Raw genomic sequence first — 144179 nt, forward strand, 5'->3', positions numbered from 1 at the left:
GCAAGCATTTGTGGCTACAACAGGTTCTTCATAGCAATGGATACTTGACTTAGGTGCCTCATATCACATGGGTTCTACAAAGGAGCAGTTTTCTTCATTGGAGCCATCTAAGGTACCTCACATTTACATAGGTGATGACACACAAGTAGAGGTTGAAGGGAAAGGTTCAGTTGACATGGATGATGGAACATTTGAGAATGTTCTCTATGTTCCTAACTTGTCTACCAACCTTCTCTCCATCTACCAAATCACTCACTATGGAAATGGAAAAAAAGTTGAGTTTACACCAGATTCAGTTGTGGTAAAGGAACTTGATGATGATGCCTTGGTAGCCGTGGGACAAGTCAATGACAACTCTAGACTTTATTTATTCTCCCACTTTGTGCCAAGTTCACCTTCTAGGGCCTTGCTTACTCATTCAAATTCAGAAAGTAAGCTACGGCATGAGCGGTTTGGTCACCTCAACTATCGCTATCTTGAGTAGCTAAGCACTAAAGACATGGTCACAGGTCTTCCTTGAATCAGTTTTTCAGAGGGTGTATGTTCAGGTTGTTCCATGGGCAAGCATCCCGAAGAGAAGTTTGATAAAGAGAAAACTTAGAGAGCTTTGGAAGTTCTTCAACTTGTTCATAGTGATGTAGTAGGTCCATTTCCAGCACCTTCATTCAGTAAGGCCCGCTATGTTCTTACCTTCATTGATGACTACTCCCGCTTCACTTGGGTCTACTTTCTCATTCATAAGAGTGAAGTATTTGACAGATTTCAGGACTTCAAGACTCGTGTGGAGAAGCAATCAGGGAAAGTAGTCAAGATTCTTCACATAGATAATGGAAGGGAATATGTGAACAAAAGACTTGAGGATTTTTGTACATTTGAGGGGATTGATCTTCAGCATTCTGTTGCATACACTCCACAATAGAATGGGGTTGCAGAATGCAAGAATAGAACTCTCAAAGAAATGGCTTGCTGTATGATACATGCACGTTCTCTTGATCCCGCTTTTTGGGTAGAGGTTATCAGTTGTGCCACACACATCCAGAATCGGGTTCCTCACAAAGCTTTACAAGGTATTACTCCTTTTGAAGCTTGGGCTGTAGGAAACCGATTGTGAGACATTTCAGAGTCTTTGGGTGTCCAGCATGGGCTCGCATACCTCCACAGAAACGCAAGGCATTGGAACCTCAGAGTCGACCTTGCATATTTGTTGGATATCTTGAGGGTGTTAAGGTATACAGATTGATGGATCCAGAGACACATGAGGTATTCATTGAGAGGAGTGTTCACTTTGAGGAAAGCTCTCCTAGCTTAGCCTCTCTACCTCCTCCACCTTCCTCCTTTGTGGATAGTGATGTCAGTGATTCAGATGATGAGACTCCCTCAACTCCGACTCACAGGGTTCCACCTCCGCAGGGTCCCCTAGCAGTTGAGGAGCCTCATTCTCCACCTCCACCCAGACCTCGTTGGGCTCGACAGACACTTGAGTCTGCGGGTTCTCTTGTTGGGGATCCTTCGGATACATGGAGAACTCGATCACAACATCAGGATCTTCCACATGCATTCATTGCTACCGCTTCCAATCCACAGACATTTAGGGAAGCATTAGGGGTTCCTGAGTGGGACAAAGCTATGGAGGAAGAGTATAGTTCCTTTATGAGGAACAACACATGGGATCTAGTCCATCTCCCTAAGGGGAGAAAGATGGTTCGATGTAAGTGGATATATCAGACCAAGTTTGCAGCGGATGGTAGTGTGGATAAGTATAAGGCTCAGCTTGTTGCAAAAGGTTTCTCACAGGTTGCAGGTGTTGACTATACTAAGACCTTTGCACCTGTAGCCAAGATGAACTCCATTCGTTTGACACTTGCTATTGCTGCAGCTCATGGTTGGGTTGTACATCAAATGGATGTGAAGAGTGCCTTTCTTCATGGTGACCTTGATGAGGAGATTTATATGGAGCAGCCACAGGGTTTCATCCAGGATACTTCCTTGGTTTGCAGACTAAGGAAATCTCTCTATGGCCTTAAGCAGGCCCCCAGGGCTTGGTATGCCAAGATGGATTCCTTTCTTCTCTCCGTAGGTTTCACCAGGTGTCATTCTGATCTGAATGTCTACATTTTGCGACAGGATGACTCTCACTTGATACTTGTGCTCTATGTTGATGACTTGATCATTACAGGGAGTACTTCATCCATCATTAGCAGGGTCAAATCTACTTTGCATGAAAGATTTGCTATGATTGACTTGGGTCTTTTGCACTACTTTCTCAGGATAGAGATTTCACAGTCACCTTCCGGGATTACACTATCGCAGCCCAAGTATGCTCTTGATCTTCTTGCACGCTTTCATATGGCTGATTGTAAGCCTGCCCCGACTCCCTTTCTTTCAGGAGTCAAGCTTGAGGCTCAGTGTTCTTCTCCACCAGTTGATGCCACTTTGTATCGTCAGCTTGTGGGTAGTCTCATCTACTTGACTCATACACGCTCTGATATTTCATTTGCAGTTGGCATGGTTTCCCGCTTCATGCAGGAACCACATGAGCTTCATTGGAAAGCCGCCAAATGCATTCTACATTACATCCAGGGTACACCTCACTATGGGATTCACTATGCAGCAGGCACAGGACTTTGCTTGGTTGGTTACACAGACTCCGATTGGGCTGGCGATCTAGTTGATCGTAAGTCTACTTCTGGTTACAGTTTTCACCTTGGTTCGAGAGTTTATGTTGTTTGTGCAACACAGGTCTTAATAGAAAAGTGATAGATTACACCCACTTACAAGGATCTAAACATGATTGAAAAAACCTCTAAATTAGGAGGATAATTATGTCCATTACCAATAGGCTTGTGTTATGTTTGCAATAGGGAGAGAGGGAGAGTAAGGGAGAGATAGGGATTAAAAGAGGGAGAAATAGAGTTGGGGGGGGGGGGGCTATAGAGACAAAGATAGAGATAAGAGGAAAATAATGAGAGAGAGAGAGAGAGATATAAAGATAGAGAAAATAAATTATTTATAGAGTTAGAGAGAGGGAGAGACATAGGGGTAGAGAGAGAGGGGGGAGAAAAAGAAGAAGAAATAAGGAGAGATATACATAGGGGGTAAAGAGAGATATGTATAGATATATGTGAAGAGAGAGAGGGAGAGCAAGAAGGAGAGGGAGAGGGAGAGAGATGGATCGAAAGAGAGGGGAGACATGTCTAGAGATACAGAGAGGAGACGAGAGAGGAAGATAGAGGGAGACATATATATATATATATATAGAGAGAGAGAGAGAGAGAGAGAGAGAGGGCTACATAGAGATAGAGAAAAATATAAATGGTGAGATAGAGTGATAGAGAGATAGAGATATAAAGAGATATAAAGAGGGGGCAGAGGAAGAGAGAAATAGATTGGGATACAAACATAGATAAATAGAGATATAAAAACAAATATGAAGAGAGGGAGAGATAAATCAAGGGATATAAAGAGAGAAGGAGAATGAGAGAGAGATTTAAAAGAGATAGCAATAGAGATACAAAGATAAATATGGAGATAAAAAGGGGCAAGGGAGGGATAAATGGGAATAGATAGGAGGAGGGAGAGAAAGGGATAGAGATAGGTAGAGGAGGGAGAGAGGGAGGGAGGGAGAGAGAGAGAGAGAGAGAGAGAGAGAGAGGGAGAGAGGGAGAAAGGGAGATGTAGCTCAATATATAAAGTGAGAGTGGGAGAGATAGATAGTGGGTGATATAGAGAGATAGACAAGGATAGGGAAAGAGATAGAGAGATGGGGAGATAGAGGTAGAGAAAAATATGGAGAAAGATTAAAGAGAGATAGATATGTAGAGTAGGAGAAATGGATTCAATAAGGGAGGTAGAGATAATTAGATAAAGATAGAGAGGGAGAGAGAGATACAGAGAGAGAGAGATGGAAGGGATGATAGTGAGGAAAAAAGGTGATAAGACAAACTTAATAGAGAGAAAAGGAGAGAGATAAAGAAGGGGGGATATAGATAGAGATAGAGATATTACTTTTATATTATTTTAAAATTGAAATTATATTTAATAAAATATGATATATAATAATAATCTATGTCATATAAATTATTATGTATATAAGTATTTTGATTGTAAAATACCATATTCAATAATAAATATATATAATATTATTTTAAAATAAATTTATATTTATAAAATATAACATATAATAATATAATTAATTTTTTATAAACCATGGCAATTGACTTACCTTGATACTCTACACAAATTGTGTTTCACTATTAACTTTTTAATAATAAGCATAATTTATATATTATTTTATTTTCTATTAAATATCATGAAACTAGATACAATATATGTTGTCATTCTACACTCTAGGGAGAAATGATGGTGTTGTCATTGATGGCAACCTACCGGCAACCTTGTGGATACCTTCAGGCACCGACATTGGGAGGCATCGACACCAGCAGACACTTCACCGACAGCGGCAAGAATGTATACCGACACCCCAGCCGACAGGAATAAAGTTTTGTTTATTGTATTTAATTGTAAATATCTTTTTGTAAAGCCGACATGGCATATTGTAATAGACTCATATATGTATGAGATCTTGTAAATCATTTTGTAATGATGGACATATGACGGATATGGTAGAAGTGATGAACGAATATTAAGGCAGATTTTGTATAAGGTTTATGGTTATAGTATGAGCTTAAACCAGTATTGAATCTGACATAGCAGATGCTGAATTGTAGCAGTACATTATATTGGATTCTCATAATCCATTTGTAAGTCAGTGAGACTTCCATTTTGTAGATTGAGCAGTGAGCTCTAGGTAGTTGGCCTTCCTACATGTGCAAGCCCATCATTGTAATTAATATTTATTCATTGGTCAGTGAGTGAATATTGTGGGTCACAAATACCACCAAGGTTTTTCCCACATCGGGTTTCCTCGTTAAACATCTTGTGTTATGGCATGTTTTCTATGTTGTCTTTACTATTCCTATTTACTGCATTAATTCTTGTTTACTAGTACACTATTTTGGAATGCAAAATACTTAATAAGGTTAAATATTGTCTAAACCGATTAGATATTGATTCACCCCTCCCCCCTCTCAGTATCTTTGGGACTATCGTTAATCCTAACAATTGGTATCAGAGCCTGGTCCTCTATTTTCAAAATCTTAATAGCTTGAGGAAGATTCTAATGCCGGTATAGATGGAGAACTTAAGAAAGCAATTGGAAGGAACTCTTGTAGACTATGATGCAGAGAAGTTGAAGAATATCAAAATTGAAGATGATCTGAGAAATGCATAGGAATTCATTCAAGGACTTCAAGAGAATCTTACTATTGCTAGGAATAAGAGAAAGGAACTTCATGAGAAGATGCAGAGTGATGATGATGAAAAGGAAACTCTTAATGAGTTTGTAAAAAAGACGAGGCAAGAAAATAGTACTATGAGGAATGAAATGCAATATATGACTATGAGATTTTATAAAGACATTGAAGACAAAAAGAAGAATGAAGATGACTTGACTAGGAGACTCAATGATGCTGGAAATGAAAATCTAAGGTAGTCATGAAAGTGATATGTTGAAGATAGATTTGATTCACATGCAACATGATAAAACTGAACTTATGAGACAAATGGGAATTTTGGAAAATGAGTTGGCTACTGCAAATCAACATAAAGAGAAATTCAACAAAAGTTCAGAAGAACTTGATGATATGTTGAAAAGTCATAAACCTAATGGAGATACTAATGGATTTGGATTTGAAGTTGAAGAAAGTTATGGTACTGCAAACAATCATGATCACGGTAAACCGGTAAGACAACCTAATGCTTACAAATTTAATGGAAAATGCTTTAGCTGTAACAAGTGTGGTCATAGAAAAAATCAGTGTAGATCTAGAACCAATCAAAACATTAATGCACCCACTGGTCAATGTTCCAAATGCAACAAAATTGGTCACAATTCAAAAAACTGCAGAATGAATGTAAGATGTTATGTTTGTGGAAGATTTGGGCACTATTCTAATCAATGTAGAACACAAACCGGCATAGCATATGGAAAGGCTATTTAGAAGAATAATGTGACTTTTTATATTTGTAACAAGATTAGACACATTGGAAAATTTTAAAGCAAGACTTCACCGGCAAACAATAAAGGACCCACTTTGAAAGGCAAAGAGAAGGTTGATGAGGTAAAGCAAGAATTTTCAAGACAATGGATTAGAAAGAGAGATTCGAATGTTGATGAGACTATTCCTTCACCAGTAGAACAGAGTATTACTCCATCGACAGGAGATTCTTCATCCAACTAAAAACCAACCCTTTGTGGATATTGCAGCAAGTTGAATATCATGCAAATTACCCTCGGTAGATGGTGAGAAGATGGATTTCTTCTCTACCGATTGATGTGTTAATTTTCACTTAACTGGCAAGCATTTAATGCGGTTGTTGGAAGAAAAGACATTATAAATCATCTGTTTTCCCTCTTTTTCAATTCACTGAGCATTCAAACTTTTAGAGAGCGTGAAATCTGAGCGAAGGCATCCAAGGTGAAGAAGTGAAGCGATTTCTCTCAAGCACTCAACCATTATCAGGCAGCTCAAGGTATTTTTCAATGGCTTCCTCCTCTACTTCGGAATTTATTGCAAACCCTACTGTTGTGGAAGTTGTAAAATGCCATAGGCCCATTTTTAAGATTATCCCCAAAATAGCTAAGCAAGATTATTTTGTAGGCACTTTTTCAAAAATCCCTAAAGGTGTTGCTTATGCTGAAGACCCTAGAATTTATATTCACTGAAATGTTGAGGAATTAGGTTCTTAGGAAGTGTTGAAGATATTTAAAACTGATATCTGTGATGAAAATGGAAATGTCAAACCCGAACACAAGGTAATTGAAACTTTAGGTTTTATGGAAATCTTGGACATCCCTGAATTTCCTAAGGAGGTAGTGAGAATTGTCCTTAGCAGAGTTCATGAGGAATTTCTTTGGCTAGATTCAGTTTGCAAAATCACTAAGGAAGTAATTAGGGGAGTGACAGGTTTACCCTCCATTGGTAGCAGGCCAGATAAGACTAAGAAGGTACCTAATAACCTAGTCATGACCTTAACAGGAGCAACATATGATAGCAGATCCCTGAGAGTAAATGACATCAAGGATGTAAATGTTAGATTCATAAGCATGATCTTAGGCTACAAGACCACACATGCAAACCGACTCAACTCAATTTCTAGTCTTTGCATTAAAAGTGCTTATGATATGGTGAATAATGATGCAAAAATAGATGTATGTGAGTGGCTAAAGGATGAATTAATAGACAACCTGAAAAAGATAAAAGGAGATAAGAAAGGAACATTTCATTTTGGAAATCTTTTGGTATGTCTTATGTTATATTTCACAAAAGAAGTTTCCGGTATTGGAAAGAAAGATTTTGGATATGATATACCGGTAGGCAAACAATTGCTAGAAATATTCACCAGCATGGGCACTAATAAAGAAAGAAAGATAACTAAGTATTTTAAAACCTTCCAAGCACAAATGAAAACCAGGGTGAGACTACCACAGAGTGTAGTAGACAAGTACAACAAAGAAATATGTTTTGCAATTAAAAAGGATGAAATATGGATGGAAGCAGTTCTTCCTAGAACTGTATGGGTTACTGAAATGGGGTATGAGGCAGATGTAAACATTATTGAAACTTATGCTAAAGCCCTGTTAGAAGCATCTAGAGAACCAGCAGAAAAGGTGTTTGGTAGTGCAAAATCAACTGAGAGTGATGTAAAAACATTGAAACAAAGGAAGAAAAGAGAAAAGTACATAAGGAGTGCATCTAAACAAGTAAAGGAAATAAAAGAAAATGTCATGAACCTTACTGGAATAAAGGAAAGTGATCTGGAAGGATTACAACTGGAGGCACACATCTCACTAGTTGGTACATCATCTGACAGTAAGATACTTGTTGAGTTTAAGAGAGTTGATAGGAAGAGAAAACATTCATCGATACCCTCTCCTCCACCCAAGAAAACAAGAACAACAAGGAAGAAGCAACAAGCAGTAAGACCACCGGTAAGGAAGTTGACACCTAAGAAGAAACAACAATAGGTTATACCACCTCTGGATAACTTATTGAGTGAAATCACTGATGAAGGCAACTTGGCAAATGTGAGCAAACTGTATAATACATTCACTAATCCAGAAAAGGAAAGTATTGAGAACAAGATTATTCTACATCTTGACATTTACAAGAAAGTATTAATAGAAGTTGTAGATGATTTGCCTAATGAATTGTACAAAAGGTTAGATGCCAAGAGGATTGCAGTTATGGAGCTAGATAAAAAACTCAAGATTGAAAAACTACTAGCTATACATCTGGTTAACTCTATAGAGGAGATTGATGAACTAATTAGTGAAGCTAATAGATTAGTTTTTGCAAGTGGACACCAGCATGTGAGCCTAATGGCTGGTAGAGTCAATGAAATTGCAGAAGAAACAACCGACAAGTGGGACATCTTTTTTGTAGAGAAGGAAAAATAGGAAGAGTTGAATAGACCTAAGAAAACTTTCAAGGTTTATCAAAAGGATAGAGACAAAGGAAAAGGTAAAGTTGGTGGATTACCAAATATAAAAGTAACTGACAATCTACCACCACCTTTGGTTACTTCACCGGTACACACTGAGGACATACCAGTTACTGAAAATGTTGACACAACACATGAGGACACTAACCCTAAGTCATAAATTTTATTTACCATGAACATTGATACTCAGGAAGTGAACATAGTAGTGGACAAGGATAACACTAAGGTGAAAAATAATATTGCTAACACTGAAAAAATTGTAGAGCAATCGACAGAAAATATTGAGGTTGGAATATAAGCAGAGAAAACAGTACATTCAGAGAAACCTTTGGACAGTGAAACAAATACTGGTAGTGTAGATTCTAGCACGGTGAAACCAACACAAATAGAGATACAGGCAGTGGATAACACAAAGATATCGACAACTGATAACACTAAGAAACCAATAGAGAAACCGGTAGATACACAGGTACACATTGAGACAATACAAACTATAATCACTGAGAAACCTAAACCATTGCTAGTTGAAATTCAAATTCAGACTGATCCATTGGAGGTTGATTCAAGCAAATTGGTTACTAGTACTACAAGCACTAAGATAGTAAAGGTAGTTGGTCAGACATTTGGTACTTCACTAAGCAAATTCAGACCTACAAATGTAACAAACGTACTTTTGGACTCAATAAAGAAGATAACAGATTGTAATGCATTGGCCTATAAGGCAATTGATGACACTATTCCTATTCTTAAGATGATTGCACCAAAATGCAATTTAGATCAAGTATAGGATTCTTTAAGTCGGTTAGACACATTATCTAAATTCATTTCTGGAAATATTTTAACAGTTGATCAAATAAATGAGGAAACATTCGAAGAGAAAATGGAAAAGGAAAAAGAAAATTTCTTTGAGGAAACAATAAAGAAGTGAACGAAACACATTAACACACTTTTACCGGCACTAAATAAAACAAATTTTGGAGTACAAGGAACTATACAGGGACACATGCAAGCAACATCTGTTAACATGGGATATTGAAAAGAAAATAAGAATAGTACAAAAAGAGATACATGATATAGTTGATAATATCATTGGTTCATCTGAACCTATATCAGTTATTGAGCAAGAGATATAAGGATTTAAAGAAAAGATGAAGAAATTAGAGAAAGAGAAAGAAAGGATCAAGGAAAATACCAGAGAGCTTAAGCTTAAACTCAGTCCTAAATTAGACAACCTTATCTCTCTGAGGAAAGAGATCTCTGAGGCATTAATTCAAGGGAAAAAGTCACCAGAGGAGCATATGCATCATCTCACCAATACAATCCAAAGAACTGAGGCAACCATGAAGGAAAACAACAGATTCATACAGAGTTTAAACTTGGTTTTGGCCGACATATTTTAGATTGTAACCGGTTACAAACTTCAAGGTGAAATTCTGCACTCATTTGACAATTTTTGACAACCTTTGTCATTGATGTTGTGTCGACTTGAATTTTATCCTCAGAATGGTACCTGCAACAAGTTAGTTTCACAAAATTCAAATGGAAATGCTACAGGAAATCCAAACTCAACCAATGAAACTACATGAAATACATATAAAATAAAAACACTACTATTACCTTCATGATTTATGTGTCATTGTGTCCTAACTCCATTGTTCCTGGTTGCAAATGGTGTGCTCTCAAACAATGCACTGATAGCTTCCAAGATGGCATATGAAGAATGGACTGATAACTGATAGTTAACTGATACTATGATATGCAATACTACATGATTATGCTAAAATGCTAATTGATATTTGCTTCAAGATTAAAACTCACAGATGCATAAGTTTTACAAATGATTTTCTTCAAAATGCACTTGAAGTCTCTTGAATTCTAACTCTTTCTCAACTGAAGCTCTTAATTTTATAGACCTTGATAAGATAAGATGATGTGGCTTAGATCAACGGTCAACGGTCATGATCAGATCTACAGATTTGGATGGCTATGAGAAAAGGTGGAGGTTGAGAGAAAGGGGGAAGGAGAAGACAAGTGTCGCTCATCTCATCTTGACTGGGTTGTTGACTGAGGGAATCTAGGGATGGTTGGAGAAGATTTAGGCATGATAGGACAAGTGGACTCAAGTCCTTCCTAAGATGTAGGGAGTGTTGGAGAGAATATAGGAAATGGTTATGAAATATGTGTACGTACACAATATTCATTAAATTTGGAGGTTGAAGATAAATGATGAATTAATATTTAAGAAATATTAATTTCCTTAGCCACATGTTTGATGAGTTGGCAAAGGGAAGATGAAGTGGAGATGGAAGGTGAGTTGGATAAGAAAGATTAAATAATTTAAGAAATTATTTAATATTTGAGACTATAGGATAGGAGAATAACTATTAAAAATTAGATATTTAATTGATTAGAGGAGATAATTAAACATTAGATATTTAATTAACTAGAAGAATAGAATAGATGAATTAATTAATAAAATATTAATTAAATTAATTAATAGAAAGACATGAAATGAATTGAATAAATTAATCTTTTCAAATTAACTATTTAATAGAAGAATAATTATTAAATAAATATAAAATATTTATTTAATTTCTCATAGCCATTTTTATGTGTATATATTTTGCCCCTCTTTGAAATGATGTTGAGACAACATTGTTTCAAAGATTAAATCAAGTCTCGACAGTGCGCCTGACGAAGATTAAAAATCCCGATTGTGTGCCCCCTCAGGAGATTGATCGTGAATTTGTTGAAAACTTCGGTTTGAATGATTGATCTCATGATAATTGATAAAAATTCAGTCAGTTAAATTCATTTGTAAAAAATAAATTGAATTGCCCCATTAAATAGCATTAATTACTCTTCAAATGGTAAATATAAAATTAACCAAGATTAATTTTAATTTCATTGTTATCCTTGTCAGCTTGTGAAGAATTTTTTTTTGGTGAGGTGGCAAAATGGTGATTCATGTGGAGAACTATTGATTTGAGCATGTTCGACAATATCAGCGACCTCCCGAGTATGGGTATCTGGTATGTATCTTATCCCGAGCTTTGTTTTCAACTTGTCATGCAATTTTTCATGTTTTAGGTGCGTTTTTGAATTTTGAAATTTTTTGCAATTTTCGGTATTAGGTTAGTGCTTTTGCATGTAGATTTAGCGCATATGCCATTAGGTTTAACACATTTGCATGTGATAGCGCGTATGCTCATTAGGATAGCGCATATGCATAAATTAGCACTTTTGAATTATTTGTTAGTGCATATGCAATTAGGTTTAGTGCATCTGCACGTTTCACACATTCGTACATAGGGTTAGCGTGTTTGTTGAAAAATTTAGCGCATATTCTTGGTTTTAGTGCTTTTTCTCAATAAGATAGCGCATATGCTTTAAAATTGATGTTTTTGATAGATGCAAAAGCTAGAATCACTTTGATGATTAGATTTAACGTGTTTAATGCACATGTATGATGAATAGGGACTTGATTGATTGATTGATGTTGTTGGATAGATCAATTTGATTTGTTTTGATAGAGTAGCTCTAAGAAACTGATTTAGTTTCTGATGCAAGAGCTTAGCAAAGTTTTGATTGAACTCAGTGATTGATAGAAAACTCTGATTGATAGGTTTTAAAAATGATTTGATAGCTTAAGTTGCTTCAGTTTGATTTGATAGATTTGATAGATAGATAGCGTAAATTGCTTCAATATGATTTGATAGATAGATAAGTGATGATTGATCTAATTCTCTTGGTAAAATAGGAGAAACTTGATGTTCTCCAGTGTCAGGAGAAATTATCGATAGTACGTCATTTAGTGCTAGAGTTGACACAGGTAGAGGTTAGACATATAGATTCATGTGGTTTATGTCATCTGTTGTATATGCCTGAGATTACAAATAATAGAGGATTTTTGATGGTGTTAGCTGAGAGATGGCATAGTGAGCATAACACTTTCCACTTGCCCACGGGTGAGATTAGTGTGACGCTTGAGGATGTCTATAGGATTCCGCACATCCCAGTGACTAACGAGTTAGTGATATATGATTTTTCAAGATCGTGTTGGGACAGAGGCTTGCAGAGCAGTTTTTGCTGAGGATAACATCACTAGAGGAGAGATCCGATGGGAGGATATGGTGATGTATTATGAGACTCTCCCTGTGATTCTTGCTAGTTTGATTGGAGGTTTTATTTGTCTTGATAGGAAATCACAAGGTTTTGTTGTTGGATGGGGTGAGATTCTCTTGAGTATGATGCCGCATTGTACTTGATATGCTTGGGGTGTTTGTATGCTGGCACATTTATATCATGATCTTCATCAGGTGGTGTATGATGAGAGTGCTAGTTTGTTGACAGGATGCACTTTATTGCAATCTGGTGTTGGGAGCACATTGCTATTACTCAGCCTATCCATCATAGAGTTCATGGAGAGAGGCAGTCATATGTGTATTTTTATGCAGGTATCCTTACTTAGCATAAGCTAGGTAAGATGGAGTATTGGCATTGGGTGCTTGATTCATTGGATAGTATTACTTGGAAACCATATCTTGATTGTGACCTATGGATGGATGATGCACAGACATTACCATTTATTATGCAAAGTAGATATCTCATTGGTTAGACTCCTTACATTTTTGAGCCACAGTTGATTAGTCACATTATTAGATAGTTTGGTATCATCCATCCTATGCCTACTGGTGTGACGATATATGCTCAGTGGTACAGAGATAGACGAGATTGGGGACCTTCTTTGTCATTTGAGATTTCTCGTGCAGAGTTTCTTTCTATTTCGAGAGTGGCTTATGATATGAGATTGCACATTCTTGATCCTGGGGTTATGGCAGATTATGCTTAGTATATACTAGCTCATCCATTTCCTCATATTACTGATCTAGCAGATCCTCCTCCCAGCTCAGGAGATGAGGATGATGATTCAGATGATATAGGTGTGAGGAGACATAGACGGAGATAAGAGATCAGAGCTTCTCAGGAGGCCAGGGGAGGTGGAGATGAGAGTGGGGATGGAGGTGGTGGTGGTAGGAGACCTGGACGAAAGGGAGGTCAATTAAGAGTTCATGGAGGACCGTTTGGACTAGTGGCAGGATTGGGAGACCACGTCCTATGGGTGGGAGGGATGTTAGACGGATTGGGAGGGAGCATAGCATGGCAGGGATGAGATCATTGAGAGGGTTGCCATTGACAGGAGGAGATAGGATGACAGGATTGGATGGGGGTTATGGGAGAGGCATTGATTTTGGTCAGATTTAGCCAGACCCTAGGGTTATTGCAACTCATGGTAGATATGATGAGGCAGAGGATCATGTTCCACTTATTAGGTGACGGGTTATGAGAGCTACTCAGATGGAGATGCTAGCAGGTGGACAAGGAGGTGGTGAGGAGGGGATTGGTGGTCATGCACCACAATAGGATTTTCCAACGCAGGATGCACCAGAGCATAATATGCCAGAGTAGGATGCACCAGAGAATGATATGTTGGAGTGGGAGACCATTGATAGTCTTAGAGCACAGATTGATCAGCTTTGAGCACAGGTGTAGACACTCATGGATGAGAGGGATAGAGCTGTTAGGAGACAGTAGGATACTCAGGGCCTTGTTGATCATATTCTATCACAAACCCTATTTTTCCATAATTATTTAATTAGGAAAATAATGTTTATTTTTCAAAATGAAATTGAAATGAAATGAAAATAGAATTGTTAATGAAATAAGATAGGAGGTCGAATGCATTGAAATGATTTATATACAACTGAATGATCAGTAATATTTTTTATTCTAAATTGGGATTGTCATTGATAATGAGCGATTGAGTGCAAGTGAATGCAGGAACAGGTGAACAATAATGAAGGCGAGAACATGGTTAAGGTAGAGTTGTCTTAGCTCTTGTGTTTCGTTAGAATAGATGGAATCTCTCACACTCCACATTAGGATTTATAATTTTCATCTTGAAAATATGGATGATTTAGATAACCTTATTTGAGTGTTTGTTCAAATTGAAATGATGAATTTAAAATGTGTAAATGATTCAAAAATGAATATTGACCCTAGGTTTTTATGTTCTTTTTAGATATGTATAAATGTATGAAAAATTATACTTACAAGTTTACTTTTGTAAATTGGACAATAGTATAAAATATATATGTATATGAGAAATGATTCAATCATATACATGTATATCTATATAATTATAAATATCCAATTATCGTGAAATATGATTACTTCATGAATTTTGCTTATTACTACGTAATCATTTGAGATTAAAATAAATATATATACATATTATATATATATGAATAATTCGATCATGTTATGGTAAATACATGTAATTATAAAATATGTAAATAGATTTGTAGAATTAAACTATTTTATGAAAATCTATAATATATATATATATATATATATATATATTAACAAGTTTAATGTTTACATATATAATTTGAAAGTGACTAAAATTGATAAGTCATTATTTATATATATAAATATATTTAAAATTAAAAATAATAATAGAAAATAAGATATAAGGTGGCGGGTTAGTTTAAAGAAAAGTTATTAAAACAATGACAAGGGTGGTCGATAGTAATATCAACCACCCCCCTTATTTAAAGGGAGGGGTCGGTATTACCACCGACTACCCCTCCTTCCTTTTTGTTTACAAGTATTCCACATGGCGATAAACACTGACCACTCCACCTCTTAATTAAATAAACTGATGTAGAAAACACTGACTATGTCGCAAGTTAAGGGTGGCTGAGTAGGCACGTAAGCTAGCAACTAATGCAGACTTAAGTGGCAGCAACGTGGAGACCATGGCTTAGACTTGGCAACGTGAGCGATATTCAAGATCATGAAAAACACTTAAGTGTTTGTAAACATGTTTTAACTTGCCAACCCCTCCATCAAGCGAGTAATCTGCTAATAGTTTCCATGGTGAATAAAGAGAAGAAGTCCACAATATGTGGCATATAAACTGCAGATAACTCTCTCATTCCACATAGATTGGAATTGACTGATAATGTCCACAGTGATAACATAGAAGTAGACCTCAATATTAGGCATATAACTATAGGAAGAAATGAATTATCAGGCACAAGTGCCATGGAATTAGGAAAGCCAATGATAGGAAGTTGATGCATAGTTGATTCATACACTTCAAACTGCTGAAAATGTAACTAGAATTGCCATCTCTATTAGACATGTAGACTTGAGAGAGAGAGTTAAATGGAAGACTCAACATATGCAAAAGAAGACTTCAAATCAACAACCATAACCGAGCCTCTAATTTGGGAGAGATCATAGGAGAATTTAGGATAAATAGAGATGAAGGATAGAAAGATGAACACACACAAGAAGATGGGAAGTTAAGCAAGATAGAGGAGAGAAAGAATGTAGAAAAGTGACAAAGAGATATGAGAGAATAGAATAATGGAGATTTTGAAGTGCTTACGACCGAGTCATAAAATATCAATGATGGTCATCTATGGTATAGTGTCTAATTTAGAGGTTATGCTCGTGAATGAGTGCGAATTACTTTATTATTAGAGGAATTCTCAGAATATAGATAGGATAAGGACTAGTAATAGAGAGCTTGGGAGATAGAAGAGCGCCGAGAAGGAAAGCATTGGAATCTAGACATATTGCCGACAATTTGAAGTTATCAAGGATCATAATAGACTTAGATTGCATTTCTTGAGGTAGGCTCAAATCTAGTATGTTTTGTTGAAGAGATTAAGAGATAAAGATTGATCTAGTTTTAGAATTATGAAATATTCTAATGGAAGATTTAGAGTCGCAAAATGAATCATTTTTAATTGTTTAAATTACGATCATGAAAATATAGATACAATAATGATATATTTATGAAAGTTTGTTGATAAAAGTTAGTGAAACTCTTAGAAATTAGATCACCCAATCCTCTAGGAACAGAGTAAGAGGATAGAGAGAGGAACACTGAAATTGAACTTCAAAGAAGATGAAATACTAGGATAATGAATTATTAAGAATTTAAGTTTATTTTGAATTGAAAAGACTTACACTTTTGAATTTGATCCTTGCATGAAAAATGGTGATTAGGTGTCTCATTTGAAAGGCCATATGGATAGGCGCTTTATGAATTTTCATCATGTTAGATAGTTGTTATGGAAAATTAGTAAAATTAGTGAGTTGAGTACTTAAATCATGGAAAGTCACATAATAGTGTTATGTTCGAGAAAAGAGGTAAATGAACCAAGACACATTGAAAGATAGAGAGATTAGATGATATAAAACTTAGATTTATAAACCATAAGAAATGGAATGCATGTTAATGATTACACTATTTAAATGTTTTTGACAATTGAATAAAAGAATGTGTACTCATTTTATTCAATTTTTATGTAAGATACATACATGTGTTACACCTTCTTAATATTTTAATCTTGTCTTTAAAGTGCTTGAAAGATAGAATGGAAAGATTGTTTTCTTTTAGATGTATATTGGATTATCCATAAAAGATTGTTTCCTGTCAGATAGGATTGGTTGTAATAAAAGAGTTATTCTTTCAATTTCTATTCAAATGAAAGATTGTCTTCTAAGCATTGTATTTTTATCTTGCAAGAAATAGGAAGCTAGAGTTGAAAGGCAAAAGATTGTCTTCTGAATAAATTTATTTTAAGATTTATGTGAACAAAGCTAGATAGGCTTGTGTTTGTGGAAATTTACCTTCCAAGACGGGTGCCAAATGTGGATTATAGAGAGAATAGTTGCTTTTCCAGCTATCTATTTTTGTTGTGCATGGCATTATACTTGGCTGAGTAATCAAATTGAATAAACCATTGAAATAGATGAAATTATTTTATTTTATGCTCTCTACCATATCCTTGATTGATAATGAAAGCTTGTTTCTTAATAGAAATAGAGAATTGAAAATGCATGTATCATCTAGGCATGCACCAGATTCCATCTTGCCTTTCAAATTCTTTTGCTAAGAAATTCGTGTAGGGTCGGGTATTCTTGATTGACCAAGAATTTCGAGGAAGCGTAAGCTTTAAGGTTGGGTAGAAAAAGTGCCTGAATCTTGTTCTCGTCTTCATGCTAAAGATTGCATTGGCGATAGCTTGGGTTGCAGATCAACGGACGCATCTCACCCTTTACTTTGTATTATTTATTATTGAACTTATGATAACTTGAAATGTGTAAGCATTGTACGATTGAGATACTACTTTTATCAATTTATGGAATAAAGAATCTTTATCTTTTATAGAAAATTCGTGTTTATTACGATTTAAATGGAATGATCAAATGAAGCTATGGATGGAAATTTGGAATGAAATAGAATTATTAACTGATCTATGTGTTTATTTAAGAATAAAGAGTAATTTGGCTATTATTGAAGTTAGCTCGATTTACATCTTTACATATTCAGCAGGTTGGATCAGGTACTCTCTCGACTGACACTATTAGAGCATTAGTTCGGGTCGGGAAGGAGGCTTCCCACTAGCGATGATGATATGAGGAGGCAGTTGCAGAGAGCCAGAGAGCAGGTAGTTATCATACTGTAATGCCCTACCCTAGTTGGCCTTGTAAAATCTGTTTGACCTTGGTTGACTTCCTATGTGGCATTCTTGAATGGTGGATTTACTGTGATGCAATGTTGTAGATTAGATAATATAAATAATTGTGCATACCTATTATTGTGCTTTTGCATCGATTCTTGTGTAAATGTAATTGTTTCCTAATTCTTGTTTTAAATCTTGAGCTAACGCCTTCATTGAATATGTATATATATATATATATATATATGCTTGCGTGACTCATGGTCATAGGAGATTGTAGGTACTATACTGCCTAGGTGAGAGGTTCATCTCCTTCAGGATTCATAGGGTTGAGTATACCTCCTTCATCCCTAAAATTTAGATTAGGGGGTCATAAAACTCTCGTCTTGCCTTAGCCATGATCAGGTGAGCGTCGTGTGTGGTCTGTCGGGTTCTTTTTTCGTTGGGGTTGTGTGTTGTGTGATTGGTGAATTTTCTTGGGTTGCGTGCCTTGCATGTGGTAAATGGATTATTTTATCCTAAGTATTTAATTCCAATTAATGTGTGGATTTACGAATTGGTAATTGAGAAATTTAAAATAGATAGGTTCTATTTATATGATTAATTGTTAATTTAAGAGATCACTTTATTTATATTTGTAGCAAGCTTAAGTATGTAATTTGAATTAATGTGTTCATTTACGCATTAGTAGTTGAGAAATCAAAATAAATAGGTTTTTTTTAGGTGATTAATCATTAATTAAAAGGATCTCTTTATTTATGTTGTAGCGAATTTAATTTAATGGTTAGTTTTAAATAATGAATTTAATTAGTTTATGCGTTTAAAAAACAAAAGGAAATATTTAAAGTTATTTGAAATATAATTAATTTAACCACTTTTGCATTTCGGAAAAGAAAGGGTAAATTTTATTATTTAAAGAAAATCATTTTTAATTTGTAAAGTTTGATATAGTGTAAAAGATTGATTTTGGAAATTAATTTAATTTAAATACATTACCCTTGTCAATAGTTTGAAATATAAATGTTGGCTTAATTAATATTGAGAAATTAAAATTTAGAGTAAATAAGAGAGAAGTATATTAATTAGAAAATCAAGTTAAAATAATTTAAAGTTGAAAAGAATTATTATTTCTTTTTATTTTAAAAGGGCTTAAATTTTTAAATTAGAAATTAGGTCAAAATTGGTTCCCATTTAATCTAGGTTGAAAAATATTGTTGGGGGTTGTTGAATTTTTGGAAAAGAAAAATATTGGCATGGAGATTTGGGGATTTTGGCAAGGATGGATTTCTACAACTACATGTTGGGGGCTCTTCTTCGAATCTTACCAGGAATGCTAAAGAGGTAGGATTCCGGTTTTCCCTTTTATTCTTTGCGAAATCAAAAAAAAAAATGGTATTTGGTTGTTCTTCATGAAATGTTGGTTTTAAAATATCCATGAATGCTCTTAAGATTTAAGTTTTTAGTTTGAGAATATTGATTTGTTTTTGGGCCAAGATTTTTTAAAAAAAATAGATAGATGGGATATATTTTATTCATATGTGTATTGGAGAATCATGATCTTGTTGAGAAAATTTTCCCCATTTTATTGTTTTGAACATTCTAGAAAAATATGTCTGTGACTATGATAAATGGATAATGGGGGTTTTTATGTTTTTCTTTTGGTTGCATCATTTATGCTTATTTCAAAAAAAAAAAAAATACTGTAGAAACTAGAAAATGATAATACAGTAAATATATTTAAAAATAAAAATAAAAAAATACTATAATAATTGGGGGTTTTGGGGTGGGGGGGAGCCGAAGCTCAACCCGCCCCTCCCCATGGCGCCATCCGTAACACCCCCGGTTCCACACAGTGGGGGCCGAAGGGGACTGCGTCCTTTGTGGAGGTCGCAGCAACCCCCGGTTCCACTATTTGGAGGCCGAAGGGGCTGCGACCCCCACGGCAGCTGCAGTAACCCCGGCTCCACTGTGGGTGGAGGTCGAGGGCCTGTGTCCTCCATTGAGGCCACAGTTATCTTCGGCTAGGGCACGACCACCCTAGGGTTTTGGCTGCCCTCTAATTAGTTAATTTTTTTTATATTTCAAATTTAAATATGATGTTTTTTTTAGTATGTTAAAAAAGGATATATAATAATAAAAATATATTATAAGTAATATATTTGTTATTATTAAAGTTTGGTCGAGATTTATATTTTTAGCAAGTAATAATTATAAAAAAGAAAGGGGGATAAATACATATCTTATTAATTATATATTAATCATTGGACTCAATAAAGTAATGATTTCCATTGATTTAACAATTGTTGAATGTTGTATTTATTTTTATTTTTTAAGTTGGTAAATATTGGGACTCATATTTAGATGCTAATGAATAAATCGAATGGTGAAATTAGTTTTAAAATGTATGCAAGGGAATCTTAAATAAGCTGGGAGATGATTTTCCCATTTCCTTATTCACTTTTAATGTATTTTGTTCTTTATAGTAAAGGGTAATTTTTGTGTTGTTAGAAAAGGGGCTAGAGTATTGTTGTAAAACCAACTTGTCATTGATGAATTTATAAGGATTAAATAACTTGTTTAGATGCTTAAATCAATAGGAGAAAAGACTGAATTTACCCGTTAATGCTTGTGCATGGTTTAATATTTTTGTAATCGCTATGACTATAGTAATAGCACATCCTTGATAGGTTTGTTGGGTCCCTATCGTCTGGTTGCTTGTGTCTGGTTATAATCAGTCAAGTCTCTATTTAGGGTACCAACAATTAAGAAAACCTTGTATTTGCTTTTCATGTATTCAGTAGGATCCGCTTCAATGTAATTATCGACCGAGGTGGTTGTTGTATAGTGGTCGTGTTCACCTAAAGTCAGAGATGTAATTGACATGAAACCTATGTAATCTTAACTTAAATAATTGCCAGAGGGGTCTTGCAGTTGAGCAGACCTGAAGATGTAACCCTTTCGGGGTGAACTCCGAGATCATATCTGTGTTATGCGATGCTTTTGTTCCACCCATTTTATTCATAGTGTTAGCATGTATGGATGCATTTTGTAATTGTATAATGGGGATTTAATGAAGTTAATTTTCAAATGCATGAACATAGTCATCTTGTTAAATGTATTATTTAGGGTCATAAAAATTGTAAATATGATTATTGAAAAGTATTTTGTTAATGTTAATGAAAGGAAATAAGCATGGAAAGAAACTCTCTAGGTTACAACTATTGGATTAACTTGTCATAAAGCTTGTAATTGGAATGTAATGAATGGACAACAAATATTGGTTTAACTGTCATAATATCTAAAATGAGAATCTAATGGAAGAACCTCATTTGGTTATTTACCTTTTTATCTTAATAAATGAACATCGTCATATTAGCTTTATTTCACTAAATTGGAGGAATTTATTTAGTTGTTTACATTTTATTCTAAACAAATAATCCTCACCAAATTAGTTTTATAATTGGATGAATCCAAATTGGTTTTCCACATTTTAACCTTAATAAATGAACTTCATCATAATAGCTATATTTGAACTAAAATGGGAGAACTCATTTAGTTGTTTATATCTTAATCATAGCAAATGTATTACTTCATATTAACTTTAATTTAACTAAAAAGAGTGAACTCACCAAGTTAGTTATATTTTAACCCTAATGGATGATATTCATTATGTTACTTACATTTTTTTTTAAATCCTTAATGAACGAATTGCATCATAGTAGTTATATTCTGATTAATGGGTTGAACCCATTAGGCTATTTACATTTTATCCTCTATCAATGTACCACGACTTATTAGTTAGTTATGTTTTAAACCCTAATGAAAGAACCTCCTCTTTTTGGTCATAATTTAACTATAAAGGATGAAACTCATTTGGTTGTTTACTTTTAAACCTAAATAAATGAACCATGATATATTGGTTACATTGTATCTAAAATGGATGGACTCGTCAAGTTAACCATACTAAAACCTTAATGGGTGAATTCTTAAGTTGTCTACGTTTAAAATACATTGAGTAAATATCCTCATGTTAGCCTCATCTCCAATCAAAATAGATGAATGCTTCCTAATTTCTAAAATGTCAATTCATTGAACATATTAAATCCATGTCTTAAGTAACTTATAATTAAGATATCCAGCTTAATTGAATCTAATGTCGCGAGTTGAGTTAGGTGTAAGGTTACGTAATCACGTTGGGAAACTCCTTAGGATTGTTGATTCTTCCGCTGTGTTATCTAAGCGTTAGATAACTCCAATGTATCTTAATGTTGTGTCTTAATGTTAACACTTATTATTAAAAAATATATATATATTTACACTCCGAATGAGTGTTTTAGCTTTATCCCTTCGGGGTTTCCTGGCGTGGCATTACACTTGGTATCAGAGCCCATGTTGCAACACTGGGATCTCTGGTTTCGCTTGTTCCCTTAGTTGGTGTGAGGTGTATCTACCTTATGTTGTAGGCTTGTCCTCCTTGTTGTGTGTGTGTGATTGAGAAGACCTTAACCTGGGAGTAACATGTGTGTTCACACCCTGTTCTCACCTTCTTGATGTGGGTGTTTTTGAATGATTATAGGTGCTTTGTCTTCTTATTGAGGTCTTGGTCTATGATTCCTCTTGTTCTGAAAGAGAGTCGTATGTACCTTCGTTCTTGAATTGTTTTACTCTTTTGACTAATCCATCTGGGTTGGTTGGTATTGTCTTGAATCTAAAAGTATGAAATGTGCTTGTTATGGTTATGATCTATCTTAGTGTTGTCCATTTGAAGGACGAGTATGGCAAATATTAAAGGCATACTTTGTAGTAAAATGAATGATTATCACCCTTCTTCCTCTCTCTCTCTAGAAATTTAAAATGTTTGTTATTTGTGTAACTATCCCTTCAATGTGAGTTTTCTTATTGCAAGAGAAAGGATGATATTCCTTGAACCCTTGTGTGAGCCTTATAACGCTTATGTGTTTTAGATTGTGAAAGGGGTTTGGGTTGAAAGTTAATATTGGTTATTGAGAGAAAATTGTATGTTTACATTAAGGATTCTCCATGTGCTTTGTAGGAAAAATATAATTAAATTCCATCTTAAGTAAGGTGCATTAATATGCACATAGTTGATTCTGTGAAAATTGCTTGTTGTGAAAGGAGTACCAAAAGAGAACATGTTATAGTAGCTTCAAGAGTGTATTAATGTGTTCCTCGAAAGATTGTTTTATGTGCTTCTTCAAACTACTTTGATTTAGGACCTATTTTAGCAATGCTCCATTTAACTTGCCTTTGGAGATAGATAATTGTCTTATTGTGTTTAGAAAGAGCAAATGAAAGACTTGTTAATTTGTATGCATTAATGTGTAATATTTAGTAGATAACTCCTCATTTACCTTCTTGTCGTAATTCAACTTTAAATGTTAGGTTGCAGATTTTGATGTATTGTAGTATTGAATTAAGAATAGTGAGTGTCCTCAAGAAGTCTGGTATTACTGAAATATTGTCTGTCTTAATTTCTTGTTCAGAAAACTAGAACATTATATTCCAACAATAATAATTGGAAATGTTGTGTTATGTTGTTTTTGGCACCCTCCTAAAAGATAGCGAAATGAAAACCATGCAACTAAAATGATAGACTTATATCTGAGCATATAGTGTGATCTTGTTGATCTTGTGTATTCGTAGGAAATAGATGATTTCTCCAACTCTCTTCCTCCTCTTGCCTGAATTATAGGGTTTGTTGTTTTTGAAATGCTATTAAGAATGTAGTGATTTAAGAAGAATTTTTATAATGCATATAAAATTGTATGTTTGCTTTGGTTTCTGATTGAATGAGGAAATTTTTTCACTTTGGAAGAGAAAATTGCATAGTTAGTAAGGTGAATGAAAATGCTTAGTGGAATTTGAGAAAGATATCGGAATGACGTTATTTCCTTGTGCAAATTTGAATTGTCAAGAATTTCTAAACGTGTATCTAGAGTAAACTTTATTTAGTGACTCATGTGTAAAGCATAATTAAAACTTCCCTTTAGTAGATGTTAGCGTATTGTAAAGTACTCCTCGTAAATGTGACTAAACCAATAATGGTACTACTCCTTGTGTGTTGTAAGAAACCCGTACTTGCTATGTGTGCCCATGGGATGGTAAAGTAATCAACCATTGGGGATGTGTTTGCTTATGAGAATGGGAAACCATACTATTTATGTGATGTTGCATATGTGTTCCCTTACTGAGTGCCAACCCATGGGTTGTTGATAAGTCAGTATGTGAAGGTGTAGTATTAGAAGTCACTATTCCTTGAATAGTATGAACATTGTATGAGTAATGTCAACACGAAGCGACTTTAGCTTCCCTATCTCGAGGGAAAAAAAAAAAGTATAGTTATATAATGAAACTATATTATAGGTGTACTCAATACATTCCCTTGTGATGAACTGAGTCATGAGGTTCATGTGTGCCAGCCTATTCCTATCCTTTATTTTGATCATATAGATGATAGTTCTTGAGCATAATGATGGATTTTATTGGAGCATGTTTTGCCTTGTCTTCATGAAAGGCGTGTTATTTTTCTTACATGAGTTTCCAATTGACTAGTGTTGGTAGACTTGTGGGTAGACCTTAGCCATGTATACCTCTGGCTTACGGTGAGTATCCTGAGAGGTATGTTGCTATGCGGGGTGTGACCTGCGCATGCCTTATCCGTGAGGTACACTGCCATGTGGGATACGTCCATTGCGTGCCCTTTTCGCTTGGAGTATTGCCATGTCGTGCTGAGACACGATGCAGGATGTAGTAGACATTGCCATGAGGCCTACTGATAGGTATAGGGTAGAGTCATGCCGCATGATGATGTGATGTAGGGTGATGTCGAGGTGCACACTACCATGCCATGTGGATGTGTGACTAGGCCACACCACATGATGAGCTACTGTGATAGCTAAACGATTGTTCCTTCCTTCCTCATTGGTGGCTAGCTGCTAGTCACGTAGTGATGTAATGTGCACTTATGATTTTATTTTATTATTAATTATTTAATTATTTCCTTGTGGGCCAGCAATTTATTTTATTTTGACCTTGAAGGTTTAGCCACGATCTTGCAATCTTGTTTTATTTACTTGATTTGATGTTGCAATTCTGGAATTATTTTCTTGCCCTACTATTGGAATTGACGATTATTATCTTTATTCTTCTATACTTTGGTGGCTAAACTGGTTTATCCTTACTATTTTCGTAAGCTAGTCTTGTGTTGCAATGTGAATTCCTCTCTAAGAACGTAGGAGATGGTCTTGGATGAGTGTATACGAGGAAGTAGACATAGGGAACCTTGAGGATGGAGGTATGTGAGGCTGTGAGACAGCTAGGATCCACTACCTACCTATGAGTGGTGACTATCTCATGGAGGCTAAACACCTTACACAACAAGGGATATTCACGAGGGTCTTGTATGGAAGGTAGCACCGCTATGGTGTACCCTAGCACCATCAAGCCTTTGAGTGAGATGTTGGAAATTGATGATCATGTTATTTGTTCTGAGATCGGGCATAGAGATGTTGATCGTGCATGTTACCTTTGACCGAGCATTAGACATGCTCACATGTGGCCTTTTGTATTGTGCAAATTCCAGTTATGTGGATGGTTATTATGTGTAATCATGGTTTAAATGGTGTTAACTTGTCACTATGTTATGGGACATAGTCATTGGAAAAGTTCTTATATACCTAGAAAGTGCAAACAATTGAGTTATATATGTTGCTCGTATTTATTGAAAGTTAACTTGGTCGTAGAAATTTATATTTGAAGCTAGTTCTATGTGATAAAGTTTTGCTGAAACAGGTATGGGTGAAAGAATTTGATCTTGATGGCATGTTTACTTGTCATGTTTGATGGATGAGTATGGTAACTGTTGTCTATATCTTTTAATTGCTTTAGTTTGGTGTAATGAAAGGAAGGAAAAAAATTCTCGTTTCTCTACTATGATTGTGTGTAAATTCTAGAATATTTTAAGAAGTGTATGATTTTAGATGCATTCTGCTAATCGATAATGACATTCGTAGAGGATTTATAAATAATGATTTAAATTGTTGACAAAATAGTTATTTGTGCAAATTGATAATTGTTAATTGAGTTTAAGGGGTAATACATGTTGTATGACTTCTGCTTAGCCTTGCGACTTCCAGGAGTAAGTCAGAGCCTAGGGGGGGAGAATGTAATGCCCTACCCTAGTCGGCCTTGTAAAACCCATTTGACCTTGGTTGACTTCCTATGTGGCATTCTTGAATGGTGGATTTACCGTTATGCAATGTTGTAGATTAGATAATATAAATAATTGTGAATACCTATTATTTTGCTTTTGCATCGATTCTTGTGTAAATGTAATTGTTTCCTAATTCTTGTTATAAATCTCAAGCTAACGCCTTCATTGAATATGTATACATATGTATGCTTGTGTGACTCATGGTTGCAGGAGATTGCAGGTACTATACCCCCTAGGTGTGAGGTTCATCTCCTTCAGGCTTCGTCGGGTTGAGTATACCTCCTTCATCCTTAGAATTTAGATTAGGGGGTCATAAAACTCTCGTCTTGCCTTAGCCATGATCATGTGAGCATCGTGTGTGGTCCGTCGGGTTCTTTTTTTGTTTGGGTTGCGTGTCATGTGATTGGTGGACTTTCTTGGGTTGCGTGCCTTGCGTGTGGTAAATGGATTATTTTCTCCTAAGTATTTAATTCCAATTAATGTGTAGATTTACGCATTGGTAATTGAGAAATTTAAAATAGATAGGTTCCATTTATATGATTAATCGTTAATTTAAGAGATCACTTTATTTATATTTGTAGCAAGCTTAAGTATGTAATTTGAATTAATGTTTTCATTTATGCATTAGTAGTTGAGAAATCAAAATAAATAGGTTTCTTTTAGGTGATTAATCATTAATTAAAAGGATCTCTTTATTTATGTTGTCACGAATTTAATTTAATGGTTAGTTTTAAATAATGAATTTAAATAGTTTATGCGTTTTAAAAAAAAAAGAAATATTTAAAGTTATTTGAAATATAATTAATTTAACCACTTTTGCATTTTGGAAAAGAAAGGGTAAATTTTATTATTTAAAGAAAATCATTTTTAATTTGTAAAGTTTGATATAGTGTAAAAGATTGATTTTGGAAATTAATTTAATTTAAATATATTACCCTTGTCAATAGTTCGAAATATAAATGTTGGCTTAATTAACATTGAGAAATTAAAATTTAGAGTAAATAAGAGAGAAGTATATTAATTAGAAAATCAAGTTAAAATAATTTAATAGTTGAAAAGAATTATTATTTCTTTTTATTTTAAAAGGGCTTAAATTTTGAAATTAGAAATTAGGTCAAAATTGGTTCCCATTTAACCTAGGTTGAAAAATATTGTTGGGGGTTGTTGAATTTTTGGAAAAGAAATATATTGGGATGGAGATTTGGGGATTTTGGCAAGGATGGATTTCTATAGCTACAGGTTGGGGGCTCTTCTTCGAATCTTACCCGGAAAGCTAAAGAGGTAGGATTCCGGTTTTCCCTTTTGTTCTTTGCTAAATAAAAACAAAAAAATGGTATTTGGTTGTTCTTCATGAAATGCTGGTTTTAAAATATCCAAGAATGCTCTTAAGATTTAGTTTTTTAGTTTGAGAATATTGATTTGTTTTTGGCCCAAGATTGTTTAAAAAAAACAGATAGATGGGATATATTTTATTCATATGTGTATTGGAGAATCATGATCTTGTTGAGAAAATTTTCCCCATTTTATTGTTTTGAACATTCTGGAAAAATATGTCTGTGACTGTGATAAATGGATAATGGGGTTTTTTACGTTTTGCTTTTGGTTGCATCGTTTATGCTTATTTCAAAAAAAAAATTAAATATTGTAGAAACTGGAAAATGATAATACAGTAAATAAAAAAAAAAAAATACTATAATATTTGGGGGTTTTCGGGGGGAGGGAGCCGACGCTCAACCCGCCCCTCCCCATGGTGCCATCTGCATCACCCCTGGTTCCACACAGTGGGGGCCGAAGGGGACTATGTCCTCCATGGAGGCTGCAACAACCCCCGGTTCCACTGGAGACCAAAGGGGCTGCGACCCCCACGACGGCCGCAGTAACCCCGACTCCACTGTTGGTGGAGGCTAAGGGCCTGTGTCATCCATGGAGGGAGCAGTTCTCTTCAGCTAGGGTATGGCCACCCTAGGGTTTTGGCCGCCCTCTAATTAGTTAATTTTTTTAATATTTAAAATTTAAATATGATGTTTTTTTTAGTATGTTAAAAAAAGGATATATAATAATAAAAATATATTATAAGTAATATATTTGTTATTATTAAAGTTTGGTTGAGATTTATATTTTTAGCAAGTAATAATTATAAAAAAGAAAGGGGGATAAATATATATATTATTAATTATATATTAATCATTGGACTCAATAAAGTAATGATTTCCATTGATTTAACAATTGTTGAATGTTGTATTTATTTTTATTTATTTAAGTTGGTAAATAAAGGGACTCATATTTAGATGCTAATGAATAAATCAAATGGTGAAATTAGTTTTAAAATGTATGCAAGGGAATCTTAAATAAGCTGGGAGATGATTTTCCCATTTCCTTATTCACTTTTAATGTATTTTGTTCTTTATAGTAAAGGGTAATTTTTGTGTTGTTAGAAAAGGGGCTAGAGTATTGTTGTAAAACCAACTTGTCATTGATGAATTTCTAAGGATTAAATAACTTGTTTAGATGCTTAAATCAACAGGAGAAAAGACTGAATTTACCCGTTAATGCTTGTGCATGGTTTAATATTTTTGTAGTCGCTATGCCTATAGTAATAGCACGTCCTTGATAGGTTTGTTGGGTCATTGTCATCTAGTTGCTTGTGTCTGGTTATAGTCGGTCAAGTCTCTATTTAGGGTACCGACAGTTAAGAAAACCTTGTATTTGCTTTTGGTGTATTCAATAGGATCTGCTTCAAAAGGGATCATTATGTAATTATCGACTGAGGTGGTTGTTGTATAATGGTCATGTTCACCTAAAGTCAGAGATGTAATTGACATGAAACCTATGTAATCTTAACTTAAATAATTGGCAGAGGGGTCTTGCATTTGAGCAGACCTGGAGATGTAGCCCTTTCGGGGTGAACTCTGAGATCATATCTATGTTATGCGATGCTTTTGTTCCACCCATTTTATTCATAGTGTTAGGATGTATGGATGCATTTTGTAATTGTATAATGGGGATTTAATGAAGTTAATTTTCAAATGCATGAACATATTCATCTTGTTAAACGTAGTATTTAGGGTCATAAAAGATTGTAAATATGATTATGGAAAAGTATTTTGTTAATGTTAATGAAAGGAAATAAGCATGGAAAGAAACTCCCTAGGTTACAACTATTGGATTAACTTGTCATAAAGCTTGTAAATGGAATGTAATGAATGTACAACAAATATTGGTTTAACTGTCATAATATCTAAAATGAGAATCTAATGGAAGAACCTCATTTGGTTATTTACCTTTTTATCTTAATAAATGAACATCGTCATATTAGCTTTATTTCACTAAATTGGAGGAATTTATTTAGTTGTTTACGTTTTATTCTAAACAAATAATCCTCACCAAATTAGTTTTATAATTGGGTGAATCCAAAATTGGTTTTCCATATTTTAACCTTAATAAATGAACTTCATCATAATAGCTATATTTGAACTAAAATGCAAGAACTCGTTTAGCTGTTTATATCTTAATCATAGCAAATGTATTACTTCATATTAACTTTAATTTAACTAAAAAGAGTGAACTCACCAAGTTAGTTATATTTTAACCCTAATGGATGATTTTCATTATGTTACTTACATTTTTTTTTAAATCCTTAATGAATGAATTGCATCATAGTAGTTATATTCTAATTAAAGGGTTGAACCCATTAGGCTATTTACATTTTATCCTCTATCAATGAACCATGACTTATTAGTTAGTTATGTTTTAAACCCTAATGAAAGAACCTCCTCTTTTTAGTCATAATTTAACTATAAAGGATGAAACTCATTTGGTTGTTTACTTTTAAACCTAAATAAATGAAACACGATATATTGGTTACATTATATCTAAAATGGATGGACTCATCAAGTTAACCATACTGAAACCTTAATGGGTGAATTCTTAAGTTGCCTACATTTAAAATACATTGAGTAAATATCCTCATGTTAGCCTCATCTCCAATCAAAATAGATGAATGTTTCCTAATTTCTAAAATGTCAATTCATCAAACATATTAAATCCATGTCTTAAGTAATAACTTATAATTAAGATATCCAACTTAATTGAATCTAATGTTGCGATTTGAGTTAGGTGTAAGGTTACGTAATCACGTTGGGAAACTCCTTAGAATTGTTGAGTCTTCCGCTGTGTTATCTAGGTGTTAAATAACTCCAATGTATCTTAATGTTGTGTCTTAATGGTAACACTCTTATTATTAAAAATAAAAATAAAAATATTTACACTCCGAATGAGTGTTTTAGCTTTATCCCTTCGGGGTTTCCTGGCGAGGAATTACACATACCACCGTGTTGATGGATACTAGCAGTGGTGGGGTCATGGGACCTCCTCAAAGGAGTGGTGATCATGGGAGTCAGGTATATGGAGGATCTTCTTGCCCATAGCCACAGAGACGGACAAAGTCAGGTGGTCGTGGTACATGACAGTCATGACTTGATTTGGAGGCACTTGTATTGTTTATCTGATATCATTGTATACTTGGACTTTTATTGTTTTTATGGTGATCTATATGTAGACATGGATTCTATATGATGATGATCTTTATTATGCATGTTACTTTATTTGATGATGATCTATTTGCTTTGATTATATGGATGTAGTGATTATATGGATGATGATTTTTATGCATGTTACTTTATTTGATGATGATGCTTCATATGATGATGCAATGATAAATGCTTTTGTTGATTTTTTATTTTGATGACCTTGGATGTTAAATGAAAATGATTACTAACTTAAATGATATGTAAATGATACAAAATGCAATGATCTATATGGATTTGCAAATGAATGATTGATTTGCTTTTGATTTATGATGATGTAAATGCAACTGATCTACATGAAATGTTTTTGAGTTTATATGTAATGTTTATTATACTTATGAATCTAAGTGCAAAGATACAACTAAATGATCGTTAATGGAATGATAATGCAAATAATCATGATGATACACTACATGATGAATGAAATGCACTTAATTGAATGCAAATTAACGCAATTTTTGAAATACAACTAAGTGATTTGAAATGATTATAAGGATGAATGCACCTAAAATGATCAAATGCAAATTGTTTTTGTTTGTCCAAGCATACTCAATCTTTATTTATGATCATCGATCCGTGAATGAAATTATATGCTTATAATGTAACTGACAATGAATGCTTATAATGCAGACAAATAATGAGCTAATGAAATGATCTAACTAAAAATGATACTGCCATTCTTCATATGCTATCTTTGTAACAGTGCTTTGATTTCATCATTGAGCTTTAAAATGTTGTAAAAAAATACAAGAAACTTGACATAATGATTCAAGATGACCTGAGTATTCCTTACATGGATTTTGATATAGAAAGTTAATACAAGCAACTTGATATAATGGATCAAGTTGACCTGAGTATTGCTTGCAGAATAGACAAGGATTATCCCCTTTCATGCATGACTTGGAATGTCCTCCTTGATTTTTTGCCGATCATATCCTAAGATAAGTACATACCATAGTAAGAGATAAACCATAGATAGCAATCAAAGAAAAATAATCATGCCTCATCATAGCTTCTCTAGTCATGGACATCCTTGAGGTACATAGAATACATGATTAGCAATAAAATCAAGATATAAACACTAAATCTTGCATGTCATTCACATGTTCTTATAGTCATTAACTGATATAATCATCTTAATGAATGATCTTTGATAATCCTTTATTACTTGCTAGTTGATTCTTCAGTTTCTGAGTTTCACGATTCAGTTGTTGATGAAATGCCTTGATTTTTGTTGCTTTATTGCTCGTTATCTATTTCAAAATCCTAGGTGTTTTTGATTTTTCTAAGTTTTCCGAATGTTTTGGATTTTCAAAGATTCAAAAGATCACCTTGGCAAAAAGGAATTAGGATTTTGCCCCCAGTGGAAACAAAAATTTATTATGGATGTATGAATTGATCAAGATCCAAACGATGGAGGGATACAAATGCAGATTGATTGATTCTGATAAAATCTAAGATAGTGACTACGACAAGTATGTCAAAGATTTATAACTATTGGTAAGCTACATATTTCTTGCTAAATGGTTCAGAGAAATGGATGCAAAAGATGGAAGATGGAATGGATAAGGTAAGATAGATGGAAGTGATAGATGCGATAAGATGGAGTGGATAGGTAAGCAAAGAGATCTCATAGATGGAGGAACTCACCTTTTAGATAGCGCCTGTTTACTAGGTTTTCACCATCTAAATTTATTGTGTAGACGTATAAAAATGACCACATTCCTAAATGAATATTTTATGTTCATTTCCCTATTTAATTAAATCCAATTTAATTAAATTATCCACATTCTTCTATTTTATTAAGTAAATTACTCAATTTATTTAAATAAAATTCACTATACCATTTAATGAATAAATCATTTTATTCAATTAAATCCTCCTAGCCACTTTTAATTAAATTCAAATTTAATTAAATAGTTATCCTAAATTGAATAAATCATATTTATTTAATTTCTCCAAATTGCAACCAAATTGAATGAAAATCATTTAATTCAATTAAATCCTATTATCCCCCCATCCACTTGCAAAATCCCAAACCCCTTCCTAATCCCTTCTAGAATCTTCTAATCGATTCTAATTAACATAACCCCCCTCTAAACTTTGTCACATCCCTAAGCAAAGGGAGGTCACTTCTCAAAATGGCCCAAAGTCTTGGATAACCATTGAAGGTTTTCAACCTTCAACCACCAAAACCCTTAAAGTCTTTGAAAACCATTGAAGGCTTCCAATCTTCAACCACTTAATCCCCAAAGTCTCCAATAACCATTAATGGTTAATTCAAACCCTCCCACATGGTTAAAACATTTGTTTTGACTCAACCTCTATCCAACCCAAGGGTCTCATCAGGCCATTAATGCTTTGACCATGATTATCTCTTAATCATTTGCGCAAAGGTTTATCCTTGGATTAACTCTTAATCCAGTGGGTAAACCTAACTTAGACTTGACCCTTAGCCTTTAGATAACCATGAGGTCTTCTCAGGCCTTTAATGCCTCCAACCTCTTCTCTCAACCCAATCCTATGTTGACACTTGTCACCATTTCATTGGTACAAATTGTGCACATGGATCCCCAACTTTCAAACTTGGCCCTTGATTAAACCTTTCAATCCTGACCATCCATTGCCCTGTTTGTGCTATAAATAGAGCTCTCATTCCTCCATTCTTAACAATCATCTTTCAAATTTGAAGCATTACACTTATGCTCAAATTCTTTCAAGCTTTCATTTCATATATGCTCATCATTTAGCCTCTTTTAGATCATAAATTAGACTAATATGCATGTTTAGAGTAATTTATTTATCATTTTAGCTCAATCATAGACTAAATATAGTATGTTAGGATAATATTCATACTAAACTTGTCATCTTATCATTTAGTTTATTGCATTTTTAGCATCATACATAGTTTCACATCTATCTCATACTAAAATCAATCAAAAGCATCTCTCGTTCTCATATTTGCCATCCCTAAACCATTTTGCTCAGTGATCTGAGAGCAAAAACATTGGTTTGAGGGACATTGTGAGATAGAGAACCATGGGACCCTCCTTGCGAAGCTGAGTAACACTACGTTACTCCATAGCTTGCATCAAGAAGTCCTGTGTGTGTGTGTGGACTAGTATTTTACAATATTTTCACATATTGAGTTTTATCAGCCCACTTTTCCCGCATACATTTCTGGCGCCCACCGTGGGGCTCGACCCCAAATAACAAATCAGTTTTTGAAATTAATCATTTTTGCAGGTCCGCGGGAAACAGGAATCAGCGCGTCAAAAACATACAGTAGCGCATCCGCCTAACAGTCTAGCGCTTCTAGCCTACTATTTAGCACGTGGGCTCTCTGTTTTAGCGCGTGAAGTCCTTTTCTTAGCGCATGATTTTTCCTATAGGTCTCGACGTGGGCATAACACAGAGTAGCGCATCGACCCAACAGATTAGCACATCCAATCCACTGTTCATCATGTGGAGAGCATCCTCTAGCGCGTGCAGTTAAAACATTAGCGCATGGCCTCCACTAAGTTTTTCTTGTAGGTCTCAACGCAAAAAAAAAAATAGAGTAGCGCATCCAGTTAACAGCCTAGCACATCTAGTCCACTGTTTAGCGCATGGAGTCTATCATCCAGCACATGAAGTCAATCTTTTAGTGCATCAAAACACTAATATTTTCCTGTAGGTATCAACGCAGGAGAAAAATAGAATAGCGCATCGGGAAAATAGCTTAGTGCATTGGGGGCACATAATAGCGCGTAGGTGATTTTTCTTAGCGCATAGAGTTGGCAGAGGCAAAAATTTATGACAGAGTCAAAAATTAGGCTTGTGGGAGGCATAATATATATGGAATATAACATTTAAGTATAAGTGACATTTCCTCTTCTCTTTTCTCTTTTCTCTTTCTTATACTTCAAAGTTATATTCCATATATACTTTTAGGATGTTTGAGAGGGGTTTCAGACCTCTAGGAGTTATAATGCAAAATCTAGTTTTTGGAAGATCTTCCAAATTTCAGACTTAGTCAAATTTTAGGGCATTTCAGGATCAGGATTGTAAAATTTGTAACCAAAATCATAATTTAGGCTTGTGTAAGCCCACACTAATATTTGATCACTGACTGTGTGCAGGTTCTAATATTTTTTGTGCAGGGGAAGGAGCAAGTTTAGAGGCTTTAAGTTTCTTTTTTTACTTTCTTTCAACAAAAATTGGTTAAAAAGAACTCACTCTCATTTTTTTGCACAGGTTAAAATAAACCTCATCATTTCATTTGGATGCATAAAATGAACTTCATGCCTTCCTTTTTGGTGTTTTAAAAGAAAAGTCATTTTTCTTTATTGCATGGTAAAAAGAACAACAAAGCAAACCTTTCATTCCTGCAAGTTAGGAAAAACACTTCATTTTGGAAGCTATAAAAAGAACCAATAATCTTTACTTTGGCAAAAGTTTTAAAAAGAACCTCACCATCCTTTGGTGTTTAAAAGGATTCACTTCATTTTGCAAAGTAAAAGAACCTCATCTTCATTTTGTGCAAGGCAAAGAGGGAAAGTTTTCCCCTATCGACTTTAATTTTGTTGACCAAACATCACGATTTACTTTGTTGACCAGGCTTGTTTTACAAAAGTTTTGGAAATACACACTTTGCTATGAAGGGTTAAAAAGAACATCATGCTTTTTTGGAGCAACATCTCCAAATAGAAGTTAGCAAATCATTGTCTTGAAGGCTAAAAAGAACAACTTGATTGCCTTGTCTCGAAAGTGGAAGGAATATGCTCTCCCCATAACTGGGTGACCAAAAAGCCAAACCACTCTTAAGCTTTCTGTACTTCAAGCATTTACATCCTTTAGCAGGCCTGCCTTCCCGAGGGGTTGAAAAACTCTTAAAGCCATTCTTTGGCCAGTGTGAAGGGAACGACCTAAGTGGGGAACGACTTTGACACCAAGAATTCCAACCCATTATAATCAAATGTGGAGAGTGACGAAAGTCCTTTTCAACGGTTGCGTGCAGTGATTAGCCTTCCCCCAGTATCCTTGAGATACGTAAAGCCTTTGTTCTAAAGGTTGGGAAGCCTCCTGAGGGAGTTTATCACTAACGGATGAACAGGAAGCCTGATTAAGAACCTTAGCATTAGAAACTTTGAACCGAGTCAGTTGCCAAACATTGGCAATATCATAGTGCAAGGGTGGGGAAGAATCTGCCCCCAAGATTACTCACCATATATCTCCCAAGATAACTACTCAACTGTGAAGCAATTCACTTTGAGTTAATTTCTGGCAAAAGGCAAAAAAATGGGCGCCCTCTAGGGGGTGACAAGGCTGTTTGAGCTGACGGAGTATCGAGACTAGTGGGCTATGATATTGCCAATGACCTTTGAATAAAGAGTCTATCTGATGTGTCTTTTGTTGTAAATCAAACCAGTGATAACATCGAGGATTTGAACACATCCTCAAAAGAATATACACTCAATGTTTAGCATTAGGATGATCATTGTCTTCATGTGTGCTATGTATTCTTGTCACAAATGTTAGAATATCTTGCAAAGTATCCAACAATCAAACTCAAAAATCAGTTCAAACAAGGAAAAATCATAAAGTGGAGAAAATTTCCATATCCAACAAAACATCTTTTGAGATGGCTATCAACATTTCAACTATCTTTAGGAAAGACTTTCATCCAACAAGATTAGGGGAATACCAAACCAAGTAATCCTTTCTAGAAAAAGTTTTCAAACTTCTTGAGTATCCTTTCAGGTCCAATATCAAACGTGATCACAAGAAAATCAAATCAAAACACCAGAGAAATCATTTCCAAATCAAACAAGTCAGTCTTAGAGCAAAAGTTGTCAAATCCAAAACTAGCTAAAGATAAGACTTTATCCTATCAAAATCAGGTATTATCATCACCTTGATCAAAAGGTCCATCATCTAAAGGATTCTATCAAACAACATACCAAGTTTAAACCTTAAGTTGTCAAATCAAGTTTCTATATCGGGAGACTTTATCCATATCATTTGACACACTTTGTCGTGAGGGGGCATCTAAACCTTCATTTGATAAAAGTGGACTTAAGTTTCCAAACGAAGTATCTCAATCCAAACATCAAAGGAAACCATTGATCATTCGTGTATGACCACTCCTCATATTTTGAGACGAACAAGTCTTCATCACAAAACTAAATTAAAGAAGAGACAACCTAGTCCTAGGACCCTTATCAACAAGAGTAAATTTCTCTACATCAAACTATCAAAAACATCAACTTTTATCATTCATATGACCATTCATCATCAAACCAAGAAAAAGGAAACTCAGTCAAAGGGAATGAGTCCTAGCCTAAATCAAGATCACAATATCATGGCTCTCCAATCTGATCCCACCTGTAAAGAATCTTATGATGATCCCCTAAAATTTTGGTATTCCATCCACAATGACCCTCTTTCATCTCAAGAGCAGAGTCCCATTCAACATCCATCTCTTACGCAAAATCATGATATTCCTTCGATATCCTTCACTATTCTAATTCAAAACCAAGAGAAAAGCACAAACTCAAATGATCTTACTCCAAGTCAAGATCAAGATCAAGGAATCTCTTCATCCTCCAAATCTATCTTAGGTCCTTTCATTCCACAATCGAAGTCTCCATCCCTTCCATCCATCTTGGGTCCTTACTTCCCTCCATCCACAAATCCATCACCTCAAATGATCCATAAGAAAGATCAATGAGGAGCACATCTTTGAAATTCTTTCAATCCTCTATCTAAACATCTTTCTAAAACTTCTTCTATCATTTCCTCTATCTATTTTGGGTCCTTCTATCCCAAAATTCAATTTTCCTCCATCTCTTCATCACTTCTCAAGTACCAACACTCATCCTGAAAACATTTCTATCTATCCTTGCACAAATTTTCAAACATTCTATCTATTATCCAACACCTCTTTTCTATCCTTCCATCCCTTTCATTCAATCATTCACATACAATCTTTCATCTGTGAAATAGGCATTTGTGTCATTTTGTCACATACTTACCCATGCTCGAATCTCATGTTCAGTCCTTTAACTAGATATCTATTCATGAAATGCTTCAGAATCTGAGGTTGTTCCTCTTTAACATTTTCTTTTGGTTGGGATACACACTCAATCCAAAAAAGAACCACTTATCGTATCTTGGTACCGACATCTTTTGATTACTATATCTCATACACTTAATCGATTGCTCTAAAAATCATTGTGATCTCTTAAATTGAAGACATGGCTAGTGAAAAATCTAAAATCTTGCTTCAGCGCCACTGTAATTATCACACCCATGTAAGTTTCATCACTTACAAGCCAATGCAAGAAAAATAAAGAAAAAAAAAAAAAAAAGAAATATCAAAAGCATGAGCAAGAAAATGAATATCAAGAAAAGCAAAATGCAATGAAATGCAATATCAAAATGATTGGCTATGGGAACATGCAAGTAACTCCATCGGGGCTATGGACGCCTGGCTGGCAATGGAGCAATATTTGTGAGATTACAACGATAACCTCATCAGGGCTATGGATGCTCGCTGGCAACGAGGCTCTATCCAGGATGCTTTTGAAGTCAAGGTAACTCATGTAGCTAGCCATGTTGGATTCTGAAGATTACAATGATCATATGAGCCAGAATGAACCCACTTGCACACACATGGGTAATCAAAGAACTAAGTACCTTGATCCAGTTTGGGATTCTTCTTCCCTTTTGAGTCTGCTTCCTAGTTGCTAGAAATGTTCAGTTGAATTTTCCAGAGGTTCTAAGTGTGGGTTGGGTCTCTATCTTTGAAAAGTTCGAGAACACTTATTCAGATGGTGCTAAATACTATGACAATCTTACATATCACCTTTTTGCAAATGGAAACCTCTATGCTTGGGGGCAAAGTTCATCTACTCTATTCTTCCTACCATATCTCCCAAATCCTCTAATCCATATCCCTTATCCTATCTATTCATTTCTTCTATCATCCAATTCTTTCTACAATCTTGCTTCACTCTAATCCATATCCCTTATCCTATCTATTCATTTCTTCTATCCTCCAATTCTTTCTACAATCTTGCTTCACTCTAATCCATATCTATCTATCCTATCTATTCATTGCTTCCATCATCCAGTGCTATCTATATCCTATCTCTATCTATATCCTCTTTTTCATCCTCGATTTTGATCAAAACTATGGACAACAAATCTATTTCCACCTCAATGGTTCAGTCATTCATTCATCCATTCCTCGTCTTGATATACATTGGGGCAACCAAATACATCTTTCTTCTAATCCAATAACTCAAAAAAAATCAAAATATCCAAAAGCTCAAAAAAATCAAAATATCCCAAAACTCAAAAAAATCAAAATATCCAAAAACTCAAAAAAATCAAAATATCCAAAAACCAAAAATCGACAAAAAAAAAAAAAAAATCAAAACAAAAAAAAATCAAAGCATGAACACATGGACCATCCATCAAATCAGATCAACAACTGGAAAACTCTCGAAGTCTACAATCAAACTTATCACATGTCTTCTTAATCAACTCATTACTTGAAATCAACATCAACATCAAACATGTCTTATACAGGGATAGGTACACTCGAAACCAGACAAATCAGTCTTCTACGGGGTACTCACTCTTTGAAACTAGACATTTCTATCAATCATCAAGTCTTGATAATCAATCCATCCATCAAACATCATTTTTCATCAAAGCAGAGTGACAAGCAAACCATTAAAACTATTTCTCGAGCTAAATTTGTGTCAAAACAAAAGTTGTCAGAATCCTAAACGAATCGCACGATAAAGGACGTCTCTCCTATCATAATCCGGAAAATCTCATCATCAGTATCAACAGAATCCTTTACCATCTTACGGATTTTTATCTCAAAAACACTTGTTTAAAACTTTCAAATTGTCAAATCCAGTTTCCAGATCGGGAAGCTTTTATCCATATCATTCGACACACTTTGTCGTGAAGGGATAGCTAAACCTTCACTCTAATAAAGTAAGATTTGAAATTTTCAAAAACAAGAATCAACTGAATCCAAACCAATCAAAGGAAACCATTGATCACTCATGCATGACTAATCTCCTTATTCTGAGAAGAAAGAACTTTTATCGTAACATCACGTTAAAGAAACAACAACCTAGTTTTTCCAAATTCATCAAGAGAAATAAATTTTTATACATCAATCATCAACCACATCATAACAATGACATCAATCAATCTGACTGCTGGGTTTTGTTCTAGTTAGCCTTATCTTTATCAATTGATGGAAATACAGGGTTCACAAATCATATTGTACATATCATATCCACCCATCTGAGACATCACCAGAAATTCACAAATGCTTATCAATCTTGGGCATACTTAGTGTAGTCACTGTCCTTGGTTTATCTGAAACAATTATCCAAATAATATCCCACCATGGCTTGGTGATCAGTATACATATCCATATCAAAGTAGTATCAATGACAAGGGGCACAATCCTGACCTCGCTAGGGGCATTTCGCCTTCAAGATTTTCAACATCACACCAAAAACGTAGCAAGACAACAAGGATCAAAACAACCAACAAATGACAAATGACAATGCAAGAAGGCTAAACATGATGAACTTGAACTTATTTCAACTGAACAAAGATCTTTTTTGCAAGATGTTTTAATTGACAAGAATACATTTCCAATAGCATGCAAGATTACTTATGGTTGTTAATTTTTGCTTATCATATCTCCTGAGCACCTCCAGGATGTCTTACGACTAGAGAAGCAAGGAAGGAATGTGATGTTTTATTTGTCTTCTATTTGTGAGTGAAGTCTTTTACCATGCAAATTTGTCCTATGAAGAAATCCGGTGGCATATCACTGAGGACATTTCAGATTTGTATGGGACAAAGGTTAACTCTTGTATGTTTACACAATACGCACTCAGGTCGTCCTGGTTTAATTATACCTTAACGCTTGTGTTATCTTGCAAAATCAAATATCATGTAAATTTTTCTCAGGTCATTATGGTTCAATTGTACCATTTTGCTTGTATAAATTTTCAACATATCCTAAACAAATCAATGCTCAATGATGATATCTACAAAGAAAGCAAACAAATGGCTATATCGGATGGCAAATACAGAATGAGGATGCTACCAAAAAAAAAAAAAAAAATAGTTGCATATCATTTTACAATTAGTTGCATATCATATCATACATCTCATTTTCAAAATATCATTCATCATTCATCATTGCATCCCTCGCATGCATATCTATCACATCATCATGGAATCTTTCTTCACTTTCAAATCTATATCATTCTTCTAACCTATCTTCTATCATTCTTCCAATCTATCTTCATCATTCTTCTAAACTATCTTCATCATTCTTCCAAACTATCTTCTATCATGTCTTATACATGCAGTATCATTCCTGAAACCAGACGCTCAATCATCCATATCTTATACAGGTGGTATCATTCTTGAAACCAGACACTCGGTCATCCATGTCTTATACAGGAGGTGTCATACCTGAAACAAGACTTGCTCTCATTCCAATCAATCTAATCAATCTTATCAAACCCATGCATGCCATCACTATCTACTCTTCCATCTTTCAAACAACATTCTTCTTCTTTCGAGAGATCATTCATGCTTTGTGTGCATGAACGATCTCCCGAGGGGGCATTATCATATCAAATCTCAAAACAAATCCAATATCAGTTCCCACATCAACACAAAGATATCAAAATCAAACTTACATCAAAAACATGAAACAAATTTGCTCATCTACAATCAAAGTTCAAAATCCTATCATTTCATATCAACTTGTAAAACAACTCAAGTTCTCAAAAACCATATCAAAACTTGTAAAACAACTCAAGTACCACAATCACATAAACTTGTAAAACAACTCAAGTTTCCCACCCATATCAGCTTGTAAAACAACTCAAGTTTCCAACCCATATCGGCTTGTAAAACAACTCAGGCTTTCACACACACTGAACTCGAAACAGATAATGCAAATAATCATGTTTTGATCAACACAAACAGCTTGATATCTATACATAACTTGAAATATCACACATCAAATCAAATCTGGGGCACAACTTACAAATCATAAGAGCGACACAACAAAAACACATCATTTTCTTTGAAATAACATGTGCACACACGTCACTTCAAAGAGGGGCAAAATGTAGACGTATAAAAATGACCACATTCCTAAATGAATATTTTATGTTCATTTCCCTATTTAATTAAATCCAATTTAATTAAATTATCCACATTCTTCTATTTTATTAAGTAAATTACTCAATTTATTTAAATAAAATTCACTATACCATTTAATGAATAAATCATTTTATTCAATTAAATCCTCCTAGCCACTTTTAATTAAATTCAAATTTAATTAAATAGTTATCCTAAATTGAATAAATCATATTTATTTAATTTCTCCAAATTGCAACCAAATTGAATGAAAATCATTTAATTCAATTAAATCCTATTATTCCCCCCATCCACTTGCAAAATCCCAAACCCCTTCCTAATCCCTTCTAGAATCTTCTAATCGATTCTAATTAACATAACCCCCCTCTAAACTTTGTCACATCCCTAAGCAAAGGGAGGTCACTTCTCAAAATGGCCCAAAGTCTTGGATAACCATTGAAGGTTTTCAACCTTCAACCACCAAAACCCTTAAAGTCTTTGAAAACCATTGAAGGCTTCCAATCTTCAACCACTTAATCCCCAAAGTCTCCAATAACCATTAATGGTTAATTCAAACCCTCCCACATGGTTAAAAAATTTGTTTTGACTCAACCTCTATCCAACCCAAGGGTCTCATCAGGCCATTAATGCTTTGACCATGATTATCTCTTAATCATTTGCACAAAGGTTTATCCTTGGATTAACTCTTAATCCAGTGGGTAAACCTAACTTAGACTTGACCCTTAGCCTTTAGATAACCATGAGGTCTTCTCAGGCCTTTAATGCCTCCAACCTCTTCTCTCAACCCAATCCTATGTTGACACTTGTCACCATTTCATTGGTACAAATTGTGCACATGGATCCCCAACTTTCAAACTTGGCCCTTGATTAAACCTTTCAATCCTGACCATCCATTGCCCTGTTTGTGCTATAAATAGAGCTCTCATTCCTCCATTCTTAACAATCATCTTTCAAATTTGAAGCATTACACTTATGCTCAAATTCTTTCAAGCTTTCATATCATTTTTATGCTCATCATTTAGCCTCTTTTAGATCATAAATTAGACTAATATTGCATGTTTAGAATAATTTCTTTATCATTTTAGTTCAATCATAGATTAAATATATCATGCTAGGATAGTATTCGTACTAATCTTGTCATCTTATCATTTAGTTTATTGCATTTTAGCATCATACATAGCTTACAACACATCTCATACTAAAATCAATCAAAAGCATCTCTCATTCTCATATTTGCCATCCCTAAACCATTTTGCTCAGTGATCTGAGAGCAAAAACGTTGGTTTGAGGGACATTGTGAGATAGAGAACCATGGGACCCTCCTTGGGAAGCTGAGTAATACGTTATTACTCCATAGCTTGCATCAAGAAGCCCTGTGTGTGTGTGTGGACTAGTATTAGTAACATTTTCACATATTAAGTTTTATTCGCCCACTTTTCCCGCATACATATTGCATTGTTTTCATATTTTGTACTTTTTTGGAGATTTTTTAGGACTTTATATGCTTTTTGTTGATTTTTTCAGGACTTTATATGCTTTTTGTTGATTTTTTTAGGACTTTACATGCTTTTTGTTGATTTTTTCAGGAGTTTATATCTCAAGCATAGAATTTCTTGAGATGGATAGAATTTATAGGTTCATCAAACCAATCACCTTTAGGGGTGGATAACCTATATTCTCTTTATCCATATGCTGCTACTATGACAAAAGGTCCTAGCCAATTTGGTTCAAATTTTCCTTTCTTTTCTCGGTCTTGTTGATTTGTTGGTTTCTCCCTTAGAACTATATCTCCAATCTTAAAAATACGTGGCTTGACTCTGTGGTTATAGATTCTTGGAATTCTTTGTTGATATACTTTCAAATGATCTGTTGCATGTTGACAACATTCTTGAATCAATTCAAGCTCCTGGAGTCGAGAGATTCGTTGTTCTTCTTCTGGTATAAGACCTTGCAAGGATACTCGTAGAGAAGGTATCTCTACTTCTATAGGTAATATGGCTTCTATCCATAGACCAAATAATATGGAGTTGCCCTTGTTGGAGTACGAATGCTAGTTCGGTATGCCCAAAGAGCAGGATTTAGCTGAATGTGTCAGTCTTTTCCAACTTCATTGACTATTTTCTTCAAGATTTTCAAGATAGTTTTGTTTGATGCCTCAACTTGACCATTTCCCTATGGATAATATGGAGTAGAAAACCTATGTTGGATATGAAATTGTTCACATAGCTCCTTCACATACTGATTTTTGAATGGTCTTCCATTATCAGTGATAATGGTCATAGGAACTCCATAGCAACAGATTATATAATTAAAAATAAATGATGATATTTGTTTTTCTATCACTGTTGTTAAAGGAACTTCTTCAATCCATTTAGTAAAATATTCAGTAGCAATCAGAATAAACTATGTCCATTAGAAGATGGGGATTTATGTTTCCTACCAAATCAAGGCCCCATTGGGAAAATGGTCATGACCCTATCATAGGATATAACTCTTGTGCTAGTGCATGAATGGGATTCACATGGATCTGACATTGTTTGCATTTTCTAGCATATGTGAATGAATCTCTCTCCATAGTAGGCCAAAAGTAACCCATACGAAGAAGTTTCTTAGCCAATGTTAAACCACTTGAGTGTGTGCCACAAATACCTGCATGAATGTCGTTAAGAACTTTCTCAGATTCTTCTTGTTCAAGACATCTCAACAAAGTACCATCTAGACCATGCCTATATAGGATATCAGAAATAATAGTATAGCGAGAGGACTAATGGATAAAATTCCTTCTCTGATTACGAGATAAGTCAAGAGGAAGGATATTGTCTTTTAAATACTGATAAGTTTGACCGTATGAGGATTGACTGGTTCTTGATATATGGCAAATTCAGTAGGTATACTGGGATTGAATGGTAGGGGTTAAGATATATTCCATGAGAAATTCGTAACATTGTTGATTCTTCTTATTTTGCAAGAGAGATGCTATTGTAGCCATTACATCTGCTGCTTTATTCTCATTTCTTGGAATCTAGGTGAATGATATTTATTTAAAGTATTCTTTAAACTCCTCTATCGGTTGTTTGTATGGCATAAGCTTATCATCCTTTGTTTGATATTCATCATTTATTTGGTTGATGATAAGTTTCTGAATCACCATAGACATGTAGTTCTTTGACGTTCCAATCATTGGCCATTTGAAGACCAATACACAATGCTTCATACTCTCCAGTATTATTGGTGCATGGAAACCGCAGTCTATATGATTTCAGAATTGTGTGTCCCTGAGGTGTGATGAAAAAGACTCGTACGCCTGATCCATATTGCATATAAGAACCATCAAAGTGCATCAACCAATTGATCAGCGATGACTTGTCCCTTGATAGCTTTCTGGTCAACATACTCTATATCAAATTCACTCAATATCATAACCCATTTGGCTAGTCTCCTTGTCAATGTTGACTTTCTCAACAAATATTTGAGGGGATCTATCTTTGCTATTAGTTTGACAAAATGAATCAACATCTAATGTCACAGCTTCTGACTTGCAAATACAACTGCTAGACATGTCTTTTCTATTGAGGAATAATTTAATTCATAACCAACAAGCATTCTACTGATATACTAAACTGCTCTTTCTTTTCCTTCATCATCATGTTGAGTTAGGAGAGCGCCTAATGATACATTTGTTGCTGAGACATAGAGTAACAATGGTTTCCCTTTGGTTGGTGATATCAGTACTAGAGGACTCATAAGATATTCTTTTATTTGCAAAAAGGCTTCTTCACATTTTAGATCCCATTTGAATGGAATATTTTTATGTAGAAGATGAGTGAATGGAAGACATCTATCTCCTAACTGAGAAACAAATCTCCTGATTGATTGCAATCTTCCTTGTAAAGATCACAATTGACTTACATTCCTAGATGACTCCATCTCCATGATAGCTTTGACTTTTTCAGGATCTACTTCAATTCTACGAGCTGATATAATGTACCCAAGGAGCTTTCTAGATGTTACCCCAAATGCACATTTCTTTGGATTTAATCTCAATTGATATCTTTCCAACTGTCAAAAATCTTGCTTAAGATATTCAAATGTTCTTGTCTTGTATGAGAATTTGCAAGTATGTCATTGACATTATCTTCCATAAATGTATGCATCATATCATGGAAAATTATTGTCATAGCCCTTTGATAAGTCACTCCTGCATTCTTAAGCCCAAATGGCATAACATTCCAGCAATATGTTCCCCATGCATAGGTGAAAGCTGTCTTTTCTTGATCTTCAGGTGCAATTCTTATTTGATTATATCCTAAGAAGCCATCCATTAATGAAAACATCTCATGCCCTGCTGATAAGTCCACTATTATATCAATGTTTGCTAGCAGGAATTCATCTTTTTGACATGCTTTATTCATATCTCTGAAATCTGTACAAAATCTTATGCTTTTATCTGGTTTTGATACTGGTACAATACTTGAAACCCATTCTACATAAGCAACAGGTCTTATAAAACCCACTTCTAATAGTATCTTTAGCTCAGTTTTTACAAGAAGAGCAATGTGTGGATGCAACTTTCGTAGATTTTGTTTAATTGGTTTTGCTTTTAAATCCACATTAAGATGATGCATGATAAGATCTGGATTAAGTCCTGGCATATCTGCATAGGACCAAGAAAAATTTATTTGTCTTTGCTTAAAGAATTCCATGTATTCTTTCCTCTCTTTTTCTGATAATGAGGCAGGATAATGAAGTAATTTAGGATCCTTTGATGTACCAATGTTTACTGCTTTTGTTGGTTCTATTAGGATAGCAGATCTCTCCTGAAAATATGCAAGAAGAATGTCAAACTTTCCATCTTTTGGCACCTCAAAAAGTTTTCAACATCAGATACGTCCTTTGTTTTCCCTTTTGATTGATCTAGTGTTGCCATGAAATGGTTTTCAACAATAGGTCTCTTTCCTTGTTTTATTTTGCTTTTGCGATTGGAAAGTTTGGCATTCTCCTGACTATGAGAAACATCACTTGATTCTACAATGGAAGATATCTTAGGTGGGATGGGTTCAACAACGTTAAGGTACACAGCTAAGTCATGCTCATTGGAAAAGACATTCAGTTCAAGGTTATCTAAATTATCCTAATCAATTAGTTTAGGATGGAGAAGGGGTAAGTCATAATCACTATCATCATTAGGTGCTTCAACGTTCATGACATAAGATCATAACTTGGCATAGAATAGGTACCGTCATAGATTAAATGTTTTTGAGAATTGTCTTTCTCAAGCGTCTCCGAATTAGTCCTGACAAAATCAATATTAGCATTTTGTAGTTCACACTCAAGTGGTTCTTCAACTAATGTTTGTCCCTTAAATGAATGGATTATATCAACACACATATCTTTAATACTGCAAATTCCTTCTTGATTGACCTCATTTTCATTTTGGAGTTGACATACTTGTGTACATGATAAAGAGGATTCTTTTGCTAGATTTTGTCTCTTTTCAAACTCAACTTCTTCTAGACTAATAGTCAATCCAACTTGACTATCTCTTAATTCTTCTATGGTTCTACCACATCAGGATACATCTTGTTGTTCTTTTGATGAAAATCTTGTATTTCAATATGCTTGATCTATCCTTGTTTGTACTTCTTGTGTCATTAATTCTTTGTCTTTGTCATTCCCTTTTCTTTTTCCATACGCCTCTTTTCTCTGAATTCTAAGTTTTTCTCGCCTTCTTTCTAACTCCATCTTTTGTTTTTCAATAGACAAGTCTTCTTTCGTGATAGCTACTTGGTCTTTATTGTGTTCCTTACTTGATGTAGTAGATAAGAAATCTAGACCCCATTTATACTCGTTTGAATTTGTTTCTAAATCATGATCTAATATTACTCCACTATACCATACTCGAATATCGTATGGTGCAAAAGGTTCCTTGATTTCTGCCATCTCTATTTTTACTGCTTCTGGAATATCTTGTTCAAATTTTGCATTTGTTCAAGTATTTTCAAAACTTGTTGACAATATTTTTCTTTACCTTTGATGGTAATCTCCTCTTCTTTCTTTTCATGTTCTTCTTGCTTCTTTTGTTTATTTGTTACTATTTCAGCCACTTGATGTAGCTTTTCTTGCCTTCTTTAGAAACTGATTTCTTTTTCTATTTGTGTTGTTGATGATTATGTTGCCTTTGATTAGATTTTAGATATCCAAGCCCAGATTTATCTTCTTTGGATTGCGAGTGTGGACAAATAGGTTCTGAAATACCTTGATGTCGCTTACCAATTGGTCCTTTCCCTTCATATCCCAATTTTTGCATGATTTCATATCCTTTGCCATATTGTTTCATGGGAATATTGACTTCTGCTGCTATTGCTATAGTTTTATCTTCATCCTTGTACAACCAACCAAGAATGTCTTTGTCATCATTTTCCTCTTCAAGAGTTCCAACACTAACAAATGTTCCTTTAAACATATGTTTTGATCTTTCTGATGTCTTTGATTGAATATATGTAGGCTTTCCATATGACTTAGGGGAAAGTGGAAAATTATGCAAAGAATATTTTCCCATTCCTTCATCATTTAATTTGAGCTTTTCCTCAAAATTTTCCCATAACTTTTCTTGAATCTATTTGGTAGGATATATTGATTCTCTGTTATGTGGAACTCTTGTATCTTGTGTTGGCTTCAAATTATTGCAATATTGGCTAGAATCTACAATTATAGTGATCTCTTGTCCTTCATGAGGAAATTTCACACATTGATGATATGTAGAAGGAACTACTTGCATCTTGTGAATCCATGGTCATCCTAGAAGAATGTTGTAAGAGAGGTTCAAATCTAAAACCTGACACAATGTATCTCTTTCCATGGGTCCTATTCTTATTGGTAGCATAATAGTTCCTTTAGAAGAACATTCTACTTCATCATAAGCCTTGATGGTTATTTTCTTTTTTGGGTCTACTGCATTTTCTGAGTACCCCAAAGCTTTTATCAAACTTAATGCACAAATGTTTAAGCCATCTCCTCCTTCTATGAGTACACATTTAACACGAGTTTTATTAATGGAGACTTCCACATGTACGGGAGCATTGTGAGGATGTTGTAAGGATGCATCATCATTATCAGAAAATGATGAGAAATTAGGAGCTATAAGGTGTCCTACCATGTTTCCACTAAAGATTTCTCCAAAATTGCCTTATGCATAGGTGAAACCTTGAGAAGTTCCAAAATTGATATTTGAGCGGGTATTCTTTGTAATTGCTCTACTAAATTGTATTGTTGTGATGTGGATATTGGGTCTTTATAACCTTTGCTTGGCTTCTCGTAATAACATTGATTGACTCTGAAGATGGATTATCTTTAACAATGATTACATTTACTACATCATCATATGTATAAGTGTAATTCACTTTGGCTTTTCCTTTGTCATCATTTATTTGGGATGGCTCACCTTTGTCATAATTCGGAAGTGGAGTTTTGAAAGCCAGGTGTGATTCATTTGTCTTATGGCTATCCACTATGATGGTTCCATTATCGATTAGATCTTGAATAAGGTGTTTCAATCTTTGACAATCATTTTTTAGGTTTCCTTTATTCCGATGGTAATTGCAAAACTGATTGTCATTCCACCAATTTGGCTTGACTGATGGTTCATAACTTCTTGCTTCTGGTAAAACAATCAATTTGTTGGCAAGTAGAGTTTTTAGAGCTAATTCCAAAGGTTCTCCAATGTTTGTGAATTTCCTCTGAGGATTGGAGAAAAAGGACTTGGCTTTATTGTTTTCCAGATTGTTATTGCTTGGGATTTGACTTGATAGATTAAAAATTGGTTGTTGTTCTTTTGTAGTATTATTATCATCATTTCCTTCATTGCTGACATTCCTATTCTTTGACCAGAACTTGGGTTTGTCATTTTTGTTGTTGTTGTATGAATTATTGTAAAGTTTTACCTCTCCTTTCTTTACCATTGCGTTCTCTATTTTTAGACCATTCTCGATCATTTTGGCAAAAGAGGGAGGACATTGCATTCTTAGTCGATAACTCATTTCACTGATAAGATTATCAATGAATATGTCCTTTTTTTCTTGATAAATTACATCGCGGGGATGCCTATTAAACATGTGTTTCCATCATTGTAAGAAGATCTAAAAGATTCACCATTCTTCTATTTAACATTGCAGAGATCCAACATCATTATCTCATTCCTTATATTGTAGGAGTATTGTGAAATAAATCTATTCACAAGTTCTTCAAAAGATTTGATTCTGGATGGTAATCTTGAAAACCACTCCATTGATTGTCCATTTAAACTCCTAGGAAAAAGACGCATAAGGTAAGTTTCATCATGAGCAAATTCTATGCTCATTGTACAAAACTCCCTAATGTGATCCTAAGGATCAAACTTCCTATTGTATTTGTCATATTTAGGAATCTTGCAATGTTGCAGAAATGGTATCATATTCAAATTGTTATCGAAAGGATATGGGCATATGTCTTCTAATGAATAATTTTTGGAGCTTGTTCCATTTTGCATGTCTTGTATCTGTTGAATAAGGTTAAACAATGGATTATCCACATAGTTTCTGCTTGTTTCTTCATGAGTTCTTTTATCACTACGCTCTTTTCTTGTTTCATCCTTTTCTTTCCTTGTTTCTTCATTGCTTTCTTTGTTCACATCTTCATTATTTGGATCATCTATGTTTTGGGTGTTACTTGCCTCCACATCTTGTTTCAAGCTTTCTATGTTAAATTCTTGTGGTAGTTTAGCCCCAGATTTTGCCAACATCAAGAGATATTTCTCTTTTTGCTTTGCCAACAATTTTTCCATTAGCCTATCAAATTTGAAATCTTGTTCGAGGTCTCTAATGGTGCTATTGACTGCTTCTTCGTCAACAACAATAAATCCAAATGTTTTGAATATAGGATTATCTTCTTCCTCCATTTGTTGTTGTTTTCTAAGTTGTTCGTATTGGGCTCTAGTCCACACTGGCATGTGATTATTTCAAAGTTATTGAAATTTCCAAAGGGCAAAGTCAATAGGTGATTATTGGTTTAGGAAGACCCCGACACAACTATCAAGCCCCACCCAACCTAATCTATAGCCAGAACTATAGTTTACCACCCTGCTTCCTGAATCATAGGGTCCCCTGGTCAATAGAAATTGCGATAACCATGATTTCTTATAGAGCAGCAATAAATACAAGGACAATTTAATAAAATCAAGACAAAGTCTAAGGTTCAGTCTTAAACAGAAAAATCAAAACAAGCACTAATTCATATCTTGTTAAGTAATTAAATAAATGATCATTCAAAAGATAATGGTTAATCTGGAGGAGGTGCAAATTAATCAAAGTCAAATACATGGTTGAGGTGTTAGCCAGCAATGGGTTATGGATCGCTAGGGTGCGAAGACTGGACTATCAAGAAGGGGTCATCTTCCCATTCCCGTTCCCAGTAACACTCATCTCTAGTTCTAGTAGCCCTTGCCAGTCACAGTCACGAGGGATCCGAGCGAGTGAACCAGCATCAGTGCCGAGGGTCTGCATAGGTATCACCCGTATTCTAGTAGGCTAATTAATAAGGACCCATAACCACCAGTGATAGGGATGAAGTACCGGTCGAAGTTTATCCCGATAACCATTTCATGAAATGGGAAGCATCTACCCAACCCCTTTAGAATAGTAGGGCTAGTGATGAACTCTTCCTCCCATTTCTATATAGCTGTACTACCATAGAATAGTAGGGGCCAGCTGCCCCAGTTGCTAGTAGAGTTTTATAAGGGTAGGGGCCTGACTATAGATTGTGGCCTTTGATTCGTCACAAGGGGAAGGTGGATGGAGGAAAAGGGGGATGAACAAGAGGTAAAGGGGTCGCCTATAGATAGTAGGGCTCTCTCTAGAATATAGCGAATTTATTTTGTTTATTTTACCGCTATTGTTTGTTCGTTGGGATAAAGCATCTCTTTGTTGAAAAGAACATCTTTCCAAAATTTCACCGTCAAACTCTGTACCGCAGCCACGTAAGTAGTGATGAAAATGGTGTAGGAATGTCCTATGTTTTAATAAGATCTTGTGATTGATATACAAGAATCTTATCCTTTTCTGAGTAGCTTTATAACTGGGTTTTCTTTTCTTAAGGTGATACTTAAAAGTCATATAAGCATTTGACAATTTACAAGTTTGTTTGATTCCAATGTTGGTGCAATTCTGATTTTGATATAACCTAGGTTCAAAATAGGAAAGATATATCCAAGATTATGAACCTAGTATAGATTGATCAAGCTTCGTGATAGAGGATTTGATTATCCTGATGAGAGACTTGACAATGATGTTGATTTTTGCACTTAAGATGTTTGAATCAATAGCTTGTTGGATGTTGATGTTTATAGAAACCTCTTAGGAATAACCTGTTGGATTAGTGACCTAGTTGTTGAGCTAGTTTGAAAAATATATGTTGGTTTAGAAACAAACCTACTTAAAGAATTATTTTGATACTAACATTTTGACACTTTGGTTTTGATCTGGTGTTTCAAATGTTGGAAAGCTTTTGTATTACCCTTTTGATCAAACTTTTTCAGCAATTTGTTGAATTTTTGCTCACTTGTAGATGATAATTTTCTTCAATTTTTGACCATTTGGAACATGTTATAGACATAGAAGACATAATGTCTAATAAACAAAATGCACAAGCAAGTAAAAATCTTATGGCAGGCTGAGACAATAGTTGTTGAATCTCACATGGGGTTTCCCCTGAGGCTATGCTATTCAAAGTGGATATTTAGATGCTTGACCTCACTGGCTCCACCCTTGGCACTCACTTCTCCAGGGCAGCCAAGCACCAGTTTCCATGAAAAATCCCCATGGGAAACTTTATATCTCTACTAGGAACTGTATGTGTGTGAGCGGCTTCAGAGGTCTGACCTCCTGCACCAACAACTAGAAGGATTTTGGCAACTAGTACAAGTGGGTTTTAGTAAAGGCTTTTGGTCATGTGGCCATACATGCAGAACTTTCAGCTCTGTAAATATAGAAGGTTCCCAACCTATAGAGGTTACACTCCATAGGGTTTATGGGGAAACATAGTGTCGGTATGAACTTATCAACACATGTTGTTTGGGACTTTCATCACAAACATGATTTATTTATAGCAGATTGGAAGGACTCGGTATTATGCCATTTCTACTTTAGGTCATTCCCCTCTCACTGGCCCCCTCAAGGCAGCTCGGGAAGGCAGGCCCTCTAAAGCATTTAATTGCTTGAAAGTAAAGAAAGCATAAAAGAGTGGGTTTGGCTTTTTGGTCACCCAATTAAGGGGAGAGCATATACCTACCACTTTCGAGACATGGAATATAAGTGTTCTTTTTATCCTTTTCAAAGCAATTGTATGGCTAAGTCCTATTTGGAGATGTTGCTCCAACAAGCATGATGTTTATTTTAGCCTTTTTTAAAAGTCTATGTGCAACTATTTTAGAGAAGTTACTAAAAATGCAAGTTGCTTGCTGTCAATTTATCCTCTTACATAAATTAAATGAGAAATACATGATATATTACTTCCCAAAATAAGGCTTTTAATTAACTAAGTAAGGAATTGCATAAAATTTGTCTTAAACACCATCCTACACCTGCATGTTAGTAGTTAAAAAAAAATTAATTTCTTGGACATTCAGACCTACATGAAAATTTTGTCAGTGCAAATGAAAGCGCTATTCTAACATATGCGCTATCTTTCCCCTCAAAAGTGCTAATATGTAGAGCAAAAGTGCTAATCTAGACTGCAAAAGTGCTGCTATGCGGACACAAAAGTGTGATTTCTTTAATAAGTGCGCTAACCTACAGGGCAAAAGCGTTAACCTGTAATGCAAATGCACATATTTTCAGACAAAAGCACTAACCTGCGTGGCATATGTGCTAACCTATGATGCAAATGCGCTAACCTAAGATGCAAATGCGCTAACTTGGGATTGAAAAGCACTGTCAGAATTCACACATGCGTGAATCTGCATTACAAATGCGTTAATTTTACTTTTCCGATATTTTTAAAGGTATATGCGAGGTCCATGAACCCCACGGTGGGCGCCAAAATGTGTCGAATTGAATTTCATCCTCAGAATGCTACCTACAACAAGTTAGTTTCACAAAATACAAATGGAAATGCTACAGGAAATCCAAACTCAACCAATGAAACTACATGAAATACATATAAAATAAAAAACACTATTATTACCTTCATGATTTATGTCTCATTGTGTCCTAACTCCACTTTTCCTAGTTGTAGATGGTGTGCTCTCAGACAATGCACTGATAGCTTCCAAGATGGCATATGAAGAATGGACTGATAAGTGATAGTTAATTGATACTATGATATGCAATACTACATGATTATGCTAAAATGCTAATTGATATTTGCTTCAAGATTAAAACTCACAAATGCATAAGTTTTAAAAATGATTTGCTTGAAAATGCACTTGAAGTCTCTTGAAGTCTAACTCTCTCTCAACTGAAGCTCTTGATTTTATAGACCTTGAGAGGATAAGATGATGTGGCTTAGATCAATGGTCATGATCAGATCTACAGATTTGGATGGCTGTGAGAAAAGGTGGAGATTGAGAGAAAGGGGGAAGGAGAAGACAAGTGTCACTCATCTCACCTTGACTGGGTTGCTGACTGAGGGAATCTAGGGATGGTTGGAGAAGATTTAAGCATGATAGGACAAGTGGACTCAAGTCCTTCATAAGATGTAGGGAGTGTTGGAGAGAATATAGGAAATGGTTATGAAATACGTGTACGCACACAATATTCATTAAATTTGGAGGTTGAAGATAAATGATGAATTAATATTTAAAAAAGATTAATTTCCTTAGCCACATTTCTAATGAGTTGGCAAAGGGAAGATGAAGTGGAGATGGAAGGTGAGTTGGATAAGAAAGATTAAATAATTTAAGAAATTATTTAATATTTGAGACTATAAGATAGGAGAATAACTATTAAATATTATATATTTAATTGATTAGAGGAGATAATTAAACATTAGATATTTAATTAACTAGAAGAATAGAATAGATGAGTAAATTAATAAAATAGTAAATAAATTAATTAATAGAAAGACATGAAATGAATTAAATAAATTAATCTTTTCAAATTAACTATTTAATAGAAGAATAAAAATTATATAAATATAAAATATTTATTTAATTCCTCATAACCATTTTTATGTGTATACAGATGTCAAAGGGGGAGTAGTGGACAGAGAAAAATGGCTAATCAGAGAAGATCATCTGCTTAGGGGGAGCACACATGTTTGGGAAATTTTTGGATTTCATTTTTGGAACTAGATTTTTGGATTTTTCTCATGCGTGTTGCCATCAATGCCAAAGGGGGAGATTGTTGGCATTCTACACTCTAGTGAGAAATGATGGTGTTGTCATTGATGGCAACCTACCGACAACCTTGTGAATACCTCTAGGCACCAGCATCGGCAGACATCGGCATCGGCAGACACTTCACCGACAGCGGCAAGAATGTATATGGGTACCCCAGACGACAGGAATGAACTTTTGTTTATTGTATTTAATTGTAAATATCTTTTTGTAAAGACGACATGGCATATTCTAATAGACTCATATATGTATGAGATCTTGTAAATCATTTTGTAATGATGGACATATGACGGATATGGTAGAAGTGATGAGCGAATATTAAGGCAGATTTTGTTGGTATTTTGGTATGGTTTTGTCATTGATGTCAACACCTACTAAAACACCAGTACTTTGGAGATCCAAAAGCATTCATCGGCAAGCAAGTAACTATTGCACAGTTACAGGTATATGGTTCACTGGCAGGATATAATGATCACCGACACTCGGAATTATGTGGAAGACACTTGGTAATGTTGAAGACATCTTTTGGACATCTTGTCCTGGAGTTTTGTTCATTGGTATATTCATATTTGCATATTTTCTTTTACCGGCAAATAGGTTGAGGGTCACCTAGGGTTACACCGGCAGGTTTATCTTTTCCAGATCAACATGGCACACTAAGGAAATGATTAATTATTATTGTAAATGAATTAAGTCGACATGTTCAATTGGTTATTGCATCAAACATTATATTGTTTGTAAAATGTTTTATTGTAATATCTTGTAGAGATGACCTACTAAAATTGGTCTTAGGTTATGGTATAAATGTAAGATCTTAATTGTAAGATCGAATGTGGAATGCGAAAAAGAATTGTGTGAAGGTATATGCGAGATTAAGTAGAGCTATACATGAAGACATCATTTGAAGGTGAAGTTAGGTTTTTGTGAAAGCATATCAGCATTACATCGGTACTGAAACCAACATATGAAGATGTTATTTTGTGTAGTACATTCTTATTGGATTTAACCATCCAACTGTAGTCAGTGTGACTCCCATTTTGTGATTGAGCAATGAGCTCTAGGCTGTTGGCCTTTTTGCATGCGCAGACCCCATTTATGTACACTTACTATCTGCAGTAGTATCATCTGATTATGGGTAAGGTTTCCCACCATGGTTTTTCCTTTTACAGGGTTTCCACATACAAATATTGGTGTCATATGTTGTGGATGACTTTGTGTTTATGTTTCATGCATTAATCTTTACTGGTATAGCTAATAACTGTTAACACTGTCTACTGGCATACTTAACTGGTTTACCGGTATTAAGCATTAAGGTGGTTAAGTTATCTTTTGGTTTAAAATTAGTTGACAACTAATTCACCCCGCCCCCTCTCAGTTGTCCCCGGGACCTAACAATTGCTATCAGAGCTAAGTCCTCTTTTGCAGAAGTTTAACAACTTGACAAGATCCAATGTCTACTAATTATTTTAGGAAGGATAGTCCTAAACTTGATGGAACCAACTATGGCATATGGAAGATCTGAATGGAGACACATCTAAATTACATTGGCAAAGATATTTGGGAAGTTACAAAGAAAGGTTACACTACTGCTGTAGCTAGTTAGCCCAGTCCAACTACCTTGGCTAAAGATGAGGAAAATGATTGCAAAGCAAGAGAAGCACTTTTGAGCACATTATCAGATCAACAAATCATGGGATTATCAGATAGGTCTATTGCTAAAGCTATTTGGGATCATTTGGAAACACTGAATGAAGGAGATTCCACAGTCAAAATTGCAAAACTTGAAAGCTTTCGGGTCAGGTATGAACATTTGAAAATGGAAGAAGATGAAAGGATTTCTGCTTTTATGGAAAGAGTAAATGAAATTGTTTTAAAAATCTTAAGAGGATTGCCACCGGCATATAAAATGAAGGTTACTGGTATAAATGAGTTAAGAACAATGCCTAATACATCAGTAACTAGGGATACATTGATTGGAAAACTTTCAGCTTTTGAAATTGAAGAATTTGGCCCTCTTGCTACTATAAAGATAGATTTAGCCTTTAAAGCATCAACATCATCTACTCCATCATTTGACAAATCTGATTGGAAAGCCTTTTATGCAAGAGAACTTGAAGAAAGTAGGAAAGAAAATGAAGAACTTGAAGAACTTGAAGCACTATTTGCAAGGAAAATGCCTAAAGGTCCAGTTCGAAGTAAGTATAAAGGTAAAGCACCCTTTAAATGTTTTAACTGCAATAAGATTGGTCATATGGCTTCAAGATGTCGTGATAGACATGCTAGACTAAGAGAAGAAGCTAGAAGGACATAGAAGCCTAGTCCTAAATATCAAAGATACACATTCAAGAAGAACAAAGACAAATCTTGTTACATTGCTGATGAAAGTGTGATTGATGATTTTGATGAGGATCCGACAGACAATGGATGGGTTTTTGTTGCTATAATAGAAGATCAACTGACAATTACTGTTCAACCGGTAGAACAAGCCCTAGTAGCTAAAGTTGAAATAAAGGATGAATGGATCATTGAATCAGGATGGTCACATCATATGACAGGAGACAAAGGTAAATTCTTGAACTTTCAAGAATACAATGGAGGTTTAGTAAGATTTGGAGATGACAAAGCCTGTTCAATCAAAGGTAAGGGTACAATATCTCTGGATGGTAAGCATTACACTGACAATGTCTACTATATTGAAGGATTAAAGCATAATATTTTAAGTGTTGGTCAATTAGTTGAGAAAGGATTTTAGTTACAATTTAAAAATGGAAAATGCAAAATCATGAATAGAACTGGTTTGGAAATTGCAACCGGTAATCAAACTAGAGGTAATATCTTTCATTTGAATAACAGTGAAAAGACATGCTTGATTGCACATATAGATGAAAGTTGGTTATGGGATAAGAGACTGTGTCATGTAAACTTTGATTGCATGGTAAAGATCAGTACTTCTAAGGCAGTTAGAGATCTACCTAAAATTGTCAAACCTCAGAACACAATATGCAAGGAATGTCAATTTGGAAAACAAGCTAGAGATAGTTTCAAAAGTATTCCAGAAAAATCCAATAATGCTCTTGATTTGATTCACACCGATTTATGTGGTCTAGCTAGAACTAAAAGCTTACAAGGTGATAGATATTTCATGCTAATCATTCATGACTATTCTAGAATGTGTTGGGTTACTTTTTTCAGAGAAAAATTAGAAGCACTTGGAAAGTTCAAACTATTCAAAGCAATGGTTGAAAATGAAACCGGTAAGAAAATCAAATGTTTAAGATCATATCAAGGAGGAGAATTCACATCTAAAGACTTTAATACATTCTATGAAGTGAATGGAATCAGAAGACAGCTATCAGCACCTCAGACACCATAGCAGAATGGAGTTGTTGAAAGGAAAAACAGAACTATCTTGGATGCAGCAAGAAGTATGTTATCAGAAGCAAATTTACCACATGTGTATTGGAGAGAAGCAGTCAACACAGCAGCCTATACATTCAACAAAGGTCACATCAAAGGTGAAACTGGTAAGACCCCTCATGAACTATGGTTTGGTAATACTCCTACTCTTAAGTATTTTAGAATTTTTAGAAGTAAATGTTATATTAGAAGAGATGAGTATATTGGAAAATTTGATCCTAGAAGTGATCAAGGAATATTTCTTAGTTATTCATCTAAGAGCAAGGCATATAGATGTTTTAACAAGAGATTGCAGAAAATTGTTGAGAGTACAAATGTAAAAATTGATGAACAATTCAGAGGAACTTCAAGGTATATAGACTCTGAATCAGCAATAGAAATTGTGACAAATGAACCTACACCAAATCCATCGGTACAGAATGAAGATCTAGTTACCCCAGTACCATCTGAAGATTCCACAATAACTGAAGAACAACAGCAAGCAAAGACACCCCGGTATATAAGATTGAATCATACTGAAGATCAAATAACTGGAAACAAATTTAAAGGAGTTATGAAAAGAGGAAGATTGGCAAATGAAGAGGTATGTCTTATTTCTCAAATAGAACCATCATTTGTTAATGAGGCATGTGAAGATAAATTTTGGATTAAAGCTATGGAAGAAGAATTAGAACAAATTGAGAAAAATAACACTTGGACATTAGTTCCCCGACCTAAAGATAAAAATGTAATTGGAACCAAATGGGTATTCAGAAACAAACTTAATGAAGATGGTAAGTGATGCTCTGCAAAAGGGATTAGAAAATCTACTTGATGGAAACACACACAAGAGCACAAGAGACAAATGTTATTGTTAGCAACAAAAGATTATTATAAACAAGCATATCAAGAGAGATATTAAGCATGAAATAGAAAGCATACAAACATAGAATAGATAAATTGTACTCCTCCAAATGCTAATCAAGATGCTCGTAGTTGCTCCTCCCTTTTTCCTCTCCTCTCCAAGTCCCACATGAGTGTAGCTCTCAGCTTTTAGCACTAGCCATGGATGCCATATGGAGATTCAAGATGGTTGAATATGATAAGCAAATGCTATGCAAGTGTAGATAGTGATGATATGAAAAAACTCTATGCTAATACCAGTATAACAACAATACTCTAATGCTTTCTCCTTTGCTTGAGGAGAAGGGTTCTATTTATAGAAGAAATGGGGAAATGAAGGGTTAAGATTGAGAAATCTTAACAAGGGTTAGGATTGAAAGATATTCAATCCATGTGAGACTTTCAACCCAATCCCATGTTGACAAGTGTCGCCATGAGGAGGCTTGAGAGGAGAGATAAGGAGCATTAAATGTTTGAGGGGACATGATGGCTACCCTAGTCAAAGAAATAAATTCTTTGAAGAGACCCATGAGTCAAAAGGATGGTTAAGTTAGAGGAAAGTCTCTAACCAAAGGTAAAAGGTGAGTTAACCATAAATGGTTATGTAAGAGCCTTTAATGGTTTGGAAGACTTTAGAGGTTAACCATTTGAAGACTTAAAGCCTTAAATGTATTTCAAAGACTTTGAGGGCTTTGAGAAGTGACTCCAAGTTGCTTAAGAATGTGACAATATTTAGGGGATGGATTAGGCTAATTAAGAAGGGGTTAGAAGAATCTAGAAGGGGGTTAGGATTGCAAGTGGGAGGAATTTTGGGATTTTCAATTAAAATAAAATCATTTATTTCAATTAAATGGTGTAATTTGCATTTGGATAGATATTTAAATAAATATTAATTTATTTAAATGTGAATGTGAATTTTGGATTTTATTTAAATAAATCTTAATTTATTTACATGAGAAAAAGGAAGATAAAACATTAAATGCTTGAAGACTTTGAGGGAAACCATTAAAGGCTTGAGAAGACTCTAGAAGGAAGCCTTTAAGTTTGATGACTTTAAGGGAAACCATTAAAGGCTTGAGAAGACTCTAGAAGGAAGCTATTAAGTTTGAAGACTTTAAGGGAAACCATTAAAGGCTTGAGAAGACTCTAGAAGGAAGCCATTAAGTTTGAAGACTTTAAGGGAAACTATTAAAGGTTTCAAGTGGGTGAGGATAAATAGGATTTTAAATAAATTATTTATTTATTTAAAATAGTTGTGCAACTTGCATTTGTAGGAAAATGCATGTGGGTGAAGGATAAAGGTGATTTAAATAAATTTTAATTTATTTAAATGTGAGAGATGGGATTTTGGGGGATTTAAATAAATATTAATTTATTTAAATGTGAGAGAGGATTTAATTAAACAAATATGATTTATTTATTTAATTAATGGTCTGAATTTGGTTAAGTGAATTAAATCAAATAAATTGAATAATTTATTTAATTAATAGGAGAAGAGGGTTAAGATGAATTAATTAAATATTAATTTAATTAATTATTGATTGATGGTTAAATAATCAAATAAATACTAAATATTCATTTAATTAAGTGGACAAATTTATGTGACTATAGTAAGGTTGTCAGAAATAGAGCAAGACTAGTGTGTAAGGGATGTTCTCAGAAAGAAGGAGTTGATTACAATGAAACCTTTGCGCCAGTAGCTAGAATTGAGGCAGTCAGATTATTCTTGGCTTTTGCAGCACACAAGAACTACAAAGTTTATCAAATGGATATTAAATGTGCATTTTTGAATGGAGATCTTGAAGAGGAAGTATACATTGAACAACCTGATGGATTTTCTTTGACAGATGACAATGATATAGTTTGCAAATTAAGGAAAGCTCTGTATGGACTGAAACAAGCCCGAAGAGCTTGGTGTGCAAGATTGGATAAGTATCTTTTAAAGATTGGTTTTACTAAAGGAAGTGCAGACAACAATTTATATTACAAAATAACTAATGATGACATCTTGATTATAGAAGTATTTGTTGATGATATAATCTTTGGAGGAGAAGATGGTTTATGTAAGGAATTTTTTACTAAAATGCAGCAAGAATTTGAAATGTCTATGATTGGAGAAATAAAATTCTTTTTAGGATTGCAGATTTCACAAACTGACAAAGGTATATTCTTGAGTCAATCCAAATACTTAAAAGAGTTACTAAAGAAATTTGGGATGGAGAATTCTAAACCGGTAAGCACACCTATGACTACAAATGACAAATTATCTCAAAGAGATGAATCTACACCTGTTAATCCAACTAGATACAAATCTATGATAGGAGGTTTTACTATATTTAACACAAACCAGACCTGATATTATGAATGCAGTATGTATTGTTTCAAGATTTTAAAGTAATCCTAGAGAAAATCATGAATTAGTTGTAAAAAGGATTTTCCGGTACCTACAAGGCACTATAAATCTTGGATTATAGTATCCTAGAGATGAAAATTTTGATCTATGTGCATACACAGATGCAAATTGGGCAGGAGATGTGGATGATAGAAAAAGCACCACCGGCGGAGCATTCTTTCTTGGAAAGAGATTAGTTTCTTGGTTGAGTAAGAAACAGAGTTGTACATCTTTATCAACAACAAAATTAGAATATGTTGTAGTAGCAACTAACTGTACATAGGTACTATGGCTTAAGCAAATGTTGAAAGACATAAAGGTAAAATGCAAGGAACCTATTACCATATATTGTGATAACAATGCAGCAATTGATATATCTAAGAATCCTGTACTACATTCTAAAACAAAACATGTTTCTATCAAACTGAATTTTTTAAGGGAAAAAGTTGAAGAAAAGGAGATAAAACTAGTTTATGTGAACACTAAAGAACAACTTGCAGATATTTTCACAAAACCTTTTCCTAGGGAGACTTTTGAATATCTCAAAGATTAGCTTGGAGTCATACCACCACCGGTAGAGACTTAGATAGTTGATGATTGTCATCAACCGACAGAATTAAAAGACAAATCTTTTACTCCAGTCTTTTATGAGGGAGCTACTTCTCAGGGGGAGTAGTTGGTATTTTGTATATGAACTTGGTATTATTGTAACTTTGGCATTTGATGTCAAAGGGGGAGAGATATCTATGGAAAAATACATTATCTTTTGGAGAAATTGGTATGGAAACTTTGGAAAACACATGTTGCTCCCAGGGGGAGAAATTGTTGTTTGGGAGAGACTATTACTCTCTATATTCTGGTTATGATCTTTTTAGAGATTGTTGGTATTTGGCATTTCTGTTTTGGCACTTTGATGGTTTTTCCATCTTGTGTTGCCATAAATGCCAAAGGGGGAGATTGTTGGTATTTTGGTATGGTTTAGTCATTGATGTCAACACCTACTAAAACACTAGCACTTTGGAGATCCAGAAGCATTCACCGGCAAGCAAGTAACTATTGTACAGTTACTGGTATATGTTCTTCACCGGTAGGATATAATGATCACCGGCACTCGGAATTATGTGGAAGACACTTGGTAATGTCGAAGACATCTTTTGGACATCTTGTCCTGGAGTTTTTTTCATTGGTATATTCATATTTGCATATTTGCTTTTACCGACAAATAGGTCCAGGGTCACCTAGCGTTACACCAGCAGGTTTATCTTTTCCAGTTCAGCATGGCACACTAAGGAAATGATTAATTATTGTTGTAAATGCATTAAGCCGACATGTTCAATTAGTTATTGCATCGGACATTATATTGGTTGTAAAATTTTTTTATTGTAATATCTTGTAGAGGCGACCTACTAAAATTGGTCCTAGGTTATGGTATAAATGTAAGATCTTAATTGTAAGATCGAATGTGGAATGCGAAAAAGAATTGTGTGAAGGTATATGCAAGATTAAGCAAAGCTATACATGAAGACATCATTTGAAGGTGAAGTTAGGTTTTTGTGAAAGCATAACAACAATACACCGGTACTAAAACTAGCATATGAAGATGCTATTTTGTGCAGTACATTCTTATTGGATTTAACCATCCAACCGTAGTCAATGTGACTCCCATTTTGTGATTGAGCAGTGAGCTCTAGGATGTTGGCCTTTCTGCATGTGCAGACCCCATTTATGTATACTTACTATCTGCAGTAGTATCATTTGATTGTGGGTAAGGTTTCCCATTGTGGTTTTTGCCCTTGAAGGGTTTCCACGTACAAATATTGGTGTCGTATGTTGTGGATGACTTTGTGTTTTTGTTTCATGCATTAATCTTTACCAGTATAGCTAATAAATGTTAACACTGTCTACCAATATACTTAACTAGTTTACTGGTACTAAGCATTAAGGTGGTTAAGTTATCTTTTAGTTTAAAATTAGTCGACAGCTGATTCACCCCCCTGTCAATTGTCCTCGGGACCTAACAAATTTTGTATAAAGTTTATGGTTATAGTATGAGCTTAAACTGGTACTGAACCTGGCATAGCAGATGATGACTTGTAGTAGTACATTATATTGGATTCTCATAATCCATTTGTAAGTCAGTGAGACTTCCATTTTGTAGATTGAGCAGTGAGATCTAGGCAATTGGCCTTCCTGCATGTTTAGGCCCCTCATTGTAAGTAATATTTATTCATCCGCTAGTGAGTTAATATTGTGGGTCACAAATCCCACCGAGGTTTTTCCCACACTGAGTTTTCTCATTAAACATCTTATGTTATGGTGTGTTTTCTATGTTGTCTTTACTATTCCTATTTACTACATTAATTCTTGTTTATCGGTACACTATTTTGGAATGCAAAATACTTAATAAGGTTAAATATTGTCTAAACTGGTTAGATACTGATTCACCCCCCCTCTCAGTATCTTTGGGACTATCATTGATCCTAACAATATTAGATCAATTTTTTATCAGAAGTCTACTACATATAGAACAACAATATATAAATCTACCAATCCAACCAGAATTTGATTGAGATGTACATCTTAGATACAAAATCTCTAATATCCACCTAATCAACCAAGAGGTGCTCTGGTCCAAGATTCTTCTCCACCCATGTTACCCAGCCTTAGGGGCCCTCCATTCAACACACTTACCTCTCCCTGATAGTTCTGATACTTAATATAAGTACATATCCAATAGCCAATAAGATGAGAGGGGGGGGGTGAATCATACAAACTTAATCATCCATAAAAACATTAGATTCAACCACGGTAACATATATATCAGTCATATAACCAAAATTGTCAAACATGCAAACTCAAAAGCATATGAACAATATAAACCTCATAACACTAGATTTAACATGGAAACCCAAATAGAGAAAAACCACCGTGGGATTTTGGATCCACTAAGAAATATACTCTTCTAGAGTATGCTCGGTTAAAAGAAAATCCTATTAAATATTACAAACACATTGCTAGATGTGACTCGGTTAAGGGATTTCCCTCAGATCTGTTAGGAACTTCACTTTGTTAGAAGTGACCTTGTTAAAGGATTTCAAACACTCAATAAGAATGTCACCTTGCTAGAGGATTTTACAAATAAGACTGTTAAGTCCACTTGGTTAAGAGATTTTCTACTACTTCTCAAAATAACAGTAATAAAAATATGTCTGCAACTTCACATCTAAAAATGTTGAAGCAGATTCTTATTTGCTCAATTCAATCAATTCATAAGACTTATCTTGTCCCTCTGCTGGGCTATATACTCTATTATCAAAATAGGTCTTCAAGCTTCTGTGCTCGGTAATCACTATGTAGCATCCCTATGCATACGCTTGCCCGCATACATTGTTTATCAACACTTTCCTATTTATAAACAATCTTCCAACCGCTTAATCTCCTTGATCACATTTCCCATGATCAATCATAGGCATTAGATCTTCAATCTTGTCCAGGTTCAATGTATCCTTTGATCTGAAAATGTTTTACCCCACCTTGGAACTTGTATTTTCACCTTGGAACTTGTGTTAGGGTATTGCAGTTCAATCTGAGCTGTAGATCTTCCTGCCGATCTTTCTTTACCATAGATTCTTTAACAATATTCATACATGACTTACCAATCATTTAATTCACTCCAGCTCATCAGCTTCCTTCATTAAATATCACATGTAAACATTTAATGCATGCTATTATAGCTCGGTTGTAACTCAGTAAATACTAAACTTCACTCGGTGGACATTCTGCCTTCATTAACCGATAGCGGTAACCTTAGGGTTTACCGACTAGGTTCCTTAGGGTTTACCGACTAGGTTCTTTAGGGTTTACCGACTAGGTTCTTTGCTCGGTAACATAGTATAGTATTAACCTTTCAAACAATAGCATATGTAGGATATCAAAACAATCTAAACATCATGATCTCATCATTGTCTAACTCGGTAATAGTTGCCCATTGAATAACTTATCCCCTTATTCATCATATTCTTTCTGTGTCTTTTACCGACATCTTTATACTCATCAAATCATACTTCTTAAGATATGGCAACATCATACTGAATTAGAAAATCAATTTCTTGACATCAATGACAAAATAATAATATTAAGACAGTAATCATCCTTAATCAGTTATATCCATAGTCGTCAACAACCTTCTCAATATCCTTATTGAAATGCCAACAATCTCTCATTGTAATTGGAATGCCAACCTTCTTCTTGTCTGTTATAATGCCAACAATCCCATCTATACAAATCCTAGAAAGGATGTAAGCAGATTGTAGCTCTAACTTCTTCTGATGCAAACCCCTATAAATCCTCTTGACCTTCTTGTTGTTTTTAAGCCCTTGAACAAAAGTGGTTTTCTTAGTAGCATCTCTAGTCCATGTGAAGCCATGGGATATCTCCCATGTAGACATTCTAATGGTCCCATCTTGCAAAAAAATATAAAACTTCTTTTTGGAACTCCTCATAGTGATTGAAACCTGCATGTTAACAACATTAAATATCAGTCTCCTAAGAGACTCCATAAGTGCTCTATATTTACCTCCAAAAAGACCATCATTCCTAATTTTCCATATTTTTCATAGAATTTCAATAGAAAAATAAACTGAAATAAGTTGAATTCAATCTTGTGACCATAACAAAAACCAAAGATAGCATTAGAGATATCCACATTTTTAGAGTGACCAGCAAAGGATAGACTAAAAATATTCCATATTTTTGAGGCAATAAGACACTCCAAGAAAATATGACATATAGTAATAGACTTTCTATAGATGGGACACATAAAACATCTTGTGGGGTCCCTTAGAGGCAGTTTTTGAAGGGTAAAAATTCATTTGAAGCATCTTTTCTTAGGTTCAACAAGGCTGCTCCAAATCAAGTGAAAGGTATTTTGCCACTTTCAAGAGAGAAATCCAACCCCCATAGGTTGTTAAGGTACATAGGGATTGTTGGCAATTGACACTCATTGGATTCATTTTGTTGTCATTGATGACAAAAAGATCAAATGGAAGTCATATACCGGCATTAGGAGGCATTTACCAACAGACACCGACATAGGAGTATCCAGGGTTACACTAGCACCGGCACCAGTACCAGCATCAAGTACTTCAAGGAAGCCGAAATCAAAGAAGATTTATTTGGAAAATCATTTTGTAATTATTTTCAAGACCGACATTGAATATCTTTTGTAATGTATTGTAAGCTTACATAAGGCATATTGTCTGTAATGGGTATATAGGTTAGTGTGTTAGGTCATTATGATATATCATGATTTTAAGTGAGGATAGAACTTGTGGATGTGGATTGTGAATGCAAATATTATTTGTATGCGAATATTGTATCATGCAATGATCTGTAAATGTTTTGTAAGACATTCTTGGAGGGAAGGTGATACTGGTAGTAGTGTTCAAGGTTTATGAACCGGTATAGAGCAGAGCTAGAAGCAGAACTCTTTTTGGCATCGCTGATGCATTTTGTGAGTTCATTATTACTATTTTATTTCAACAGAAGCTTGTAGTCAGTGAGACTCTTTTTGTGATGAGTAGTGTGCTCTAGGTAGTGTGTCTTCTTGCATGTGCAGGCCCCCATTTTATGTAATATCCTTTCATATGTCCAATGAACTGATATTGTGGGTCACAAATCCCACCATGGTTTTTCCTCTTTGAGGTTTTCCACGTATAAATTATGTGTTTTGTGGTGTTCATTTATGTGGATGGTTTATTTGCTTCAAGTTATATGTTTTTTCATTTACCGGTTTATATGTGTATGGTATAAAAGGATAAAATCTTATCTTACCAGCAAAAAACTGATTCACCTCCCCCTCTCAGTGTTCTTGGATCCCAACAGGGATGTCATTATTGTCAAATCAAAAGATATAGATGAACTTTTCTTTAAATTTATGCAAGAGAGTACCATCAAGCCATTTGTAGATCATGTATCTGATAGGGTCATTAGAACATGCTAAAGGTACTGGGAATGAGGAGCAAGCTTCCCTAATACCAAAATAAGTTCTTCATTGTGAGTCTTAAATCCCAAAATAATTACTGGTCTCTATCCATCTACTCAATCTTCCCCCATTAATAATATCAAAGAAGCACTTAATGCCCTTAGCATTCCATCTCTTTATTGAGCATCTTTGAAGTAGGGCAAGAGGCTTACCCTTATTGAATAAATTCCACCAAATAGATCTCTCCCTACAGATATCGTTGTTTGAATAGAATATTTTTCTAGGTGAGATAAGCTTCCTAACATAGTCCCATACTTTCTAAATATATCAGAACACATTAGATCCTACTAGGCAGATGGGAAAGTGCCCAACCACAAGATCAATGATGGGCAGTTTCTTCCATGCTCCTACACTTTTTGGTATAGAAGTAGTAATATTGTTTCTAACCAAGACTTTCCAAAGCTCATCTCCTTGTAGTTCCTTAAAGCTCCATTTTGTTGCTAAGGCCATACCTTGAAGTTTAAGATCTTTGAGGCGTAATACCCTTTTCTCTTGCTCATTGTGTACACTAATGCCATTTAACCAAATGTTCCTTCCTATTTCCTTTACCATCAAACCACATAAAACTCCTTATTTATATTTGAACATCATTAACTTGGTAATTGTTGAATAGCCATGTTGAAGCATAATAGAAATTGTAAGAGGTTGGTATATTTTGACACACCTATACTCTTCAAGCCAAGGAGAGGTAATGTTTATCCCACTTCCTTATTTTCTTATCAAATTTTCTCTTTGATCCATTGCCACATTTCCTTCAGATTTGGATTCACGGAAAATGGGATTCTTAGGTATCTAACTTGGTGGTTGGGACCTTCCCATGAGAAGTTAAATTTGTTTAACCAGCCTGGAGGTTGATTGCCCCATCTAAGAAAAATTGTAATGCGCACCACAAAAATCATAGAGAAACTAAATACAAAACTAATGAAACTAGAGATAAATTTTTTTTAAATTACAAAAACACATTTGTAAAGCGAAAAAATCGAACCCTAGACGTTCTCCCCTCCCCAATCTCCAAGGAGAGAGAAGGGAGAGTCACTAGGGTTGATGGTTTTCACTTAGGAGAGACTTTACATTCAAAAGAGGGGTTGAAACCCACAAGATCCAATCCCCCACAATGCAAGATTGGATTCTAAATGAGTTTCAAGGGTTAAGACATCAAGGATACCCTCTTTTGTAAAGAAATGTAGATAGAAAGATTGAACTAGGAATGCATGTAAAGTAGGAAAGATTCGCTTGTAAACAGAGATAGGGAAATGGGATGGAGCTACGGACCTGGAATTAATAGTAAAATGTTGAGACGGTGCTGTTCTGCAAATTTGAGCAAAAGTTGACGGGACGATGGCGCTCGACGTGCACACGGTCCTCCGAAAAATCCGCGAAACGAAGGGGGATTTGTTCGTCTCTGCACAAGGAGTCCAGATCTTCAATTACAGCCGCGTACCTGCAACCTACACACAGAAAAGAGAGGACGATTGGGGGGTTAGGGATGAGGGGTTTGCCTTTAGGTCAAACCCCGGTTTTGGAATTAACCAAGAAATGAGAATGCTGTAAATGTAAATGTTTGTAATGTAAACAAGTACTGATACCTTGTTGTAAGAATGTTTGTATTCTTACATGCGAAGGTGTAATGTATGTAGTATGTTGTATGTTGTATGTGATCTCCTCTTCAATGGTTGAATCCTTGTCTTGAATGCAACACTTTGCCTTGAATGGAGACTTAAAATGATCAATTGCTTGAAGGAATGCTTGAATGCTTGAATGTTTGAATGCTTGAATATCGTTTCCGCCTTTTTTCCATCTCCACAAAATGGGAGAGGAAATGTAGTTTATATAATTGTCAATTAGGGCTGATAGACTAATTTTCTTGACCTTAGGCCGACCTAGAAACATTATTTTCCAATTTGCAAACTTAAAGACCCGAAGCCCCAAAAGAGACCGGGCCCAAAATAGCGCCAGGGACCAGGGCACTAGGTGCCATGGTCCTGGGGGACTAGGGCGCTAGGTGCCCTAGTCCTTAAGGACTAGGGTGCTGGGCGCCATGGTCCCACCTCCAGGGACAGTAGGGTGCAAGGAGGATCAGGCCAGGGTGCTGAGAAATGCAGTTTTTGATGTCATGAACAAGTTTCGGGGTCTCCATTCAGGTTCCGTGTTGCATCACCATCGTGAAGACCCAAATGCAGTTGAAATTGTAAGTGTCACAATTTTAGGATGCTACATTTAGCCCCCACTTTAGCGGGAGTATAAGCGTATGCTCATACTTCCGGTAAAGTACAAGGAAACAACATTGAAAAACTTTCACCACGTCAAGGAGGCAAGATACACCAAGCCCCCAGTGGACTAAGGATCTTACAACTTCGATTGACAAGGTAAAAGGGAAGATCACGAGGGAGAACAAATGACTGTCAGTAGTAAGGTTCCCTCACTATGAGTCATGCAAGAAAGATATCAAAAATTTTCAAGGCAAAGCTAAATTTGTCAAGAAATTTTCAAGTATCTTGAACAGATATGAACGGGATGTATGCCCCCCTACGTTAAAGCGATCACACACGCCTCACCGGGGGTGATTTCTTTAAGGTAGTGATACATATAAGGAATGAGAAAGGAGCACGTTATCACAAGGATTTAGCCCCCAAGTGTGAGATAAGCCCAAGGATAATAGACACAAAACACAAAGCACAATGTGACTTTGCTTTCCTCGGGGTCAGTATGCTGTATGATAATTCATGTATATCATATGTATGTATGCATAATTGTTCTTCATTCCCCAATCAAGGAAGGTCACCTAGAAGAAGGGAACACATGTGTCTTTTGAGTCAACATGAGAGAGACCAAAAGAGATCTCAATGCTTTGCATCGTCCTCAAGTATACAACACTAAGGACAACAAATAGAAGAATGAGAATAACACATAGAAGAAGTAACAAAAGAGAGGAGGAGAGAATTTGCTATGCTAATGAAACTAGTCTAGCACGTCATCTACTGCCTGATCTTGCTGATCAATATTTCGGGAAGGTAGGAAACACACTAGAGGAGGAACATCCAACACAGCAGATGGAGCTATCACAAGATCCAAACAAGGGCTATGTTCATGTTCCGGGCCACATTGTTCTTGTCTAGGAGCTAGGATAAGTGCTTTAGATAATGTGTTAGATAAATGGTTATCAACATCAACATATTCATATTCACTATCAAAATGAACAGGAGTAACATTTTCATCATGAATAACATTTTCATCTATATCATCATCAAGATTTATAAAAATAGGATCTTTAACTCGCACAGGATCAAGACCATCATGCATGTTATGTTTAGGAGATTTTGGCTCAATCGTCAGCTGAGGAGAAAATGGAATAATACTAGCTGAAGGTGTTCTTGGGGATTGCAAAGTTTGAGAAGCAGCTGCCTGAGCTCTAAGATGACGCTTTCATCGGTGTTCACGTGAAGAATGATTTCATCTAGTCTTAGTAGGAAGATTAGGAGATTGAGGAGGAGGAATGTTCTCATCCTTATCACTTGGGTGTTTAGGTTGTGGTCTCTTAAGTTGAACAATAGGAGAAGAGGAAGCTCTCTTCTCTCCATAAGAGGAAGGAGGAGGAACTACTCCATATAAGGGAGGAATATTTGGTTTAGGAAGGAGACCAAGTCCATCATGACGAGGAGGTATAGGTCTACTTTTAGAAAGTTTATTAGATATAGGCATAGTCACATCCATAGGAATGGGTTGGGAATCTTCTTGAGGAAAGACATTAGTTTTATCTTTCAAAGGAAGAACTTCCTTCTCAAGAATGATAGGAATGTCAAGTTTGGGTGTTCTAGGTTCACTTAGAGATAGGATCATATCTTTTTTCCACTTTTGATAAGATTTGAAAAGATGATCACTTCGCGGAGGAAGAGATTGGAATTGTTTAGGCCAAAAGTAATCAATAGGAACGCTAGAAGTTCTTTCAGCTGGTTTAAAGAGACTATGATTGACAGTAACAACTTCACCATTATGGGGAAATTTCAAGCACTCGTGAATAGGAGAAGCAATAGCTTTCATGGAAGATAGCCAAGGATAGCCTAGCTTCACACGAAATGGTTCGGATGATGGAATAATAGCAAAGTCCACATCAAGGGATTTGTTATGAACTTCAATAGGTAATGTAATAGAACCAATTGCAGGAGAAGAAAATGCATCAAATAGTTTCACAACCACATTTGTTTTGTCATAGATCACTTGATTCAATTGCAAAGTAAAAAGAAATTCTTCAGTAATGACATTAACCATGCAAGAAGGATCAATAAGCACTCCACGGCAAGGTGTATTTTTGACTTTTGCAACTATATATAAAGGACCATCAGATGCCCTGATAGTTTCACTAGAATCAAAGGTGATGGAAGGTTCTTTAGGGATTTTCTGCTGCTCCACAAAGTTAATCACATTCAGAGTCATAGACACGAGATCATCAGGTGAGATAGAGGAATCAGTAGTATCAATCACATTAGAGGTATGAGAAGGCAATGGATCAGTAAAAATCTGAAGTTTTTGGTTAGGAGGAGCTACAGATTTGTTGCCTTTATCATTCACACCAGAAACAAAGATAGTATTATTATCAATCAAATCTTGAATTTTACCCTTTAAAGAAAAACATTTTTCAGTATCATGCCCAGGATGATGATGAAATTGACAAAAAGATTTGTTATCAAAATAGGGTGAATTAATCTTTGTAGGATCTATTTGCCTTATAGGAGGAAGAGAAAGCACATTTTGTTCCAATAACTTATTCATAATACTATGCAATGATTCATTCAAAGGAGTAAACTTTCTTTCTTTCTTGAAAAACTTAGAAATAGGAAGCACACCTAATGTTGCATTCACATTGTTGTTGATGATGTTTTCATTGATTTTAATGGACTCTCTGTTCGGTTTAAACTTCCCAAATGGTTGTTGACTACTATCACCCTTATCACTCGGAGTCATAGGATTTGCTTGTTCCATTTGACTCACAGTTAGTTGATAATTGTGAAGAGTTGCGCACAACTGTTGGAAAGAAGTAAACTCAGAAAACAGGAGTTTTTCTCTAATATCTTTTTGTAAATTAGAAATAAAGATTCTTTGCATATCATTGTCAAGCACTGGAAAGGAAATTTGAGCATACAAATGCTTATATCTACCAATGAAATCAGTCACTTTTTCTTTAACACCTTGTTTACAATGCATTAAATCAATCAAAGTAACCTTAGGACTTATATTGTTTTGAAATTGTTGAATAAAAGCATTTGCAAGTTGTTCGAAAGAAGAAATAGAATAAGAAGGCAACGAGCAATACCATTGTAGGGCTTTATCTCTTAATGTTTTGGTAAACAGTTTTGCAAGCAACCTTTGGTCATAAGCAAAATCGGTACATATTGTTTGAAAGGTCTTAACATGTGTTAGAGGATCACGCTTACCATTATAAAGCTCCAAATGTGGAATTTCAACATGTTTAGGGGGGATAGCTTGAACAATATCAAGAGAAAGTGGGCTCGCAACATCAAATGTGGGCACACTAAACTTAGATTGATTCATAGAAGCAATTTGTTGTTGTAAAGAAGAGACAGTTTGTGCAAGATTGTTAATGGTCGCTTCAGTCGAAGAGTTCATATTAGACGTGTTAGATTGTGATGGAGGTGTTATGTTATTGAAAGAAGGTAGAGAGTAAGGTATTGGGACACTATGATAGTTAGTCATAGGAGATGATTGGAAAGGAGGAACACTACAAGGAGGAATGGAATGATTAAACGAATTGCCCCCTTGCATCATGTTCATTTGTGGAGATATAAGAGGAACACTTATTGAAGGAATGAATGAAGAAGTTGGATTGAATGAAGGAAGAGGGTTGATTGAAGAAGAAGGACTGCCCCCATAATTAGTGATCATAGGAGGAATGTCTTGTATTGAAGTAGTCATTATGTTTGATGTAAAAGTATGTATACTAGCAATAGAAGTTGTCAAAGGGATAGAATGATTGTCTTGAGTAGGAGGTTGTGTATAACCTAAGGTTTCGGCACAACCTTTCATAGGCATCACATTCGAATCCACAATGTGTGCAATACCACGCAAAATATCAATTCCATTCTTATCACTTTGAACCATATGTTTTAGACCCTCAATTAATGAAAGAGCTTCGCTATCAGGGTACTCTTGAGACATCCATTGTCGAAAATCATCAAATTGATTATCCAATTTTGAAAGTTGTTCTACAGAAACCTCATGGAGAGCTTCTTCATCATTAAGAGGATTGGAGGAATTACCCATGTCCTCATTAAAAAGGCCATTCAAATTAGGTTCCATCTCCTCAGTAATTAAACCTTGGAAGGACTTAATTCTAAGGCTTCGTCTAATGGGAATAGTGTAAGTAGGGCTTATTGTTGTAAAACTCATGCACTAAAGAGAGAGAGAAGATTTTGAATTTTATAGGTAGCAAACTTCAATAAAATCAGCCAATCTCCTAGATTTAAGCTATTAAATGCAATCAGGACAATCTCTCGAAATTTCGGAAAAAATGTCCGGGACCGTGGCGAACGGAGTGCACACGGTCCTCACAAATTTTTTCGAAATTTTCAGGGATGAAAGTTATGATGATTTTAAAGCTAATCTGAAAAAATTGAGTGATTTTACGATCTGTAGATAGGCCAAATTAAAGTTGCAATCTCAAAATTGAACCCTACCAAGATTGTTGAAAAATGCAAAATTTGAATTTTAGAAAAGAGGGGGAAACTGAAATTTTGAATTTTATGATTTTAGAAGGAATACTGAAAGTAATGCAGGCTTTGAAATTTAAAAGTTGACTCGATTTCATGCAAAATTCGAATTTGAAAGTGGAAATCAGAGTTGTTGCAATTAAACACTTAATTTCAAAAGTCACAAACTACAAAAATTTGAATAAAGCACTAAAATTTTGAATGAATGCCAACACACTTTTCAGATTTAGGACAGTAAGGAACACAATTTTGATATGAATTTTAATTTCAACAATTTTTGAATGATTAGAAGCCTCAATCCAAGCAATCACTAGACCAACTTTGACTTTAATTTTGAAGGTGTTAAAGTTGATAAAATCAGCCAAAATTCTGGATTTTAGCAGAAAAATATAGTAGGATCTAGCTCCTGAAATTTTGAAAAAAATGTCGAGGACAAGGGTGCTCGGGGTGCACACGGTCCTCGCAACTTTTTTCCAAATTTTCAGGGATGAAAGATATTGTGATTTTGTTGCGGAATCCAAAGTTACAGCCGATTTGGAGGTGTTTTGATCAGTGAAATTATCAGTCAAAGGTTGAATCAAGAAGGTTTTAAAAATTAGGGTTTTGACATTTAACCACTTAATTTTCAGAATTAAAGCACAAATATGAATTGACAATTTGCAATAGAAGGGTAGATCTGAAACAAGCATTAACAATTAAACATTTCAAAAGTTTAATTACTAAAAAGAAAATTTTTAGGGTTTTTATGCAACCAACCTCTAAAATTTGCAAAAGATCAAACATGGAAATGTAATTAAGGAAGCAAAATTTTCAGATCTAACCATGAATAATCAGAATGAGGATGTTCACGTCGGGTTCACCAAAATGTAAAGCAGAAAAAATCGAACCCTAGTCGTTCTCCCCTCCCCAATCTCCAAGGAGAGAGAAGGGAGAGTCACTAGGGTTGATGGTTTTCACTTAGGAGAGACTTTACATTCAAAAGAGGGGTTGAAACCCACAAGATCCAATCCCACACAATGCAAGATTGGATTCTAAATGAGTTTCAAGGGTTAAGACATCAAGGATACCCTCTTTTGTAAAGAAATGTAGATAGAAAGATTGAACTAGGAATGCATGTAAAGTAGGAAAGATTCGCTTGTAAACAGAGATAGGGATATGGGATGGAGCTGCGGACCTGGAATTAATAGTAAAATGTCGAGATGGTGCTATTCTGCAAATTTGAGTGAAAGTTGACGGGACGATGGCGCCCGACGTGCACGCGGTCCTCCGAAAAATCCGTGAAATGAAGGGGGATCTGTTCGTCTCTGCACAAGGATTCCAGATCTTCAATTACAATCATGTACCTGCAACCTACACACAGAAAAGAGAGGACGATATGGGGGTTAGGGATGAGGGGTTTGCCTTTAGGTCAAACCCCGGTTTTGGAATTAACCAAGAAATGAGAATGCTGTAAATGTAAATGTTTGTAATGTAAACAAGTACTGATACCTTGTTGTAAGAATGTTTGTATTCTTACATGCGAAGGTGTAATGTATGTAGTATGTTGTATGTTGTATGTGATCTCCTCTTCGATGGTTGAATCCTTGTCTTGAATGCAACACTTAGCCTTGAATGGAGACTTAAAATGATCAATTGCTTAAAGGAATGCTTGAATGCTTGAATGTTTGAATGCTTGAATATCGTTTCCGCCTTTTTTCCATCTCCACAAAATGGGAGAGGAAATGTAGTTTATATACTTGTCAATTAGGGCTGATAGACTGATTTTCCCGACCTTACGCCGACCTAGAAACATTATTTTCCAATTTGCAAACTTAAAGACCCGAAGCCCCAAAAGAGACCGGGCCCAAAATAGCGCCAGGGACCAGGGCACTGGGTGCCATGGTCCTGGGGGACCAGGGCGCTAGGTGCCCTAGTCCTGAAGGACTAGGGTGCTGGGCGCCATGGTCCCACCTCCAGGGACAGTAGGGTGCAAGGAGGATCAGGCCAGGGTGCTGAGAAATGCAGTTTTTGATGTCATGAACAAGTTTCGGGGTCTCCATTCAGGTTCCGTGTTGCATCGCCATCGTGAAGACCCAAATGTAGTCGAAATTGCAAGTGTCACAATTTTAGGATGCTACAACATCAAACTACATTAACACAATATTCTTTGAGAATCACATACATAGATTATTCATGATCACATAAAATTGCAGTGCACAAGCATAATAATTCAAAACATATAAGAATTCTTCCCTAGGGTATAATAACAATATTGCTTAACTACTACACCAACAAGGAAACATACATTATCTAGCAAAGATTCATGTTTACTCTTTCTACTTATACTAACATTCCAATCACTACATATAGCATAGAAATTTAATCATATGGGTTTCGTTAATCACTTATCCATGAAATAATACCATATCTAACTCATTTGCATCCAACACTATATAACTTATCATTTCAATACATATTACATCATATATTGGTAACTATTACAAATATACATTCTCTGCTACAAATACGAAGATCATGATATACAATTATTCCAAGAATCCATAGTAAAAGAACTGTAGAAATGTAGAAGCATCCACCATGCTCATGAACATCCAACAAAGAAAATCCCAATGGAAGAAGGCATCAGACCACTTGACCATGTGGAACCAAAAAGGAACCAGTCCTTGTGCTTTGGAGAATGATATAAGGCCTGAGTGTCACCCACACAGATGCCTCCCATCCATGTAGACTTTGCATGTCTATAAAAAATGACTCTCTAGGAAGAGATGCCATAGAGGGGCGTAGATGATGAACTAGCAATTACTGTTTGTGTCCTGCTAAGATTCCTAGCCCTAAACCTAGCATTAAATATAAATTTATTGTACCTACCTACTAAACCACTGAGGCAACATAAGGTACTTACTGGGTCTTCATGTTCAGTAGGCCATTGGAAGTATTGGAGGTTCTCTCCCCTCTACATGTGGTGTGACACGATCAATATCTTTCTCTTTGTTCTCTATTGGTAGTATACTGGGTGTGTGAAAATGACCCTTCTATGGGCCTTGTGTGGCCTATATATGTCATTCCTTCACCCTTACATGTCCTGTTCTCTACTCCATTTCCCTTTTTCTCCACCTCTTCTTCCATTCTTCCTTCCTCTCTTCTTTTTCCTCGTTTTTCCATTGTTTTCCTATTTTTTGAGAATTTTCTCATAGAATTCAATTTTTCTAATTAAATTCTCAAGGGGGAATCCTTACCCATGTCTCGCCTATGATGCTCCAAAATCTGCACTGGGGAATCTTTTTCTTCTTTTACCAATCGCCACTCTTTGCCACTGCATAAAAGAGGGGCAAAATGTAGACATCCAAAATTAATTAAATTATATTTTAATTAATTTTGTCACTTTAGCCATATAATTAATTTATCAATTAATTATATAAATTCCTAATTCTTGTAAAATTAATTTAATTTTCAACCTTCGCCAATATTCCTTTCTAATCCTGATTAGTTAATTAATACTAATTAATTAACTAATATTCTAATTCCTACTAATCCTCTTCCTAATCCCTATCATTTAGCCTAATTAATCTAGGCCTAATCACGAACATCATTTCTTTTAATTTTAAATTCCTCCATTCGTTGTCTCTCCTCATGTCACATCCTTCTGACTCACCTTGTTTCTCTCTTAATCCTTCATTATCTCACCTAATCCTCTCACTAACCACTTGCACATTCCTAATCTTTATGATTAGGGAGTGGTCAACTTCTTGCCATAAATGGCCTTCCAATTTCACCTTCCAACCTTAAATGCCACCCACTTTTTTTCTATCCAAGGAATTTTGAATTCTTTGAGTCTCCCCATGCCTTCTCTTCCAAGTGAATTTTTTAATTCCTTTTACTCTTTATTCTTCCAAGGCTCCCTATTTCTAAGGAATTTTTAATTATTTTCTCCTCTTCCCAGTGTACTTGGGGATCTCTTCCCCATTTACTTGAGAAGTGTGGAGACAGGAAGCACCTTTATGGCAAGGATCTCTTAGACCTCATGCTTGTCATATCTAAGATACCTCACCCTCCTTCAATCCTAGCTCTTCATCTCCTTTCAATCTTGACCCTTCATTCTGGGCCCCTCAAATATATAAATTGGAGTTTCCTCCCTTCACAATCTATCAACTTCATCCATATTGTCATTCTATCAAGTTGAGTCCAATAAATCATCCATCCTACCCATATTATGCTCAAATTTAGCCTCATCCAATCCATATAATCCAACATATTGTTGTGTATCTTGGAGAGCAATCCACATCCATTTACTCGAAGGAGCAAATCAAGTGGAGAAAGGGTGCATTCCACTTCAAGCTCCATCAGAGTGAGTAAGAAACATATAAGTTTAGTACTCTTTCATGCTTTAATTAGTTTATGAATTTCCTTGCTATCACAAATATAGATGTTTGCATCCATCAATAACATAACAAAGATAAATTTATCAATTATTTTTGTTAGGTATACTAGTATCAATTGACTCAAAAAAAAAAATTCACACACACACAAACACATGTATATATATGTATATATATATACATATACATATATGTATATGTATATGTATATACATATATACACACACACACGCACGCATAGATATATATATATATATATGTATGTATGTATGTATGTATATGTATACATATATATATGTATGTATGTGTATGTGTATGTATATATATATATATGTGTGTGTGTGAGGATCCAGTTATTACTGAGAGGGGGAGTGAATCAGTAATAACAATAAACTACAATCTTTCACCAATCTGAAAACACTTCGTTAAAAAAAAGTTCATAACCAGTACTGGTAGCTGATCAAATAGTCTCCAAATTAGATTTACCAAAACATTACTGGTAGCTATTCAAGTGTTCATCATTAAGAGAATATAGCAAACACATCAAATGAATAACTTAACAATCCATCCACAATATGAACACATGTATTTTTCACGTGGAAACCCAAATGGGAAAAATGACGGTAGGAATTGCCACCCATAAAATATTTGCACTCTTTTGGAATGCGCCCTATTAAAGGCCTAGCCTGGTTAGAAGCTTTACAATAATGGTTGGTTAATAGAAGACCCTATTAGAAGTCACCTAGTGAAGGGATTTGAACCTCGTCTCTATTAGGAGCTCTACCCTATTAGAAGTAACATTGCTAAAGGATTTAAACCCAAATTAATGAGCCACCTGGTGAACGGATTTACAAGATTAGGTCTTTAAGGACCTACCCGGTTAAGGAATTTTAATATTGCTACAACTATAAGGAAAGAATAGGTAAATGATCTGATCAATGAACTCTCTGCTTGCTAATACAGATCCATTTAAGCTCCAATCTAGTTCGGCACACTCTCCTTCTCTGATTACCAACACAATAAACCTTCTAAAACTTGACCCAAATAGACTTTACAATTAGGTCAGTTACATAACCCTAAGTTACAATGAATCTACAACATAGATCATATCAGATTATTACAAATCATTACAATTCATCATATTGATCATTACAACAAATTTCAAGATAATTACAGTCGTTGAATGATCATAACTCATCACCACACATCGATCTGATAAGCTGTCAAACCCTTATCACGTTCTGATAAGCGCTTCATTGTTTCCCAGGATATTCACTCCATGTACACTCTAAAATAGCATCTTATCTCTTCACATGGATTTTGACATGTCATCATCAACTTATGAACATGATAAGATTCACCACCAAACCATAAAACATCACTGGTCAAAGATCTTATTATTGGTTCTCAAACCCTACACTGAATAAACAATAGTTAATAATAAACATGACTTTCGATTCTCCAAACATGATCCAGTTCATGTCATAAACTCATTATAATATCATAAGCATAAATTCCAAACTACAACACCTAACTCAACATGGATTTCTACCACAACCATCTCCTTCATTGTTCTTGCTTACCGATTCACTATCAACTTAGCAAACATACCATTACCGGTTAGGCTTAGATAACTTAGATAACTTGGATGTTATACCAAACATAAACAAACATGGTTGACATCAATGACAACACAAATAATTGATCATCATATCACAATTATATCATCATCAATAGTCCATCAATATATCATCACCAATAATCCTTTACTAGTACATCATCATCTCTATCAGTTATGCCAATATGCCAACATTCTCCCCCCTTGGAATTGATGGCAACACTAAAAGAATACAAAAACAAAGAAATCAACAATTGACAAATACCAGGAACTCATCATACCATGTTGTACCGATCTGTGCTTCACTTTATCTTCTCCTCATTTGTATTGTTCTTCTCCCCATGACTATTACATTTCTTCTCCCCCTTTGACAACAATGCCAAAGATGCAAAGGCATCTTCTGTCTTCATGTCTCCTGCTTCATCTCTGCTGCTCCCCCTAAGGAGTAGCCCATTTATCATCAATACATAGTGAAAGATATTCAATGAGTCCACTCAATTGATGTATCACTAGCATCCTAGTTGATCTTGGGTAGGGGTATAACTCCTAACTTACCTATGAGATATTCAATGGTAGCCTTAGGCAATGGCTTAGTGAATATATCAACCAACTGCTCCTTACTTGACACATGATCTAGTCTCACTTTCTTTTCATGTACTCTTTCTCTCAGAAATTGATACTTCAATTCAATATGTTTAGTCCTAGCATGCAGTACCAGGTTCTTTGAAATATTTATAGCACTAGTGTTATCACAACGTATGATCAGCGGTTATGTCATATCCTGCTTGAATCCTTCCAAGACATGTTTCATCCATATAGCTTGTGTAAAATTCATGGATGTAGCTACATACTCTGCTTTTGTTATAGACTGAGAGATACAAGTCTGTTTCTTACTGGTCCAAGATACCAGTCTACCTCCTAGAAAGAATGTGCCACCAGTTGTGCTCTTTCGGTCATCTACATTTCCTACCCAATCAACATCAGTGAATACCTGCAAAGAAAAATTTCCTTTGTATGGGTACCATATTCCATAATCAAATCTCTCTTTTTTTGAGGATATCTGAATATCCTCTTTACTATTGTCATATGTGTCTCCTTGGGACTCTTCTGAAATCTTTCTACTAAACCAACTGCATGGGCAATATCTGGTCTACTATGAACAACATAATGCAATTTCCCAATCATGGATCTATATGTTAGCCATTTGGAGGAATTGATTATGTGTTGCATTCATGTTCAGTTAGTCAGTTTTGATTTGGTGATCAGATGATATCATATATGCTAGTAAGCTTGGTTTATTGATCCGGTGAGGGTTTCACCGGTAGAGCTTTGTTGAAGATCTTATGATATTATGCATAAGTGGTGTTGGTGTGGCTTCTAGTAGAGATTGAAGATACTAGTGGTGATCATGTTTGAGACTTCTCTAATTGGGATCATTTCTTTAGCATGTGTGGACCTTAATTGGGTCCAATACTATCTAGGTTATGGACCAACTTAATGTAACATGTTGTTGGGACTTCTCGGTGTGTTTTTGGGATGTCTTATGGGTTGGATATTATTTGTTTGGTCTCGGGACAATATGTTTTGTAATTATGTAATTGCTTTATTGTCTTGTGTCTAACCTTATTATTTGTGGTCTGGGGTCTGTATATATATGATGTAATATCTCATTGTGGATAATGTAAGAGAAAACATAAGGATGTATGTGAGCGAATAATGTAATAATCATTCGATCATTGGTGATTGAGTTGGGTTTATGTAAGATGATTAAGTCCTCTGGTATTAAGCTTAACCAAAACTGTATTCAGGCATAGGAGATACTATCATTGCAGTTCATTCTTTCTTCTAGATTGTAGTCTCAATTTTTATGTAGTTAATGAGACTCCTTTTGTAATGAGCAGGGTGCTCTATGCTGTTGGCCTTCCTACAAGTGTAGGCCCCTCAATTTGTATTCACATACTTACTGTACAAGTATTATCTGACTGTGGGTAGGCTTCCCATCATGGTTTTTCCCTTTACTAGGTTTTCCACGTACAAATCTTGGTATCATGTGGATGGTATCTATTCTCTAATTGTTTCTTGTGCTTAATTGGTATATCTGTTATTTTGGTAATCAGTTTATGCATTTTGGTATTGATCTTATGTGTTATGGTATTAAAGTTCTAATTGCTTAAGGTTTTGGTAATCTGGTGACAACTGATTCACCCCGCTCTTAGTTGTCTTTCAATTATTTGAACTATCTAACAATTGGTATCAGAGCTCTGGTCCTCTCTATAGAAGCTTAACCACTTGAGGAAGATCCTATGGTGACTAATAGTTCAAGTTCATCTATTTCATCTACTAATGTCTTACAAAGAGAATTTCCTAATCTTGATGTAACAAATTATAGAGTATGGAAGATTTGGATGGAGACTCATCTGAGATGTCTTGGGAAGGAAATTTGGGAAATCATAGAGAATGGTGTTACTCCTTTTAATCTGGCATCTGGCAATCCTCCTCCGACAAACTTGGATAAGGAGCTTGAGAACGATTGTAGAGCTAGAGAATCCCTCTTGTGTGTGCTTTATGATCAACAAATAATGGGATTGACTGACAAATCATCAACAAAGGCTATATGGGACAAGTTGGAGACTCTTAATGAAGGTGACCCTACTGTTAAGATTGCTAAACTTTATGGTTACCAGGTGAGATATAAAAACATGAAGATGGAAGACAATGAAAGGATTACTACATTCATGGAAAGGGTAAATGAAATTGCCATGGGAATTCAATGCTGTGGTGGAACTCTGAGTGAAGATGAAATAGTTTCTAAAGTTCAGAGAGCTTTACCACCGACTTACAAGATGAAGGCTACTACAATTAATAAATTGATAACAACGGCTAATACTTCTGTCAATAGGGATACCTTGGTTGGGAAATTATCTACTTTTGAGCTTGAAGAATTTGGACCTTTTGGAGCTGTGAAGTCTGAACCTTCTTTTCACGCATTTACATCATCAACCAGCAAGAAAGATTGGAAAGCTTTGTATGCAAAGGAATTGGATTTCATGAAGAGAGAAGATGAAAAAGTTGAGCAACTTGAAGCCCTACTTGCTTGAAGAGTACCTAAAGGACTAGTAGGAAGTAAGTATGAAGGAAAATCACCTTTTAAATGTTTTGCATGTAATAAGATAGGTCATTTTGCATCTAGATGTCCTAAAAGGAATTTAAGATTTGAAGAAAGAGCTAGAAGATCTTTTAAGCCTAACCCTAGATATCAGAACAAACATAAGTACAAGAAAAATAAAGATAAATCATGTTACTTTGCGGATTAGGAAGGTGTGACTGATTCTGATGATGAACCGACACAAGACTCTACTAGTGGTTTCACCAATGGAAAGGAGTGGGTGTTCTTGGCTATCAAGGAAGATGATCTAGCACTGGAAGAGAATGCACCTGAAGAGAAGGCCCTTGCTGCTAAAATTGAAGATAAGGATGAATGTGTAATCAATAGTGGATGTTCACATGACATGACTGGAGATAAAAGGAAGTTTCTATCTTTGCAAGAATTTGATGGCGGTCTGGTTAGATTTGGAGATGACAAAGAATGCATGTTCAAAGGAAAAGGAAATATATCACTAGATAGTAAGCACAATACTAGTAATGTTTATTATGTTTAAGGTTTGAGGCATAATATTTTGAGTGTAGGACAATTGGTGGATAAGGGATTTCAATTACAATTCAAGGATGGAAAATACAAAATCATTAATCGATCTGGATTGGAGATTGCAACCGGTACTCAGACAAAAGGTAATATATTTCATTTGAATTCCTATGAGAAAACATGTTTGATTGCACAAATTGATGAGAGTTGGCTTTGGCATAAAAGGCTATGTCATGTGAATTTTGGTTGCATGGTAAAGATTTATAACAAGAGATTGTAGAGAATTGTGAAGAGTGCTAATGTCAAGGTGGATGAGTAGAATAGAAGTTAAATCAAAATTTATAAGCAAGAACTGACAGTATAAATGATCATAACTAAACTGGTAACACCTTTATCGAAATAGAATGTTGAACCAGTTACTCCAGCAGTATCAAAAAACTCAACAGTAACTAGAGAACAAGAAAGAGGAACATAGAATCAAAAGACTCCTAGGTATTTAAGGTTGAATCATTCAGAAGATCAGATCATTGGGGATAAGAACAATGAAGTGATGACAAGAAGAAGATTGGCAGCTAATGAGGTATGTTTAATTTCTCAAGTTGAACCAGTATCAGTAATTGAATCATGTAAAGATGAATGTTGGATGAAAGCTATGGAAGAAGAATTAGATTGGATAGAAAAGAATAACACATGGATTTTAGTTCCCTGACCTAAAAATAAGAATGTTATTGGAGCTAAATGGGTATTTAGGAATAAAGTAAATGAAGATGGACAAGTTGTAAGGAATAAAGATAGATTAGTTTGTAAAGGATATTCTCGAAAGGAAGGAATTGATTTGGTAAAACTTTTGCACCTGTAGCTAGGATTGAAGCTGTAAGATTATTTCTTGCCTATGTTGCACATAAAAACTATAAGGTTTATCAAAGTGATGTTAAGTGTGCTTTTCTGAATGGGGATCTTGATGAGGAAGTTTATATTGAGCAACCTAATGGTTTTTCCCTTTTAGAGGATAAAAACATGGTTTGCAGGTTAAAGAAAGCCTTATATGGATTAAAACAGGAACCTAGAGCTTGGTATGCAAGGTTGGATAAATATCTTTTAAAGCTTGGTTTCACTAAACATAATGCTAACAATAATCTATATTATAGAGTTACTGATGATGATATATTGATTACTGAGGTCTTTGTTGATGACATCATTTTTGGAGGTGAAGAAATTTTTGCATGGAATTATTTAACAATATAGAGAAAGAATTTGAGATGTCTATGATTGGGGAAATGAATTTTTTCTTAGGTTTGCAAATTACTCAGATTGATAAAGGTATTTTCATCTATCAACCTAAGTATACTAGGGAGATGTTGAATAAATTTGGTATGGAAGATTCTAAACCGGTTAGTACTCCTATGGTTACAAGTGAGAAATTGACAAAGAAAGATGAATCTGCACTAGTAAATCCTACAAGATACAAGTCTATGATTAGAGTTCTACTATATTTGACTCAGACTAGACCAGATATAATGAATGTTGTTTGCATTGCTTCAAGATATCAAAGTGATCCTAGAGAAAATCATGAGAGTTCGATGAAAAGGATTTTTAGATACTTACAAGGAACATTTGAATATGATTTGTGGTACCCTAAAGATGATGACTTTAATTTATGTGCATATATAGATGTAGATTTGGCAGGTGATGTTGATGACTGGAAAAGTATTTCCAGTGGAGCTTTCTTTCTTGGAAAGAAACTTATTTCTTGGATCAGCAAGAAACAATCATGTACTTCTTTATCTACTACTGAAGCTGAGTATGTTTCTACTGCTACTAACTATACACAAGTTCTATGGATAAAGCAAATGTTGAAGGATATAAAATTGCATTGCAATGGACTAGTGGTTATTCACTGTGATAACTCTGCTGCTATTGACATATCAAAGAATCTGGTATTTCACTCTAAGACAAAGCACATATCTATCAAGTATATCTTTTTGAAGGAGAAGGTGGAAGAAAATGAAGTTAGATTGGTTTATGTGAATACTAAAGAGAACATTGCAGACATCTTCACTAAACCTTTGCCAAAAGAATCATTTGAGTACCTCAGAGATAGATTAGGGGTTTCTACCCCTCTGATAGAGAACTAATTGATTAGATTTAGCATCAATTCGGTATGCATTATCATAGATATTATTCATTTTGGATTTATGTGGTGATGCTACTACTCAGGGGGAGTAGTTAGTCTTCTGACTCAGGTTTTAAGTCTTGTGATATACATTAGGGGGAAAAATTTGCAGAACTTAACTAAGATATCATCTATAGGGAGAGTATGGATCAGAACTTCATTGGTATATTTTTATGTGGGAGATTTGTTTATCATTTCTTGGCACTTTGATGTTTTTCACATCTAGGGTTTCCATCAATGCCAAAGGTGGATATTGTTGAGTATTTGGATGAATTGATTATGTGTTGCATTGATATTTTGTCATTGATGCCAACACTAGATATTTTGGTTGCTTTACCGGTATCCATTTGGTCCCGGTAAGTTGTTTCGTTTATGGTTGGATTAGATCATGATGATTTGGTATACTTCAGTATGCTTTGGCTCATGGAATTGGATTAGATATGCTATTGATGTTACTCAGATTCATGTTCAGTCAAATGGTTTTGATTTGGTGATCAGATGCTATCTTATATGTTGTTAAGCTTGGTTTGTTGATCCAGTGAGGGTTTCACTCCTAGAGCTTTGTTGAAGATCTTATGATATTATACATAAGTGGTGTTGGTGCATCTTCTAGTAGAGATTTAGGACATTGATGGTGATCGTGTTTGAGACTTGGCTGATTGGGATCATTGCTTTAGCATGTGTAGACCTTAATTGGTTTCAGTACTATCTAAGTTATGGACCAACTTAATGTAACATGTTGTTGGGACTCCTCGATGTATTATGCATTTGATATTATTCGTTTGGTCTCAAGACAACATGTTTTGTAATTATGTAATTTCTTTATTGTCTGGTGGTCGACATTATTATTTGTGGTCGAGGGTTTGAACATATATGATGTAAGATCTCATTATAGATAATGTAAGGGAAAATATAATGATGTATGTAATGAATACTAAGAGGGGGGATGAATTAGTATACCAAAAATCAGTGTACTTAAAAACTTTGCTAGATTAACAGTAAATCGGTAAAACAATTTAGTAGACAAACCAGTTAGCACACATGCAAACCAAATATCAATAATGCATTTGTTGGCATATGGACACTCCAATGAGACATTGTGTGTGATTGAAGGTTTTGTCATTGATGGCAACCTTGCAATCCTATGGCACCGGCAAGACATTATATCGGCAAAGCATTACACAGGAAACCTTGCAATCCTATGGCACTAGCAAGACATTATACTGGCAAAGCATTACATAGGCAACCTTGCAATCCTATGGCACCGGCAAGACATTATACCGGCATCAACAAAATCAATCTACATCGGCACCGGCACAGAAGATGTACACTGGCACAAAAGATGTACACCGGCACAGAAGGAAATATGTATACTGACATAGAGGCTGACAGGATTTTTGATATGTAATATTTTGTTTATCATTGTAAGCCGACTTGGCAAATTGTAAAATGACTCTTGTATATAAAAGAGATCATTGTAGGCATTTGTAGGATATGGAGAGAATATAATAAATAAATTATAAGGCAGACCTAATGTGCGAATTATAGGTCAAGGCTATATGTAAAGAACAGAGCAAGAACCGGTACTGAATCTGGAATTGAAGATGCTATTATAAAGTAGTAAAGAATATTGGATTTGTGTAAATCCTCATTGTAAGTCAATATGACTTCTTATTGAGCAGTGAGCTCTAGGCAGTTGGCCTTCCTACATGTGCAGGCCCCTATTGTAAGTAATATTCTCTTATTGGCCAGTAAGTGAATATTGTGGGTCACAAATCCCATCGAGGTTTTTCCCACATGGGGTTTCCTCGTTAAACATCTTGTGTTATGGTGTTCTTTTCATGTGGATGCTTTTGATTCTGTTATTTGCATTAATTCTTGCATACCGGTATACTGTTACTTTATATTCTGCATATTCAGTTCTAAGAAAATTTCATAACCGGTCAGATACTGATTCACCCCCCCCCCTCTCAGTATCTATGGGAACCCTAACAATTGGTATCAGAGCCTAGTCCTCTATTTTCAAAAGCCTAACAGCTTGAGGAAGATCTTGACACCGGTAAAGATGGAAAATCTGATGAAGCAACTTGAAGGCACTCTTACTGACTATGATGCAGAGAAGTTGAAAAATATCAAATTAGAAGATGATTTAAAAGCAGCTCAGGACATTATTCAGGCACTTCAAGAAAATCTTACTGTTACAAGAAAAAAGAGAAGAGAAATTTGTGAAAAATTGCAAAATGAAAATGATGAAAAGGAATCATTAAATGATATGATAAGAAAATTGAAACAAGAGATCATGACAACGAAAAATGAAATGCAGGATATGACCATGAGATTCTGCGAAGAGACTAAGGACAGAAAGAGGAATGAAGAAGAATTGACCAGAAGACTAAGTGATGCAGCAAATGAGAACACAAGACTTAGCTATGAAAATGATATGTTGAAGACAGATCTGATGCATACTCAAAATGACTCGAATGAACTAATGAGACAAAAAGAGATCTTGGAAAGGGAATTGGAAACTGCAAATCAACACAAAGAAAAATTCAAGAAAAGCTCAGAAGAACTTGGTACCTCATTGAAAAATCAAAAACCCAAAGGTGACACTTCTGGAGTTGGATTTGAAGTTGGAGAAAGCTCTGGTACTGCAAATACCCAGGATCAAAGCAAACTGGTAAGACCCTCTAATACTGACAAATTCAATGGAAAATTCTTTAACTGTAATAAATATGGTCATAGGGCAAATGAATGTAGATCTAGGAATTATCATAACATCAATCCTCCCACTGGTCAATGCACCAAATGCAACAAAATTGGTCATAACTCTGAAAATTGTAGAATGAATGTAAGATGTTATGCTGTGGAAGATTTGGCCATTTATCAAATAAATGTTGAACACAAACTGACATAGGTTATGGGAAAGCTATTCAGAAAAATAATGTAACTTGTTATGCATGTAACAAGATTGGTCATATTGCTAAATTCTGTAGAAGTAAAGGTACACCAGTAGATAACAAAAGTACTAGCTTGAAAGGTAAAGAAAAGGTTGAAGAGGTTAAGCAAGAATTTTCAAAGCAATGGATTAGAAAAGGTGATCTAAATATTGGGGTTACTCCTCCACCGGTAGAACCAACAAATGCTTCACTGGCAGGACAGAGCAATGCTCCACCGGTAGGATGTTCTTCATCAAATTCAAGAAAATTATCTTGAGGGTTTGGCAATTTAATGACACATGTGCTATTATTCCCTCGGTTAGAGAAAAGAAGTTGAAAATCCTTCATTACCGGCAAATAAAGTTGAGTTAATACATTGTCGGGAAATAATTAATGTGGTAGGTGGCAGAAAAGACTTTATAAAATAAGGTTTTTGGCTCCATTTCATTTCACCGTGAATTCAAACCTTCAGAGAGTGTGAAGATTTCCGAGCTAAGGCATTCCGAGCAAAGAGGCAAAGCACTTTAGCAATCAATCCATCCAAAGGCAGAAAAAGGTATTTATCATCATGGCATCCTCCTCTGCACCTGAATTCATAGCAAACCCTACAGTAGTCGAGGTTATAAAATGAACTAGGCCCATGTTTGAGCTAGTTCCCGAGGTAGCTAAGAAAGATGACAACACAGGTGCCTTTTCCCAAATTCCAAAGGGTGTTGTTTATGTAGAAGACCCTAGAATGTACATTCATTGCAACATAGAGGAATTAGGTGATGAAGAAATCAAAAACATGTACAAATTTGTTATATGTGACAATGCAAGAAATGTGAAACCTGAACATAAACTTGTTCAAACCCTAGGATTCACTGAAATCCTTTGCATTCCCAGAATTTCCCAAGGAAGTCGTTAGGATAGTTCTTAGCAGGGTACATGGCTCATTCTTTTGGCTTGACTCAGTGCATAAAATTACAAAGGTAGTTGTGAAAGTAGTAACAGGGTTACCTTCCACCGGTACCAGACTCGACAAAACCAAGAAGGTCTCTAATGACCTAGTAATGAAATTAACTGGTGCAACATCTGACAAAAGATCATTGAGGGTTAATGATGTGAGCGATACAAATGTGAGATTCATTAGCATGATTCTAGGTTACAAAGCAACTCATGCAAATAGGCTTAACTCTGTTTCCAGTTTATGCATAAAAAGTGCTTATGACATGGTTAAGAACAATGTAAAAATTGATATTTGTGAATGGATAAGAAAGGAACCTTTAGATTTGGAAATTTGCTTGTATGCTTAATGCTACATATAACCAAACAGGCTCCCAGTATAGGCAACAAGGATTTTGGATTTGACATACCAGTAGGAAAACAATTGTCTGACTTATTCAACAACATGGGTGAAAACAAAGAAAAGAATATCAATGAGTATTTTCAAGCACTAAAGGTCAAAATGAATAAGAGGACCAGACTATCACAGGAAATTGTCAACAAATACAAGGATGACATATGTTTTGTAATAAAAAAGGATGAGATCTGGATGGAAGTAGTCATCCCAAGAACAATCTGGGTTATAGAAATGGGGTATGAAACAGATGACCACATAGTGGAAACTTATGCCAAAGCACTTCTGGAAGCCCCCAATGAACCAAAGGAAGAAGTATTTGGTAGTGTTGAGCACATTGAAAGTCAAACTCAATCTAAAAAGAGAGTAAAGAAAGTTGAGGCATCTGTGAGGAATGGAAGCAGGAAAGCAAAACCCTTAAAAGATTATGTATTAAAGAAAATCGGCATAACAGAAGAAGAGTTGGCAGCCCAACAGCCTGAAACTCATCTATCACCGGTAGATACCTCCTCAGAAGGACATATGCCAGCAACTTTCAAAAGAGTTGTTAGGAAAAGAGACCCCTCACCGATATCCACTCCTTCACCTAGAAGGACAAGATAGAAGCAACAAGCTGTAAGGTCTCCAGTCAAGAAAGCCACACCTAAGAAAAAGCTGACCCCCAAAAAGAAGAAGAAGACAGACACTGACTTGGCCCCTTTTGACATATTATTGAATGAAATCACAGAGGAAGGTAAATTGAAAAACATAGGGAAAATCTATGACACCCTATCAGAAGATGAGAAAGGACAAGTTGAGGAAAGTGTTATACTACACATGGACATGTATAAAAATTTTTGATGCAAGTCCTAAATGAAATTCCTGATGAATTATATAAAAGACTTGAGGCCAGAAGGCAAGGAATAATTGAGTTGGATAAGAAAATTAAAATAGAAAAATTACTTGCAGTATACCTGGCCAACTCACCTAAGGAAATTGATGATTTGATAGCTCAGGCCAACCGAACAGTCTTTTCCACTATACACTGGCAAATATCATTAATGGTAGGTAGAGTTACTGAAGTTTCAACTAAAACAGAAGATGGTTGGGATAGATTCTTGGTTGAAAAAGAAAAACAAGAAGAATATATGAATCCTAAGCCCATTCTGGTATATCAAAAGGACAAAGGGAAAGGTAAAGTTGGTGGACCGCCAAGTATCAAGATTAGAGACAACTTACCCCCAGCTCCTTTAAATACTCCACTGGTAAAAACAACTGTAGAAGATCAACTGGTAGCTGAGAGCATGGACACAGAGGATAACAATCCTAATCCTGAAGTCCTATATACTGTGAATGTTGATACTCAAAAAATCAACATAGTGGTAGATAAGGATACCACAGATAAATCTGATAATAAAGAGCAACTGGCAACAGGAAACCAAGAGCAACCGGCAGCAGATTCAGAGAAAAAGATGGAATCTAGAACACAAACAGAGCAACCAATAGAGCGAAAAGGCTCCAAAACAGATGCCACCAGTAAGAAATGATGTAGGAAAAACTGTGCTTAAAGAGATGGAGACACAAATAGACCTACTAGAAGTCAATACCAGCATGGTCCCTTCCACCGACACTCAGTTTACTGGGTCACCATCAAATGTAACAGAGGTATTGCTCGATTCTATCAAGAAAATAACTGATTATAGCTCACAAGCCTATAAAGCAATAGATGATTCAATTCTAGTTTTGAAATTAATAGCTCCAAATTGTAATATAGACAACAAAGATTCTTTAGGCCAGTTGGATACACTTTGTAAATATATTTCTGGAAATTTTGAGCAAACAAAGGTAGAAACTGTAAAGGAAAGTGTAGAAAAAGAGAAACAGAAATTCTTTAAGGAAGGAATAAAGAAGTGTAACAGGGAATTTGACACACTTCTACCAGAACTGTGCAATTTATTGAAAGAGTACAAAACTCTGTATAAAGAGACCTATAAGATAAACTTTTTGACCATGGATGTAGACAAAAAGATGAGCAAGGTATAGGAAGAGATCAATAAACTTGCTAATAATTTTGTTAACTCACCCGATACATTATCAGTTTTTGAGGAAAAGATAACAAATTTTGAGGAAGAATTGCTCAAATTAGAAAGAGAAAATGAGAAAATAATAAACAAGGCAAAAATTTTGAGATCTAAACTAAGTCCAAGATTGGACTATTTAGCATCTCTGTGTAAGGAAATCTCAGAGGCACTAACACAGGGTAGCAAAACACTGGCAAAGCACTTGTAGCATCTCACCAGTACAGTACACAGAACTGAGATAGCAATAAAGGAGAGCAAGAAGTTTATGGATGGTATAAACTTAATTTTGGGAGATATTATTCAGATAATAACTACCCAACTACAAGGTTGAGGTTATAAATTGGTACAACTACAAATCTACTAACCTTTGTCATTGATGCCAAAGGGGGAGTAGTAGATGAGAAAATTCAAAACACAGGGATCACATGCTCAGGGGGAGCCCTCATATTTTTGGTAACATTTTTTTGGTATACACATTTTTGGATATCTTTTTGAAATTTCTCCTGAGTGTTGCCATCAATGCCAAAGGGGGAGATTGTTGGCATATGGACACTCCAATGAGGCATTGTGTGTGATTGAAGGTTTTGTCATTGATGGCAACCTTGCAATCCTATGGCACTGGCAAGACATCATAGCGGCAAAGCATTACACAGGCAACCTTGCAATCCTATGGCACCGGCAAGACATTATACTGGCAAAGCATTACATAGGAAACCTTGCAATCCTATGGCACTGGCAAGACATTATACCGGCATCAATAAAATCAATCTACACTAGCATCGGCATAGAAGATGTACACCGACACAGAAGGAAATATGTATACCGGCACAGAGGCCGATAGGATTTTTGATATGTAATATTTTGTTTATCATTGTAAGCCAACTTGGCAAATTGTAAAATGACTCTTGTATATAAAAGAGATCATTGTAGGCATTTGTAGGATATGGAGAGAATATAATAAATAAATTATAAGGCAGACCTAATGTGCGAATTATAGGTCAAGGGTATATGTAAAGAACAGAGCAAGAACCGGTACTGAATCTGGCATTGAAGATGCTATTGTAAAGCAGTACAGAATAATGGTTTTGTGTAAATCCTCATTGTAAGTCAGTATGACTTCTTATTGGGTAGTGAGCTCTAGGTAGTTGGCCTTCCTGCATGTGCAGGCCCCTATTGTAAGTAATATTCTCTTATTGGCCAGTAAGTGAATATTGTGGGTCACAAATCCCACTGAGGTTTTTCCCACACCGAGTTTCCTCGTTAAACATCTTGTGTTATGGTGTTCTTTTCATGTGGATGCTTTTGATTCTGTTATTTTCATTAATTCTTGCATATCGGTATACTGTTACTTTATATTCTACATATTCAGTTTTAAGAAAATTTCATAACCGGTCAAATACTGATTCACCCCCCCCTCTCAGTGTCTATGGGAACCCTAACAGCATTTACCCATAGAAGCACAAACACCATAACACAAGAGATTTTGACGTGGAAACCCAAATGGGAAAAACCACGGTGAGATGGAACTCACAAGTAACTATCTGCAGAATAGGAAACAGACCGCTTAAGGTCATACAATGTTCTTTACCAGAATAGATCCTGTTAGGAATCTCAATCTCTATTAGGAGATAAGTTTGATTAAAGACTACCTTGCTAGAGAATTTTAGATCAACAGATGTGAACCACCTTGTTAGAGGATTTACAAAAGGCTTTTGGGCCTACCCGGTTAAGGGCTTCAAACTTGTTGGAGATGTAAGTAATCAACAAGTGAGTGATCTAGCAAATAGCATAGATTGCTTGGTTAGGTCCTTGATAGCTCATTCCTAATGCATTCCAGCATTATTTCAGTCTTCAACAAATTCACACTTTCTCTAACTCATGAACCACCTTAAACCCTTGCAACAACCTAAAACCCTAGGCATGATGTCCTTTTAAAGGAATCTGATTTCATGTCAGTCCAATAGGATTACAATACAATTTCCTAGGTTCAATGCATCTAGACATATTTTGTAACATGACATAAAAAGCACCATTGAAGTGTCAGCACCATCAAACAATCAGTGGATGGTAACTCATCACAAAATGCTGGTTGGTAACTCATCACAGAGTATTACCATTCATACAAAATACCGGTTTAAGCAAAATACCGGTTGTTGGTTTGACAAAATGAAGACTGAGAAACATGTGTTCTACCACTTTGATCCTTTATACCACTTGAGATCCTCGAACCGCTTGGGGTCAGCATATCGCTTATGATCGGTAAACACTTTTTGCAAAACACCAATAGTCTAAGGACTATAATGCATCATACCAGTTGGGAAAAATTGTCGATTGAGCATAACTCATACATATAAAAGCGATCTCAATGCAAGTGTGTGTCCATCAATGACAATCACAACATAATCATCAAAAATGCCAACAATCTCCCCCTTTGGCATTGATGGCAACACTTAGGAAATTTTGACATCTAAGTGTTTTAAAATAAAGATATGCCATAATCAAAATTACTCCTCCTAAGCATATACACTATCCCTTTTACAGAAAAATACAATGTATACTACTTCTTAACAGAAATAACATGAAAGTATACATCAAAACATTCAAAATTTATACTTCTCCCCCTTTGCCAACAATGACAAAAATAATATTGCAGACCAACCCCTGTTTCATTAAAATAATAAGTGTTTATGATAGTAAAGAATAAAACTTGTCAAAAATTGATTTAAAGTCCTGCAAAAATTGTTTTATAGATAAGGACTAGGACTCAAGTAGGGAGGTAGCCACTTCTTTCTCTGTCTGCATCTGGGAGACTTGTTCTTCCATGACGTCTATTGTGCTCATCTCTTGAGTCACTGTTAAAGCATCCAGATTGAGATAACATTTCTGAAGGATATGCACGTGTGGGAGTAGAACCAATTGGAGTTCCTACAAATCTCGAGTCTGCTTGCTTATTTCCAACTCTATTTTTGTAGACTAGATATGAAACCGGTGAATGGTTTGCCCATAAGCTGTAAAAGAGTCATACGATAGCTTGAAGGTACTCATATATAACTGCAAGTCAGTTTGTAGCTTTTTCTTTTGTACAAGCACATCATCATAGAAGAGATGGGGTTGGCAAATCTTACTCAATAGTAGATTCCCCTCATCCAGAGCATTCCTTATGCCCTTTTGTTCTTTTTGCAGTTCAGACCGGAGCTCATTAAGCTTCTTCACTAGGGCAATGCTGAGAGCCTTTTGATGCTCTTTCTTGGTATGTGCCTCTGCTACCTCTTCTAGGCTCTGCACCTGATCATCCACTACTATGCATAGGAGCTTCAATTGTGCCAATGATGAATCAGTATTGGGGAGGTTTGTGCCTAGTAACAAACTGGTAAGAGTGTCCACTGCAGCTTGGATCACATCTTCCTCCTTCTTCCTCCTTAACACTTTAAGGCGTTCTTGAGCAACCTTAATGCTCTATAGCAGCTCCATTTCATTTGTAGACTAGTGGTTAATAGGACTAGTGAGGTCATCCAGTTTGGCTTGACTACCAGTTGCTTTTGGAGTCTCCATCTGCATGCTCTTTGCCGCTTCTACTTTCTTATCCTCCTCTACCTTCTTCTTCTCCACTTCTTTTCTCTTTTCCTCTTCCTTATCCTCCTCTTCCTTTTTCTTCTCTGCTTTCTTCCTCTTCTCCTCTTCCTTTTCTTCCTCTGCTTTCTTCTTTTTTACCTATTTCCATTTCTCCTCATCTTCTTCCTTTTTCTTCTTCTCTTCCTTATCCTTTTCTTCTTTCTTCTTCTTCGCATCTTCTTGTTTCTTTTTCTCTTCATCCTCTTCTCTTCTTTTCTTCTCATCCTCTTTTCTATTTTCCTCCTGTTTCTGTTTCTCCTCATGTTCTTCCTTTTTCTTCTTCTCTGCCTGTTTCTTTGCTACCTCTTCCTATTTGTCCTCTACTTGCTTTTCAACCTGTTCAGCCTGCTTCTCTTGTCTTGTTGCTTCAGATGGTGTGTCATGCGCAACATCTTCTACATCTAGAGCATCGACATCAATAGTGTCTGTTGGTTCAACAACCAGGTTTCCTTCATTATCAAACACTTCATCCGGTTTAGTTATTGTCGGTTCTTGCTCAACCTTCCTATTAGCTTTAGCCACTCGATACATCTTAAGAGCTTCTTGAGCACTTCTTGACCCTTTCCTTCTAGTAACAGGAGTCTTCTTCTTCTCATGAAGAAGAGGCCTTTGTATTTATTCATAACTTCAAACAGTTCTGAATTTGATACATTAGGAAAATGTTGAGAAAATTTTTTCTCTCATTTCCTATTCCTTTTCTATGGCAATGCACCATTTATTGTCTAAGGAGTTATACAAAGAATCTGGTGTCTCAGATCTAATTTCTGAAGGCAACTGGTTATTAACGCATAAATACTTAATGATTTCTTGTTCAACTGCTTCCTTTTCATCATCAGTGAAATCATCAAAACAATCAATCAAATCATTCAGCACTTTTCTCCTAATATTTTTGATATTTCTTTGACAATGTGTCAAAGGTTTGTAGGAGGAAATGTCAATATTTACCGGTGCTAATGATGCCGGTTCATTCTTTGTCTTTTTCCTTGGTTGTCTAGTCTTCTTGGGTTTTTCCTTAGACATAGTTTCTTCTAAGTCCAATGAGTTATTCCTTGTCTTCCTCTTCCTCTCAAAGACTTTGGTAGGTGTTGCTTCTGGATTCTTCTTTGTAGGTGACTGCTTGGTCACTTTGGGATTGGTTGTAGTAATCGGTGCCGATGTCGAAGGCACTGCCTTTCCTTTCTTTTCAGGAGGTTCTACAACCGGTGCAACCCTTTCCAGATAGGTGTCGGTTCTCTTTGCCTTAGGATCAAGAGGTGAGGTGATTAGGGTAGAAACATACCCGTCCAACATATCATACATCACCTCATAGCCCATAGGCTTTACTTCTTCGTGTCTAGGCTCAACGGCCTCCATTATGCATTCATCCACATTGATGATAAAGTAAATATCATCTTCATATTTCTTAACAATGTCACTAGATATCCTCATCCTCAGACTCATCTTGCTTTTGAACTCATCAAAGTACTTGTTTAGAACTTCAGGGTAGCCGGTTCCAACTACTTGCAGGCTTTCTTTGATCTGCTTGGTAACCGGTTGGTCCATAGACCACTGAATATCTCCCACTCTAGGGAAGTAACCTTGGAAGTAGAAAAATAGTCCTACTAGTAGTTGTCCAAACTTGAATTTTAATGCATTATCCTGTTTGATTGATTTAAGATTCCACAGGAGTTGCCTTTGCATACCGGTGCAGAGGTCAAATGATGCATCTTCCTTGATCATCCAATAAGCAACATTTACCGCTGTAGCAGATATAGAGTTAATTCTGCTAGCATGGAACATCCGGTATCCAATCACCATGCATGCATATTTCACAAGGTCATCCTTGATGAAATTAACAGTCATTCCTTGTGAGTCGCTTACTAAACCAGTGAGCTTGGTCATTTCAGTCTTGATGATCTTCCTTAGGGCTGGCACTTCACCGACGTTGCAGAAACTGGTGACAGCATGAACAACTTGTGGTGTGATATCATCTTGTCACCATGAACTCTGCTGAGAATGATTCTAATGTGGTCATCTGTGAAATCCTCTAGGAAATAAACTGCATTATGAAGTTTCTTCTTCTCCAAAATGCTATACTCCGGTTTGATCTTTTTATCTTTCCCATAGAATAGACCTAGCTAGGAGTGGATTGCTAGAGACCCTAGGTCTTCAATTTTACAGTCTATATAATCAAATATTCCTTCTTCCACTATTACTCCAGCAAGAACTTGTGACAGGGCATTGTATTTGGACTTGCATTGAATGAAGCTTACTGAATCGACAAATGCACTAGATCTAGTATGAGATGCGAAAGCCATGATAAAAATAAAAACTCGAGAAATACCTTTCAGAAATCAAGAATTTAGGGCTTTCAAATTCTACTTCACCTCACACTTTCTCGGTTGTAGAATCACCACTTTGCGTTCTTCTCTTGACCGTTTGTAATTTGCTTTTGAATCTCCTTCAAGGTTTCTAAATTTCTCTGAATCGTAGCACAAATCACTTTTTCATCACTCTGCACTTGAAAACCTTCTTCGCTCAAAAAATGATAGTGAGAAATGATTTGAAAATTCCTTTTAAGCGTATTCCTCACCAACCATAATTAATGCTCCACCATTAGGGCATAAACCCTAATTTGCCTTTCATTGTTTTCGGTCATCTGCCAAATGATAGGTATCACATACTGGTTAAGGTCTTTTACCAGTGTAAACTAGGGGTTTGAAACATTTCGCTATTTTCTCCCCCTAAGCTTTTCTGATGCTTAGTTTGTCAGCTCTGATATTTCCACATTAGGAGCAGAAAACGGTTCTTCTTGCAGCACTGTTGGTTTCTTCTTCCAGGTTTTGTTCATATCCACTTGAACAGTGTCAATATCAATCTTTCCTTTCGGAGTGACTGGAATAACATTCGATATACTCCTTCTACTTCTGCAGAATCTTGCAATGTGACTCGGTTTGTTGCAATGATAGCAGACCATTCCAGGTGCTCTCCAAGGTCCATTATTCATGTTACTGTTCTTCCTCCTGCATGTTGCAGTAGTGTGACCATGACCATGACAGATCAGATAGTTTTCTCTCCATCTGGTTGCCACTTGATAGCCACCACTTCTTGATTGATGATTAAAGGTATTAAACTGGTTGTGATTCCAGTTCACAACAGGTTCCAGACCAACTCCTTGAGTCCTCTGAGGATATCTTCCAGCATTGTTCATAACAGACCTGCGTTCAGATGCTCTATGCCCAAACTTGTTGCATGCATAACAGTTACCATTGAATCTATAGGATCTAGGCTTATCATTTAGAAAATAAGGAGAATTATTGTAAGCCTTACTCCTACACACATTGGCAGTATGTCCTTCTTTAAGACAGTTAAAGCAAATAGGTTTAAAATTTTGCTTACCTTTATCCTTTGATGTCGGTTGTTTTTTTAATGCTTCAGTATTTGTGCCAGAGGTCTCACCTTCCTCATGACCGGAATAACTAATTCCATCAGTATTCTTGACAGGTTTGGCAGATTCATGCTTTTTCTCTAGCTTGACAGTACTCTTGTTGAACTTAGCAAGTATTTCCTTTGACTCAGAGAGTTCTTTGGAAATAGTAGCATTTGTTTCCATCATGTTTTCATTTTCAGAGATGGCAATGTTCAGTTCTCCTTGCATGTCTTCCTTTTCCACTTTGCTCACATGGAGTTGAGCAGTTAGGGCACTGATCTCTTGCTTCATCTTGGAGATTTCATGATCTTTGTCTTTTATCAGATCTTCAGCTTTCCTCCGGTTCTCAAGCTCTTGGAACATTTGAATAGTTAGTCCTTCCAATTCTTTTCTTAGGTTGGAATTGGATTCATTCATCTTTTCTACTTCTTGGATTAGGGCTTCCATGCTCGCTTCATCAGAAGAACTATTTTCAGATAGCTCCATCAGCTTTTCAGCATGTTCTCTCCTTTTTGCTTGAGAGGCCTTATATTTGACCATAAGATCATCATAGGCTTGCTCAGACTGAGTGAGCCGATAAGCAAGTTCCCTCATAGTGTATTCCCCCATATCTCTTTCCAAGTGGTTAGACTTATAGAAAGGTTGGCTCTAATACCAATTGATGAATACTAAGAGGGGGGGTGAATTAGTATGCCAAAAATCAGTGTACTTAAACACTTTGCTAGACTAACAGTAAATCGGTAAAACAGTTTAGCAGACAAACTTGTTAGCACACATGCAAACCAAATAGCAAATAATGCATTCACCCACAGAAGCACAAACACCATAACACAAGAGATTTTGACATGGAAACCCAAATGGGAAAAACCATGGTGAGATGGAACTCACAAGTAACTATCTACAGAATAGGAACCAGACCGATTAAGGTCAGACCAGTTAAGGTTATACAATGTTCTTTACTAGAACAGATCCTATTAGGAATCTCAATCTCTGTTAAGAGATAAGTCCGATTAAAGACTACCTTGCTAGAGGATTTTAGATCCACACATGTGAACCACCTTGTTAGAGGATTTACAAAAGGCTTTTGGGCCTACCCAGTTAAGGGCTTCAAACTTGTCGAAGATGTAAGTAATCAACAAGTGAGTGATCTAGCAAATAACATAGATTGCTTGGTTAGATCCTTGATAGCTCATTCCTAATGCATTCTAGCATTATTTCAGTCTTCAACACATTCACACTTTCTGTAACTCATGAACCACCTTAAACCCTTGTAACAACGTAAAACCCTAGACATGATGTCCTTTTAAAGGAATCTGATTTCATGTCAGTCCAATAGGATTACAATACAATTTCCTAGGTTCAATGCATCTAGACATATTCTATAACATGACACAAAAAGCACCATTGAAGTGTCGGCACCGTCAAACAATCAGTGGATGGTAACTCATCACAAATGTCAGTTGGTAACTCATCACAGAGTATTACTGGTTCATACAAAATACCAGTTTAAGCAAAATACCAGTTGTCGGTTTGAAAAAATGAAGACTGGGAAACATGTGTTTTGCCAGTTTGATCCTTTGTAATACCGCTTTAGATCGGTAAACCGCTTTAGATCGGTAAACACTTTAGATCGGTAAACCGCTTTAGATCGGTAAACACTTTCTGCAAAAGACCAATAGTGTAATGACTATAATCCATCATACCAGTTGGAAACAATTGCCGGTTGAGCATAACTCATACATATAAAAGTGATCTCAATGCAAGTGTGTGTCCATCAATGATAATCACAACATAATCATCAAAAATGCCAACAGTATGTGAGTGAATAATGTAATAATCATTCATGTAGAGGATTTAGTCGATCATTGGTGATCGAATTGGGTTTATGTAAGAGGATTAAGTCCTTCGGTATTGAGCTTAACTGGAATTGTATTCAGCCATAGGAGATGCTATCATTGCAGTTCATTCTTTCTTCTGGATTGTAGTTTTGATTTTTATGTAGTCAGTGAGACTCCTTTTGTAATGAGCAGTGTGCTCTAGGCTGTTGGCCTTCCTACAAGTGCATGCCCCTCAATTTGTATTCACATACTTACTATAGAAGTATTATCTAACTATGGGTAGGATTCCCACCATGGTTTTTCCCTTTACTGGATTTTCCACCTACAAATATTGGTGTCATGTGAATGGTATCTATTCTCTAATTGTTTATTGTGCTTAATTGGTATATCTACTATTTCAGTAATTGGTTTATGCATTTCGGTATTGATCTTATGTGTTCTGGTATTAAATTTTTAATTGCTAATGTTCTGGTAATCTAGTGACAACTGATTCACGCCCTCTCCTCTCAGTTGTCTTCCAGTTATTTGAACTGTCTAACACTGTATTCCTTCTCATCCATTGAGAGTGAATCATCTTCTTTTGACAATCTGCAACTAGTAACCATATGTGTTCCAACTGGTTTACAACCTTCCATTCCAAAGGTCTTTAACACTTCCTTCACATACTTAGACTGACTAATAAAAATACCACCTTTCATCTATTGTACCTGCAAACCAATGAATTTTTTTATCTCACCTATCAAAGACATCTCAAACTCTTCCTTCATCTCATCTACAAAAGTCATACTCATATCATCAACAAATACTTCTGCAATCAACATCTTGTCTCCTTCAGTCTTCAAATAAATATTGTTGTCCTCACTGGTTCTCTAAAATCCTATCTTTATTAGATGTGCATGAAGTCTCTCAAACCATGCCCTTTGTGCTTGCTTTAATACATATAAAGATTTATGTAGTTTTCATACCATATCCTTATCTTTTGTCAATTCAAACCCATCTGATTTTTTAATATACACCTCTTCTTCAAGAATACCATTCAGAAATTCTTTTACATCCATTTGGTAAACTTTAAATTCTTTAAAATCTACAAATGCAAGTATCATTTTAACACATTCAATCCTAGCAACTGATGCAAAGGTCTCTCTATAATCTTCACCTTCTGCTTGTGCATACTCTTTGCAAACTAGTCTTCCCTTGTTTCTAACAACTTTACCATCTTCATTCATCTTGTTTCTAAATATGCACTTTGTACCAATCACATTTTTATCATCGGGTCTAGGAACAAGTGACCAAGTGTTATTTTTCTCAATTTGATCAATCTCTTCATTCATTGCCTTTATCCAATCATCATCCTTAAGAGCTTCTCTCACTGTCTTTGGTTCAACTGTGGAAATCAGACATGCACTTTCTTTGATTTTTCCTCTAGTTTGCACTCCAGCATTCTTGTCACCTATTATCTAGTCTTCAAAATGATTTAACCTTACATACCTAGGTATAACCTATTCCGATGCAATAACCTCTTCTTTTACTTTATCTTCTTCATCTTCTACCAGTTGAGCATCTTCATCTGCACTATTCGGCTCAACATCTTTTTGCACTTCCAGTTCAATAATCACAAGTTTTTTTTCATCATCTGCTGGATCAGATTTGTTGGTATCACTAGGTTCATCAGAGTACTCATCAACTTTTACATCCACACTCTCCACAATATTCTTTGTCCTTTTGTTAAAACACTTGAAATCTTTGCTCTTAGTAGAGTAGCCAGGGAATGTTCCTTCATCACTTTTAGGATCAAATTTACCAGTATAATCATCTCTCTTTATAAAACATCTGCTACCAAAAAATTTGAAGTAACCAACACTAGGAGTTCTATTGTACCATAACTCATAGGGTTTCTTTTCATTACCTTTCTTCACCAGTACCCGGTTCAATGTGTATATTGCAATGCTGACTGTTTCTCTCCAAAACATCTTAGTTACATCTCCCCGTATCAGCATAGTCCTTGTTGCTTCAACAATGGTCAGGTTTCTCCTTTCTACAATTTCATTCTGTTGTGGTGTCCTTGGAGTAGATAACTACCTATTTATTCTATTTTCATCACAATATCTCACAAACTCATCAGATGTAAACTCTCCACCCCAGTCAGATCTCAGGCACTTAAGATTCTTACCGGTTTCCTTTTGTACTAAGGCCTTGAATTCCTTAAACTTGTTGAAATATTTTGACTTTTCCTTCAGAAAAGTAACCCACATCATTCTAGAAAAATCATCAATAAATATCAAGAAGTACTTGTCACCATAAAAACTTCTAGTCTTCATAGGACCACATAAGTCAGTGTGCACCAATTCTAGAATATGCTCAGAAGAAAAATATTTTCTCTTAAAAGAAGATGTAGTCATCTTACCCAACTAATATTATTTACACATCACATTGTCTGGTTTAACAAGTTGTGGCATACCTCTAACCATATTTGACATGTTGAGGTTAACCACGTTATCAAAGTTCACATGACTAAACCTTCTATACCATAACCAACAATCTTCAACCTTATCAACCAAATAATTGTTAACATTATTAGTCAGATGGAATAAGTTACCTTTAATCTATTTACTGGTAGCAATCAGTTCTCCTTTGCATCCTAAAACCCTACACACTGCATTCTTAAAATCAAGATGATAACCTTTGTCATTCAATTGACCAACACTCAACAAGTTATGTGTCAAACCTTCAACCCAATATACATCATCAACATTACTTTTTCCATTCAAAGAGATAGAACCTTTACCTTTAACCATACAAGGTGAATTGTTTCCAAACCTTACGACACTACCATCAAATTCTTCAAGAGAAATAAACTTATTTTTATCACCGGTCATATGGTGTGAGAAACTACTGTCAATAATCCATTCATCATTGTTGTCAATGTGAAATACTAAAGCCTTCTTATCAGACAGATCTTCCTTAACAACAACAAAAACAATCTTCTTATTGTCTTCATCCTTAGATTCCTCATTAGTAGCACCTTCATCCACTACAAAATAACATTTTTTCTTTCCTTTTCCCTTATGTTTTCTAAACTTTTCCTTTTGATCACTATTAGGGCAGTTTGCAGCTATATGTCCTATCTTGTTACAAAAGAAACACTTAAGAGGAAGCTTGCCTTTGTACTTACTAGTGACTCTAGGAAGTCTTTTTGCTCATAGAGATTCAAACTCCATCAGACTATCTTCATCATCCACATCGGATTTTCTACCACCATGATGACTTGACCTACATTAATTATTATGACAAACATCTTTCCCTTTTCTCATTGGTACACTAGATATAGATGGTTGGAAAACATATTTTGTCTTAGGTACATTGTTATCAAAAACAATTCAACTCAAAATCAATGAGCTTACCAATCAAAGAATCAACAGTAATCTTATCATTAATGACTGACCTCAACTCTTGATTAGCAAACACTCTAATGGCATAGGTAGGCAATAGGGTTCTAAGAATTTTACTCACCACAATGTCTTCTTCTATAGTACCACCAGCACTTTTGATTCCATCAACAACTTATTTTATCCTCTATCCATACTGAGTAATATTTTTTCCTTCCATCATTCTAATATCATCAAACTTTCTTCTTTAGCGCCCAAAAATGGGTTTACACTGACACAAGGCAGAGACTAAGTTGTTTTCTTATAAAATATCTATGGATATCCACTTCCAGTTGTTAATATTCTTCAGACTTGGACCAACAATAACAAGGATACAAGATCCTTCTACACTTTAGGCTCTACAAAACCAGGGAGGGTGATCTCCATGCCAATTTGTGATTTCTACGCCACACTCACAAATTATACATGAAAAAAAGAAAATAATCTCATATAAGACTCAACAGAAAGGGAGAATGCCCAGGAATGGCAAATTCCTCAGTGATCCTCAACCATTTTAGAGCATGAGATGATTAAAAACACATGACAACATTCTTGTAAATGAAAATATTCTGATATTCAATAGGTTATAGAAAACAAGTAGTGATTCCATATAGAAAATCAATACTAAGGCATTCACTTAGCTATGATCAATGTCTTATTCCATTGGGTACATGAATTCATATTTGCATAAAGTGCATTCCGACAGAATTTATCTAACAACATTGTAAAGCGGAAAAATCGAACCCTAGTTGTTCCCCCCACTCCACTCCAAGGAGAGAGAAAGGAGGGTCACTAGGGTTGACGGTTTTCACTTAGGAGAGACTTTACATTCAAAAGAGGAGTTGAAATCCACAAGCTCTAATCTCACACAATGCAAGACTGGATTCTAAATGAGTTTCAAGGGTTAAGACATCAAGAATACCCTCTTTTGTAAAGAATTTAGATAGAATGATTGAACTAGGAATGCATGTAGAGTAAGAAAGATTCACTTGTAAATGGAGATAGGGACACAGGATGAAGCTACGGACCTGAAATTAGAAGTAAAATGTTGAGACAATGCTGTTCTGCAAATTTGAGCGAAAGTTGACGGGATGATGGCGCTCGGAGTGCACACGATCCTCCGAAAAATCCGCGAAACGAAGGGGGATCTGTTCGTCTCTACACAAGGATTCTAGATCTTCAATTACAGCTGCGTACTTGCAACCTACACATAGAAAAGAGAGGACGATTGGGGGGTTGCCTTTAGGTCAAACCCCGGTTTTGGAATTAACCAAGAAATGAGAATGTTGTAAATGTAAATGTTTGTAATGTAAACAAGTACTGATACCTTGTTGTAAGAATGTTTGTATTCTTACATGTGAAGGTGTAATGAATGTTGTATGTTATATGTTGTAAGTGATCTCCTCTTGAATGGTTGAATCCTTTTCTTGAATGCAACACCTAGCCTTGAATGGAGACTTAGAATACTCAATTGCTTGAAGGAATGCTTGAATGCTTGAATGTTTGAATGTTCAAATGTCACTTTCGCACCTTGCTCCTGCTTATTTCCTTCCTCCCTTTCTAGGAGAGGAGAAGTAGTTTATATACTTGTCAATTAGGGTTGAGAGACTGATTTTTCTGACCTTAGGCTAACCTAGAAGTATTGTTTTTCAAATTGCAAACTTAAAGACCCGATGCCCAACAAGAGACCAGGCCCAAAATAGGGCCAGGGACCAGGGCGCTGGGCGCCATGGTCTTGGGGGACCAGGGCACTGGGTGCCATGGTCTTGAAGGACCAAGGCGCTGGGCGCCATGGTCCCACCTCCCGAGACAGTAGGGTGCAAGGAAGGATCAGGCCAAGGTGCAGAAATATGCAGTTTTTGATGTCGCAAGCAGGTTTCGGGGTCTCCATTCAGGTTCAACGTTGCGCCGCCATCGTGAAGACCCAAATGCAGTCGAAATTGCAAGTGTCACAATTTTAGGACGCTACATTTAGCCCCCACTTTAGCGGGAGTATAAGCGTATGCCCATACTTCCAGTAAAGTACAAGGAAACAACATTAAAAAACTTTCACCACGTCAAGGAGGCAAGATACACCAAGCCCCCAGTGGACTAAGGATCTTACGACTCTAATTGACAAAGTAAAAGGGAAGATCACAAGGGAGAACCATGACTGTTAGTAGTAAACTTCCCTCACTATGAGTCATGCAAGAAAAATACCAAAAATTTTCAAGGCAAAGCTAAGTTCGCCAAGAAACTTTCAAGTATCTTGAAGAGATATGGATGGGGTGTATGCCCCCCTACGGTAAAGTGATCGCACATGCCTCATCGGGGGTGATTGCTTTAAGGTAGCGATACATATAAGAAATGAGAAGGGAAAGGAGCATGTTATCACAAGGATTTAGCCCCCAAGTGTGAGATAAACCCAAGGATAATAGACACAAAACACAAAGCACAAGGTGACTTCGCTTTCCTCGGGGTCAGTATGCTGTATGATAACTCATGTATATCATATGTATGTATGCATAATTGTTCTTCATTCCCCAATCAAGGAAGGTCACCTAGAAGAAGGGAACACATGTGTCTTTTGAGTCAACATGAGAGAGACCAAGAGATCTCAATGCTTTGCATCATCCTCAAGTAGACAACACTAAGGACAACAAATAGAAGAATGAGAATAACACATAGAAGAAGTAACAAAAGAGATCAAGAGAGGAGGAGAGAGTCTGCTATGCTAATGAAACTAGTCTAGCACGTCATCTACCCCCCAATCTTGCTGATCAATATTTCGGGAAGGTAGGAAACATGCTAGAGGAGGAACATTCAACATAGCAGATGGAGCTATCACAAGATCCAAACAAGGGCTATGTTCATGTTCCATGCCACATTGTTCTTGTCTAGGAGCTAGGATAAGTGCTTTAGAAAATTCATTAGATAAATGGTTATCAACATCAACATATTCATATTCACTATCAGAAGCAAGAAGAGTAACATTTTCATCATGAATAACATTTTCATCCATATCATCATCAAGATTTATAAAAATAGGATCTTTAACTCGCACAGGATCAAGACCATCATGCATCTTATGTTTAGGAGATTTTGGCTAAATTTTCGGCTGAGGAGAAAATGGAATAATACTAGCTGAAGCTATTTTTGGGGATTGCAAAGTTTGAGAAGCAGCTGCCTGAGCTCTAAGATGACACTTTCATCAGCGTTCACGTGTAGAACGATTTCATCTAGTCTTAGTAGGAAGTTGAGAAGATTGAGGAGGAGGAATTTTCTCATCCTTATCACTTGGGTGTTTAGGTTGTGGTCTCTTAGGTTGAACAATAGGAGAAGAGGAAGGTCTCTTCTCTCTATAAGAGGAAGGAGGAGGAACTGCTCCATATAAAGGAGGAATATTAGGTTTAGGAAGGAGACCAAGTCCATCATGATGAGGAGGTATAGGTCTACCTTTAGAAATTTTATTAGTCATAGGCATAGTCACATTCATAGGGATGGGTTGGGAATCTTCTTGAGGAAAGACATTATTTTTATCTTTCAAAGGAAGAACTTACTTCTCAAGAATGATAGGAATATCAAGTTTGGGTGTTCTAGGTTCACTTAGAGATAGGATCATATCTTTTTTCCACTTTTGATAAGATTTGAAAAGATGATCACTCCGCGGTGGAAGGGATTGGAATTGTTTAGGCCAAAAATAATCAATAGGAACACTAGAAGTTCTTTCAGTTGGTTTAAAGAGGCTATGATTGATAGTAACAATTTCACCATTATGGGGAAATTTCAAACACTTGTGAATAGGAGAAGCAATAGCTTTCATGGAAGATAGCCAAGGATAGCTTCACACGAAATTTTTCAGATGATGGAATAATAGCAAAGTCCACATCAAGGGGTTTGTTATGGACTTCAATAGATAATGTAATAGAACCAATTGCACGAGAAGAGAATGCATCAAATAGTTTCACCACCACATTTGTTTCGTCATAGATCACTTGATTCAATTGCAAAGTAAAAAGAAATTCTTCAGTAATGACATTAACTATGCAAGAAGGATCAATAAGCACTCCACGGCAAGGTGTATTCTTGATTTTTGCAACTATTTATAAAGGACCATCAGGTGCCCTGATAATTTCACTCGAATCAAATGTGATGGAAGGTTCTTTAGGGATTTTCTGCTACTCCACAAAGTTAATCACATTTGGAGTCATAGACACAAGACTATCAGGTGAGAAAGAGGAATCATTAGTCTCAATCACATTAGAGGTATGAGAAGGTAATGGATCAGTAAAAATCTTAAGATTTTGGTTAGGAGGAGCTACAAATGTGTTGCCCTTATCATTCACACCAGAAACAAAGATAGTATTATTATCAATCAAATCTTGAATTTTACCCTTTAAAGCAAAACATTTTTCAGTATCATGCCCAGGTTGACGATGAAATTGACAAAAAGATTTGTTATCAAAATAGGGTGAATTAATCTTTGCAGGATCTATTTTCCTTATAGGAGGGAGAGTAAGCACATTTTGTTCCAATAAATTATTCATAATACTATGCAATGATTCATTCAAAGGAGTAAACTTTCTTTCTTTCTTGAAAAACTTAGAAATAGGAGGCACACCTGATGCTGCATTCACATTGTTGTTGATGATGTTTTCATTGAATTTAATGGACTCTCTATTCGGTTTAAACTTCCCAAATGGTTGTTGACTACTATCACCCTTATCACTCGGAGCCATAGGATTTGCTTGTTCCATTTGACTCACAGTCAGTTGATAATTGTGAAGAGTTGCGCACAACTGTTGGAAAGAAGTAAACTCAGAAAATAGAAGTTTTTCTCTAATATCTTTTTGTAAATTAGAAATAAAGATTCTTTGAATATCATTGTCAGGTACCGGAAAAGAAATTTGAGCATACAAATGCTTGTATCCACCAATGAAATCAGTCACTCTTTCTTTAACACCTTGTTTACAATGCATTAAATCAATCAAAGTAACTTTAGGACTTATATTGTTTTGAAATTGTTGAATAAAAGCATTTGCAAGTTGTTCGAAAGAAGTAATAGAATAAGAAGGAAACGAGCAATACCATTGTAGGGCTTTATCTCTTAATGTTCTAGTAAACAGTTTTGCAAGCAACCTTTGGTCATAAGCAAAATTGGTACATATTGTTTGAAAGGTCTTAACATGTGTTAGAGGATCACCCTTACCATTATAAAGCTCCAATTGCGGGATTTCAACATGTTTAGGGGGGATAGCTCTAACAATGTCAAGAGAAAGTGGGCTCGCAACATCAAATGTGGGCACACTAAACTTAGATTGATTCATAGAGGCAATTTGTTGCTGTAAAGAAGAGACAATTTGTGCAAGATTGTTAATGGTCGCTTCAGTCGAAGAGTTCATATTAGACGTGCTAGATTGTGATGGAGGTATTATGTTATTGAAAGAAGGTATTGATTGAGAGTAAGGTGGTGGGACACTATGATAGTTAGTCATAGGAGATGATTGGAAAGGAGGAACACTACAAGGAGGAATGGAAGGGTTAAATGAATTGCCGCCTTGCGTCATGTTCATTTGTGGAGATGTAATAGGAACACTCATTGAAGGAATGAATGAAGAAGTTGGATTGAATGAAGGAAGAGGGCTAATTGAAGAGGAAGGATTGCCCCCATGACTGGTGATCATAGGTGGAATGTCTTGTATTGAAGTAGTCATTATGTTTGATGTAAAAGTAGGTATACTAGCGATAGAAGTCGTCAAAGGAATAGAATGATTGACTTGAGTAGGAGGTTGTGTATAACCTAAAGTTTTGGCACAACTTTTCATCGGCATCACATTCGAATCCACAATGTGTGCAATACCACGCAAAATATCAATTCCATTCTTATCACTTTGTACCATACATTTTAGACCCTCAATTAATGAAAGAGCTTGACTATCGGGATATTCTTGAGACATCCATCGCTGAAAATCATCAAATTGGTTATCCAATTTCGAAAGTTGTTCTATAGGAACCTCATGGAGAACTTCTTCATCTTTAAGAGGATTAGAGGAATTACCCATGTCCTCGTTAAAAAGGCCATTCAAATCAGGTTCCATCTCCTCAGTAATTAAACCTTGGAAAGACTTAATTCTAAGGCTTCGTCTAACGGGAATAGCGTAAGTAGGGCTTATTGTTGTAAAACTCATGCACTAAAGAGAGAGAGAAGATTTTAGAGGTAGCAAATTTCAATAGAATCAGCCAATCTCCTAGAGTTAAGCTGTTAAATGCAATCAGGACAATCTCCCGAAATTTCAGAAAAAATGTCAGGGACCGTGGCGAACGGAGTGCACATGGTCCTCGCAACTTTTTTTGAAATTTTCAGGGATGAAAGTTATGATGATTTTAAAGCTAATCTGAAAAAATTGAGTGATTTTACGATCTGTAGGTAGGCCAAAATAAAGTTGTAATCTCAAAGTTGAACCCTACCAAGATTGTTGAAAAAATGCAAAATTTGAATTTTGAAAAAGAGAGGGAAACTGAAATTTTAAATTTTATGATTTTAGAGGGAATACTAAAAGTAGTGCAAGCTTTGAAATTTAAAAGTTGACTCAATTTCATGCAAAATTCAATTCTGAAAGTGGAAATCAAGGTTGTTACAATTAAACACTTAATTTCAAAAGTCACAAACTGCAAAAATTTGAATAAAGCACTGAAATTTTGAATGAATGCCAACACACTTTTCAGATTTAGGACAGTAAGAAACACAATTTTAACAAAAATTTCAATTTCAACAATTTTTGAATGATTATAAGCCTTTATCCTAGCAATCACTAGACCAACTTTGACTTTAATTTTGAAAGTGTTAGAATTGATAAAATCAGCCAAAATTCTGGATTTTAGCAGAAAAATACAGTAAGATCTAGCTCCCGAAATTTCAAAAAAAATGTTGGGGACGATGGCGCTCGGGGTGCACACGGTCCTCGCAACTTTTTTCAAAATTTTCAAGGATGAGAGATATTATGATTTTGTTGCGGAATCCAAAGTTACAGCCGATTTGGAGGTGTTTTGATTAGTGAAATTATGAGTCAAAGGTTGAATCAAGAGGGTTTTAAAAATTAGGGTTTTGACACTTAACCACTTAATTTTCAGAATTAGAGCACAAATATGATTTGACAATTTGCAATAGAAGGGTAGATCTAAAACAAGCATTAACAATTAAACATTTCACAAGCTCAATTACTAAAAAGAAAATTTTAGGGTTTTTATGCAATTAACCTCTAAAATTTGCAAAAGATCAAACATGGAAATGTAATTAAGGAAGCCAATTTTTCAGATCTAACCATGAATAATCAGAATTAGGATGTTCATGTCGGGTTCACCAAAATGTAAAGCGGAAAAATCGAACCCTAGTTGGTCCCCCCACTCCACTCCAAGGAGAGAGAAAGGAGGGTCACTAGGGTTGATGATTTTCACTTAGGAGAGACTTTACATTCAAAAGAGGGGGTGAAATCCACAAGATCCAATCTCACACAATGCAAGACTAGATTCTAAATGAGTTTCAAGGGTTAAGACATCAAGGATACCCTCTTTTGTAAAGAATGTAGATAGAATGATTGAACTAGGAATGCATGTAGAGTAAGAAAGATTAGCTTGTAAATGGAGATAGGGACACAAGATGAAGCTACGGACCTGAAATTAGCAGTAAAATGTCGAGATGATGTTGTTCTGCAAATTTGAGTGAAAGTTGACGGGACGATGGCGCCCGAAGTGCACACGGTCCTTCAAAAAATCCGCGAAAAGAAGGGGGATCTGTTCGTCTTTGCACAAGGATTCTAGATCTTCAATTACAGCCACGTACCTGCAACCTACACACAGAAAAGAGAGGACGATTGGGGGGTTAGGGATTAGGGGTTTGCCTTTAGGTCAAACCTCAATTTTGGAATTAACCAAGAAATGAGAATGTTGTAAATGTAAATGTTTGTAATGTAAACAAGTACTGATACCTTGTTGTAAGAATGTTTGTATTCTTACATGCGAAGGTGTAATGAATGTTGTATGTTATATGTTGTAAGTGATCTCCTCTTCAATGGTTGAATCCTTGTCTTGAATGCAACACCTAGCCTTGAATGGAGACTTAGAATACTCAATTGCTTGAAGGAATGCTTGAATGCTTGAATGTTTGAATGTTCGAATGTCGCTTTCGCGCCTTGGTCCTGCTTATTTCCTTCCTCCCTTTCTAGGAGAGGAAAAGTAGTTTATATACTTGTTAATTAGGGTTGAGAGACTAATTTTTCTGACATTAGGCCGACCTAGAAGTATTGTTTTCCGAATTGCAAACTTAAAGACCCGATGCCCAACAAGAGACTAGGCCCAAAATAGGGCCAGGGACTAGGGCACTGGGCGCCATGGTCTTGGGGGACCAGGGCGCTGGGCGCCATGGTCCTGAAGGACCAGGGCACGGGGCACCATGGTCCTGGGGGACCAGGGCACTGGGTGCCATGGTCCTGAAGGACCAGGGTGCTGGGTGCCATGGTCCCACCTCCCGGGACAGTAGGGTGCAAGGAAGGATCAGGCCAAGGTGTAGAAATATGCAGTTTTTGATGTTGTAAGCAGGTTTCGGGGTCTCCATTCAGGTTCAATGTTGTGCCGCCATCGTGAAGACCCAAATGCAGTCGAAATTGCAAGTGTCACAATTTTAGGACGCTACAAACATATAATCCTAAGATAATATTTCCTTGCAATACATCATATTCGCAACCTCAACCCAGAATTGCTTATCAAAATCCTTGCAAATATCCCTACCACTCTGCAATTTACTCAAGCATTTAATTAGCCCATTAAATGAAAGCATGAACAAAAATGCATACACCACAATAGTGCAATGAATGATAAATTCCTTGATAATATGCATTCAAAACATGATAGAATAATACACTGAAGAGAAATGGGTTTGAATTATATTTCTATTGAATAATTCAATTGTCTCTATAAGAAAACAATTCATACATAACTCCTTCAAGAACCTACAAAATTACAGACATAAGACTCTTTCTATTTTTCTCTATAAAAATGACCTCTTACCACTTTTTTGTTTTAACCTAAACTTTGCTATTGGAAACATAAATTAGGAACACTCAAGGGACCAAAAATATGAACCCCATCTCATAGCCCTAAATTACTTTTTATAAAAAATAAACAAGGGAACAAACAAGCTTCAGGCGAAAGGAGACACCTATCACCTCATAATGATTACGCACAACTGCATTCTGTTACACAACCATTCATCCTTGATTTCTCTTATGTGGGATCAAAGTATGCGGCCACCTTCTTTAAAACTCATGATGAATATTACCGCCATTTTTGTTATACAAGTTGAAAAATATCTGCCACTAGAAGACAAAAATAGTTATGCAAACTATTTACAACCTTTATTCATCATTCAGATACATATTGCTCCATGCACTACAATCTTCATCGGATAACCAATCAAAACTCATGACTTCATCAGCTTTTTCTCTATATGGAATATATTTAATGGCTACTTGGTTTTCCTCTCTTTCAAAAGTTTCTAAAAATGATCCTGTGGCCATTATTTTATCCATGTTATCCTTTAGCATATCCATGTTTATCCCTTCACATATAATTTCTACCTGGGTACTAATGACTCTTTTTGCCTCTTCCTTCCAAAATTGTAAAGGCTTGACTGCTCCTTCTTTATCTTCAATATCTGGCAAAAGAGTTTGTTCCAATTCACTGAAACTTTTCATCAATTCCATTTCCTTTCTTTCTATATTCTCCGACAAAATTTGGCCTTCCTGCATTGATTTTACCAACAAATGGAGTGCATGTTGTCCCTCGACGTGGTACTTAGAGGCCATGGACATTACTCTGAGCTCATTTCCTCTTCGTAACCATTTTGTAACTAGAGGAATTGCCACTTCCCTATCATCATCAAATTTGTGAATAACATTAAATAGCAAATAATATAGGGCATGGACACTATTTAGTCTGCTTAAAAAATTCTCATTCAAATGAGTTATTACTAAGCTAACTATATCCTTTTGTTGCCTAGCTGATTAATCTTCTGATTCTTTTAGCCTATTTTCTAATTCAACAATCTTTTCTAAAAGCAAAGACTGATTTGGTTTAGTTGATATTGTAGCTTTAGGCTCATCATCATCATCATAGGGCACTAGTGACATATTAGGGATATCAATACTTGCGTCCATTTGAACTACTTCTCCTCCCTGGACCATAGGTGATGACCTAGATTTTGATGGCTCGGATGACCCTGTAAGTGCAAGAAAGGAAACTTTTATTGGTCCCTTCTCAAAAAGTTGCACTCTCATTTGCAACTCCACACACCTTTTTTGAGATGCATTGTAATCATTGAAAATCTTATCAAACTTTCTTATCAGCTCCACCTTCTCTAAATCTTCTCTCTATACACTCTCATGTGCTAATTTAGCAACATCAACATTTAATTTTGTAGCCTCTACACTTGATGTCTCAGATGCTCTTTTTTATAATAAGGCTTCCCTTCAAATTGGGGTTTAAATCACTAATGTTAGGCTTTCTAGGTCCCTCCTCTAGTGCCCATATTGCCAAGGTTTAATAATCATCCATAAATTTTTATCCTTTTAATGTCAACGTTGCTTCTTCTTCTAAATTGAAATGTTGACCTTTTGACTTCCTAATTGTATCAAAAACCATTGCATCTTCTATGTCCCATTCTGGTAAGATCAAGACTCCAACTTGACCTATAATCTTCCTGCCTTCATGTGCAGTGATTTTCTTAAATTATTCCTTCATCTCATTCTCTACTTCTTCTTGGTTCTCTTGATCTGATCTATCTAGCCTTTGGGCCTTCTTCTCGGTAATTCTTTCTTTGTACTCCTCAATCTTCATCTTCCATACTAGTTGCAGAAAGGCTAGACTTCTCACAAAAGAATCATCTTCAAGGAACTTATCACATGCCTCCTTTATTGCATCTTTAAAAGATTTACCCTATATATCCAAAGGAGTGAGATCCAACTCCAAACTAGGAGGCAAAGGAGGAACACCGAACTGCATTTCTGCACTTCTTTCTATGAACATATCTTCCTCAATTTATTCTTCATCCTGCCTTATAGGTGAAAAGGATATAGGTGATGGTGAAGGAATTTTGTCTGAGTCTTCAAGATCAATAATAATGATTCCTTGAAAAGGCTTGGTTTGTATTTTAGGGCAAGGCTCTGCGCTCATCATCTTCTTACCCTTTCTCCTTATTAACCTTCCACTATCATTGATACTATCCTCTTCATCACGTGTTTCTTCTCTTTATCTTTTGTGAGAAGATTCATGAATAGGCCTCCTTCCTACCATGCCACTTGCTTTCTGAGACAAAGGAGGTTGTGAGCTTGACTGTTGTCAGCCATGAACTTCTTCAAGTTTGGCTATCTTCTCCTTTAAAATCAGCTTTAATTCATCGAAATTGTTCATAACAAAATTGACCTTGGCACAATATGGGGAAATATCCTTTAATGGGTCATATTTTTTATCCATCTTTTGGATTGGAGCCCATAATTTTTTGAAGATTATCCACTTTTCTTTCCTCCATTCCTGAGTCATGGAATCAAATTCATTTCTGATTATATCCTCAGGAAATTTATGCTCATGGAGCGACAAACGTCCTTTTGTTCTTTCTTTGAAAGTATTGTAGAACCCCTCAGGATCATTGTGTCTAGATATACTCACCCCCAAATGATATGGAGCAAATAATTTATCAAAATGTTCATATCCTCCCTTCAGAATTACAAAATAAGCGATGATAGTGTAATCTGGGAAAATTGTTCCTTTACCCCTTCCTTTTAAATCATTTTCTTGAATGCATCATATTTGCCATATTACTTCAGAAAAACCCATTCTCAGAGGAACATTCAAAGGAAGCACATGTGGCTGTCTGGAGAAACCATACATTCTTATAACAATACTTACAAGATAAGGGATAAAATCCCCCCAATTATGCTCAATCCCGACAAGTGGTAACCTCTCTTGGGGTTTTACAAAATCATGTAATTCTTTGGGAATTCTTGGTGGATTTACTGTCAACTTTTGCCTCAACCTAGAAGCAAAATTGTTATCGAATCTTACAAAGTTGGCCTCATGTCTATCCCAAGACATATCTATGCTCCAAAGTTGCACTGGAATCTCCTGGTTATCAATTGACCTTTTGAGGTTCATGGTACCCTCAAAGTAATCTGCATTCCTAAAAAGGAACATATACATGAGTAAGGAAAACTAGAAGAATTTAACACCAACCACTTCATTCTTAATATCCTGTAACCCCTCATGAATCTTTTCTTCAAGCTTTGGGGAAAAATAAAAAACCGTTGTATAATCTAGATGTTGTATTTGCATGGCCATGTACTTAAAATCAGGTGGCATCACTGTAATTGGATTAAAACCCAATATCTAACACAAAGAGAAGAAGGTAGCCTAAAATTAGGGAGCAAAAGCACCAATTAGGAATGGCTCCTCTGAGCTAGGGCTGATATGGTATGTTGTACTCCCTGCTCTAGCCAAATGCATTGGAAGGAAATCATTTCTAATGAATTCCCTCATCTTGTAGTACTTTGCCTTTTTCTCATTCAAATCTATCTGCACCAGGCTCATAGATGATTCATATAGGTCAAAAACCTCTTGGAATTCTTCCCTTCTGATAGTAAATAAAATCTCTCCTTCATTTCCCCAAATAACCCTCAAGATAGGGTCATATATATTTTCTACAGCTTTGAGTAGGTCAACATCCATGAAGACACCTGACACTACCAATGTACCCAAATCATACTATTGGGGACTAGATAATGGGGAATGCAAGTTCCTTTGTCCATATCATAGTTTGAACATTCCTAGTCCAATCATCGGTATACTAACATCTGCCAAGTGGAATGTTTTATTGGTTAACCCTTAGCCTAGGGTTTTCCACTCACAAATCTCTGCCCCTGCTGTCTATCATTTGTTGAGAGCTTCAATTGATCCAAGAAATCATCATATAATCCATTTGTGCAAAATGTTTTCATGAGGGAGCCATCTCTTGAAACTAGGGTTTTACACTATAACATAAAATTGAGGAAGAAAAGACTAGGGCTAACACGAGATTTAAATTACAACAGTAATTTAAAGAAATTTCACTCTTCTCTGTTTAGCTCTTAAACCTAGAACAAATTGAAATTATTTTCTTACAACTTCATGCATAATTTATAACATCAATTCATTTCAAGAACAGATGAAGGAACTCAGATAAACATATTATTTTGATTTCACCAAAGAGATAGAAATTTTGTGTTGCAAAAAGTCATTTCAAACTTCTTCAACAACATGAATATCTTCTGGATTACTGGTGCAGGAGCACCTAGTTTTTAACTAGTTTTGTTGATGCATTTCCAAATTTTGGACTGATTGATCATGTTTGGGATCAATGAATGAATAATGGATTGTGGTTAGGTGCACAAGTGTGGTTTAGAGTGATTTTAAGTATATTTGTCATCAAGGTTTGTTTTGTTTTCTCATTTTTGGCCAATGTGCCCTTGTAAGCCTAAAATAGCATTATTTTGCAAAATAGGGTAAAACTCATTCTAAGGCCTTATTAGGCATTTGGTCATATTTTTTTTATGCTAGGGAACCATCCTAGGGGGTTTATAATGAAGAAAAATTCCTAAGTTGCAAAAAAGCAAAATGGAGAAAAAGTTGTCATTGTTGCTCGGTAACTTTTGAGCAACTTTGCAAAATTGAGAAAATCAGTGGTTAGGAAACTAATGAGGAGTTGGTTATGACCAAGGAGGCATATTAAATTTTTTTTCAATGATTGTAAATGGGTTGGAAGATCCAGGAGCAAGTTTGAATAAGATTTGTAGACAATTTCTAGATTTTTGCCTTATATTTTGTCATTTTGGTAGCAGCAATCCGTACCAAATGGATTGATCTTGTTATTTTTCTTTCCTGGTGGTTTAGTGGATGATATTGTGTTTCTTTGGAAGTTTTTTTATCTTTTCTTAGTGCAATTTTGGTGTGTGTTTATAATTTGTCTCTTACTGCACTACTCTCGGTCTGAGCAAGGGTTTAACACCCTAGACATGGTTCCAACTTGAAATCCTATTGTGTTTGATCAATGGACCTTGGGAATCAATTAATGGAACCTTTGTATAGTGTACATATTCTATGGAATGGCTTGGAGGTTTATTGGATTCCAATTTCTATCATATCCTAGGCGAGCTCTGCCATAGCTCGACTAGGAATATGACTGTCAATTTTGTCTTTACTTGCAGGGATGAACAAATGTGAATGTTACAAGTGTTTCACATGGAAGTATGATGCATAGAAAAGTCTCAGTGAAGAGATAGAGGTGTGATAGGGTGTAGAAACCAATAAACCCCATTGGAGAAGGTTGTTAACTCTAAAACCCTCAACAGTGCCATTTTTGGGATTTGTACTGATATGGACAGACTAAACAACCTACCCTAGTGAATCCAAAAGTTTTTCCAAAAGGGTACTCGGATCACCAAAGATTTTGGGGGGGTCCTTTGAAGGTTTTCTGAGTAATTTCACAAAAACCAATAAGGTAGGGCTAATAGGGGCTCTAGGGCTACTAGGCCTATAAAATAGGAAGAAGATGAAGCGATGGGAAAATGGAGAGAAACCAATTGAAGAACCACTTGAATAGAGTTGAAACACTTACTATACACCCCCTGAGACCCCTGTAAGTGTGTGTTGGAGGTTTGGATAATCCAATGGTTGGATTTACTCTAGTTAATCCCAACCATGCTTGAGAGAAACTGCAGAAAACAAATTGATAGGGAGCACTCCAAGGGAGTTTAATTGTTTGACTTGTTAATGGATAAGTGAAGAGTGATTGTAGCCCAATAAAAAATCCTTTACCTACCTATTGAGAAAGGTGTAACTCTTTTGTAAGAATCTCCCCATCAAAGTGGTATCAGAGCCAGGTTAAGATTTGGGAAGAAACTAGTTAATGTAAGAGACTGAGTCAATAGGAGAAAATAGCCTCAGGATGGTGACCAATGCATTGTTAGGAAAAAGGTAGAAGATCAAGAGGAAGAGAATAGACTCCTCAGGGTAAGATTGCAATAGTTGGGGAGAAAACTAGGCAAAGTTGAAGACAAGACTAAGAAGGTAACATTTAAAATCAATTAAGGGAAGGGTAAAGAGGTAGTAGAAGAGGATAGTACACCTAAACCAGATCCTATTCTACCCGAAGAACCTTTCCTTAGAGCCATAAAAGCTTTAGGAGGGAAGTCCCTAGAAGGAGTTCCACTTTTTTGTGGAAAAATGGAAGCAAAAGCGGTCATCGAATGGATTCAAGGATTGGAGAATCACTTTGAATGTGATGGAATTAGTGAAGCACAAAAGGTGAAGGTAGCTAAATCCAGATTGAGAGGAGTAGCCTTGAATTGGTGGAAGTTCATCCAAGAGGAGAGGCAAAAAGAGGGTAAGAACCCAATTGCCATGTGGAAAGGAATGCTAGCCAAGGTGAGAGAAGCCTATATCCCTAAAGACTATGAAATTCAATTACACAAGAGGAGACAAAATTTGAGACAAAGAGAACTAGATGTGAGCAGCTACACTGAAGAATTTGAGAAGTTGTGTCTGAGATCTAAGCTGGTGGAAGATGAAAGCATCAAGGCAGCTAGGTATTTGAATGTTTTGAGATGGAATATACAAGAAGATTTAAGTTCATGGTGTCCTAGTACTATCCACAAGTGCTATCAATTGGTACTCAAGGTGGAAGAGAAGAGTAAAAAGAAACAAGAGAAAACAAATAGAGGTAGAGGTAGGGGAAGAGATGGTAGAGGTCATAGAAGTAGCTATGTTGGAAGAAGTGTAGACCAAAGATCCCAAGGGAATCCAAGTTGGTAGAGTAGAGTGGCGATTCCAATAGAAAGAGAAGCTATAGAGGAAGGTCTAGTGGATCAGGAAGAGGGTCCTATTTCACCACAATGAAGTGCTACAATTGCCATCAACTTGGACACCTAGCCTATAGATGTCTTGAGAAGTCTTCTTCATCCCAAGGAGGTGAGAGGAGAGTAAATTATATCTAGGAAGATGCAGCAAATGTGAAGGCATCAAAAGTGAGTTTAGATTTTTAGGTTGGAGAGAATCTCATGATGAGAAGAGTCTTGATAAAAGAGCCAATCAAGGAGGAACCTAGCCAAAGAAGATCCTTGTTTAGAATAAAGTGCAAGATTATGGGTAAAGTGGGTAGAGTGGTGGTGGATTCAAGTTCCACTGATAATATAGTGTTAGAAGAAGCAGTAAGTAAACTCAACCTGCAAAGAATCCCACATAGTGATCCTTATAGGGTTACTTGTCTCAACAAGGGGCAGCATGTACTAGTGAATGAACACACTTGGGTGGAGTTCACTATAGGAGGCTACAAGGACAAAATATTGTGTGATATCTTGCCAATGGATGCATGCCACCAAATCCTAGGTAGCCCTTGGCAATATGATAGGAAGGCAATACACCATGGGGAAAAGAATTCCTATACTTTTCAAAAAGATGGGATTACCTATAAAATTGAGTCCATAGGGGATCAACAAGAAGGAAGATCTAAAGGTTCCAATGTGCTTCTAGTTGGTGAAAAGGAGTTCATTAACACTCTCAAGGAAGGAGAAGGAGTGGTGTTTGCACTTGTAGTGAAACCAAAAGACGAAAGCAAGGATAAGAAAGTATGTATTCCCAATGAAGTGCAACAAATACTAAATTAGTACAAGGACATTAGAAGTGATGGAACACCTACAACTTTGCCTCCTCAATGTGCCATAAGTCACCAAATTGACTTCATACCTGGTGCCTCTTTTCCTAATAAGGAAACTTATAAAATGACACCGAAGAAAAATAAAGAGGTAGCTAAACAAATCCAAGAACTCTTGGATAATGGTCTGATAAGGAAAAGCATCAGTCCATGTGCAGTTCCCACTATTTTAGCACCAAAGAAGGGAGGTACTTGGAGAATTTGCACTGATTCTAGAGAGGTATAGGTTTCCCTTTCCAAGAATTGAAGATTTGATGGATTGTTTAGGAGGTGCTATGTACTTTACCAAGATAGACCTCAAGAGTGGCTACTACCAAATTAGAATCAAGGAGGGAGATGAATGGAAGACAACATTCAAGACCACAAAAGGACTTTATGAATGGCTTGTTATGCCATTTGGACTCACAAATGCTCCTAGAACATTCATGAGACTCATGAATGAAGTACTCAAGGATTACATTGGTAAATTTGTTGTTGTTTATTTAGATGACATCTTGATTTTTAGTAAGTTTAAAGATGAACATCTTAAGCATATAGAGATTGTATTGAAGAAATTATATGATGAGCAACTAACTATCAATTTGGATAAATGTGAGTTCATGAAACATGAGTTGGTATATCATGGGTTTGTAATATCAAGTGGTGATTTGAAGATGGATACCTCCAAGGTGGAAGCCATAATCAGTTGGCCTACACCTAAAACAATAAGTGAAGTGAGGATTTTTCATGGCTTGGCACAATTTGATAGGAAGTTCATCAAAGGGTTCAATGAGATATGTGCACCTATGCTTGATACAATCAAAGGAGGTGTGAAGACTAAGTTTCAATGGACAAAAGAAGCACAAAGAGGATTTGATCTCTTAAAGACAAAGGTGGCTACTCAACTGGTACTAGTTCTTCCAAGATTTGACAAGCTCTTCACCATAGAATGTGATGCAACCAACATAGTAGTTGGAGCGTTTCTAAGTCAAGACAATAGATCGGTTGAATTTTTTAATGAAAAGCTCAATGATACCAAGAAAAGGTACTCTTCCTATGATTTGGAGTTATATGCACTTATTCAATCACTTAGGAAATGGAGGTATTATTTATTACCTAAAGAATTTGTGGTTTATATTGATAACCAAGCTCTTAGTTTTCTCAACTCACAAGAAAGGTTGAATCATAGGCATATCAAATGGGTAGAGTATTTGTAGTCATATACTTTCACCATTAAACATAAGAAAGGTCAATGAAATAAAGTTGTTGATGCATTAAGTAGAAGGTTGCTAACAGTTCAAGAAGTGTAGCTCAAGAGCATTGGATTGGATAGTTTCAAGGGGTTATACCAAGATGATGAGGATTTTGCTTCCATCTACAAGGTTTGTCAAGAGTTTAGAAATCATTTTCATGGTGAATATGCAGATTTTACCTTACAAGATGGTCTTTTGTTTAAAGGATGACAACTTTGTGTACCTAGAGGGTCCATTAGAGAAATTTTGATGCAAGAGAAGCACAATGGTTGTTTAAGTGGACACTTTGGATTGAATAAAACTTTGTAACTTGTCCAAAGATTCTATTATTGGCCAAATATGCAAAGGGATATCAAAAAATATGTGGAGCAATGTGTGGTTTGTCAAAGAGCCAAAGGTACTTCTTCTAATTCTTATCTCTGTCAGCCTTTACTTTTCTCAAACTGGCCATGCGAATGTGGAAGTATGGATTTTGTTGTTGGTTTGCCCAAGACCAAATCAAGATTTGATAGTATCTATGTTGTGGTAGATAGATTTATCAAAATGGCCCATTTTATTCTATGTAAGGTGACTCATGATGCTAGTCATATTTCTCACTTGTTTTTCAAGGAAGTCATTAGGGTTCATGGCTTACCAATCAATATAGTGTCAGATAGAGATGCAAAATTTATTGGTCATTTTTGGAAGACTTTATGGTAGAGATTGGGCACTAACTTGTCTTTCAGCTCAGCCTACCATCCCCAAATGGATGTCCAAATAGAGGTGGTAAATAGAACACTTGGGAACCTTCTTAGGTGTTTGACTAAGGAGTATGGACAAGCTTGGGGTCAAATCATCCATAGAGCTAAACTTGCCTACAATGACAGTGTGAATAGATCAACTGATAAGAGCCCTTTTGAGGTAGTTTATGGCCTTCATCCCAGAGGTGTGTTGGAGCTCAGAGATATTGGGAAGATGGAAAAAAAGAGTGGACATGTTGTAGACATGGCTTAGTCCATGCAAGAGATTCATGAGCAGGTTAGGAAAGTCTTACTAGACACCTCTTAAAGGATCAAGGATAAAGTAGATGAAAAGAGAAGGGATATTCAATTTGTTGTTGGGGACTTGGTCATGGTTCATTTGAACAAAGAAAGGCTTCAAAAAGGTGTCCCTAGCAAGCTTTAGATGAGGAGGATTGGACCTTATAAGGTCTTGGCTAAGTATGGGCAAAATACCTACAAACTTGATCTACTTGGAGACATGGCTTTATCTCCTATTTTTAATGTTGTAGACTTGGTGAAGTATAAAGGGACACTTCCAGAGGAAGGTATTAGAGTCTCAGAGGTCTCTCAATCACTTTTAGACATTATTTTACCACCGACACCCAATTTTCAAGTTGAGAAGGTGTTGGACTCAAGGATTCTCAAGACGACTAGGCAAACCGCCTATATGGAACACTTGGTCAAGTGGCCGCATATTCCAAATTTTGAAGTGGTGCAGGAGCACCTAGGTCCTAGTTTTCTTGTTTTTACAAATTTTGGCTTGTACTGACCCTAGCCAAGTTAGTAATGAAAAAGGACTCCAAGAGGGTGCAAGAGTGTGTAATTTGTCAATGTAGGCCTAGGTGGAGTTCATTTTACTTAGGTTTCCATTTTTGTGTAAATAGTGTGTTTGGGTAGATTTTTTTGGCCTTTTTGTTGGTCAAAAGTGTCAAATGTTGGCAAAAGCCTTAGAGAGGGTCAAATAGGTCTTAGGCATGTTTGAAATATCATATGTGATGACTAGGATTAGGCCTCTTAGGTTGGAGAGTGTTAGGTCCTGGAGACAACTAAGAGCGAGGGGGGGGATGAATCAGTTGTCCAATAAATTCAACCAAAATTAACTTAACCAAAACTTAATAATTAATACCAGTAAACCAGACTTTATGTCGGTAGACAGTTTTAACAGTTAATTGCAATACTAGTAAAGATTAATGCATGAAATAGAAAGATAATAACATCTACAACACATAACACAAATGTTTGTGCGTGGAAACCCGGTAAGGGGAAAACCACGGTGGGAAGCCTTACCCACAATCAAATGATACTATTGCAGATAGTATGTGTGTACAATATGGATTCTGCACATAAGAGTCACACTGACTATAATTGGATTGTTAAATCCAATAATAATGTACTGTACAAAATAGCATCTTCATATGCCGGATTTAGTATTGGTTAAGTTTCAATTGCCTTCATAAAATCCTTCCTTCAACCTTCAAATGATGTCTATGTGTGTAGCTCTGATTATTTTCACATATACCCTATTGCAATCCTTTTCGCATTCACAATCATTTCTCTTTTTTTTGATCTTACAAATAAGATCTTACATATATACCATAACCTAAGACAAATTTAATAGGTCGGCTCACTAAAAGATATTACAATAAAATCAATTACAAATAAATCAATATTCGATGCATGATGTCAGCTCAATGCATTTACAATAATAATAAATCATTTCCATAACATGTCATGCTGATCTGGAATAGATAAGTCTATCGGTGCTTATCCTAGACCTATTTGTCGGTAACAACAAATATGCAAACTCGAATAAACAATTAATCAAATCACCAAAACCAAGTGATTGAATAATGTCTTTGACATAACCAAGTAGTTTCCAAGTCATTCCAAGTACCGATGAACAATATAATCTACCGATGAACCAAATACCGGTGACTTGCATAAGTCTCTGACTTGCATAAGTCTCTGACTTGCATAAGTCTCTGACTTGCCGATGAACATAACCAAAATCTCCAAGTGCTAATAAGTGTTGACAAGTGATGACAAGTGTTGACATCAATGACAAAACCATATCAACATATCCAAAATACCAACAATCTCCCCCTTTGGCATTGATGGTAACACAAGATGGAAAAACTATCAAAGTGCCAAAACAGAAATGCCAAAAACCAAAAATCAACAAACTCCCAAAGAGATCATAACTAGAAATAAAAAAATACATAATATCTCTCCCCAAGGGATAAAAACTCTCCCCCTAGGATATTCATGTGTTTTTCCATATCATTCTCTCCCCCTTTGACATCAAATGCCAAAGAAATACAAAACCAAATACAATTAGTTCAAAGAACTTATCACAAAATACCAACTCATTCAATATACCAACTACTCCCCCTGAGAAGTAGCTCTCCTCATCAAAAGCCGGAATAAAAGATTTCTCTGTTAATTCTGCCAGTTGATGACAAACATCAACTGTCTAAGTCTCTACTGGTGGGGGTAGGACTCCAAGTTGCTCTTTGAGATACTCAAATGTTTCCTTAGGCAAAGGATTTGTAAAAATATCTGCAATCTGCTCTTTAGTATTCACATAAACCAATTTCACTTCTTTTGCTTCAACATTCTCCTTTAGAAAGTTCAGTTTTATAGAAATATGTTTAGTTTTAGAGTGAAGTACTAAGTTCTTTGATATATCAATTGTTGTTGTATTGTCACAGTAAATAGTTATAGGTTCTTTGCATTTTACCTTTATGTCCTTCAACATTTGCTTAATCCATAATACCTGTGTACAGTTGGTTGTTGTTGCAACATATTCTGATTCTGCTGTTGACAGACTTGTACAACTCTGTTTCTTGCTCAACCATGAAATTAGTCTACTGCTAAGAAAAAATGCTCTGCCAGTGGTGCTTTTTCTGTCATCCACATCTCCTACCCAATTAGCATCTGTGCATGCACATAAGTCAAAATTTTCATCTCTAGGATACCATAAACCAAGATTTGTAGTGCTCTGTAGGTACCGAAAAATCCTTTTCACTGCTGATTCATGATTTTGTTTAGGATTACTTTGAAATCTTGAAATAATACACACTGCATTCATAATATAAGGTATTGTTTATGTCAAATACAGTAAACCTCCTATCATAGATTTGTATCTAGTCGGATTAACAAGTGTAGATTCATCCTTCAAAGATAATTTTTCATTTTTAGTCATAGGTGTGCTTATCGGTTTATAGTTTTCCATGCCAAATTTCATTAGTAATTCCTTCAAGTACTTAGATTGACATAGGAATATACTCAGTTTGTGAAATCTGCAATCCTAAAAAGAATTTTATCTCTCCAATCATAGACATTTCAAATTCTTGTTGCAATTTGTTAGAAAAGTCTTTGCACAAACCATCTTCTCCTCCAAAGATTATATCATCAACAAAAACTTCAATAACCAAGATGTCATCATTGGTCACTTTGTAGTATAGATTGTTGTCAGCATTACCTTTTGTGTAACCAAGATTCAAAAGATATTTGTCCAATCTTGCATACCAAGCTCTAGGAGCTTGTTTCAATCCATATAAAGCTTTCCTTAACCTACAAACCATGTCTTTGTTATCTGTCAAAGAAAATCCATCAGGTTGCTCAATGTAAACTTCTTCTTCAAGATCTCCATTTAGAAATGCACATTTAACATCCATTTGATATACTTTATAGTTCTTGTGTGCTGCAAAAGCCAATAAAAGTCTTACTACCTCAATTCTAGCTACCGGTGCAAAGGTTTGATTGTAATCAATTCCTTCTTTCTGAGAATATCCCTTACACACTAATCTTTCTTTGTTTCTGATTACCATGTCATCTTCATGAAGTTTATTTTTGAAAACCCATTTATTTCCAATTACATTTTTGTCTTTAGGTCAGGGAACTAATGACCAAGTGTTATTCCTTTCAATTTGTTCCAATTCATCTTCCATTGCATCAATCCAAAATTTATCTTCACATGCCTCATTAATTGATGTAGGTTCAATTTGAGAAATAAGACATACCTCCTCATTTGCCAATTTTCCTCTAGTCATAACTCCTTGAAATTTGTTTCCAATTATCTGATCTTCAGAATGATTCAATCTTACATACTGGGGTGTTTTAACTTGTTGTTGTTCTTTAGTGACTGTTGAATCTCTAGATGATGTCGGTGTAACTAGATCACCATTCTGTATGGGTGTATTCATAGTAGGTTCATTTGTGATTATCTCTATTGCTGGTTCAGAGTCTGTGTACCTTGAATTTCCTCTAAATTGTTCATCAATCTTCACATTTGCACTCTCAACAATTTTCTACAATCTCTTGTTAAAACATCTATATGCCTTGCTCTTAGATGAATAAGCAAGAAATATTCCTTCATCACTTCTAGGATCAAATTTTCCAATATACTCATCTCTTCTAATATAGCATTTACTTCCAAATATTCTGAAATATTTAAGAGTAGGAGTATTACCAAACAATAGTTCATGTGGGATCTTACCGGTTTCTCCTCTGATGTGAACTCTATTGAATGCATAAATAGTTGTATTGACCACTTCTCTCCAGTATATATGAGGTAAATTTTCTTATGATATCATACTTTGGGTTACATCCAAAATAGTTTTGTTTTTTCTTTCCACAACTCCATTCTGCTGGGGTGTCTGGGGTGCTGATAACTATCTTCTGATTCCATTCACTTCACAGAATGCATTAAATTCCTTAGATGTGAATTCACCTCCTTGATCAAATCTCAAACATTTTGATTTTCCTTCCAGTTTCATTTTCTACCATCACCTTGAATAGTGTGAATTTCCCAAATGCTTCAGATTTTTCTCTGAGAAAAGTAACCCAACACATTCTAGAATAGTCATCAATGATTAGCATAAAGTATCTATCTCCTTGTATACTTCTAGTTCTTGCTAGACCACATAAATCAGTATGAATTAAATCAAGAACATTGTTAGAATTCTCTGAAATACTCTTGAAAGATACTCTAACTTGCTTTCCAAATTGACATTCCTTACATACCGGATTGTGAGGTTTAACAATCTTAGGTAAATCTCTAACTGCCTTAGTAGTACTGATTTTTACAATGCAATCAAAATTTACATGACAAAGTCTCTTATGCCATAACCAACTTTCATCAATATGTGCAATCAAACATGCTTTCTCATTATTGTGCAAATGAAAGATATTACCTCTAGTCTGATTACTGGTTCCAATTTGCAAACCAGTTCTGTTTAAGATTTTGCATTTCCCATTCCTAAATTGTAACTGAAATCCTTTCTCAACTAGTTGACCAACACTCAAAAGATTATGCTCAAACCTTCAACATAGTAAACACTATCAATATTGGGCTTACCATCAAAAGATACAGTGCCTTTTCCTTTGATCGAACAAGCTTTATCATCTCCAAATCTTACTAGACATCCATTGTATTCCTGAAAGGTTAAGAATTTACTCTTATCACCAGTCATGTGATGTGAACATCCTGAATCAATAATCCATTCATCCTTATCTTCAACTTTAGCTGCCAGGGCCTTCTCTACCAATTGAACAGTAGGTGTCAGTTGATCTTCTATTATAACAACAAAAGCCCATCCATTGTCTATCGGATCCTCATCAGAATCATCAGTAACTCCTTCATCAGCATAATAACAAGATTTGTCTCTATTCTTCTTAAATTTGTATTTCTGATAGTCAGGGTTAGGCTTATATGTTCTTTTAGCTTCTTCTCTTAATCTTTCATGTCTACGAGGACATCTAGATGCCATATGACCAATCTTATTATAGTTAAAACATTTAAAGGGTGTTTTACCTTCATACTTACTTCCAATAGGACCTTTAGGCATTTTCTTTGCAAATAGTGCTTCAAGTTCTTCAAGTTCTTCATTTTCTCTCCTTCTTTCTTCAAATTATCTTGCATAGAAGGCTTTCCAATCAGATTTATCAGATAATGATGATGATGCCTTGAAATCTAGATCTGTCTTGATAGTAGTAACAGGACCAAATTCCTCAAGCTCAAAATTTGAAAGTTTTCTAGCCAAAGTGTCTCTAGATACTGATGCATTAGGCATTGTTCTTAATTCATTTATAGGAGTAACTTTCATTTTATATGCCAGTGGGAAAGCTCTTAAAACTTTAGAAGCATTCTCATCTTCACTTAAGGTTCCTCCACAACATTGTATACCCATAACAATTTCATTTACTCTTTCCATAAAAGCAGAAATTCTTTCTTCTTCCATTTTCAGACTTTCATACCTAGCCCAGAAGCATTCAAGTTTTGTAATTTTGACTGTGGAATCTCCTTCATTCAATGTTTCCAGTTTGTCCCAAATAGCTTTAGTAGTAGATCTATCTGACAATCACATGACTTGCTGATCTCACAATGCGCTCAAAAGTGCTTCTCTTTCTTTGCAATCATTTTCCTCATCTTTTCCCAAGGTTGGTGGATTAGGCTGACTGGGAGTAGGAGCTATATAGCCATTCTTTGTAACCTCCCATATATCCTTTCCAATGCAATTCAAGTGTATCTCCATCCTGATCTTCCACATGCCATAGTTAGTTCCATCAAGTTTTGGACTGTCCTTCCTGAAATAGTTAGAAGATATTGGATCTCCTAAAGCATTAAACTTCTGTAAAAAGAGGACTAGGCTCTGATACCAATTGTTAGGTCCCAGAGACAACTAAGATGGGGGGGGGGGGGGTGAATCAGTTGTCCAACAAATTCAACCAAAATTAACTTAACCAAAACTTAATGCTTAATACCAGTAAACCAAACTTTATGTCGGTAGATAGTTTTAATAGTTAATTGCAATACCGGTAAAGATTAATGCTTGAAATAGAAAGACAATAACATCCACAACATATAACACAAATGTTGGCATTCCAATTACAATGAGAGATTGTTGGCATTTCAATAAGGATATTGAGAAGGTTGTTGATGATTATGGATATAACTGATTAAGGATGTTTACTGTCTTAATATTATTATTTTGTCATTGATGTCAAGAAATTGATTTTCTGATTCAGTATGATGTTGCCATATCTTAAGAAGTGTGTTTTGAATAGAGTTAAGATGTCAATAAAAGACATAGAAAGAATGTGATGAATAAGGGGACGAATAAGTTATTCAATGGGCAACTATTACCGAGTTAGACAATGATGAGATCATGATGTTTAGATTGTTTTTTGATATCCTACATATGCTATTGTTTGTAAGGTTAATACTATACTATGTTACCGAGCAAAGAACCTAGTCGGTAAACCCTAAGGTTATCGCTATCGGTTAATGAAGGCAGAATGTCTATCGAGTGAAGTTTAGTATTTACTAAGTTGCAACCCAATAATAACATAATGCATTGAATGAATAAAAGCATTATTTAATGAAGGAAGTTGATGAGCTGGTTATGATTAAATGATTATTACAATGTGTATAAAGGTTGTTAAGGATCTATGGCAATGAAAGATCCGTAGAAATATCTAAAGCTCAGATTGAACCGCAATACCCTAGCACAAGTTCCAAGAAATGTATGCAAGTTCCAAGGCAGGGTAAAACGTTTTCAGATCGAAGGATACATTGAACCTGGTCAAGTTTAAAGATCTGATGGCTATGATTGATCATGGGAAATGTGATCAAGGAGAATAAGCGGTTGGCAAATTGTTTATAAATAAGGAACTATTGATAAACAATGCATGTAGGCAAGTGTAAGCACAGGGATGCTACATAGTGATTACCTAGCACTGAAGCTTGAAGACCAGTTTTGATAATAGAGTATAGAGCCCAGCAGAAGGACAAGATAAGTCCTATGACTAGATTGTATTGAGCAAATAAGAATATGCTTTAGCATTTTTAGATGTGAAGTTGCAGATATATTTTTATTACTGTCATTTTGTAAAGTGACAGAAAATCTCTTAACCGAGTGGACTTAATAGTCTTACTTGTAAAACCCTCTAGCAAGGTGACATTCTTATTGAGTGTTTGAAATCCTTTAACAAGGTCACTTCTAACAAGGTGAAGATCCTAACAGATCTGAGCGAAATCCCTTAACCGGGTCACATCTAGCAATGTGTTTGTAATCTTTAATAGGATTTGCTTTTAACTGAGCATACTCTAGAAGAGTATATTTCTTAGTGGGTCCGAAATCCCATAGTGGTTTTTCCCTATTTGGGTTTCCACGTTAAATTTAGTGTTATATGTTTTGTGATCTTATCTATTTATGAGTTTGCATGCTTTATAGTTTTTCTTATAAGGTTACCGAGATTGAATCTGTTGATTTTATGGAAGATTAAGTTTGTATGATTCACCCCCCCCCCCTTTCATCTTGTTAGCTTGGCATCTGTACTAAACATTTAGTATCAGAACTATCAGCAAATCTTTGTACATGGAAACTCTGTAAGGGGAAAAACCATGATGGAAAGCCTTACCCACAATCAAATGATACTACTAGAGATAGTATGTGTGTACAATATGGATTCTACACATGTAGAAAGGCCAACTGCCTAGAGCTCACTACTCAATCACAAATTGAGAGTCACACTGACTACAATTGGATTGTTAAATCCAATAATAATGTACTGTAGAAAATAGCATCTTCATATGTTGGATTCAGTATCGGTTAGGTTCTAATTGCCTTCACAAAATCCTCCCTTCAACCTTCAAATGATGTCTGTGTGTATAGCTCTACTTATTTTTGCATATACCTTATTTCAATCCTTTTCGCATTCACAATCCTTTCTCTTTTTTTTGATCTTACAAATAAGATGTTACATATATACCATAATCTAAGACCAATTGAATAGGTCAGCTCACTAAAAGATATTACAATAAAATCAATTACACACAAATCAATATTCGATGGATGATGTTAGCTCAATGTATTTACAATAATAATAAATCATTTCCATAACATGTCATGCTGATCTGGAATAGATAAGTCTGTCAGTGCTTATCCTAGACCTGTTTGTGCTTATCAAATAAAAAATTAATCATATTGCCGAAACCAAATGATTGAATAATGTCTTCAACATAACCAAGTAGTTTCCAAGTCATTCCAAGTGCCGGTGAACAATATAATCTATCAGTGAACCAAATACCGGTGACTTGCATAAGTCTTTGACTTGTCGGTGAACATAACCAAAATCTCCAAGTGCTAATAAGTGTTGACAAGCGATGATGAGTGTTGACATCAATGACAAAACCATATCAACATATCCAAAATACCAACAAAGAGATCAAAAATGTAAAAAACACGAAGTTGCAAAAAGTTGTCATGACAATTTTTGTCTTGAAATTGGTTCAATGTTGAAGCTAGGGATTTCTCAATGCCATGGAAGGAATCCACATGTGGGAAGGATATATAAACCCTCTCTTGCACATTTATCAAGGTTGGTGTACTTGGATTTTGGAAGCAATAATCAAAATACAAGATTTTGGATTGCACTTTTCATTGTTTTTCTCAATTTTTGCATTCTTTGAAGGTTTAATGGATTGAATCCATGAGTCCAATGATGGATTAAGGTTTAGTAGCATGTTGTAGGGTAGGATTTTCATTTTAAAGCTTTGTATTTAGCATTTACTACTGTTTAGGTGATTTGATTCACAAGTAGCCAGTGTTGGCTTGTAATTAGTAGTTTTTGCTAAAATGGGTGCCCCATAAAATCCCACCGTGTGTTCATCATGGCCTTTTGGGACATGGTAGGAAACCCATTTTAAAGTGTACATATGAAAGGAGAAGGTCTAAAAGTTTCATTTTATATTTTTAGCATATTTCCCTATGCGAGCCCAGGAGCAACTTAGTTAGAGTTGGCAAGATGAAAAGTTAGCTCAAATTGTAGAGGTGAATGTAAATGAAAGTCCCAAGCTTGTGGGAAGTTTTAATAGGATAGCACAGGTTTTTTTGTGTAGGAGGAAGCCTCAAGAGTTCCATTTGAAGGCCCAAAGACAAGATTTACTTGTTGTTGCCGATCAAGTGCCTAGAAGCCCTTGAAATTCTCATTTTGGGGTTTGTGTATGCAAAGAAGGGTTGGAAGCTTAAAACCACTGAAATCCTTTGGGGTTGAGTGAATCTTTGAATAAAATCCATTTTAGTTTGGGGGTCCTTTGGATCATTTTATCCTAAGACCTCAAAAACCGGTTCTAGGAGGCCTAATTGGGGCTCTTTCCCTTGTAGCCTTTTCTAGACCAATTTTTGAAATCGGTAAGAAACCTTTGGATTGCAAACCACAAATAGACCTTGAAACCATCTAGAAACATGAGAGAAGAACCCTCTACACCTCTACAAGATCTCAAGACCATTGGAGGGTAGTTTGATGAATTTGAGCGACGAAGACATCATTGAGCATATGGGAAACATAGCAAATTGGCAGGGTTCCTAGCAAGGACACTTGAAGAAAAAACCATGGAGTGAGTAAGAGAAATCCCTAGAAGAGATTGAGAAGGACTTGTAGGTCTAGAAAGAAACTAGGCCTGGTGAGTTGGTGAAATTGAGAAACATCAACTTAGTGAAGTGTTGGGCAGGCTAGGTGAATCCTACCATGAAGCCACCTAGGTACTTGAAGAATACTTTCCTAAGCTTGGAATTCCCCTCTCTTTGTTTCCTAAAGGAGTCACTTGACTTCTTTCTCATTGGGGGAGTATGGTGCACGAGCACCTAGTTTTTAACTAGTTTTGTTGATGCATTTCCAAATTTTGGAGTTATTGATCATGTTTTGGGATCAATGAATGAATAATGGACTATGGCTAGGTCAACAAGTATGGTTTAGAGTGATTTGAAGTGTATTTGTCATCAAGGTTTTTTATTTTCTTAGTTTTGGCCAATATGCCCTTGTAAGCCTAAAATGGCATTATTTTGCAAAATAGGGTAAAACTGATTCTAACACCTTATTAGGAATTTGGTCATGTTTTTTTGATGCTAGGGAACCATCTTAGGGGGTTTAGAATGAAGAAAAATGCCTAAGTTGCAAAAATGCAAAATGGAAACTAATGAGGAGTTGGTTATGACCAAGGCGGCATTTGAAATAATTTTTCAATGATTTAACATGGGTTGGAAGATCCAGGAGCAAGTTTGAATAAGATTTGTAGACATTTTGTAGATTTTTCCTTATATTTTGTCATTTTGGTAGCAGCAGTCCGTACCAAATGGATTGATCTTGTTAGTGTTCTTTCCTAGTGGTTTAGTGGATGGTATTGTATTACTCAGGAAGTGTTTTTATCTTTTCTTAGTGCAATTTTTGTGTCTTTAGAATTTGTCTCTTACTACACTGCTCTCGGTCTGAGCAAGGGTTTAACACCCTATACATGGTTCCAACTTGAAATCCTATTGTGTTTGTTCAATGGCCCTTGGGATTCAATTCATGGAACCTTTGTATAGTGTACATATTCTATGGAATGTCTTAGAGATTTATTGGAAGCCACTTTCTATCATATCCTAGGCAAGCTTTGCCATAGCCCGACTAGGAATATGACTGTCAATTTTATGTTTACTTGTAGGGATGAACAAATGTGAATGTGAAAAGTGTTTTTCATGGAAGTATGATGCATAGCAGAGTTTGAGTAAATAGATGGATGTGTGATAGGGTGTAGAAACCAATAAACCCCATTAGAGAAGACTGTTAACTCTAAAACCCTCAAAAGTGCCATTTTTGGGATCCATACAGGTATGGATAGACCAAAAAACCTACCCCAGTGAATCCAAAAGTTTTTCCAAAAGGGTACTCGGATCACCAAATATTTTGGGGGGGTCCTTTGAAGGTTTTCTGATTAATTGCACAAAAACTAGTAAGGTAGGGCTAATAGGGGCTCTAGGGCTACTAGGCCTAGAAAATAGGAAGAAGAGGAAGCGATGGGAAAATGGAGAGAAACCAATTAAAGAACCACCTAAATGTTGGTATTTTGGTATGGTTTTTTCATTGATGTCAACACCTACTAAAACACTAGCACTTTGGAGATCCAGCAGCATTCACTAGCAAGCAAGTAACTATTGCATAGTTACTGGTATATGGTTCACCGGCAGGATATAATGATCACCGAAACTTGGAATGATATGGAAGACACTTCGTAATATCGAAGACATCATATGGAAATCTTATCTTAATGAATTAATCATTAGTATATTCATATTTTCATATTTGCTTTTACCGGCAAATAGGTCTAGGGTTATCTAGGGTTACACAAGCAGGTTTATCTTTTCCAGTTAGGCATGGCACGCTATGGAGATGATTAATTATTGTTGTAAATGAATTAAGCCGACATGTTAAATCGGTTATTGCATCAGATATTATATTGTTTGTAAAATGTTTTTATTTTAATATCTTGTAGAGTCGACCTACTAAAATTGGTCTTAGGTTATGGTATAAAGGTAAGATCTTATTTGTAAGATCAAGTGTGGAATGCGAAAAAGAATTGTGTGAAGGTATATGCGAGATTAAGAAGTGCAATACACACAGACATCATTTGAAGGAGAAGCTAGGTTTTTGTGAAAGCATATCAGCATTACACCAGTACTGAATCTAGCATATGAAGATGTTATTTTGTGCAGTACATTCTTATTGGATTTAACCATCCAATTGTAGTCAGTGTGACTTCCATTTTGTGATTGAGCAGTGAGCTCTAGGCTGTTGGCCTTTTTGCATGTGCAAACCCCATTTATGTACACTTACTATCTACAGTAGTATCATCCGATTGTGGGTAAGGTTTCCCATCGTGGTTTTTCCCCTTATAGGGTTTCCACATACAAATATTGGTGTCATGTGTAGTGGATGACTTTGTGTTTATGTTTCATGCATTAATCTTTACCGGTATAGCAACTAACTGTTAAAACTATCTACCGACATACTTAACTAGTTTACTGGTATTAAGCATTAAATTGGGTAGGTTGTTTTTTTTTTTTAATTTATTTGACAACTGATTCACCCCCCCTCTTAGTTGTCTCTGGGGACTAACAATTGGTATTAGTGCTTAGTCCTCTTTTGTAGAAGTTTAACAGCTTGAGGAGATCCAATGTCTACTAATTATTTCAAGAAAGACAGTCCTAAACTTGATGGAACCAACTATGGCATATGGAAGATTAGAATGGAGACACATCTAAATTGCATTGGTAAAGACATCTAGGAAGTTACAAAGAAAGGTTATACTATTGTTGTACCTGGTCAGCCCAGTCCAACTAACTTGGCTAAAGATGAGGAAAATGATTGCAAAGCAAGAGAAGCACTTTTGAGTGCATTATCAAATCAACAAATCATGGGACTATCAGATAGGTCTACTGCTAAAGATATTTGGGATCATTTGGAAACACTGAATGAAGGAGATTCCACAGTCAAAATTGCAAAACTTGAAAGCTTTTGGGTCAAGTATGAACATCTAAAAATGGAAGAAGATGAAAGGATTTTGCTTTTATAGAAAGAGTGAATGAAATTGTTTTGGGTACTAAATGTTGTGGAGGAACCTTAAGTGAGGATGAAATTATTTCAAAAGTTTTAAGAGGATTTCCACCAGCATATAAAATGAAGGTTACTGCTATAAATGAGTTAAGAACAATGCCTAATACATCAATAACTAGGGATACATTGATTGGGAAACTTTTAGCTTTTGAAATTGAAGAATTTGGTCCTATTTCTACTATTAAGAAAGATTTAGCCTTTAAAGCATCAACATCATCTTCTCCATCATTTGATAAATCTGATTGGAAAGCCTTTTATGCAAGAGAACTTGAAGAAAGCAGGAAAGAAAATGAAGAACTTGAAGAACTTGAAGCACTATTTGCAAGGAAAATGCCTAAAGGTAAGTATGAATGTAAAGAACCCTTTAAATGTTTTAACTGCAATAAGATTGGTCATATGGCTTTGAGATGCCCTGATAGACATGATAGACTAAGAGAAGAAGCTAGAAGAACATACAAGCCTAATCTTGAATATCAGAGATACAAATTTAACAAGAATAAAGACAAATCTTGTTACATTGTTGATGAAGGCGTGACTGATGATTCTAATGAGGATCCAATAGACAATGGATGGGTTTTTGTTGCTATAACAAAAGATCAACCAACACCTACTGCTCAATCGGTAGAACTAAAGTTGAAGTAAAGGATGAATAGATCATTGACTCAGGATGCTCACATCATATGACAGGAGACAAAGGTAGATTCTTGAACTTTCAAGAATACAATGGAGGTTTAGTGAGATTTGGAGATGACAAAGCCTGTTCAATCAAAGGTAAGGGTACAATATCTCTTGATGGTAAGCATAACACTAACAATGTCTACTATGCTGAAGGATTAAAGCATAATCTTTTGAGTGTTGGTCAATTAGTTGAGAAAGGATTTCAGTTACAATTTAAAAATGCAAAATGCAAAATCATGAATAGAACGGGTTTGGAAATTGCAACCGATAATCAGACTAGAGGTAATATCTTTCATTTGAATAATAGTGAAAAGACATGATTGATTGCACATATAGATGAAAGTTGGTTATGGCATAAGAGACTCTATCATGTAAACTTTTATTGCATGGTAAAGATCAGTACTTCTAAGGTAGTTAGAGATCTAGCTAAAATTATCAAACCTCAAAATACAATATTTAAGGAATGTCAATTTGGAAAACAAGTTAGAGCTAGTTTCAAAAGTATTCCAAAAAAATCCAATAATGCTCTTGATTTGATTCACACTGATTTATGTGGTCTAGCTAGAGCTAAAAGATTACAAGGTGATAGATATTTCATGCTAATTCTTGATGATTATTCTAGAATGTTTTGGGTTACTTTTCTCAGAGAAAAATCAGAAGCAATTGGAAAGTTCAAACTATTCAAAGCAATGGTTGAAAATGAAACCAGTAAGAAAATCAAATGCTTAAGATCAGATCAAGGAGGAGAATTCACATCTAAGGACTTTAATAGATTATGTGAAGTGAATGGAATCAGAAGATAGCTATCAACACCTCAGATACCACAGTAGAATGGAGTTGTTGAAAGGAAAAACAAAACTATCTTGGATGTAGCAAGAAGTATTTTATAAGAAACAAATTTACCACATGTGTATTGGAGAAAAGCAGTCAGCATAGTGGTCTATACATTCAACAAAGTTCACATCAAAGGTGAAACCGGTAAGACCCCTCATGAACTATGGTTTGGTAATACTCCTACTCTTAAGTATTTCATAATTTTTGGAAGTAAATGTTATATCAGAAGAGATGAGTATATTGGCAAATTTGATCCTAGAAGTGATGAAGGAATATTTCTTGGTTATTCATCTAAGAGCAAGGCATATAGATGTTTTAACAAGAGATTGCAGAAAATTGTTGAGAGTACAAATGTAAAAATTGATGAACAATTCAGAAGAACTTCAAGGTATATAGACTCTGAACCAACAACAGAAATTGTGACAAATGAACCTACACTAAATCCACCGGTATAGAATGAAGATCTAGTTACCCCAGTACCATCTGAGGATTCCACAATAATTGAAGAACAACAACAAACAAAGACACCCCGATATGTAAGATTGAATCATTCTGAAGATCAAATAATTGGAAACAAGTTTAAAGGAGTTATGACAAGAGGAAGATTGGAAAATGAAGAGGTATGACTTATTTTTAAAATTGAACCATCATCTATTAATGAGGCATGTGAAGATAAATTTTGGATTAAAGTTGTGGAAGAAGAACTAGAACAAATTGAGAAAAATAACACTTGGACATTAGTTCCCCGGCCTAAAGATAAAAATGTAATTGGAACCAAATGGGTATTTAGAAACAAACTTAATGAAGATGGTAAGGTTGTTAGAAATAAAGAAAGACTAGTGTGTAAGGGATATTCTCAGAAAGAAGGAGTTGATTACAATGAAACCTTTGCACCGGTAGCTAGAATTGAGGCAATCAAATTATTCTTGGCTTTTGCAGCACACAAGAACTACAAAGTTTATCAAATGGATATTAAATAAACCTGATGGATTTTCTTTGACAAATGACAATGATATGGTTTGCAGGTTAAGAAAAGCTCTGTATGGATTAAAACAAGCTCCAAGAGCTTGGTATGCAAGATTGGATAAGTATCTTTTAATGATTCGTTTTACTAAAGGAAATGCAGATAGCAATTTATATTACAAAATAACTAATGATGACATCTTGATTATAGAAGTTTTATTTGATGATATAATCTTTGGAGGAGAAGATGGTTTATATAAGGAATTTTCTAGTAAAATGCATCAAGAATTTGAAATGTCCATGATTGGAGAAATAAAATTCTTTTTAGGATTGCAGATTTCACAGACTGATAAAGGTATATTCTTGAGTCAATCCAAATACTTGAAAGAGTTACTAAAGAAATTTGGGATGGAGAACTCTAAACCGGTAAGCACACCTATGACTACAAATGACAAATTATCTCAAAGCGATGAATCTACACCTGTTAATTCAACTAGATACAAATCTATGATAGGAGGTTTACTATATTTGACACAAACCAAACCTAATATTATGAATGCAGTATGTATTGTTTCTAGATTTCAAAGTAATCCTAGAGAAAATCATGAATCAGCAGTAAAAAGGATTTTCCGGTACTTACAAGGCACTATAAATCTTGGATTATGGTATTCTAGAGATGAAAACTTTGAATTATGTGCATACATAGATGCAAATTGGGCAGGAGATGTGGATGATAGAAAAAACACCACCGGCGGAGCATTCTTTCTTGGAAACAAACTAGTTTCTTGGTTGAGTAAGAAACAAAGTTGTACATCTTTATCAACAACAAAATCAGAATATGTTGCAGCAGCAACTAACTGTACATAGGTACTATGGCTTAAGCAAATGTTGAAAGACATAAAGGTAAAATGCAAGGAACCTATTACTATATATTGTGATAACATTGCGGCAATTGATATATCTAAGAATCCAGTACTACATTCTAAAACAAAACATGTTTCTATCAAACTGAATTTTCTAAGGGAAAAAGTTGAAGAAAAGGAGATAAAACTAGTTTATGTGAATACTAAAGAACATCTTGCAGATATCTTTACAAAACCTTTGCCTAAGGAGACTTTTGAATATCTCATAGATCAGCTTGGAGTCATACCACCACCAATAGAGACTTAGGAAGTTTATGATTGTGTTCAACTGGTAGAATTAAAAACAAATATTTTACTGTGGTCTTTGATGAGGAAGCTACTTCTTAGGGGGAGTAGTTGGTATATTGAATTGACTGGTATTTTCTATATGAACTTGGTTTTATTATAACTTTGGCATTTGATGTCAAAGGGGGAGAGATATCTATGGAAAAACACATTATCTTTTGAGGAACTTTGGATAACACATGTTGCTCCCAGGGGGAGAGATTGTTGTTTAAAAACTATTACTCTGTGTATTCTGGTTATGATCTTTTTGGAGATTGTTGGTTTTTGGCATTTTTGTTTTGGCACTTTGATGGTTTTTCCATCTTGTGTTGCCATCAATGCCAAAGGGGGAGATTGTTGGTATTTTGGTATGGTTTTGTCATTGATGTCAACACCTACTAAAACACTAGGACTTTGGAGATCCAGCAGCATTCACCGGCAAGCAAGTAACTATTGCACAGTTACTGGTATATGGTTCACCGACAAGATATAATGATCACCAACACTTGGTAATATCGAAGACATCATGTGGACATCTTATCTTAATGAATTAATCATTGGTATATTCATATTTGCATATTTTCTTTTACCAGCAAATAGGTCCAGGATTATCTAGGGTTACACTGGCAGTTTTATCTTTTCTAGATCAGCATGGCACATTATGGAGATGATTAATTATTGTTGTAAATGCATTAAGCCGACATGTTAAATCGGTTATTGCATCAGATATTATATTGTTTGTAAAATGTTTTTATTGTAATATCTTGTAGAGCTGACCTACTAAAATTGGTCTTAGGTTATGGTATAAAGGTAAGATCTTATTTGTAAGATCAAGTGTGGAATGCGAAAAATAATTGTGTGAAGGTATATGCGAGATTAAGCAGTGCAATACACATAGACATCATTTGAAGGTGAAGCTAGGTTTTTGTGAAAGCATATCAGCATTACACCAGTACTGAATCTAGCATATGAAGATGTTATTTTGTGCAGTACATTCTTATTGGATTTAACCATCCAATTGTAGTTAGTGTGACTACCATTTTTTTATTGAGCAGTGAGCTCTAGGCTATTGGCCTTTCTGCATGTGTAGACCCCATTTATGTACACTTACTATCTGCAGTAGTATCATCTGATTGTGGGTAAGGTTTTCCATCGTGGTTTTTCCCCTGTAGGGTTTCCACGTACAAATATTGGTGTCATGTGTTGTGGATGACTTTGTGTTTATGTTTCATGCATTAATCTTTACCAGTATAGCAACTAACTGTTAAAACTATCTACTGGCATACTTAACTGGTTTACCGGTATTAAGCATTAAGTTGGGTAAGTTGTTTTTGGTTTGAATTTATTTGACAACTAATTCACCCCCCCCCATCTCAGTTGTTTCCAGGACCTAACACTAAATGGAGTTGAAACACTTACTATACACCCCCTGAGACCCCTACAAGTGTGCATTGGAGGTTTGGATAATCCAATGGTTGGATTTACTCTAGTGAATCCCAGCCATGCTTGAGAGAAACTGCAGAAAACAAATTGATAGGGAGCACTCCAAGGGAGTTTAATTGTTTGACTTGTTAATGGACAAGTGAATAGTGATGGAAGGCCACTAAAACATCCTTTCCCTACCTATTGAGAAAGGTGTAACTCTTTTGTGAGAATCTCCCCATCAATTGCTAGGAAATCTTTTATGAATGAAGAACAACTTTTTAAAAGTTTTTAATTACTGCTTGGAAAGGAACGCAAATTTCTCATCTACCATTACTACTCGTGCAAGAAAAACAACGACTCTAAACTTGCATTTGAAAAAGTTTAAAACATGACCATTGATCATCCTCTAAGTTGGCAAATCTTATGAAACAAATAATTCAATCTGGCAGTTATTATCCATTGTGACAAGCAGGTCCATCCTTGGCATGACATGGCACATCCAACTCATTTCTTGTTTCACCACCTTTAGTTACCCCACCATCGACTTTCCCTGGCCCGCCTTGCACATGTGGCATCATCTCGTGATGTCGCGATCCATAATTTGCTCGCATCTTTTGATCGCGGTATCACAGAAACCGTCAGGTCTATTCTTTGTTTACCTTCTATCTATACTGGTCACTTAACAAAGGCTGCTAAGTCCTGATCACTTCTCAAACCGCAATCAAAACATTACCACTTGATATAAGCACATGCATAAATATTCATTTTTAGTCACTCGGGTTTTAACCGCTGGGAACCGGTAACATGAAACATTTTTAAAAGTCAAACCATTGGCTCACCTTTCTCCATTGAGCATACGTGGCATCATCTTGTGATGTCATGGTCTTTATCATCCTTGCACTTTCGACCATAGGGAAGCATAGATCATCAGATCTATTCGGCTTTTATCAACCAGCTGAAACATTTATGATTTTAGACTTGGGAAAAATGAGGCTGCATGCACAAATATTAAAAGAGACTGACTATAGGGAAATTTTTGCGTAGGAATTTAGGAAAATCATTTCTAAAACCGGTCTAACACAACTTAATGCTCAAGGAATAAAATGGCCTCACCAACAAAAAACAATGCTTGACCTTATGTGAGAAAAAGGTAATGATGGAATATAAAAAAGGCCCAAAGATTTTCTTTCATACCACAACTTAACCAGAAAGTCACAACCCCTAAAGCCCTAAACCCTAAAAAATTGACAGAGGGCATAATAACACCAAAATGACCAAAATTTTGCAAGACACAATTTTAGGTCCTATCAGTGGCTCTAGTTGGGGACGTCCATTTCATAGGAATGAGAAGAGAAACCAGAATTTTTGGTGAAGTGGACCAATTACAGAGTAGACCAAAAAGAAGTTTCCAGGACATGGTAACTTCAACAGAAAGGAAAATACACTAATATTTACAAACCCTAACTAATTCTCATGGAAAATAACTACTTTCAAGAAAAGTAG

The sequence above is a fragment of the Cryptomeria japonica genome, chromosome 6 (assembly GCF_030272615.1).
Source record: "Cryptomeria japonica chromosome 6, Sugi_1.0, whole genome shotgun sequence".
Taxonomy (NCBI): Eukaryota; Viridiplantae; Streptophyta; class Pinopsida; order Cupressales; family Cupressaceae; genus Cryptomeria; species Cryptomeria japonica.